Source organism: Primulina tabacum, chromosome 12, assembly GCF_025594145.1.
Source record: "Primulina tabacum isolate GXHZ01 chromosome 12, ASM2559414v2, whole genome shotgun sequence".
Classification (NCBI taxonomy): Eukaryota; Viridiplantae; Streptophyta; class Magnoliopsida; order Lamiales; family Gesneriaceae; genus Primulina; species Primulina tabacum.
Window position 1 is genome coordinate 15,534,928 of NC_134561.1, and position 144,179 is coordinate 15,679,106.

Consider the following 144,179-nt stretch of genomic DNA (forward strand, 5'->3'; position numbering starts at 1 on the left):
ATTTCGAAGCATAAAAGAGAACACATAATCGATCGAAATTTTAAATAGAAATTTTCGAAAATGAAGACACACATACATGCATGTCATGATATACATATTCAAGTTTTAAAAATACAAAAAGTATACGTAACAAAAGCCCACTTACACTTGTAGATTTTTGTTCAAAGCTTTCTTCCAAAAATCGGGCAGCACCTCGGCGCAACTTTAGGAATTGCAATCTTCAATCAGACATCACTTTGACGTAAGATTTCCACACTGGACTGCACGAAATCTTCCTTCCTTTCCCTCACTTGACTTGGCCGAATTTTTGAAGAGGTTTTGAGAAGGAGTGAGGGCCGAAATTTTGGAGCACTTTTTGGTGTGTTCTTCATCAACTTGTAGTGGTATTTATAGGAAAAGAAAGGCCTTCCACCTAGCCTCTCCTTGGCCGAAATCTTGGTCAACAAGAATAGCCATGAATGTGGTCATAATGTTGGTCCGAAATTTCATGCATGAAAATCCAAAATCCCATGCATTCTCCAAGTTCTAGATTAGTCATAATTATAATTCAAACTCCAATGCATATTACGTTTGTCCTAACCCTTGGCTCCTTTATTGGTTATCTCTCACATACTTAATTTGTCCAAACCTCAGCTCAACCTATAACTCCCCTTTTTGGTCTTGCTAGGACAAGTTTGGTTGAGCTTCTTTGAGCTGACAGATCGTGACCTTGAGATGGGGTTTAATTCCTCCAGTGATAATACTTTGACGGATACGGTTACTTGTAGCTTGACCTCCTGATGAGCTAATCCCCGAGCTTTGGAGTTACTTCCTCGAGTTAAATTTAATGAAAATCTAAGTTAATCTTCAAGTTATTTAGTTGGAACAAACATTTTGAGCTTAGTTTGAGTTAAACTTCAAGTTCGTATTACTTACTTGATTTGCTTCGGATCGTAAAATCCTGGGTTCTCACAAGCCATACATGGATCCAGGTCCAAAACCTAGTTGAATGCAGGGATGCAAATGCAACTATTACAAGAGCTTCCAATATTTTACATGTCTTCATCTCGTTCATCGGGCCACCATGTTCCTGTCTTGATCTCCTACTATTTCTAATAATTACATTTAAATAACCATGGCACATAAGAGATACATCTCATGGGGTGGAAACGGGCCATAAACCAGGCCAACTTTAATAATATCAAATATTAAAAAAATGAATAAAACAGTAAAATATCCTAACCTACACCTAACACATTGGTCAAGGTTCTCGATCATCCTTCATGCATTTAATATCAAATATTAACAACAATTTAATTAAAAATTTTAATTAATTGATAAATCATATATCTAATAATTTAATCACTAATCACCACAATTATTATAGAATTTAATAAATAAAGAAAAACCTTTATTTAATTTCCAATTAAATCAATAATAATTGATTTCTTAACTTAATTTAACAATAAATAATTAAAATCATATTGTAATTATTTATTTTACAAGAAAATTTTTAATTTTCAAAAAATTTATTTTCCAAAATAAAAGTTGAACCAATTTTCAAAAATATCAATTTTGCCCAAAAATTTGAAAAATCAGAAAATTGCAACCTGGGCCCAAACAATTCAATCCCACCATTCCACACGCTTCCCAAGATGATCTTGGGCAGCCGCCCTCGCTGCCCGAACGTTTCGGGCAGTGGTGGCACTCCTGTGCGCAGAGAAGTGCACAGGTTGAATGAGTAAAAATATTTTGGTAAAACACTTGTTGGATCTTGGTTTTCTCGTGTACCAATGCAGCGGAAGTTTTAAAATTTTTATTTTATTTTGACAATCAAAATATATTTGTTTTGGGCACTCGTATGGTTTATTGAATCAAACATTAATAGGAAGTTAGAAATTTTTACATTCAGTGAATAATTTTAGTTGGCACCAACTACTCCATTATTAGCGGACGTAGCTCTTGTTGTAAATCCCTACGAACATTCTTCGATCTCCTAATCCGGTCTACGACTGGAATATTTGTTCCTCTTCTAAATTGCACAAGAAATTTAGAAGAACTTTTGCGTAGAGATGGAACACGAAGAAGAAATCGACTCAACAAAATAAGCCGAATTTTTCTTGCAAGAATTGAGAGCTTTTGAGAGCAGCACATTAATCCTTTTTAAAGAGCCGAAAGGAATAAATTTCTTGCCAAAAGATTTTGGATGCCCTTTACGTAAAATAAGGATCAAATCCTTATAATTATGTCTAATCTTCAATTTACTTAATTAATTAGATAATTAAATCAATTAAAGATTCAACTAATATTTTCTTGCCAAATCATGAAACTCTCGGATGCATGTTACTAAATAAGAATCAAGGTGGTGGAGGCTAGGGTTTTTCAAAATTGTGAATAAATTGTATTTAACCCTAAGCCTAATACACACATATATAAGCTTAGGACACATTAATTAAATTAAATACTTAATGGGTTTAATCAATTAATTATTCTAGTCCAACTAGTTTAATTAATTAATTAATCTTTTAAAGTCCAATTAAGAACTTTAATAATATGTGTGTTGATCTTGTACTCCTACAAGCTCATTATACATATACCTATTACATTTAATTTAAATCCCTTATAAATTCAACATTTGAATTTAGTATTTAAATTATAAATTCAACTCCTGGAATTTATCATCTCCAAAATTTAATATTTAATAAACTCAACTTTTGAGTTTAATTAATTAAATCCTCAAATTTTATAAATTCAACTCCTTGAATTTATTCTCTCCAAATTTCAAAAATTCAACTTCTGAATTTACTATCTCATAAATCCAACTCCTTTAATTTATTTTCTCAAAATTTAATTATCATAAATTCAACTCCTTGAATTTAGTATATCATAATTTAAATTCAACTCCTTGAATTTATTCTCTCAACGAGAACAAATGATCCAGTGCTTGTGTGACTCTCAATGGTTCAGGGATACAGCTAGCCGTGGGTTCACAACTCTTTGTGATTCAGAATAACATTTATTGTTATTCGGACTTACCCTAGTTAGCCCCATTCTTTTCATCAACACCTTGATCAATAATGTCAGAACTCATTTCTAATTGCACCCATCGGATCATGGTAAGAGCGTCTAGTAGCATCGCCCCATGATCCCCTAGGTATCAGTGATAGTGCCTGCAAGAACTAGTCGATTATGATTAACGTAGAGTACGGTCCTTTCATCTCATATATCCCGGTCGAATCAGCAACCATTGGTTCACCGAGGGTTGCATATTAATTCGATAACTATGTGATACCTATAAATAGTGGCATCGCAGGTACGGTTGGAGAACTCCTTCTCGAACATACATCTCATACTCTGGCCAGAGATTCCACGCACTATAATTTCATCAGATCACATAGGATATCCACACCCGCAAGTGAGCGGCGAATCTCCGACTACAATGCACTGGCTCCTATATGTGTCGCAACTGTACCCAACCTCGCCACCTTATGACTCTCCTGGAGCCGGTAAACGAGTCAAAGCACAGCCCTAGCATATAGAGCCTCAGTGTTGTCCCGGGTCGTATGGACTAATGGTGTACAATCATAACCACAGACTTATCCTCTCGATTAATGATAACCACTTGAAACGTCCGAGGAAGGGTTGTTCGGTATAATGATCTACCCATGTTTATGTTTTGACATCTCTATGCCCTTACCAAGAAACGCAGTACACAACATCACAGATGCTAGTGTCGAGCTCAAGCGGCCTTTATCCTTATTTTAGGTGGCTGAATCGACTAGGAACGAATTTAGAATATGCAGTGTTTACAAATGAGGTTCAACATCGAATTACGATTCATTTGTATTAAAGCATAATCAAGGACTTTATCTATGCTGATTGCATGTGTATACAGATAAAGTAAAACGAAACCATTAAAAAGTAAATTATATTAAAATAAAGATTGTTTATTACACTTGAGTAAATAAATACCCCAGAAAACAGTTGACTTACAGGACATCTACTCTAACAACACTTGGTATTGCAATATTTTTGTATTTTAAGAACACATAAAATGCTTCAACAATGCTCCTTTAAAAAATTGGAAATAATAAGTAAAGCAATAAACAAATAAACACGAATTTGTTTATGGATGTTCGGAGACTTCAAATGCTCCTACGTCACCCCTTCTTCCCCTTGGGAAGGATTCACTAGAAGGCTTTGATTTGTACAACACCTTGTACAAACCCATTCAGCTAGGACTTACACTACTGCCAAACTGAACTCCTAGCACTCAAGATTTTAGGCAGCACTTCACAATCAGCTTATTGTTTAATGTCTCATATGCAAAAACTACAAACACAATGTTTTACGTCGTTGTGTAAAGACTCACTCAGCTAATATTTGAAGTTCAAATCTCTTGTATATGTGTGAATGATTGTGTGTGAGGAATTTTTCTTTTACAGTGTACATCTCAAATGTATCCTCACACAAGGGCTTGTGCTCTCAACAAGCTGATTTCTTCACGCTAACTGCCCATGCTTTGAATCCACTTTAAAAGCTATTGTTTGATATTCAAGATGTTGTATTTATAAGCTCCAACAATGATATATATGTTAGACATAAGAATATGATGGTTTAGAAAGTTTCTGTACTGGTTCTGCAATTGCAACGTTCAAATTCGCCTTGCTGGACATTTTCCCGACTGGTCAACTCTGGTCAACTCAACTGGTCATTCAGTTCAACTGGTCAGCAGCTGGTTCAGTTCAGTTGAGTTGGTCAGCTGCTGGTTCAGTTCAGTTGGTCAGCTGGTTTGGTTCAGTTCAGCTGGTCTGGTTTAGTTGGTCAGCAGCTGGTTCAGTTCAGTTCAGTTGGTCAGCTGCTGGTTCAGTTCAGTTGGTCAGCTGGTTTGGTTCAGTTCAGCTGGTTCAGTTCAGTTGGTCTAGTTCAGTTTCAGTTTGTGTGCTGAAATCAGCTTAACTGATTTCAGTTTACGCATAATCAGTAGCTTCATCGTTATTTATCAGCATCTTAAGCTTTGATTCTGACTTTGAGTTCTGAAGATGATTTGTAGATCTTTGTCTTATCTTTCCAACGCATACTGAATCGCTTCATTTCAATAATTGAGCTGAGAGATATGACCAAAATACCACAACTTCTCAAACCCAACTGATTGCTGTTTTCGTGTGATATGTTCGGTAATTCAGTGATCAGTTAGACCATGATAACATCCTATTTTTCCCAACTGACGTGAAATACGACCTGTTACAAATTTAGTTTTTTTTATCAATTAAGTTGGCGGATTGTCATTTAGATGATCCAGCGGAGAGATATATTCAAAACACCGAAGCTTGCCAGAAATTCAGTTTGTGCAGAATTAAGTTTTAGCTTGCTTCTTTTGTTTGCAACTTCACACTTTAGTCAATATCTTAGAAACACAATAAAAAGTATTGTTAACATCAAAATCAAGATTGCGAACATTAAATGTTCCAACAATCCTCAACATATTCATATACGTATTATAATCAACATATACGTATTTCTTTTTCCTTTCCGTTGAATTCAGATAGTTAATTGTTACTTTCATGTTCATCTACGTCTACGTGTTGGGTTGATGGATCCATCTACATGTTACCACAGTACTGGGCGGCAAGGACATCAGCAACACTCTCACCGGTCAACTGAGCATTGGCCTTACGTATTAACATATCATCGTTTACATATTCGTATCCACGAAAATACGATCGTCGGGCTCTCACTGGGACCGTTACCCTCACGATATCTCCAACATATCCTCGTATTAGACACAATTACTTTACTTCCTTCAATGTTTCATATTCTCATCACTTTATAAAATTTAAACATTCATATGATGTTTTTGTTTTAAACCAACCATGCAACATGTCTTTTAAATGCCCACGTTAAATCATGAAATCCATAAATATTTTAAAAATAACATTTTAACATATATATATCCATGAATATTTAAAATAATCATATTAACATATAAAACAGTAATCAAAGCACTGCCACGGAGTTTACTAATTTTCAGGTGTAAAATTAGCGTTTTACCCCTAGAAGTAAAATTTCACGTTTTTGACATTTTCTTAATTATATTGACGCTAACATGTCCCAAATAATTATTTAAGCTTACATAAATTTTCTCGTATTTTTATTTAGCTTATATCGAGAACTTTTAAATTAAACTTTACATATAACATCTTAATGTCTTATAATCTCGAATTAAACCAAACTTTAATATAAAATTCTCAATTTAAAAACTGAGACTTTTAATAATTATTTGAGCTTAAATATAATTTTCGATAAATTTATAATCATAATACCAGGCATTAAATTAATTATTTAATTATCGTTTCGTGCGGCGATAAAATCCCGAATAAATCCAAAACTCATTATTTTGATCCCAAACTTAAAACATAACATTTTTATTATTTTTTATACCCTTGTGAGCCATGAACCACACCGTGGAACCATGGTTTCAATTTTAGTTCTTTAATTTTCATTTTTGACACATAATCGAACACATCGAGCTATCTCCCAATTTACTCGAGCCAAACCCGAGCCAACCTACCTAGACACCCTCTTGACCAGCCCAGACCCATATAACCTAGCCCTAGCTTGCTCAATCCCTGCTGGACACTCTACCCAATATTCTTCATGTGTGCGTGAGTGTCTCCTAGTATATCTTAGGACTCCTAGCTGGCTTAGGGCTCTTCCTACCGAGACACCACCGAACCACCAAGACCCTAACCAACCTTGGACCATGCCCAGACCTAGCCCAGGCCAGTCCAATCCCTAGAACCCAGGAGCGAGTCACCTGAATTCAGAATCACAACCTGCGCACATGCTGCCTCCATAGTGCCTCCTTCACGTTTTCTGTGTTTTGCTCGAGCCACGTCGAGCCACCCTGCACCAACTCCTGACCAGCCCCTCTAAGAACCCTCATGGACCCTTAGAATTCATAGTACTTGACCCCAAGTTGAAAACCGAAGCCATAGATCAGCTACAAGCCTTGGCTGAGAACTCCTAGTTTGGTGGACTCTATGTTTTCTTGCTTAGCCTCTTAACCAACGAGCCAACCCTAGAATCAGCTCCTCAGGCACCCTCCTAAGACCCTAATGACTCGACCTAGCCCAGCCTAAAGCCCCAGGCCGAGCTATCTCTACTTACCCTTGGGCTCTCGAGTGGAGTCCTAGCTTGCTAGAACTCCTCCCCAACCCCTGGTCTTCAGTCCTAGGATGGCTAGTGTTAGGATTATTTTGTCCGATAGATATCAAAAATAATGAAAATATCAGAATAGGATACAAAAAATAAATTTGTGTTTTGTCAGAATTAAATGTTGTGCCAGATGTTACATCATCCCGGACAACATCTACATGCAGCGGAAAATTAAATTTTATAACACAAATTGACTTGAAATAAATAGATGGACAAGATTAAATATGCACAAATATAAATAATTGTGCGGTGCCTTATGGCAAAAATTAATCACTAGAAAACCACAATGTTTACACAAAAACCTATTACTAGTTATTGTACCAAAATCAACTTCCTCAACAAGTTGAGAAAATAAAAGCTCTCTAAAATAAATTACCAAAACAAAAATTAACGTAATCAAGAAAGCAAAAACTTGATCCCGGAAACCACTATCAACTAGATGCAATCATCAGTCAACATCGTTACAGATGTTGTCTAGAGATGTTGGCAACATTCAGCGCAACACGGGAATCACCACTCCAAACAGCAACAACTTCGAGAATAATTTTACTCTGCAAATCTCTGCTACGTGTGTGTTTGTATGGTCGATATCGAAGCAGCCTTTATCAATGAGCTTTACCTCTTATTTATAGGTGAAGAATCATATCTCCACAAGGAAACCTAAAATACGAGGAAAGTGAGAGTTTTATTTGGAATAAACTCTTTTTTAAACACTAATACCATATCTCTTGAATTAAGATCTCATTATCTAAGGAAGGCAAAATCATATTAAATATTTGCTCAATCAAATCAACAGGAAAAACTATATTAGAGAAATAAATAAAATATCATTTAAAATCAAAATATTATTTCCCTTCAATCTCTCCCTTTTTGCCTTTCTTGGACAAAATCAGATCAAACCCATTTATCCTTGTTAAGATCAAATCAACTCCCCCTGAGTTTTAGATTTTCTCCCCCTGAATAAAATACTGTTAGTACGGGGTGTTGTTAGAATTGTTGGCAACACTTAACACAACACCTGCAATAGTTCCATTAATAGTTAGAGATATTAGCCCAGAAACATTAATAGACAATTAAGAGCAGAAATAGAAACATTTAAACCGAAAAAATCTAAACATCATCATATTCATCCTCTTCATCCTCAGTTTCTTCATCCTCACTGTCCTCTTCCTCTTCATCATCCTTGGTCCCTGACGGACCAGCACCAGTTTGATCATCTCCCCCTTTTTGTCCATGAACGGCCATTTCTAACATGACATTGATGGCAGCAGCCACACTCTCATAGTAGACCAAGTTGGCCTTAGCCTGGGCAATTTTCTTGAGAGCATGATTGAGATGAGCCTGGGCACCTGCTACGGTAATCTTCACATAACCAGGTTTAGGTGGTCGAGATGTGGAACTAGGAGACGGGCCGGTAGCAGGAGGTACAGTGGTAGAGGCGTTTTGAGAGGTGCCTGCGGTGGTGGCTGGAGGTGATGCAGACCAGGGGAGGTCTAGCTTTCGAGTGCCTTTGAAGAGTGCAGGAGCAACCTTGAGGGGTTTCCCGAGATTAGAAAGTTGCTCAGTGATATCCCTAGTAAAACCTTGTGAAATCAGAAGCCCATAGATCAGACTTGGGTATGGGAGCTTCGATGATTTAAGACCACCATTAGCATACTGAATTACTGTATGGAACACCAGTTTCCCGAAGTTGAAGACCCCATTTGTGCCAATGGAGTATAAGACCAAAGCTTGATGTCGAGTGACAGCAGTGGTATTTGTAGAGGGAGTCTAGTTTCGTACTGACAGCTTGTGTGAGTTGGAAAGTGAGTCACTAGTCCCCCGGTGAGAGTGGAAGTTACTAGGTGAATGTCCGGTCCAATACCATCTTCATCTTCGGCAGGAGTCTGATAATGTGCAATGATGATTGTAGGATTGAACTCATAGATCTGGTTGCGGGCAACCACTTTCCTATACTTTGCAGATCGTTCATCAGCTACACCAGGTGTAAGATTCGCGTAGAATTCTAACACAGGCCCTCGACTAAACGGTGTGACTGCAGAAACTGTAGAGAGTAAGGAGCAGTGTTTCAGGAAGGTTATCAGATTATGCCTCTAAAAGGCATCGGTGTCAACATTCCTCTCCTCAATGAGGTCTCGAGTGGAATAAAGATGCCACTGGGCATTGGCGTGCTCAGTGTAAAATTTTGCAGCGAAGGAGGAGTTCAAGTCATATGCAGTGAGATCAGTATCGTCCTCAGTGTTGGCATCATTCTCGCCAACTCCCTGTGCAACAGGTGCAATTTCCTCAGATAAAACATCTTCTTCGGCAACTTTGGAAGTGGAACTGCTAGAGTCAGTAGAGTCTTCAGTTTCTGGAGGAGCAACAGAAACAGCAGAGGCTGCAGGTTTCTGATGTTTCAAGGTGGCCATGAATTGGGCCAATGTGATTTCTTCAGCAGTAGAGGGTGAGGGCTGTTGTGGAGGAACAGAGGGTGTGCCCTCATCAGATTCAGCGGCTGTGCTGGAGGAAGAACTACTCTTGTTCGGCGGAGGTACAGTCGTCTTGCGAGCCACAAACTCGTAATTGGCATCATCAGAATCATCCCCTGAGGAGTTTTCAGGATCAGCAAGGGATGGACGGCTTGGCCCTTCTCCTTTGCGATGAAATCGCTTTGAGGTGGTCAAATCAGGGTTATACCCTGCTTGTCTTTTGGAACGGCGAACTTGCTGGTGCGGAGGTTCGAACACTTGAATTATTGGTGGATTATCAACATCAAGAGCATTTCCCGGTTCGCCTGGAACGAATACTTCCAGTGGTGTGGGTTGATCTTCTTTAGGAACAATTTCCATGGAGGGTTCTATAGAGGATGTCGAGGCAGATGTTGGTGAAGGAGCAACAACACTTTCACGGTATCTCATCTCACTTCGTATATCGAGATGATTGTATCCCTTTCCTACCATTGATTTTAAATCAAGGATTAAGTGATGAAAACGGGAGAAAACAAATTATAGACGCCAACTTCGAAATTTCTCAGGAAAAATTATGCGAGGGTTTGCAGCATAGTAGGAAGGGAGATAATGTGATTTAGTCGGTGTAAAACAGTGGATAATCATGAAATTACAGTGTAACGGTAACATTCCAAATCAGTAAATGACTGATTCCAATGGAAAAAAATCAAACGGGCAAATAAAATAACCGTTACTCCCTAAAGAAATTTATCGCGATAACTATGTGCAATTAGTTTTTCAAAATAGTTCCAGAGTGAAAACCCACATCGAATTAAAACGCCACTTAACATTAAGGATCACATGAATTCGATTTCCTGCAAAAATTTGATTTTTCACAAAATGTCTTTGTTGAGATACAAATAACCTTATGACCCAATTCTCAATGTTATGTTTATGCATGACTTATGGATGCCTAAAAATAGAATGGAACATAGATAAAAACATAAGAGCAAATATGAGATATGTTTACAGATGAAGTGTTGTCACAAATGTTGGAAACATCTCCTGACAACACGCACAATTCCAGAAAACAGATTAGATTATCTTCACACTCAGAGACTTAATAACATTTTTAAACTAGAAATGGTAGCTCCCACACTAGAAGAACAGTCTTCATTGGACTCCTCTAGGTAGCTTTTTCCATTATCTTCTATTTCTGTGTTATGTTTAGAAGGGGTAGCTCCCACACTAAAAGCACAGCCTTCATTGGGCACTTTTAGGTAGCTTTTTCCATCTTTCCTTCTAATCACAGACCCATCACTTTATTTTTCAATTTTAGTTAGTCTCCTTGTCATATTGGTTAGGGTCAAGTGACCAATCGTCAAGTTCTTTTTGTGACCAAGTTCACATGTAAAGGTGTGAAGTTTTAAAAGATAACACGGAATTGTAGGTGCATCAGAAAATTATGCTACACAGTTTCAACACATCGTATCACAGTATGAATGCAATGCAGAATGTCTAAGTCCTAGAAATGTATATGCAAATGAGATGTTGTCCGAGATGTTGTAACATCTGAGACAAATCCATGAATGACTGGGCAGAACACATGCTGAGAGATTTACGAAGGTTGGAAAATCTCTCAAAATCCAATGCTTTGGTGAATATTTCGGCCAGTTGGTTATTTGTATCAACAAACTCCATTTGGATCAATCCTTTCTCTACAAGATCTCGAATAAAATGATGCCTTATGTCAATGTGCTTTGTTCGAGAGTGTTGTACTGGGTTTTTTGAAATGTTAATTGCACTAGAATTATCACAATACACGACTAAGGATTCACCTTTAAGCCCATAATCTTTTATCATTTGGTGCATCCACAAAAGTTGGGTGCACGCATTTCCAGCTGCCACATATTCTGATTCAGTAGTGGAAAGTGAAACATAATTCTGTTTTCGACTATGCCAAGAAATCAGATTATTGCCAAGACAAAAACACCCCCCAGAAGTGTTTTTTCTATCATCTAAATCTCCAGCCCAATCAGCATCAGAAAATCCTACCAGGTTTGAGTTGGTTTCGTGTGTATACCATAATCCTAATTCAATTATTCCTGCTATGTAACGTAAAATACGTTTAACATCTTTCAAATTGGATTGATATCTAGCACATAAGCAAACACTAAATATGATGTCAGGGCGACTGACAGTCAAATACAGGAGGCTACCTATGATGCTGCGATATAAGGTGTTGTCAACATTTTCGGCAACATCATATTTGCACAATTTCTCACTCGAGCCGATAGGAGTTTTCTATTGAAAATTTCTTAATCAAATTCTTAGCATACTTGCTTTGATACAAAAAGATGCCATTATGCATTTGTTTAATTTGCAAAACAAGAAAGAAATTTAGCTCACCAACCATGCTCATTTCAAATGTAGATGACATGCACTCAACGAAATCATCAGCATGCTTTTGAGAAGAAGAACCACAGATTATATCATCAACATATACTTGAAAAATAAGAATCTCACCTTTGGACTTTTGAATAAAAAGAGTTTTGTCTACCTCACCTCGTTTGAAGCCAATTTCGAGTAGATATTCAGTCAATCTCCCATACCATGCACGTGGTTCTTGCTTCAAGTCATAAAGTGTCTTCTTCAACTTGTAGATATGATCCAAATGGTGTGGATCCTCAAAACCCTTAGGTTGTCTAACATACACTTGCTCACTCAAAATACCATTTAAAAATGCACTTTTAACATCCATTTGAGAAAGTTTGATTTTCATGTAGCATGCAACGGTAGTAGTAGTCTGACTGACTCAATACGGGCTACAGGAGCAAAGGTCTCATCAAAATCAACCCCCTCAACCTGTGTGTACCCTTGAGCAACCAATCTTGCCTTGTTTCTAATGTTGTTTCCAGACTCATCGGTTTTATTTTTGAAAATCCATTTTGAACCAATTATGTTACCATGGTCAGGAGGTGGAACCAAGTCCCACACATCATTTCGAACAAATTGCTCAAGCTCATCATGCATAACATTAATACAAAAATCATCTTTCAAAGCTTCATCAACATTTTTAGGCTCAATATTGGATATAAAACATGAAAATCTAACCTGTGAGTATATAGAACTCATGCAAATCAGTCCAGCCATTTTTCGGTAAACAATCTTTTCTTTCTTCCGAGTTTGAACATCTCCACGCATGTTTCCAATTATTTGAGATGATGGATGGTTTTTCTGAATTTTGCTTGGAATACACGATCCATCATCTAGTGTATCATCATCGCAATGCGGTTCTTCAGATTCAGTGTCTTCAGTGTCACATGTTGAGCCAGATGTTGCAACATCTGGGGCAACATCTGCATTTTTCAGTGAGATTGGATTGTCTAGAAGGTGTTCAACGTCATCTTCAGCAGTTTTCCTCTTGAGATCTGCACAATCATCAAACACAATATTAATGGATCCCGTAATAGTCCTAGTTCTTAGATTAAACATGCGATAAGCTCGACTATTAGTGGCATATTCCAAAAACAAACACTTATCGCTCTTTGAATCAAACTTTGCAAGTTGATCACTGTCATTCAAAGTGTAACATACACAACCAAAAACATTAAAATATTTAAGGTTAGGCTTGTTTCCCATTATGATTTCATAAGAAGTCATGGTTGAACCATTTCTTAAAAAGACCCTATTCGAAATATGGCATGCTGTATTAAGGGCTTCTGCCCAAAAACGCTTTGAAATATTCTTTGAAGCTAGCAACACCCTTGCCATTTCTTGTAGAGTCCTGTTCTTGCGTTCGGCAATGCCATTTTAATGTGGGGTTTTTGGTGCTGAAAATTCGTGTGAAATACCTTTCCTATCACGGAAGGATGAGAAGGATATGTTATCAAATTCTTTACCGTGATCAGTTCTGATCCTTCTCACCTTTAAATTATGGAAGTTTGAGATTCTTGTGAGCAATTGTTTAAACACATCATAAGTGTCCGATTTCTCCCTAATTAAGCTCACCCATGAAAACCGTGAGATCATCAACACACACAAAAGAATACTTCTTACCTCCAATGCTTTCTACTTCAATGGGACCCATAAGATCCATGTGCAGTAATTCCAGACAGCATGTTGTCCCAGATGTTGGAAACACTCGGTGCGACACGCGCGTCTGTTTTCCTTTTTGACAATCTCCGAACACATATGATATTCCAGATGAAAGATTAGGCATACCTCGTACTGCATCGTACTTGCTCAAGTTCTTTAAGGTTTTGAAATTTGCATGTCCGAGTTTTTTATGCCAAAGGTCAAGTTCGGTGATTTGCACATGTTTGCACGAAAGTTCCTCACCTATTTGATAGCAATTATCCGAAGACCTTGTACCTGTCATAATGCACTTGTTAGATTCATCAAAAACTTCACAAGTATGTTTATAAAACTTAACAAGCAAATTATCATCACACAATTGGCTTATGCTTATCAAATTTGAATTTAATCCTTCAACATGAAGCACATTGTGGAGCTTTGGTAGTCTTTCAACTTTCAAAGTACCCTTTCCAACAATTTTTCCCTTAGCTCCCCCTCCATATGTAACTTTGCCACCTTTTTGTTCAACATAAACGGTGACACATTCTCGTGATCCAGTCATGTGGCGCGAGCTTCCACTATCAAAGTGCCAATGACCTGCAGTGTTAGTTTTTAACGAGGTATAGACAACTTTAAAGTGTGTTTTTACCTTTGGTACCCAAATTTGTCTTACTTTAGGTCGATGGTGGGAGGTGTTGCGGGAAATGTTGGACAACATTCGGGGCTACTTCCGACTCGACTTTTGATTCATGCGATCATCCCTGAGTTTAAAACAGTAGGGCCTGATATGACCAGGCTTAAAGCAGCAATGACACACATACCTGCGTTTTTGTTTCTTAGAAATTGGTGCAGCATGTTGTCTTTTTGATGAAGAGCTTTTGATTGGTGAATTGGATTGTGGTTGTGGAGATGTATCAGCTTTTCCCTTCACAAAAACAGTAGACTTGGAAGATTCACCTATTTTAAACACACTGTCTTTGAACCCTAAGCCTTTCTTGTCATCTCTTCCCATCAAAAGTATGGATTCAAGCTTGGATGTGCTTGAATTAAACTTGGACAAGGTTTCAGTTGCCTTTTGAAGTTCTTCTTTGGTCCTACCAAGTTCCAAATCATTTTTGCTCAAAATTACTTCAAGTTTGGCAACTACGACTTTTAGTTCAATGTTCTCCTTCATGAGACTTGAGTTCAACTTGTTCTTTTGGTCCAATCTTCAAACAGCTCTACATAAAGCTTTTGCACACTCTCAAGAGTGAGTTCTTCATAATCAGCTTCTGATTCATCATCTCCACTCAAATTTCCAAAAGTTGTGGATTTCAAACATACTGAATTTTTGCAGATGTTGCGGCCAGGTGTGGCAACACCTAGGGCAACATCTAAAGGATTCACCTACAGCCAACGATTTTCTGTAAATAGTGCAGTCAAGGAGGTTTGAGTTTCTTCATCAGTGGATTTCTCGTCAGCATCAGATTCTTCATCGCTTAGAGACACATTGTAGCCTTTGTTTTTTCGCAATCGGTTAGCACATTCATTGGCATAGTGTCCAAAGCCCTTGCACTCTCTACACTGCACCGAATCATACCTTTTTGAATTGTATTGTCCCTTGCCTTCATTCCTTGGTTGAAATTGATGCTTGGAAGGGTATTTTTGTGACTTTTCAGGTGCAGGAAGGCTAGGAAATTTAAATGGTTGTGCATCCTTCTTTTTATCTCGGATTCTTTTCAAGTAATCACAAAATTTTTTTGTGATAAAGGAGATAGAATCCTCGCAGAGATCAGAATCATTGACTTCTTGAGATATTTGAAGGAGTTCATTGTAGGAGTCATTTGAAGCTTGGAGTGCAATTGTCTTCCCTTTATCCTTCTTCTGCATGTCCAAGTTCATCTCGAAAGTACGTAATGAACTGATAAGGTCTTCCAATGCCATCTTAGAAGTGTCCTTAGCCTCATCTATTGTGCAAATTTTTATGTTGAATCTTTCGGGTAGAGAACGGAGGACTTTGCTAACTAGACGCTCATTTGAGATAGCTTCTCCAACACTGAATGCCTCATTAGCAATTTCCCGTAGGCGACGATCGTACTCGAGTATGTTCTCAGATTCTTCCATCCTCATCATCTCGAATTTGGAAGTAAGCATCCTTAATCTGGTTCGCCGCACACTCTCAGACCCTTCACAGTGACTTTGGAGAATATCCCATGCACTTTTAGCCGAAGTACAGTTTTTGATTAAACTGAACATGTTCATGTCAACCGATGTAAATATATCATTCAAAGCCTTTGAGTTGTGGTTCGAATTTTGCACTTCATCAGCTTTCCAGTCAGTTTCAGGATTTGGCCGTTTGTCACCCTCTTGATCTATCATGACTGGTGAAGTCCATCCATTGATGACACGCTGCCATGCCCGTTCATCTAGAGATTTTATGTAGTATCTTATTTTGACATTCCATAGGCTATAATTGATACCATCTAGAACTGGTGGTCGAAGTGCTGCTCTTGCAAATGAATTGTCCATTGGATTAGTTCTGTCAAACAAAAACAAAAACCAGAATCAGCACTTAGTATATCAAGAGTCAGCTCTGATACCACTTGTAAGGATTATTTTGTCCGACATATATAAAAAATAATGAAAATATCAGAATAGGATAAAAAAAATAAATTTGTATTTTGTCAGAATTAAATGTTGTGCCAGATGTTACAACATCTCGGACAACATCTACATGCAGCGGAAAATTAACTTTTATAACACAAATTAACTTTTACAACATCTCGGACAACATCTACATGCAGCGGTGCCTTATGGCAAAAATTAATCACTAGAAAACCACAATGTTTACACAAAAACCTATCACTAGTTATTGTACCAAAATCAATTTCCTCAACAAGTTGAGAAAATAAAAGCTCTCTAAAATAAATTACCAAAACAAAAATAAACGTAATCATGAAAGCAAAAACTTGATCCCGGAAACCACTATCAACTAGATGCAATCATCAGTAAACATCGTTACGGATGTTGTCTATAGATGTTGGCAACATTCAGCGCAACACGGGAATCACCACTCCAAACAGCAACGGCTTCGAGAATAATTTTACTCTGCAAATCTCTGCTACGTGTGTGTTTGTATGGTCGATATCGAAGCAGCCTTTATCAATGAGCTTTACCTCTTATTTATAGGTGAGGAATCATATCTCCACAAAGAAACCTAAAATACAAGGAAAGTGAGAGTTTTATTAGGAATAAACTCTTTTTTAAAAACTAATACCATATCTCTTGAATTAAGATCTCATTATCTAATGAAGGCAAAATCATATTAAATATTTGCTCTATCAAATCAACAAGGAGAACTATATTAGGGAAATAAAAAAAAATATCATTTAAAATCGAAATTTAAAATCAAATATTATTTACCTTCAGCTAGGACTCCCTCCTGACCCTAACACCACCATAGCCAGTCCTAGTCCCAGACTTGACCAAGCCTAGCCAGCAAACCCTCATAACCTGAGCCCTTATGTTCATCAACATCATTTCGGTTCCAGCTTATTTTTGTTCATGCTTGCAGAGTGTAGTGTGTGTTTTTAGGACTCTAAAACTCGTGTGAAACGTCCTTGATCAATACCCTAGCCATGGCAGCCCCTTAACACTTATTAAACATAGTTTTTGGATCAAAAAACATGTTTTAAAAATCACCCTAGATGCATGTACGAAAATACATCAAGGTCCTCCTGTTTTTCATGCAATTTCAAACATAAATACGTAATATGGTGTGATGATGTGTAAAAGAAGAATATTACGTGCCTCTGCGTATTTAACGCACGATATAGCATTGGTAATTGAAGAACGATGTCGAGGAAGGCCTTTGCGTGATTTTTCCTTTGAGAGCTTCGAAAATCCTCTATAATATGATGTGTGTGTCGTGTAGAATGAGTTGGGAGAATTTGTAATTTGATTGGAGGGTGGGCGTGGGGTTTAATGGGATTTAGGGTAGGTTTTTATTTTAAATATAGTTAATTAATCACTAAACAAGCTTAGACCCATTAGTGGAGTTAATTAGGCCCATTTATCCTATTAGTGTTTAATTAAAATACTGAAAATTATTTTGAGTCGAAAAGTTTGTGAATTTATTAGCCGGGTTGCCAACACGTTCGTATTTTGTTGAAAATCCAACACCGATAAAAATTACGTCCCGGCGTATAAAATCACCTCAAAAACTCATTATTTTAAAAAATATGAAAAACATCACTCATATTTTAAATAATTAAGAACAATTGTTTAATAAAATTATTTTTCATTTTTCAGCCCTCGGTCTCCATTCCTCGATCGCAACTCGAATGACCTTTAAAAATATATTTTATTGCACCGTAAAGAAAATTATATTTTAAACATGTCAACATCCACAACATATTTAATTTATACAATTAAAATGATTAACTAAAAGGCACATGAATTTAATAACTTCCGTGCATGTGGTTCGCGTGAACCATTAATTTTCGGGGAGTTACAATCTTCTCCCTTTAAATTGAATTTAGTCCCCTAAATTCGCTTATCTTCGATAATCAAAATTTTAGACTTAGTTCTGGTATCCCAAAAATCCACACTTCCGCTACGCTACACTGATAAAACTTAAGTTCAAGAATGTCCTTACGTCTCCTTGATCTCAATTAAATTTTCCTTCTAAATCCTTATAAGCGAATTGCAACTTAAAAAAATCCATAATGACTTAGTGATGTTACTATTAGAATTTCAATTTTTCTTACAATTCTCAATATTAAAAGATGGATGACCATACTTATCGTATATTACTTTCCTTATTTTTTACCAAAAATGTTCATCAACCTATCAAATTTCAATCTTAAAATCCCAAACACACCTACAAATTCTTAGATTTTCAAGCTTAATATTGATTCATCCGATAATACCATTGATTAGCATTCCTTATAACCTTATAACCAAGATATCCAAATGTTCTAAATATTACTTCAAGCCTAAAACATCGAAATTTTTATCATTAAAACCATTCAATTATCCTTTATTGCTAAACTAAGCCCCAAATTCTTTAACAATTGCAAAATAATTTCTTAATTTCTCCAAAAATTATCCAATTGGTCCTAAATTTCGAAAATACTACGATTAACCTATAAGTTATTGGCATTCTTAATCCTATTCTACGGGTTTTTCATAATATAAATTTCGATAATTTTAAACTTATTTACTTAAAAATCAATTCCCATTACAAATCTTACCTTCCATCAAAACTTAAAATCCCGATTTATATATTTTCTTACTTCCAAAGATCATCGCAGTTTTCGAATCATTATTCCTTACGTCTAATTCCCAAAATTAATTCAATTAGTAACCACAAATCATAAATATTTTCTTATAAATCTACATGTACCAAAAGCATTCATAATATTTGCGTTTAACTTATGGCCCAAAAATAGAACGTCAATACTAAAACCCAAAATTCAACATAGTCCAATTCCACAACAAAGCCAACATGCGTTGAAATCAAATAATTTCTTATTTAATATCGTATCACGTATAAAAATTCTAGAGCGTATAAATCATATATCCTCATATTGCTACTAAACATGTGACGTAAGCATATAATTCATGTAGTCATGCAGGTAACAAGATATAAATCATATAAAACATGTAAACTTACAGATTGAGGTTTGACAACTGATCTTTTCGACGTTGATGGTGGCACAACCCTTTACAGAACCATTGCTCTGATACGAACTGAAACATCTGCTATTCGTTTTATTTAACAAGTACAAGAAATTTTTAAATTTTTTTCTACTAATTAAAATCGGCCGAACTACTTAAATAAATATTTAAAATATTTTGCACCCTTTTAAAATAAAACAACCAACTAGTATTTGAAAAGTCAAAAGAAATCGTCAAAACATGAAATCGTACGACGTTTTACAAAACCTTAAAAGCTATAAATTTTAAAAGTATAGCCCATACTAAACCTCCCAAAAATCTCTCAAAGAGCATAAATAAATAGTCTTAAAAATCTTTAGCGTAAATCATAAACGTAAAATCTTAAGTGCGGAAAAGTAGAAGCGCTGGTCCTCGGGTTATATGCACCTCCAATCCCGTCATATTAGGCATCCAAGCCTCCCTCAACATTATTATCATACTAACATCCATCAATCACACTAGAAAGTCTAAAGACTCAACACATCATACTCTTGATACCAAATAATACGTATAAAATCACAAGCAACCGTGAAAATATTTTTACGTAAAATACCATTTTCATGATATGAATAAACTTAAATATATAAACATTTTTGTAAAAAAATTTCATATCATCCTCAACATGTAATGCCCGAGAATTTTATCCTAGTAATCCGTAATTATTGATTTATAATTTGATGTGATTATGAGAGGATTAACCGAGACACGATTTGAGGTAACGTGTGATAATTTATGTGTGAGGACAGTGCCTCTCGCGCACGTGCGCGACGTGATGCGCGCCCATGCGCCAAATGGCCAGAAGACCTAGCGCATATGCGCGACATGAGGGCGCGCATATGCACGAACTGCACAGGTCGAGTCCAGAGAGCCTCGCGCATATGCGCGGAATTGAGGCGCGCATATGCGCGAGCGGCTGGAAAGACACGCGCCGAGACATACTGTCTCGCGCATATGCGCCGAGAAGGGTCGCGCATATGCGCGAGACGTGTTGCATGTAGGATGAGCCATTTGCTTTACATGCGTGAATGTATATATATATATATATACAAAACGTACGAAAATCCTTCAGAATCAGAAAAGAATCGAGGAAAAGTCTTGTGAAGTTATAGAAAATCCTTATGCCTTTTGTGAGAAATTCGTCCGTCCGATTTTGAATCCGACTTCGATAATGTGTTCCTATCAACGCAGACTACAACTGGACGTAAGTTTTACTACGGTTTGACATGTTTTGAAATTATGATATTGTCAGAATTGCATGGAATTCATATATGATGTTCTTGACATAGTAGACATCATAGAATCGAAGTCAGATTAAGAAACAGATTGATTATGGAATTGTTATGAATTTCATAGTTAAATTGACTGAGATGTGATGTCAGATTCGTACGGTGGTTGATTATAAATTATTGGAATTAGTATATACTGGTGTGGTATCACCGGTATCGCAAGATTGTACTATTGTACCGTCAGAATTTGATAAGATGGGGATGTTTTTATTTGAATATAATATTGATACAGTATATTGATATTGTCATTGACAGATTGAACATTGACAGGCTTTGAGTCGAGACTTTGATTGTATCAGAGCGACAGAATAAAAGGTATAAATAAATGTTGATTCGGGATTGCACAACTCGAGTTAGGTTTGACTTGAGTTTCCCAAAATCACATACTTTATTTTATTGCATTGATATTTGCAGATTATCAGATTGATATGTTTAGTCTATTGAATTATAGCGGAGCCAGAGTTTGAGTCTAGGGCAGATCAGCCTAGCTAGGGCAGAACCGCCGAGTCTTTGTCAGAAACGCGGGGACTCTAGACTTACGGTGTATCGATGAGCTTAGATGTAGATCGACGTCTATTGTAGACATTCGATACAGCATACCAAAGTCTAAATTAGATCGGGATCCCTAGGTTAGAAATAAGTTGAGATAAGATAATAATTCATTGACTTAAATACAGATTCGTATTGATTCATGTAGTCAGATTAGAAACATGTTTTAATGATTGTTTATGCTTTTATATATGTTTTATATAATTGCATTGATACATTGTTTATACTGGGATATTTATATCTCACCGGAGTTATCCGGCTGTTGTCTTGTCTGTATGTGTGCATGACAACAGGTGGGACAGGTTCAGGGTCACAGAGGTAAAGAAAAATCGAGTTAGAGTGGAGACTACGGACTTGGACTAGAGTTAGGGTTTAAACACTTGTTATATAGTTGGTAAACCTTAGTTGAGACTGATTGTATATAGTGCAAGATTTGTACTTTTAATACTGACGTGTATGTTAAGATGTATGCCATTACGTTCCGCATTTTAAAAAAAAAAATTTAGACCCTGTTTATTATAATTAATTAAATTAGTCCCAATGACGATTAATAAGATGATTAGCGTCCGGATCCCCACAACAGGTGGTATCAGAGCGATAGATCCTTTAGATCGAGATAGAAGAGGCTAGTGAGCGGGGTATATTGAGGATTTCTTTCCTGCTTTTGAATGCTAGCATCTCTTACTGCTTTAATACATGTTACTTGCTTATCTGATTTGATATAGTAATATGTTTTATTGAGAATAGATCAGCACCGATTCTAGATCAGTAGTAAGATGATCAGAGGAGGACTGAAGTTGGTTGTTATATTTGCGTTACTAATTCTGTTGATAACCAGATATGCCTCCCAGACGAATTCTAGAATAGGGTAGTACATCAAATCCTCCAATGGATGTAACACCGACTCCAATGGAAACGTTACAGAAAATATTTCAGTCATTTCACCCGCCAACTTTGAAAGGAACAGAGAACGCTGTGGAGTGCGAGAGTTGGCTTGACGATATTGAAATGCTATTTGATTCATTGGAATATACAGATGAGCGGCGAGTTCGATTGATTGGACATCAATTACACGATGTTGCAAAGAACTGGTGGAGTACGATAAAGAGGGCTTTGGAGCATAGAGGTACGCCTATCACCTTGAATGTTTTTAGAACTGAATTTTATCAACGATTCTTTCCAGTGTCGTACTGGAAGGACAAAGGGGCGGAGTTTGCCAATCTAAGGCAGGGACAGATGAACATAGAAGAATACGTGTCCAAATTCTCCACCTTGTTGAAATTTGCTCCACATGTGGCTGATAGTGAGGAAGCTACTGCTGATCAGTTCATCAATGGCTTGAACCCAGATATTTTCACATTGGTGAACACAGAGCGACCGAATAACTTTACTGACGCCCTGAACAGAGCTAAGGGAGCAGAAGCCGGTCTGGTGAGACAGAAAGGGGCTTCATTTGTGCCTCCAGCACCGAGACCACAACAACCACCTCCCAGATTCGAGGGTGGCAGCAGCAGTGGAGGGAAGAAAGAATTTTTGAAAGCCAGAGGAAAGCAATTTAAGAAATCTGGCAGCAGTTCTTCTAGCTCCGGTGGTTCCCGACAGAGCCAGAGTTATACTGGAGTTTATTGTAAGACTTGCGGAGGAAGACATGCAACTGAGCAATGCCAGGGAGTAACTGGTAGTTGCAACATCTGTAAACAGCCGGGGCACTTTGCTAAAGTGTGTCCACAGAGAGGATCCCAAAGATCTCAGGGAGCCGAGTCATCGGGATCAGCATCACAGACTGAGAGACGATCAGCTGCCGTTCATACATTCAAGCCAGTGCCAGCTCAGTCACAGCAGAGGCCAGGAGGTAGCCAGACTGTTAGCCAGCCTCCTAGACAGTAGGCCAGAGTATTCTCTTTGACCGAGGAGCAGACCCAGGAAGCACCAGATGACGTTGTGGCAGGTAACTGTTCTTTATGTGGCTACCCTGCTTATGTATTGATTGATACCGGTGCTTCACATACTTTTATTTCTGAACGATTTGCATTAAGTCATGCATTGCCTGTAGAGTCTTTAGCTACTGTAGTATCGGTCTCTTCTCCTTTAGGGACATGTTTGATATCCGTAAATTCTGTAAACATTGTATACTACAGTATGACGGGCATGAGATTGAGTTAGAGTGTATTGTACTGGGGTTGTCTGATTTTGACTGTATTATCGGTATTGATATGCTGACCAAGTTCAGAGCTACAGTTGATTGTTTCCACAAGATAGTGAGATTCAGACCAGATATGACGGAAGAGTGGAAATTTTACGGTAAGGGTTCTAGATTGAGAATTCCTTTAGTATCCGTATAATCTATGACTCGATTCTAACAGAAAGGAGGAGAGGGATTCCTTGTATATTCAGTAGATTTACTGAAGTCGAGTCCATCATTGGCTGATTTGCCAGTGGTACGTGAGTTTGCTGACGTCTTCCCAGATGAGATCCTTGGATTACCTCCAGTTCGAGAGATAGACTTCAACATTGAATTGATGCCAGGTACATTGCCAAGTTCTAGAGCCCTGTACAGAATGGCACCAATTGAATTAAAAGAATTGACAGAACAACTGGAAGATTTACTGGCCAAGGGATATATCAGACCGAGTGTTTCTCCTTGGGGTGCTCCAGTATTATTTGTAAGAAAGAAGGACGGTTCGATGAGACTCTGCATCGACTATCGGCAACTGAACAAGGCAACGATAAAGAATAAGTATCCTTTGCCTCGTATTGATGATTTGTTTGACCAGCTGCAGGGTTCTTCAGTATATTCCAAAATTGATTTAAGATCGGGATATTATCAGCTGAGAGTCAGAGATTCTGATATCTCGAAAACAGCATTCAGAACCAGGTATGGACATTATGAGTTTATTGTCATGCCATTTGGTTTGACGAATGCTCCAGCTGTATTTATGAGATTGATGAACTGTATATTCAAGAAATATCTCGATGATTTTGTGATTATTTTCATCGATGATATTTTGATTTATTCAAAGAATATGAGTGAGCATGCTGAGCATCTACGAACTGTGTTGCGAATTTTAAGGACTGAGAAATTATATGCTAAACTGTCGAAATGCGAGTTTTGTTTGAGACAGGTGGTATTTCTGGGGCATATTATATCCAGAGACGGGATATCAGTTGATCCCAGTAAGGTTGAGGCAGTGATTTCGTGGCCGAGACCGACATCTGTACCAGAGATACGCAGTTTTATGGGTTTGGCAGGATATTATCGCCGATTTATTAAAGATTTTTCGAGTATTGCCAAACCGATTACACAGTTGACTCAGAAGAATGCTCCATTTGTTTGGTCTGAAGAATGTGAGACCAGTTTTCTCGAATTGAAGAAAAGATTGACTAGTGCTCCAGTGCTGACTATCCCGTCAGGTACTGGTGGTTTTGTTGTTTATTGTGATGCATCTCACCGCGCATTGGGTTGTGTTTTGATGCAGCGTGGGCATGTGATTGCTTATGCCTCGAGACAACTGATGCCCCATGAATCTCGTTACCCAATTCATGATCTTGAATTGGCAGCCATAGTCTTTGCTTTGAAGATATGGCGACATTACCTTTACGGTGAGAAATTCGAAATCTATTCTGATCATAAAAGCTTTAAATATCTATTTTCACAGTCAGAGTTGAATATGAGACAGAGGAGATGGCTTGATTTGCTTAAAGACTTTGATTGTGAAATCAAATACTATCCAAGAAAGTCTAATGCAGCAGCTGATGCACTAAGTCGAAAGGTATGTTCTTTATCCTTGTCGACGATCGGTGTTTCAAATTTGATAGAAGACTGCTGTTTGTCTGGATTAGCATTTGAAACAGATTATAGACCGTTGAAACTTTATACGGTGCATGTGGAACCCGAGCTGATCTTAAGAATTAAGGCAGCTCAGAAAGTTGATCAGAATGTACAGAAATCAGTATCGATGATCAGAACAGGGCATCGATCAGAATATCAGGTACGTAATAACATCTTGTATGTAAATAATCGTTTGGTTGTGCCGAATGTTTCAGATTTGAGACGATAGATATTACCAGAAGCGCACAACAGTCGATTCAGTATTCATCCTGGTGGCAGAAAGATGTATAATGATTTGAAAAGACAGTTCTGGTGGAAACAAATGAAGACTGACATTGGCGAATTTGTTTCCAAATGTCTGAATCGCCAGCAGGTGAAAGCAGAAGGAAAGAAACCAGGAGGTTTACTACAGAGTTTGTCCATTCCTGAATTGAAATGAGATCACATTTCCATGGATTTTGTGACGCAGCTACCGCATTCCTCCCGAGGTTGTGATGCGATTTGGGTCGTGATTGGCAGATTGACCAAATCTGCATGTTTTATTCCGTACAAGATGACGTACAGATTTGACCAGATGGCAGAGATCTATGTCAGAGAAGTGGTCAGATTGCACGGAGTGCCGAAGTCAATTGTATCAGACCGTGATCCTCGATTTACTTCGCACTTCTGGCAGAGCTTGCAGCAGGCTCTCGGTACGAAGTTACATCTGAGTACCGCATATCATCCACAGACTGACGGACAGTCAGAGCGAACTATCCAGACACTGGAGGATATGCTGAGAGCAGTAGTGCTTGATTTTAGCACAAATTGGCAAGATGCATTGCCACTTTGTGAGTTTTCGTACAACAACAGCTATCAGACAAGTATTGAGATGGCACCATTCGAAGCGTTGTACGGAAAGAAGTGTCGATCCCCTCTCTATTGGGATGATATCTCTGAAGTGCCTGAGATTGGACCTGATATGATCAGAGATATGACAGAAAAAGTGAAACTAATTCAAAATAAAATGAAGGCAGCACAAGACAGACAGGCCAAATATGCCAATGTTCGACGTAGAACGTTAGTATTTGAGACAGGAGACCGAGTATTTTTAAAGATTTCACCTTTCAGAGGAGTTGTCAGATTTGGGAAGAAATGGAAGTTGTCTCCACGATACGTCGGTCCTTATGAGATTCTTGAAAAGATAGGAGATCGTGCCTATCGACTAGCATTGCCACCTTCATTATCTGCAATACATGATGTCTTTCATGTATCAATGCTGCGGAAGTATCTTCCTGATGATTCACATGTTATTCAACCCGACGAGACCGAGCTGGATGAGACATTGAGTTATGTTGAGAAACCGATCAGGATTATCGATCGTAAGGAAAAACAGCTCAGAACGAAGATGATTCCGTTGGTGAAAGTACAATGAACTCCTCATGGCGTTGGAGAAGCCACTTGGGAAACTGAATCAGATATGAGACAAGAATTCCCAGCATTTTTTCACTGATGTAAATGTTTATCCGGTTTTAATTACATGCCTTCTTAATGATATGATTTGACGATCTGTGATTTCGAGGACGAAATCATATCTCGGGGAGAAGAAATGTAATGCCCGAGAATTTTATCCTAGTAATCCGTAATTATTGATTTATAATTTGATGTGATTATGAGAGGATTAACCGAGACATGATTTGAGGTAACGTGTGATAATTTATGTGCGAGGACAGTGCCTCTCGCGCACGTGCGCGACGTGATGCGCTCCCATGCGCCAAATGGCCAGAAGACCTCGCGCATATGCGCGACATGAGGGCGCGCATATGCGCGAGCTACACAGGTCGAGTTCAGAGAGCCTTGCGCATATGCGCGGAATTGAGACACGCATAAGCACGAGCGGCTGGGAAGACACGCGCCGAGACATACTGTCTCGCGCATATGCTCCGAGACGGGTCGCGCATATGCGCGAGACGTGTTGCATGTAGGATGAGCCATTTGCTTTACATGCGTGAATGTATATATATATATATATTCAAAACGTACGAAAATCCTTCAGAATCAGAAAAGAATCGAGGAAAAGTCTCTGTGAAGTTATAGAAAATCCTTATGCCTTTTGTGAGAAATTCGTCCGTCCGATTTTGAATCCGACTTCGATACTGTGTTACTATCGACGCAGGCTACAACTGGACGTAAGTTTTACTACGGTTTGACATGTTTTGAAATTATGATATTGTCAGAATTGCATGGAATTCATATATGATGTTCTTGACATATTAGACATCATAGAATCGAAGTCAGATTAAGAAACAGATTGATTACGGAATTGTTATGAATTTCAGAGTTAAATTGACTGAGATGTGATGTCAGATTCGTACGGTGGTTGATTATAAATTATTGGAATTAGTATATACTGGTGTGTTATCACCGGTATCGCAAGATTGTACTGTTGTACAGTCAGAATTTGATAAGACGTTTTGATTTGAATAGAATATTGATACAGTATATTGATATTGTCATTGATAGATTGAACATTGACAGGCTTTGAGTCGAGACTTCGATTGTATCAGAGCGATAGAATAAAAGGTATAAATAAATGTTGATTCGGGATTGCACAACTCGAGTTAGGTTTGACTTGAGTTTTCCAAAATCACATACTTTATTTTATTGCATTGATATATGCAGATTATCAGATTGATATGTTTAGTCTATTGAATTATAGCGGAGCCAGAGTTTGAGTCTAGGGCAGATCAGCCTAGCTAGGGCAGAACCGCCGAGTCTTTGTCAGAACCGCGGGGACTCTAGACTTACGGTGTATCGATGAGCTTAGATGTAGATCGACGTCAATTGTAGACATTCGATACAGCATACCAAAGTCTAAATTATAACGGGATCCCTAGGTTAGAAATAAGTTGAGATAAGATAATAAGTCATTGACTTAAATACAGATTCGTATTGATTCATGTAGTCAGATTAGATACATGTTTTAATGATTATTTATGCTTTTATATATGTTTTATGTGATTGCATTGATACATTGTTTATATTGGGATATTTATATCTCACCGGAGTTATCCGGCTGTTGTCTTGTCTGTATGTGTGCATGACAACAGGTGGGATAGGTTCAGGGTCACAGAGGTAAAGAAAGATCGAGTTAGAGTGGAGACTACGGACTTGGACTAGAGTTAGTGTTTAAACACTTGTTATATAGTTGTTAAACCTTAGTTGAGACTGATTGTATATAGTGCAAGATTTGTACTTTTAATATTGACGTGTATGTTAAGATGTATGCCATTACGTTCCGCATTTAAAAAAAAAAAAAATTAGACCCTGTTTATTATAATTAATTAAATTAGTCCCAATGACGATTAATAAGATGATTAGCGTCCGAGTCCCCACACAACATATTCATATACATATTATCATCAACATATATGTATTTTTTTTTCCTTTTCGTTGAATTCAGATCGTTAATTGTGACTTTCGTGTTCATCTACGTCTATGTGTTGGGCGATGGATCCATGTACATGTAACCACAGTACTGGGCGGCATGGATATCAGCAACACTCTCATCGGTCAACTGAGCCTTGCCCTTACGTATTAACATATCATCGTATACATATTCGTGTCCACGAAAATACGATCATCGGGCTCCCACTAGGACCGTCACCCTCACGATATCTCCAACATATCCTCGTATTAGTCACAATTACTTAACTTCCTTTAACGTTTCATATTCTCATCACTTTATAAAATTTAAACATGCATATTATGTTTTTGTTTTAAACCAACAATGCAACAAGTCTTTTAAATGTCCACGATAAATCATGAAATCCACAAACATTTTAAAAATAACATTTGCACATATACATATCCATGAACATTTAAAATAATCATGTTAACATATAAAACAGCAATCAGAGCACTGCCATGAAGTTTACTAATTTTTGGGTGTAAAATTACCGTTTTAACTCTAGACGTAAAATTTCACGTTCTTAAAATTTTCTTAATTATATTGATGCTAGCATGTCCCAAATAATTATTTAAGCTTACATAAATTTTCTCGTATTTTTATTTAGCCTAAATCGAGAACTTTTAAATTAATCTTTACATATAACATCTTAATGCGTTTTAATCTCGAATTAAACTAAACTTTAATATAAAATTTCCAATTTAAAAACTGAGACTTTTAATAATTATTTGAGCTTAAATATAATTTTCCATAAATTTATAAAGCTTAAAACCAGGCTTTTAAATTAATTATTTAATTATCGTTTCGAGCGGCGATAAAATCCCGAATAAATCAAACACTCATTATTTTGATCCCAAACTTTAAACATAACATTTTTATTATTTATTCTACCCTTATGAGCAACGAACCACACCATGGAATCATGGTTTCAATTTTAGTTCTTTAATTTTCATTTTTGACACATAATCGAACACATCGAGCCATCTCCCAATTTACTCGAGCCATGGTCGAGCCACCTCAGATCAAACCCGAGCCAACCCACCTAGGCACAATCTAGACCAGCCCTGACGCATAGAACCTAGCCCTAACTTGCTCAAACCCTACTGGAAACTTGACCCAATATTCTGCATGTGTGTGTGAGTGTGTACTAGCATATCTTAGGACTCCTAGCTAGCCTAGGGCTCTTCCAGCCGAGCCACCATCGAACCACCATGACCCTAACCAACCTTGAACAACACTCAGACCCAGCCCAAGCTAGCCCAATCCCTAGAACCCAGCACCGAGACACCTGAATTCAGAAGCACAACCTGCGCACATACTGCCGCCATAGTGCCTCCCTCACGATTTCCATGTTTGGCTCGAGCCACGTCGAGCCATGCTGAACCAACTCATGACCAGCCTCTCTAGGAACCCTCTTGGACCCATAGAATGCATAGGACTTGACCCCAAGTTGAAAACCGAAGCCATAGATCAGCTACAAGCCATGGCCGAGAACTCCTAGTATGGAGGACTCTATGTTTTCTTGCTTAGCCTCTTAACCAACGAGCCAGCCCTGGAACCAGCTCCTCATGCACCCTACTAATACCGTAATGACTTGACCTAGCACAAGCTAATGCCCCCAGGCCGAGCCATCTCTTCCCTGCACTAGCTGCAAATCTGCGCTGCTTACCCTTAAGCTCTTGAGTGGAGTTCTAGCTTGATAGGACTCCTCCCTAGCCCATGGTCTTGAGTCCTAGCATTTCTAGGACTCCCTCTCTGACCCTAACACCTCCCTAGCCAGCCCTGACCAAGCCTAGCCAGCAAACCCTCATAACCCGAGCCCTTATGTTCATCAACATCAATTCGGTTCCACCTTGTTTTCGTTCATGCTTGCAGCGTGTAGTGTGTGTTTTTAGGACCCTAAAACTCGTATAAAATGTCCTTGATCAATAACCTAGCCATGGAAGCCCCTTAACGCTTATTAAACATAGTTTTTGGATCAAAAAATAAGTTTTAAAAATCACCGTAGATTCATGTACGAAAATATATCAAGGTGCTCTTATTTTTCATGCAATTTCAAACATAAATACATAATATGGTGTGTGATGAGTAAAGGAAGAATATGACGTGCCTTTGCATATTTAACGCACAATTTAACGTTGGTGATTGATGAACTATGATGAGGAGGGCCTTTGCTTGATCTTTCCTTCGCGAGCTCCGAAAATCCTCTATAATATGATGTGTGTGTCATGTAGAATGAGTTGGGAGAATTTGTAATTTGATAGGAGGGTGGGCGTAGGTTTTAATGAGATTTAGGGTAGGTTTTTGTTTTAAATATAGTTAATTAATAACTAAACAAGCTTAGACCCATTAGTGGAGTTAATTAGGCCCATTTATCCCATTAGTGTTTAATTCAAATACTGAAAATTATTTTGAGTATAAAACTTTGTGAATTTATTAGTTGGGTTGCCAACACGTTCGTATTTTTATTAAAAATCCAACACCGATAAAAATTACATCTCCCAGCATATAAAATCATCTCAAAAACTCCTTATTTTCAAAAATATGAAAAATCATCACTCATATTTTAAATAATTAAAAACAATTGTTTAATAAAATTATTTACCATTTTTCAGCCCTCGCTGTCCGTTCCTCGATCGCAACTCGAATAACCTTCAAAAATACATTTTAATGCAACCATGCAGAAAAGCATATTTTAAACATGTCATCATGTACAAAATATTTAATTTATGCAATTAAAACAATTAATTAAAATGCACAGGAAATTAATAACTTGCGTGCATGTGGTTCGCGTGAAACTTTAAATTTTCGGGTTGTTACAAAGCCCCTCGGCTGATATTAAAGAAAATGGCACAAATCTCGGCCCTTCCTAATTTTGCACCCTAATACACTCATCTTCCCAAAACTCACGCCCCTACCCTACCCCAACAGTACCAGCCATGAACCAGCCTACCTTAGACCTAGACCAACCCCTACTGGACCTACATGAGCCACGGTCACAGCCCCATGCAGCCTCCAAGAGCCACGAAACGCTAAAGCCCGAAACTACTCCACCCGAGTTTCCCATCGTCAAGCGCGCGATCTGCTAAGTCCAGTGGTTCTAGCACATGCCGAGCCTTTCAAAGCATTGTCTCAGACCCACAAGGGTCTGGTCTAAGGCTTGGCTAGGTCCTTTGCTGCTAGATGACCCCTGCACGATAACGACCCATGAACCGAACCACTCTCAATGAAACCCTCATCTCAGTCCTTCCCTTGCACCGTCCAGAAACAAATCTAAACCCCAAGACAACATCTTGACATCACTAGCTGCCCCTAAAAAATCAAGAACCACAGCCCCTTGCACCTGAATTCAGAAAAACGTGAGCCAAAAATATAGAATGCAAGAAAACACATGAAAATTGAAAACCATGTATGCTCATGCTTGTATCGAGAGTTTTCACGCATGAATACATATACATCACTAATATAAAAATGGATGAAGCAAAATAGATGCTACAAAGCATGCCTACTGATCTTATATGCGAGAAGATTCAGGAAAGGAACAACGGGGAAGCGGCATAGAATTTCTTTAGCAAGAACAAGCCAAGACCGAGACTTGCAGCTGGGGGAAGCTGCTGAAATCGAGAGAGTGGTGTCTAGATGGGGGTGTCGGCTGGTAGGGTGAATAATATTAGGTTTAGGGTTAATTATGTATTAATATATATAGATTAATTTTAAGCAAATGGGACCTAATTGTTATTTAAAGGTTAAAAAAAGGATTTTAATCCCAAAAAGATTAAAAGTAGGACCATTAAATTCACACATACTCCCGAAAAATATTTCGTGTTGGAAAGTTTTTTAAAATAATAGCCGAACCCTTAAAAAATCCAACGATTCGATAAAATTTGCGTGCCTGATAAAAATAAAATCCTGCAAGTAAAATACCCAATAAATCCAATTTTTGAAAAATACACTTAGAAACACAGTAAATTAATTAATAAAAATTAATGTTTAATAAAAATAATTTTCCTGATAATTCTCTGGTCTCCGTTCCTCGTTCGAGCGCGAAATACCTCAAGAACCCTAATGCAAGACCTTTTAGAATTTCATGATTAAAATTCTACCAAGTATGAATTATTCATAAAATGCACAAAAATAATTAAACACATAATTTTAAATAAAAATCTTATATTGCATGCATTCAGGTTACATGAATTAAATTCCTGGACCTTACAACTCTTCCCCCTTAAATAAAATTTCGTCCTTCAAATTTAGAACGTACCGAATAACTCCGGATAGCGACTCCTCATCTATGTCTCGGTCTCCCAAATAGCCTCCATCTCAGAATGATTCAGCCACTTGACCTTGACCATCTAGATCACCTTGTTCCGGAGCCTCTTCTCCTACCTGTTCAAAATCTGAGTGGGGTTCTCATCGAATGATAGGTGCGCTGTCAGCTGAAGTGGCTCATAGTTAAGCACAAGCGAAGGATTCGACATGTACTTTCGCAGCATGAGATTTGGAACACATCATGAACTCCCGCCGGATTGGGTGGCAAAGCAACTCTATAAGCGAGTGTCCCAACTCTCTCTAGGATCTCGAATGATCCGATGAATCTAAGGCTTAGCTTGTCCTTCTTCCCGAACCTCATCACACCCTTCATCGGTGCGACCTTCACGAACACATTATCCCCTACTGCAAAATCAAGATCTCGCCGCCTCTGATCAACATAGCTCTTCTGACGGCTCTTTGCAGTCTTCATCCTCTCCCAGATCCTGGCCACTAACTTTACTGTCTGTCTGACAATATCCAGACCGATCCCTGCTCACTCTCCTACCTCATCCCAATAAACTGGCGACCTACACTTCCTCCCGTACAGTGCCTCGTATGAAGCCATACCTATCAATGCCTGATAACTGTTATTGTATGTGAATTCCACGAGAGGTAACTTCGTCTCCCAGCCGCCCTGGAAGTCGATAACGCATGCTCGGAGTAGGTTCTCCAGAATCAGAATCACCCTCTCTGACTGACCGTCTGTCTGAGAATGAAATGCAGTACTGAACAGTATCTTCGTACCCAACGCCTGATGGAGACTTTTCCAGAACGTAGACGTGAATCTCGGATCCCTATTTGACACGATGGACACTGGAATCCCTCTGACTATCTCTCAGATGCACAGCTATGTGTACTGAGTCATGGTTAATGTCTTCCTGATCGGTAAGAAATGTGCTGATTTAGTCAGCCGATAAACAATCACCCAAATGGCATTGAATCCTCCAGTAGTCCTAGGAATCCCTGTCACAAAGTCCATATTGATGTTCTCCCATTTCCACTTGGGAATAGAGTGTGGTCTCAGATTCCCTGCAGGTCTCTGATGCCTGGCATAACCTGTTGACAAGTCAAACACTCGGAGACAAAACACACAATATCTCGCTTCATGCCCGGCCGCAAATGCAGAGTCTGTATATCCTTATACATCTTCGTACTCCCTAAATGGATGGAGTACGGGATGCTGTGGGCCTCGCTCAAGATATCGGATCGAAGGGAATCACTGTCAAGAACCCATAGGCAGTTCTTATGTCTGACTATGCCGTCCAAAACTGTATACAATCACTGGCTTTTAGCATCGTCCCTTTGTCTCAACTTCTGCAACTGCTCGTCAGAAGTATGCCATGTCCTGATTCTGTCTCTCAGAGTTGGTTGTACTGTCAGAGTAGCAAGATTCGGGGCCTCGCCAATGGCATAAACTGCAAGCTCAAATCTCTTAATCTCAGCCTGTATGTAGAACCCGTAAATCAGTCTACGTATAAGCCATGCATAATTCTAGTATTTAAATTAAAATGATTTTATTGCATGAGTATTTAAATGCTTTTCCTTAATTTAATTATTTTCCGTAGTAGTTTAAAATTTTTATCATTTCAGTTAAATTCAGTGAGGCCGGACTGGAGTTGGAGTTTAGAGATAAAATTTAAGATTCAGAAAACATTTTCAGAATTTATTTTAGCTAATTAATAAGTTAATTTAAGTTAAAAGGAGGTTTGAGGATTTATTTAAGCAACTTGAGGTGAGTAGAAAATAAATTCACTTAAGTTTCATAATTAAGGGGTTAGTTCACTAAATTATTTAAAGGATAGGTAAGGCTCTTAAGATTGGAAATTTACTAACTAAACATTATTTCCCCTCCACTTATTTAGAAATATTCGGTCACCCTTAATGACTAGACAATTCATTTGCCAACTCACCCTTTGACCCATTCTTTGTTAAGTTTAGCATGCAAACCTCTTTAATTATTAATCAACCATAATTAATTAATAAGCAATATTCTAACCCAGATTAGCAGGTAGAGAATCGGTTATAGCCTCAAACAAAACACCCCAACAAATTATTTGTTATCAACAAAAATTCAAATTTCTAAGGTGGAGATTTGGTCTTGCATGTATCCCACCTATATTGCACCCATCTCCCTCACTCCCCTAGCCACAGTTTCTCCCCCCCCTCTCCACCGAATTCAGAGCCTTATCAGAGTAGAAAAACCGTGAGAATTCAGTGAGAGTAAGGAGAGAAAAAAATCGAGTGAAGAGCAAGATAAGAAAGCGCTCCACCTCCTCCGCGCCGGATCGTCTCATTCTTACGTTTTTCGTTCAAAACGAAACCAGGCATGCATATATTCTTCCTTGACTCTTCAATCAAGTCCTATTATCAAATTTTTACATTTCATGATCATTATTTCCATGACAAAACGAAACACATCAAGAATTTTGAAAATAAATGCTGCAGGTTTTCGGCCCTTCCAATTCAAGCTTCACAGTTTCATTTGTTTTGTGGGTTTCAGGCATTGGTTCGATTCCAGGCTCCCAAGGTGACATCTAGACATGTAATAGGATGCATTAGGACCATGTTGGTCCATTCATTTAACCCCATGCACGCTGGAAAACCAAAAGATGACAGCAACTTCACCTTTTGACCTTTTGAGCTTTTCGAAATTCAGTTTGCTGTCAAAGGAGAAATGAATCTGATCATGGCTGCCCCAAGGCCTATATCCATGGTTAGATCACTTCCATATCATGTCTAAGACGTTACTAAGTCGCCCTTTTGGAGGCTTGGTCCATGGTGAATCGGTTTTTACAATAAAACTCAAGAACAGCCCCTCCCCACTTTCGGCCCTCTCATTTTTACAGCACGTATGGTTCGATTTTGTGGAATGGTGTGGATCTTGGTTGGCCTATGGCCCTTAGCCACGGTTCATACCATACCCCTAGAAGTCTAGATTTTTTCATGGTCAATCAAATGGCTACTGGAATGATCCGTGACAGCAAAACAAGAGCCATGCCCGACGCGCAGAATTTGTGCTCTCGGGTGTGACGTTCGGTTGAGTTATGGTGTGATGTGAATTGTGGCTGGCCTAGGGCCCTTAGACATGGTTCAAATCATTTCTTGGGATGTTGGTAAGAGTCTCTGATCGGTGGTTCAAGCCCCAATGGACGGTAGTCTCGAAAACGACACAAGAAAAGCAAATGTGCAGCTGCTGTAATTTTTACGGCAAGTGTGCTGTTTTTCTCAGGTGTCGTTCGAGTTCTTGGTTGGCTTTTAACCTATGGCCTTGGACTGGACAGTGCCTCATCGAGTTAGGAAAGTCATGTTTTTGACCGTTTGTGATTCGGATCATTTTTGAGGTCGTACGAGAATTTATGGTGCGATGTGCCAAATTGACTCTCGAAAGAGCGTTTCACGTTTTGGCCTCCATTCACCTAGATTTCGACCCTCACCATTTTAGGGGTATTACTTCATCATTTTAAGCGTATTTTAATCATGACTATATGAAGTTTCAGTGTTGGTTTGGGTTGGTTCGGAGTCATGATTAAATACGAAGTCGTTAGGTGTAATTGTCACATTTTCGAATGTTATTGCATAGTTTGGTCCCATAAATCTATTGCATATTTTTCATGGCATATTTAGGTTGCAGCGAGCCTGGGAGCGATCCAATCCATTCAGTAAAATTAGTACAGGATATTTAACTCAGTTATTTAATTATATTACGTGCAAAAATACAAATTTTGAGATCTATGCGATATTGCTTGTGGTCACTTTACTATCATGATTAAATCCGGTCGCCAGTTACCGGTCCGGTCGTCAGTTACCGGTTATGGGAGCATTATTAAATCCGGTCGCCACTTACCGGTCCGGTCGCCAGTTACCGGTTAGTTCATTTGTTTCACCCAGTATACTGTGGCAGTAGTCTGATCAGACGTACATTATTAAATCCGGTTGCAAGTTATCGGTCCGGTCGCCAGTTACCGGTCAGTTCAGTACAGTGCAGGGACCACATGCGTAGACCATAATCTCACCAGAAAAATTATTACATGCTATTTCAGTACAGGGCTCCAAGGAGCAAACATTTTCACTATGATTTTCAGTTCAGTTATGCACGTATTATAATTAATCATGACACGACATTTTTACGTTATGCCTCATGACACGACATTTTTATTCGATGAAATTTTACTATAGTATTTACTCGTTATTTATCAGTTCAGTTATGAATGAGGCAGTTTTAATTATTTAAAAAGAAAAATTTTAAATTTTCCGCAAATTTCTAAGTAAGGATTTTTAGGCTTCTACACTGTAGCGGCCTCTGAACTGGCGGATGAGCAATCAATGCATGCTTCCTGCTCAAAACGTCTGCAACCACATTAGCCTTGTTCGGATGGTAGCTAATGTCGTAATCGTAGTCCTTCACCAGCTCAAGCCACCTCCTCTGTCATATATCCAGCTCCTTTTGTGTGAAGAAATATTTCAGGCTCTTATGATCTGTAAAAATCCTGCACTTCTCCCCATACAGATAGTGTCTCCAAATCCTCAGGGCAAATACCACTGCTGCTAGCTCAAGGTCATGAGTCGGATAGTTCTTTTCATGGACCTTCAGCTGTCTGGATGCGTAGGCCATCACTCTGTCCTGCTGCATAAGAACTGCGTCCAACCCAAGCTTCGATGCATCTGTATATATATCACGAACTTTCCCTGCCCTGATGGCATAGCTAGCACTAGTGCCGTGGTGAAGGCCAACTTCATTCTGTCAAAACTCTCTTGACACTCAGATTCCCAGATAAACTTGGCGTTCTTCTTTGTCAAGACGGTCATAGGCACCACGATAGAAGAGAATCTCTGGATGAACTTCCTGTAATAGCCTGGCAATCCCAAGAGACTGCGGATCTTTGTCACACTCTTCGAAACTAGCCAATCTCTGACTGTCTCTACTTTGTTGGGGTCGACCTCTATGCCATCCTGAGATACAATGTGGCCCTAGAATGAAACTCTGTCAAGCCATAACTCACATTTGCTGAACTTGGCATACAGTCATCTATCCTGTAGATTCTGTAACACTGTCCTCAGATGCTGACTGTGCTTCTCACTGCTCTTCGAATAAATAAGGATATCGTCAATGAAAACTATGACAAACTGATCAAAGCAGACTGCAACTCGTAGTGGAACGCCGCATTTCAGAGCTTACAGTGTACGAATGTCAGAAGAATACCTACGTAGCAATCAACGAATATATTGATTTAAATTACATTTAAAGTTACCGTTTAAGAGAAGCTATAAATAGGTGAGAAGAAGAGTTGAGCAAGTAACCAATCGATCTATCTATTCTCAAGCTTTCTGTTACCCTGCTGAATTCATAGCTCTTACACAAAGATCAAAAGCTTACACTTATCTAATTTATCTGTAGCATTTGAGGCTACCATCCGAGCTTACAAGCACAAATCATTTTATTGTTTATTTGTTCTTATCTAGATCTGTTGTGCTAAGTTCAGTCAAAGAACCATGAGATAGTTAGTAAACTAAGAGTTTCAGTTTTGGCAGTGTTAAGTCCAAACTGAAGTGGGTCTGTACAAGTTTTGTATAGATCAAATTCTTTTAGTGCATATCATATCCTTCTGATAGAAGGGGTGACGTAGGAGTTATTTCATTTTCCAAACATCTATAAATTTTCGTTTTATTACTTCAGTTATTTATTCTATCTTTCAGTCAGTTTATTTCCGCAACTATTATCAGTTGAACTGATTGTCATTGACTGACAAGATTCCTAGTTTCAGTTTGTCACATAACTGAAATTTCATTCGAAACGACTCAAAAATCGTGAGTGTTTATTCAATCCCCTTTCTAAACACATATCAACCTATCAACCGATCCAAACAAGTGGTATCAGAGCAGTTGAATATTGTCTCAGAATACTCTTATTCAGAAAACTGATCAACATGTCTTCATTCAATAAAATACCGATGTTTTTCAGAGAAGATTTTGACGACTAGAAAATCAGAATGCAGGCTCATTTAACTGCACAAGATGACGACATGTGGTATGTCATTACTGATGGTCCCATGAAGATCCTAAAAGCAAATACAACAGTTTCCATTACTGGTGGGGCACCTCATCGCATAGAAAAGCCCAAAGAGGAATAGACAACTGAGGATAAAAGGAAAGCCAACCTAGACAACGTGGCTAAGGATATCTTATATCAAATGCTGGATAAAGTCACTGTCAGCAAAATCAAGATGTGAAAAACCGGCAAAGAAATATGGGAGAAACTGATCCAGCTGTGTGAAGAAAACGAGCAAACAAAAAGAACAAGCTATCAGTTGCTGTTCAGAAATTTGATAACATCAAGATGAAAGCTGGAGAATCATTGCACGAATATGATGAGAGGTTCAGTGGTATTATCAATGAGCTGAATGTACTTGGAAAAGTATATTCGAACAAAGAAGTGGCACTGAAGGTGGTCAGAGGTCTTCTCAAAGAGTGGGATTTCAAGACCATGGCAATGAGAGAATCTAAGGACCTGAACAAGGTCGAACTTCATGACTTGTTTTCTGATCTAAAGGCTTACGAGTTTGAACTACAAACCAGAGAAGGAGAACCTTCTACACTTGCTGCCACAACTGCTTTAACTGCTGTCAGACCGGAACCAACTGGTTTAGTTGAAAATTCTGCTGATCAACTGAGCAATGATGCTATGTCATTGTTTTTGAAGAAATTTGGAAGGTTTATGAGGAGGAATCAAGGAAACTTCCAGAAGCAGTATCAGAAAAATCAGTCCTTAGAAGAATCATATGCTTGCTACTACTGTGGCAAATCTGGTCATTTCTTAGTAGACTGTCCTAAGCAAAGAAGGATAGTCGAGTAGCAACTGAAAAGGAAAACAAGCCCTATGAGCATAGGAGAAGGACCAACGATGAAAAGAAATCTTTTAAAAAGAAACATGAAGTGCTTTTGGCTTTAGAGAGCAAATCTAAGTGGGCTGAATCTGACAGTGATGAGTCAGAATCAGAAAGCCCAATCAGTCAAGTGAAGATGAAGAGGAAGTCAAGTGCTTAATGGCAAATGATGATGAACTGTAGTCAGCAAGTGAATATGTATTTGACTTTAGCTCTTCTGATTTTACTCGTGAGGAACTCATTACCACATTGCATGACATGGTAGATGAGTATCACAAACTTGCTCAATCATTTCAGAAGGTTAGAACTAAGCAAACTGATCCCAATGACAACAAAACAGAAAATGATAAGTCAGTTGAACTGTTGAGCCTGAAAAAAGATATTTCTCAGCGAAAAGCTGAAATGATTGAAAATAAAGCTTTGATTTGTCAGTTAAAAACAGAAATTTTCAAACATACTGAACTTATTCAAGCTTGTACAAGTCTTCAGTTGCATTGACTGAAATGCAGAATTCACAAAAATCAGTTGATGATAAAACTAGTTTAGGTTTTAACAATCATGTTGAAAATTCTGCAAATGATACACAACCAAGGTTGAATGAAAACAAATGAAAGTACATTACCTTTGTAAAATCAACCATGGTAAATGAATTCTCAGAAACTATTAAACCAGCTGTTCAATTGATTAAAAGAAAGAACAAAGGCAAACGGTATGGAATTGGATATAGCTCTGAGAGTTCAACTGAAACAAGAAACTGGTCATCTAAACGTTTCAGTTACAAAAATCAGTACTCAAAGAATGGCTATTACAATTACCACAACTGTAAGCCAGCTCAGAAACGATATCAAAAGAATAGTCAGTTTAAAAAGGATACAAATCATACTGTTTCATCCTCACATTACACACATATTGCCAAGAATTTGAGAAAACCATTTGGAACACAGCAACTAGGAAGTCAGTTAGACCGATCCAAGTCTGAGTTCCTAAAGGACTAATCAGTTTAGGATCCAAGTGAATATGGGTGCAAAAATTATATATATTGTGTGATTGCAGGTAATAGGTACAATAAAAGAATCAACTTGGTATCTAGACAGTGGCTGTTCAAGACATATGACAAGAGATGCAAATTTGCTATCTCAACTGATCAAATATACTGGACAAAATATCAGTTTTGGAGACAACTCCAAAGGTAAAACTTTGGATAAGGGCAAGCTTATCCATGGTAACTTTACAACTAAAATGTTTTGCTAGTTGAGAATTTGAAGTATAACTTGATACACATCAGTCAGTTATGCGACAATAATTTTTCAGTTCAGTTTGACAGACACACTTGTTCAGTTGGAGACTCAACTGATGAGGTCATTCTAACTGGAAATCGTTGTGGAAATACTTACAAAGTCAGTTGGACTGAACAACCTTATGCACCAGTTTGTTTCATTGCTTCCAAATCTTCTAAAATCTGGTTGTGGCATAAAAGGTTGAACCACTTAAACTTTAAATGTATTGACTATCTGAGAAACCATGATCTTATAACTGGTTTGCCCAAAATAGATTTTTCAAAAGATAAATTTTGTTCAGCATGTCAGTTTGGTAAACAAGTAAGATCTTCATTCAAAAACAGAGGTTGTAAATCATCTTCCTGATGCTTAGAACTGTTACATATGGATCTTTTTGTTCCAATACAAGTCATGAGTTAAGGGTGAATGAAATACACCCTAGTAGTAGTGGATGACTTTTCAAGATTTACTTGGGTTATTTTTCTCAAATCCAAAGACCAAACTGCTGCACAACTGATTAAGCTCTTCAAAAGACTTTAAAATGAAAAATCAGTTGGGATTGATCGAAAAAGGTCTGACAGAGGGACTGAATTCATCAATCAAAATCTTTCAAATTTTATAGAAAACATTGGAATCAAGAATGAGCTCTCAGCAGCTAGAACACCTAAGCAAAATGGTGTAGCTGAGAGAAGAAATCGGACCCTTAAGGAAGCTGGTAGAACAATGCTTGCTGATTCTGGTATTTCTCAAAGGTTTTGGGCTGAAGCAGTAAACACTGCATGTTATACTCAGAACAGATCAATGATTAATAATAATCATGTGAAAACATCATGTGAGATCTGGCATGGAAGAAAAACTGTGGTTTCTTATTTCAAAATATTTGGCTGCAGATGTTTTATTTCTTGATAATGGTAAAAACCATTTAAAAGCCTTTGATGCTAAATCTGCAGAGGGAATATTTCTTGGATATTCTTCAGTTAGCAAAGCATATAGAGTTTTTCATAAATGTTCTTTAAATGTTGAAGAATCCATTCATGTTGTTTTTGATGAAACTGTACTAACTGATAAGCCAACTGATCCAGTTGAACTAGTTGTTCAATTTAAAGAGATCAGTTTGGAGGTTGAAAATGAAGAAGAAAATCATATCAATAGAAATATCCTTCAAACACCTGAACCAGAAATACTAGATTAATCAGTTGAACATGAACCTGCTCCTTATAATCAGTTGGTGGAGCAAACAGATGATATTCAGCTACCAACTGATACGGCTCCAACTGAAACTGAAAAAACATTCAGTTGCCAACAGAAGCAGTTGCTGATATGGAAACAACTAATGTTTAACTCAGATGAAAGAAAATCACATCCACCAGATTTGGTGATAGGTAATCCATCTGACCCGGAAAGAACAAGAAATCAAATGCTTAATCTGTTCATTAATTCTTCTTTTGTCTCACAATTGAAACCAAAGAAAACTGATGAAGCTCTTGCTGATCCTAACTGGATAAATTCAATGCAAGAGGAGCTAAATCAGTTTACTCATAACAATTTCTGGAACTTTGTCGCAAGACCAGTTTTCAAAACTATTATAGGTACAAAATGGGTATTCAAAAATAAACTGAACGAAGATGGTTCTGTTGCACGCAATAAAGCACGACTTGTTGCACAAGGATATAGGCAGGAAGAAGGAATTGACTATGCTGAAACGTATGCACCAGTTGCAAGACTACAAGCAATCAGAATGTTCTTTGCCTATGCATCATTCAAGAACTTCAAAGTCTATCAAATAGATGTAAAAAGTGTATTTCTGAATAGTCAGTTGCAAGAACAATTTTATGTTGAACAACCTCCAGGTTTTATCAATCACTATTTTCCTGATCATGTTTATCATTTGAACAAAGCTTTATATGGTCTTAAACAAGCTCCAAGAGCTTGGTATGAGACACTTTCAAAATTCTTAACAGATCATGATTTTACTGTTTGATAAGTTGACAAGACTTTGTTCAAATTTTCTAAGAATGATCACATTTTACTTGTGCAAATATATGTTGATGATATTATATTTGGGTCAACTAACCCCAAATTATGTGAGAAATTTGCCAAGTTAATGCAGGACAAATTTGAAATGAGTATGATGTGTTAACTTACATTCTTTCTTGGACTACAAGTGAAGCAACTGGAAAATGGTATTTTTATCAGTCAGACAAAATACTCGAATGAATTGCTCAAGAAATTTGGCATGGAAACATGTTCAGCTGCAAGCACTCCCATGAGTTCATCAGTCAAACTGGACAATGATCAAGGGGGAATATAAGTTGAGACGACACTCTACAGAGGTATAATAGGTTCATTACTGTACCTAACTACTAGTCGTTCTGATATTGTATTTGTTGTTTGCATGTGTGCTAGATTTCAAGCAAATCCTAAGCAATCGCATTTTATAGTTGCCAAAATAATTTTAAAATATCTAAAAGGCACTCAAAATGTGGGATTATGGTACGCTAAAGACTTTTTTTCAATTTAGTAGGATATTCGGATGCAGATTATGCAGGGTGTAAGCTATATCGTAAAAGCACCAGTGCATCTTGTCTGTTTCTAGGAGACAGACTGATCTCATGGTTCAATAAGAAGAAAACATCCATAGCTACTTCCACAAATGAAGAAAAATACCTTGCTACTGGAAGCTGCTGTGGCCAACTGCTTTGGATGCAGCAACAACTGAAAGATTATGGAGTTGATGCTAAAGAATCTCCCATATTCTGTGATAATACAAGCACGATTGCAATAACTTACAATCCAGTTCTTCACTCAAGGACCAAGTACATTGATTTCAGGCATCACTTCATCAGAGATCATGCTCTTAAGAAAGCTATCAGACTAGAATATGTGTCAACTGAACAACAAGCTGCTGAGACTAAGTTTTCTCACTTTCGCAATATACTTGTGTTAAATGATTTAGCTTAATTATATCAGTTTTATTGCTGCTTTGTCAATAACTTTTCATTCATTTTGTCATTTAAACGCTTGTCAACTGATATCAGTTAGTCATTTATCAGTTATTATATTCAATTTGTTAACAGTTTGTCAACTGATGTCAGTTAGTCATTTATCAGTTATTATATTCAGTTTGTTAACTAATTACCAACTAATGAAAGTTAAGTTTTGCAGAAAGACAAAGAGACAACAACAATGATACAAATCAAGCTTTTATTACGAATAAAATCGAAACCATACTACATCACTTAGTCCAATTCCTACGGCATCTTGCCATAACATCAACAAATTATTCAAGTCACAGCTCATAATATTCTTGAAGGCCTCGGCATTCTCAATTCTCTGAAGCAAGTGCCATTCTTTCAACTGCATCTTGTAGACTAGCACATCATTTTTGACTAGATCAGATATATGATCGACTTGAGCAAGCCTTTTAAGCTTCCTTGCAAGTGATCTCTGCTTAGTAGAAGTAGGAAATTCTCCATCATTGATTGATTGAATGTAGTGAGCAGTAGTCCAAACGAACATAAACTCTGTGAAGAAGTATTCTTCAGCATCTCTTTTAAATCTCTGAATACGTTGAGAAGTCGATGAAGGATGAGGGACGTGTGTGCTGCTTTCACAATCCATTGGAGTTCAGATGTCATTACCAAATGACAAAGCTCTTAATTTATAGATAAGGCTTGAAGAGACAGGAGGAAGACAAAGAGTCATTTGACCTTAACTTATTCAGACTGAGTTTTTCTTACCCATACTTTTATTTATATGCATCTATTGAGCAGGAATATCGAACAAAAAGTTAACTTAGAAGACAATAGTCAGTTGGTCTTTAAATGAACTGACTATGTTCTCAACTGGTCATTCAGTTTCTGATCTAACTGAACTTCTCTGATAAGTTAACTAATAAATCGAATAATATTCTATATTAAATGATGTGACTGTTTGTCGAAGCATTAATTGTTGTCCTTCATTGAATAGTATTTTGAAACGTGGACCCACATAATCCATTCATATTCTATACACGTTTTTATCACATGTACAGACGTTTTCAATTCAAATGTTCCTGGACTGACACGTGTCCAATAATTTGAACAGTCACTTACATCAGTACTACAGCCACTCCAATTAAGTTTTACTTCTTACGCGCACATTCAGCATTCAGCATTCAGAGCAAACTTCTACTCAAGCATACTCTTTTTCGCAGATTTCATTCAATCAAATGGCAAACCAAATCCCTGCTCATCTTATGAACGCTATGACAATCGACTTTGATTCAGTCTTGACTATAAAAGACGAAGAAGTCAAGAACGTTTTTCTGAAACTGCAAGCAGCTGGACTGAAACAATTTCTGGGATTATCTTCTCAAGAAATTTATCCTAAAGAGATCCAAGATGTCTATGTCACCGGCTATGTCACTAAGGAAGGCAGTATCGCAACTACTGTAAATGGTCAGTTGCTGATCATTGAAGAGGATTTCTTTTGCAACCTTTTTCAACTGCCTACTGATGAACTGGTTAACCTCTGTGAGGTAAAAGCTTCTGATGTTGAAGAGATGCAAACTCTTCTCTCTGCTGATGGTCGGAAAATCAAAGTTTCCGAACACAAGAAGAAACTGAAGCCAGAAGTATAACTGCTGGCAGATATTGTAGCGAAGGGGCTCATGGCAAAGGCAGGACCCTTTGCTGCACTTACTCTGGAAAAATTTCAAGCTATGACAACAATCATGGCTGAAAGAAAGATGAATTGGAAGAATATTATTTTCAACATCTTGAGGAACATGTTTCAATCTTCCAAGCAATCTAAGGGTTTTGCGGTGCAGCTTAGCTATTTGCTGAAAGTCAAGGGGATGGTGACTGATGATTATGAGTAATCATCAAAACTGAAAATCTTCAATGCAAAAAATGTCCAGCAACCCAAGCAGAAACTGGACATGACTCCTGAGAAGTTTATTCAAGTGAAGAAGGAGATTGGGATGGAAGGAGCTCCCAAATCAGTTAAGAAAGTTATGAAGGAGACATAGAAAAAGATGCTTAAACGTAAACTGATTATCAGTGAAAGTGATTCTGAGAAGACTCCATCTCCCAAAATTTCCAAGAAACCCAGGACCAAAAAGACTAAATCAGTGATTGATGTGAAAACTATCCCAACTGATAAGACCATCCAATCTGCAGCTGATCAGTCGATCAAGGCTACTCCACTCAGAACTGTACTTGTTGAGTCGTCAACTGATGATCAATTACCACTGTCTGCAGTTCTCAAAAAGTTTATCAACGAATCTGGTGAAAATAAGAAGCTTGCTGGAGTTAAAGCTCCACTTATAACGGTCACCAGACCTACTCCTCTGCCGATGGCAAGACCTAAAGGAGTAGTAATTCGAGAACAGGTGGACGCGACAAGATCAAGATTGAGCATTTCTAATGTTTTAACTGAATCTAAGGGCAAAGTAAAAATGGTTGAAGATCCCAGACCAACAAATACCATTCAGACACACATTGACCTCATTTGGAAGGAAGTCAATGAATTTTCCAAAGGTAAACTCAGAACATATGAACAATCAGCAAAGTTTAGAACTGTTGTGTTTGTCAGGTAATTACAGAAGAAATCAGTTTTAAAGAAATTCATTGCTTTGGAAACATTTGTTCTGAAATTGGTCAAAGTTGCCACGGAGGTTCAAGCACTTGAGAGGAAGAAATATTTCTTTGATCAGATACGGGCAAAGAAACTGAGTCAGTTGATCGGCCAGCTACGTAAGAACTACGATCCCACAAGCCCAACTGCTATTAATGATAAAGCAGTTCGTGACCAACTGAACTTGGACTTGTTAGCACTGCAATTGGAAATCAAGCATTGGGAAATGGATCAAGAACTTATTATTCCAGATAATTCCCAAGATCTTTCTTCAGATGAGCTAGATGATCAATCAGCACAAACAGATCAGCCATCCAAAGATCCAAGTGCAGGCTCTGCTGAACAGACAACTGATTCTTTTTCTAAAGATGCATCACAGCCAACTGATGTTCCTCAGTCTTCAACTGCTGAAGCTACACTCTATACAGACGCTGATTTATCATTGGCCAACATTGATGAAGTAATCAAATCAGTTGCCTCTGACGTTCAACTATCCACAACTGAAGTAGTTGAAGAGTTATTCTTAACTGAAGAACAAGTTTTTCAAGCCCCAGATCAATCTCTTGACGAACTAGTTCAGTTGCCCTGCACAACTAAACAAGAATTATTGAGAACTGAAGAGCCAGTTCAGTCAGTTACCATGACTGAACAGGCAATTTTTGAACCAACTGATGAGGCTCAGCTGCACTCAGTTGCAACTGAAGAAGTGCCAGCTGATCGGCCTTCTATCATTCAGCCAACCGAAACATCAGTTGAGAATTATGTACCAGAAATAACTGTTGTTTCAACTGATCATCCGCTTGAAGCATCGTCAGACACTCTTACTGATCCAACGTCTCCTCCACAACCTCAACAAGATGTCTTACCTTACCAGAAGAGACTTCAGAAATGGTCTATACTACAACTGAACCAACTGACGGGGAGCTGGTCATTTTCAATGAAGAAAACAGAGAGCAATCAGAAACTTCCGGAGCCATGTCTCCGGGCATAACAATAGAAACTGAGTCTCTGTTCGAAGAAATTACAGCTATTCAGACCAACCTCGTCGGCATAATGACTTCCATTTCTGACATCAGATCAACAAAATTCTTGCACACTGTGATGATTGATTCTATTTAGGAAAATACCATGGGTAAACTGCAGCAAATCCAGAAGGATGTTTCTTCTTTATTCTTTCAGATGGAAGAGCTCCGCAAAGACAGAATTTCAACTGAAGCACATTTCCAGACGCAAGCATTAGTGACAAGACGTCTCGACTATCTGGAAAGTACTGTTTCAGAACAAATGGATCTACAGCAATATATCCAAATAAATGCAGTTTCTAATCTCTCTTCAGATGTGCGGAATTTATTAAAAAAGGTTGATGAGTTTCATAAAAAGGGGGAAATAGGAGAAATAAAAGATTAGAAAGGGGAAGACAAAGGGAAGAAGAAGAAATAAAGATCAGTTGAAGACTTTAGCAGGAATTCTTTATTCTTTTATTATTTGTGCAAATCTGTACATTAGAATAATTGTTTTACCTACAATGAGTTCGAAGAATATTTTTGAGTTCAGTTATCAATTCATACTTTACAGGTTTTGTCAAACACCAAAAAGTGGTAAATTGTTTGAAATTTAATTTCGGTTGTTTGACAAACTAAGTAATTAATTGGACTAACTGATCAAGTAAATTGTAGTAACTGAACTACTCAAACCATCTGATAGTTGCCTAACTAAAGATTAATGCGCAGTTTATCGAAGGCAACTGAATCCAACTGAACTGAACTTATGAAAACAACTGAGTGATTAGTTGTGAGCTTATCAGCTGATCATTCAGCTCTGCACGTCATCAGTTGAAAAGGACATTCAACCGACAACACTACAAATCAGACTGCAACTCATAGTGGAACCCGCATTTCAGAGCTTACAATGTATGAATCTCAGAAGAATATCGACGTGGAAATCGACAGATATATTGATTCAAATTACATTTAAAGTTACCGTTGAAGAGAAGCCTATAAATAGGTGAGAAGAGCAGTTGACCAAGTAACAAATCGATCTGTCTATTCTCAAGCTTGCTGTTATCCTGCTGAATTCATAGCTCTTACTCAAAGATCAAAAGCTCACACTTATCTGATTTATCTGTAGCATTTGAAGCTACCTTTCGAGCTTGCAAGCACAAATAGTTTTATTGTTTATTTGATCTTATCTAGATCAGTTGTGCTAAGTTCAGTCGAAGAAATAGGAGATATTTAGTAAACTAAAAGTTTCAGTTTGGGCAGTGTCAAGTCCAAACTGAAGTGGGTTTGTACAAATTTTGTATCGATCAAAAACTTTTAGTGCATATCCTATCCTTGTGATAGAAGAGGTGATGTAGGAGTTATTTCATTCTCCGAACATCCATAAATCTCCGTGTTATTACTTCAGTTATTATTCTATCTTTCAGTCAGTTTATTTCCGCAACTGTTATCAGTTAAACTGATTGTCATTGACTGACAAGATTCCTCGTTTTAGTTTGTCACAGAACTGACACTTCATTCGAAAAGACTCAAAAATTGTGAGTGTTTATTCAACCACCCCTTCAAAACACATCTCAAATTATCAGCCGATCATTACAAGAACTAATAGTGCCCGTGACGCGTCCGGAAGGCTGTCTTATGTACATCTGACTCCCTCACTTTTAGCTGATGATATCCGGATCGAAGGTCTATCTTGGAGAACACTATGGCTCCCTGAAGCTGATCAAATAAGTCCTCGATCCTCGGAAGTGGATATTTATTCTTAATTGTGACCCTGTTCAGCTCTCGGTAGTCAATGCACAGTCCCATGCTGCCATCCTTCTTCTTAACAAAAAGAACTCATGTGCCCCATAAAGAAAAACTAGGGCGAATGAAACCATTATCCAGCAGATCATGAATCTGATCCTTGAGCTCCTTCATCTCTGTAGGCGCAAATCGGTCGGGCGCTTTAGATATCGGCATTGTCCCTAGCATGAGCTCGATAGAGAAATCCACCTCTCTGGCTGGTGGAATGCCTGAGACATCGTCAGGGAACACACTGGAGAACTCACTGACTACATCCACATCATCTAGCCTTTGACTGACTGGCTCTATCACTGATACAATGCTGGCTAAGAATTCCTGGCAGCCTCTCTTGATAAGCTTCCTCTCACACATGCAAGAAATGACGTGCGGCATCTGCTGATGTCTAGCTGCCTCGAAAACAAATGGCTTCCCACTGGCGGTATGACAGAAACTATACTCTGTCAAAAATCTATGACTGCACCGTGATAAGATAGCAAGACCATGCCCAAGATGATGTCAAACTCCGGTAGTGGTAGCACTATCAAATCTGCGTGCACCGAATACTTTTGTAACCGAAGCTCCAATCTCTTCACTATCGGAGAAGTGAACATCTGATCCTCAGATGGAATCGATACCCTGAATCCTGAATCCATAGCTACTGGTATGATTCCTAGTTGCTTCACGAAAGATTCGGATATAAACGAGTGTGTAGCTCTTGAATCTAGCAATGCATGCGTGGCTACACCTGCAATATATATCCTCCTTGTGACATAACATACCATCAAATATAATACTGTTGAACTTAAGGAATTTTCTTATAGGCAATTAACCAAAAGTCCTCAAAAAAACACTGAATTAACCTAAACATCATTCCCAAAAATTCGAAAGTCAACCGCAGAAAAATCGAAATTTGCAAATTCACCCCTTAAAGTTTTGAAAATGGTTCTCAAATTCTCAATTTACTTGTTATTACAATCGGGTACCTAAAATTTCTTAAATCAACCCATAAAATTCCTAATCACAAATAGGTAGAGCATGCATTCTAATTACATCTAAATCATCAATTCCAATACTTAATATCCATAAAATCATAAAACCCAAGAAATTGTACAGTAAATTAAAATCTTAAACCAAAGGGTTACCGGTAATCAGTGCCGAGTCTGGTGATGCCTCAGCCTCCTCGGCGTGCATCACATAAGACCGGCCAATAGTGGGGCCCTTGTTCCTAAGGCAATCCGCTGCTTTATGGCCTTCCTGTCTGACTACAAAGCACTTGAATGTTCCCCACCTGCACTCGCCGAAATGGAAGCTGCTGCACTGAGTCCCGACTGCCTGTCATCTGTCTTAGGCGCCCCTTGCGCCTGAGGAGGTCGCTGCTGCTGTGGCCTCCTACCCTGTTCCTGGGGTCTCTGCTGCCCCTGCTGCCTCGGTGGCCCACTAAATTGCTTCTTGTGAGGCTGGGAACTGGACAGAGCCTGCTGCCTCTTCCTATGCATCTCATGGTCTATGTCTCGCAGTGCCTGCTTTGCCTGAAAAGCACATGCAGTGGCCTCATCATAATCTACCGGCTTCATCAGCATGACGTCCCGACGAAGAGTGGGTCTCAGTCCATCAAGGAAATGCCTCAGCTTCTGGGCGGCATCTCCAGCTATCATGGGAACAAAATTGCAGCCCCTGTCGAACTTGGAATAAAACCCACCACAGATAAGTTCTCCTGTCGGAGGCTCGTGAACTCTCTCGTCAGGCGGCCATTGACATCAGCTGGTAAATACTTCTCGAAAAACATCTCCCTGAATCTGGCCCATGTGAGAGTAGCCACATCCACTGCATGTGCAACTCCCTCCCTCCATAGGGACGCATCATCTCTCAGCATATAAATGCCGCACCTAGCTCGGTCGCCATCCCTCATATGCAGATAATCAAAATGTAACTCTAGAGACCTAATACATCCCTCTGCGAAAAATGGATCGGTGGTACCCCCGAACTCCTTGGGTTTGAGCATACGGAACTGCTCAAAGACGCCAGTCTGCTATCGGTGTACCTGCTGGCCTAGCTGGGCCTGCTCCATAAGTCTAGCTATCCCCTCAAGTACTCGTGTAGCTGGGTATTCTGGCGGTGGTGGTGGAGATCCTCTGCCTCCTCCAGGGATCTCATCCTGCCTATCAGTATTGGGAGCGCGTCTGGGAGGCATATCTTAATACAGTCGAACTTAAAATGTAACCCCTCATGCAATTAATCTAGTTTTTAAAACAGTAAATTCTTAAATCGTAAAAGCAGTTAAGCATGAACAGTAAATCATCGTAAAGCATAAATCATGTAAACATGCAAGTGATAACAGTCAATCATTTAAAACATTTAAAACATAAAGCTTACAAACTTGAGGTTTGAAGACTGAGAGGTAGAAGCTGGCGGAGGCACAACCATATACAGGACCCTTGCTCTGATACCAACTGTGACGTCTACTCATTTTTAAAAGAGCGGAAATAATTTTTTTTAAAGCTAGTATTTACAAAATAACATTTAAAATAATAGTATTTAATTGACAATAAAAATAACACAGTTTTAAATAACCATCATCATCCAAGATCGAACGTAAACATAAACGAGTAAAAATCATAATACCATCAACGTATAAATAAAAATGTTTAACCCCTCTCAAAAAATCATAAATCAAATGCAGAAAAACGTGCGGTCCTCGGGTCGTGTCACCGCTCCAGGGCTGCCTACTCAGAGTTCTGCACCTCCAGTCTCCCCAGCATCAAGCTCACATGTCTCACACATGCCTAGTGAGTCTAAATACTCAACACACCTGTACCAGAAATAACAAGTACATATACATGGCACACAACAGCGAAAAATATCATAACATTTCTTTCATGTACTTAAAAGCATAACATAAACGTGTCATGTAAAATCATAACGTGTAAAAGAATGTCATCTCATGTCATCATATACGTATACATTTTCTTTTTATTTGAATTCAGTTCATTAGTTATGACTTTCATATCAGCTCTATCGATGGATCCATCTACATATAACCATGGTACCGGGCGGCGGGGACATCAGTGACATCATTACCTGTCCACTAAGCTTTGGCCTCAGCTCATCATATCTCATGTCATCGTATACATATACTTCGTCAGTCACAACCTATTCTCATCCTTCAAAAATATCATCATACTCACCACTTAATAAAAATATGCATATACATAGCTTTTTTCTTAAAACCAAGCATGATCATAATTTAATAAAAATCATAAATTTGATGCATAAACATTTGAAATAACAAAAATTTGTGCTCAAGGGGCGGACAATACCAAAAACTCACCTTGGGTGCAAAATGACCATTTTACCCCTGGAAACCCAAAAATTTCCGTTTTTCCCTGGGTCATTTTGCACTCCGGAAGCCCAAAAATAATTGTTTCCTACTGGACCTCTAAAATTGACCCGAAACTTACTAAACTCCTTAAAATATTCCAGAAAATTTTTACAAGCATTCCTAGACGTAAAATCTGTTAGAGTAGGTGCACGTCGAGCCAAGTGTTGGCCGAGTGTTCACAATGAAACTCTATATATAAACAGTATTTATTTTAATAATATTTGAAATTATTATTTTGGCACTTTTTTATCTGTATACCCATGCTAGTTGCATAGATAAAGCCCTTGAATATACAAATAGTTGAAAGAATATGAGATGCTCATATGATGAGTATCATGAAACTCATATTTGTAATACTGTATATTGTAAAAGGTTCCTAGTCGATTCAGCCGCCACTAAGAAGGATATAGACCGCTCGAGTTCGAGACTAGTATCTGCGATGTGAGTACCATGTTTCATTGGTAGGGGACATTGTGATGTCCGAGCATGCAGATATGTGCTCCTGGTAGAGTGCACTGAACAACCCTCCATAAAAGACTTTCCAAATTGAGACTCTATGTTCTAGCATTGCACTTTGACTTGTTTACCGACTCTCATGGGGTAATCAGGTGGCAGGGTTGGGTGTTCTGTCGAAACATATAGGAGTCGATGCATTGTAGTCGGGGATTCACCGCTTACCTTCGGGTATGGATATCCTATGTGTATGTAGTATGAAATCTCTGATCAGAGTATGGTGGTAATTATGAAATGGGTTTCATAGATTACACCATCGATGCAACTACGACATGACACATAGTATCAATTCATTGACAACTCTCGATATACCAATGGTTGTCGAATCGGTCGGGATATATGAGTTGAAGGGACCGTACTGTACGCTAACCATAATTGTATGGTTCTTGCAGGCACTATCATTTGATACCTAGGAAATCATGTAAGCGATGCTGCTAGGCGTTTAACATGATTGGATGGGTATTATCAGACTTGAGTTCTGACATTCTTGTTATCAATGAGTTTATAAGTAAGAATGGAGTAATTGGGGTATGCTCATATAAGGACATGTTTATCCAAATCACATGGAGATGTGAACCCACGGCTAGTTGTATCAATGAACCATTGAGGGCCACACAAGTGCTAACTTTCTAGATCCCGTTGAGAAGTTAAAATAGTTCAATGTGTTGAACGGCTTATAAATGAGTGTATAAGCGTAAGGAAAAATAGAAGTATGACTTCTATGAGAGAAATGTAACTTTTAATTTATGAATGTGTTCCTAAATTATAAGTAGGCCATGTGAATAATGTTTATGAAAATTGTGATTTTCATAAACATTATTATGGACTAAATTAAATTAATTCAAGTGTTGAATTAATTAAGCACTAGTGGGCCTAGTAGAGTCCAAATAATTAAATTAATTCAAGTGTTGAATTAATTAAATAACATTGGGCCTTGTAGAACCCAATTAGAAATAATTATTAAACTAGTGGACTTGAGTAAAATCAAGTAAACTTTAAATAGACTCAAATATGTTTGGGACATTTAAATAAAAGTCCATTGGCTTTGTAAATGTTACAAGCCCACTTAAAAAGCATGCTAGGGAGGTGAAGAGTTGGGGATTATTTTTTATTAAAAAATTTCATGGCATGCAAAATGTTGTCTCTACTTTTTCAACACCCAAGAAAAGTTTTCCCTTCACTCCCACACACACTACTTGGCCGAAATATTGAGGAAGTTCTCTCTTTCATTTTTCTCTCAATTTTTGTTTTTCACTTGTTGGAGAAACAATTCACTTCGCAAAGAAAAATCCTCATATTTTTCTAGTGCAAAATATGAGGGGATCTTCCTAGTTGGTGGTGGGTTTGATTTTTGAACAAGGAGTGTTCAAAGGAAGCTTGTAGAAGTTCTTGCCATACAAGAGCTAAGGTGTTTACACCTTAGTTGGAGCCATCATCAACCTCAAGAGGTTGATAGGTATGATTTCTTTACACCCTATGAATGTCATAGTTGTGTTTTTGTATATGCTACAACACTAGTACATAGGTGGCCGAAATTTTCTTGTTAAAAATTAATTTTTGAACTTCTGTTGCGCTTTCGGGCACCTAAAATCGACCCCTTTCAAAATCGAGCCCATTTCATAACTTAACCGATTCGTTTTAAAACTTGGACCGGGGTCCCGGTTTTAACCCGAATCGAACCGAAACTTAACCAAAACTTTCCCAAATTTTTACCACACTTAACGAACATCTAAAAGGTCCTAAAAATCTCAAAATCAGGCCCTAAGTCCCTCGGCTGATATTCCAGAAAATGGCACAATTCTCGGCCCTTCCCAATTTTGCACCCTAATACACTCATCTTCCCAAAACTCAATCCCCTAGCTTACCCTGACGGTTCCAGCCATGAACCAGCCTACCTTAGACCTATACGAGCCCCTAATGGACCTACATGAGCCACGGTCACAGCCTCATTAGGCCTCCAAGAGCCATGAAACGCAAAGCCCGAAACTACTCTACCCGAGTTTCCCATCCTCAAGCACGCGATCTGCTAAGTCCAGTGGTTCTAGCACATGCCGAGCCTTTCCAAGCCTTGTCTCAGACCCAGTAGAGTCTGGTTTAAGGCTCGGATAGGTCCTTGCGGTGCTAGATGACCCTTGCACACTAACAACCCACGAACTGAGACACTCTCAATGAAACCCTCATCTCGGTCCTTCCCTTGCAGCGTCCAGGAACATATCTAAACCCCAAGAAAACATCTTGACATCACTAGCAGCCCCTAAACAATCATGAACCGCAGCCCCTTGAACCAAAATTTAGAAATACGTGAACCGCAAATATAGAACGCAAAAAACACATGAAAATCAAAAACCATGTATGCTTATGCTTGGATCGAGAGTTTTCATACATGAATACATATACATAAGTAATATAAACATGTATGATGCTAAAACGACGCTACAAAGCACGCCTACTGATCTTATATGAGAGAAGATTGAGGAGAGGAACAACGGGGAAGCGCTGGAGAATTTCTCTAGCAAGAACAAGCCAAGACCGAGACTTGCAGCTGGGGGATGCTGCCAAAATCAAGAGAGTGGTGTCTGAATGGGGGGTGTCGGCTGGTAGGGTAAATGATATTAGGTTTAGGGTTAATTAAGTATTAATATATAGAGATTATGTTTAAGCAAATGGGCCCTAATTATTTTTTAAAGGTCTAAAAAAGAATTTTAAGCCAAACAAGCTTAAAATTAGGCCAATTAAATTTAAGCACACTCCCGAAAAATATTTCGTGTTGGAATGTTTTTGAAAATAATAGCCGAACCCTCAAAAAGTCCCCCGATTCGATAAAATTTGCGTACCATATAAAAATAAAATCTTGCAGGTAAAAAAAGCCAATAAATCCCATTTTTTAAAAATACACATAAAAATACCGTAAATTAATAAATAAAAATTAATCGTGTAATAAAAAAATTTTCTTGATAATTCTCTGGTCTTCGTTCCTCGTTCGAGCGCGAAATACCTTAAGAAACCCTAATGCATGACCTTTTAAAATTTCATGAATCAAATTCTATCATGCATGAATTATGCATAAAATGCAAAAAAAAAAAATTAAACACATAATTTTAAATAAAAATCCTACAGTGCATGCATTCAAGTTACGTGAATTAAATTTCTGGACCTTACAGGTGACATCCAGCATTGTCTATCAATTTACATGAAAACAATTCAGCTTCGTAGCAACTAGCCTAAAACCAGTATTTTTCATAAAACAAAATATTGTCTTTACAATGACAACATAATAAAAATTACATTAGAATTGTGGAAGCGAAATAAATACAAAGTCCATATTCTAGATCATTTGGTGCGATCACCAGCCCGAGAATGTCACCTGCTCCTCCTCATTCAATTCTTCCTCATTCTTATCTGGGGAGAGATGTAAGCGGTGAGCACTTTGAAAAACACTTAGCAAGTGGGAGCCGATCGATTTTCACAGATATATATAAAGATAATTTTAAAGAATCCTTTTTAACAGACTTTTAAGCCTTATTATATTGACTTATCATAACAGAACTGAATCAAATTTGAAATATGAGATAGGTTATCAAAGAATTCAGAATAAATCATAACAAACACAACACTGTTACTCTTCTCATTTTCCATGGTCAAATTGTCTTCCAATATGTTAATCCTCTAAGGGATGAGGCCAGAACACAGTTTTATACCCACTGATCGTGGCAAGAAAGAACACAGTTTTATACCCACTGAAGTTTTATACCCACTGATGAGGGCCAAATAGAACTACAATCATCGTGCCACATCCAAATCGAATTGTAATAGTGTATCACAAAATCAGATTTACCGAACAGAACTTATCAAAATTTTGAACGAAGTCAGCGGAATCAAAGAATATCGAAATCAGAAAGAACATTTCATACATCGATCGAGATTTTAAAAAGAGGATAACATTTTTCGAAAGGAATGGACACATATACATGCATGTCATGTTATATTTACACAAAATTTAAATTACAAGAGAGTACATGACAATAACCCACTTACTGTGCGGAATGAAATTTATTCAAACTTGGACGAATAGTGACAGATTTGGATAGGAACCTCACGACAATATAAGTAGCAATTCACTGCACGAAATAGCCGGAGCAAATCTTCCATCTTCTGCCTTGCTAGTGGCGCCCGAGAGTTGCTTGTAGGAGGAGATGACTGATTTTTCTTGTGGAATTTTGGGTGTTGTTTCTCCAGCATGTAATGCCCTATTTAGAGGTTAAAAAAATGGGTTTTCAACACCCCATGGCCGTCCCCTTGGTGCACAAGAAAAGCTTTAAATGTGGTCAAAGGTTATCCAAGCATCGAGGGTCACATTGATCAACTCAAGGGTTACTTCCTGCACATTAATTATGTCTATTCCTTTAGCTCTTCTTTTAGCTCCATTTTTGGTTCTTTTAGGACAAGAAAGATTGAGCTCCCTTGAGCTAAAATATTGAGTTTATGAGCTGGGGTTTTACTCTCCCGGTGGTGACGCTTCGATTATTGCTGTTTCTTATAGCATAGATTCCCGTTGAGCTAATCTTCGAGCTTTTGAGTTTCCTCCTCGAGCCGTGTTAGCTGAAAATTTAAGTTTATAGTTGAGTTTTTATAGTTAATCTTAAAGTTTTGGGCTTAATTTCGAGTTTTATTTCTTACTTGATTTGCTTCGGAAATTCCGGGTTCTCACAGCAGGCGCAGTCCACCGTGAGAGAATTTCATTTTCCTTAAGGTAGTCTTGAAACTCAATACTCAAGTATTCTGTACCTCGATCTGATCGTAGTGTTTTACTACTTTTTCCTTATTTTTTCTCCACTTCTTCTATGATTTCTTTGAAGTTTTCAAAGGCTTCAAACTTGTATTTCATTAATTGTCAGCGGTAAAGGTAATAAAGTAGGAATGGACAAATTTCGTGCTAACACTTAGCGGGCCACACACATTTGTATGGATCAAATCCAACTGATCATGTACACATTTCACTTTTCTTTAAGAAAGAGGCTTGGTCATTTTTCATTTTAGATAAGACTCACATGTCTCTAGAGAGTTTATGTCTGACGAGTCAAACATGCTCTCTCCCACTAGCTTGTGCATATTTTTTTGGAAAATATGTCATAGACTAGCGTGCCACAATTGTGCTTCGTTTAGACTCTCTTGTTTTTCTTTTGTTTTTTGTTGAAAACGTGTTTACTTGGACGTTCACTTGTCATGGCCAAAACATTTCTAACCTGGATAATTTCTTATGTCCAGACTTCTTGCAGTGAAACATACATATTCTGTCTTATCAGGCCTTTTGGGCCCTTTAACTGTCTTTTGGAGCTTACCTCTTATTGTGTTTTTTTTTCCTTGTGAGGGATATAACATTTCTTTCCCTTACTTCGTGGGTCATTTTTCGTCCCTGACAAGAGGTCCACTAGAGGACAACATTTTCATGCTTTATTGGTGGCCTCATAAGTCATAAACGTATTGACTAGCTCTTCAAGGTTATCATCTATCTTATTCAAATAGAAATTCACCATAAAACCGTCAAATGAGGAATAAAATGACAACAAATTGATTTCATGAAGTAACTCATTAGGAATCACTTATTCCAGGCACACCACCTTCTCAATAAGTCTAATCATAGGTACACCACGCTCATGGGCAGAGCCCCATCTTTCATGTGTGTAATCACGAGCTCCTTGAAAGTTTTGTGCATCATTGTACAAGTTTCAGGCACTATAAAACTTTTGCATGTGTATTCGAATTTCAGCAATATAAAACTTTTCCTCAAACTTTCTCTACAGTTCATTTGACATAGAAGCGAGTATATTACACTTTAGCTTGCATACTATGATCCCTCCATCTTGCATGTCATTTTACAAAATTGAAATTAGTGTGCATGCTATTTTCACCAAATGTAGAACAATTTAACAGTATGAAAATTAGTGTTCAGTTAGCTTGTTTTAATAAAAGAAATGGACTACGTGACGAAATAAAAAATATACTGATATAAAAACAGAACAAATGTTACTAACTGTTTTAAAATATTTTGTAAGACGTAAAATATGGACTTTTGTCGCCTCCTATTATTTTGACATTCTCATCACCTTCTGACGAGAACGGGAAATCCAATTTTCCTAGTGATTAAACAAGGTCCAATTGCGAAATAATGATCCCGAATAATATCAGCCAATCATAATTTCCAAAAGTTAGAGCCCAGTTGAAACTCCTTGCAACCCTTATGTAATTTTGCCTCACGTTTGAGGAGGGTCCAATAATATTATTCCATTTCTCTTCACATGTCGAGCCCGATCCATCAATGTCGAACTTTAGTAAACGGTCTCCATGAGATCCCCCAATAATATGACCCAAAGTCATGGAAGTTCCACGTAGTTCACATCAAATATGTCAGTGGAAGTCACATCTTTCCACCGTCCAGTCCTCTCCAACAATATGAGCCAGACGCTGACTGTGGATAGTGTTCATCATACAACCATCAATGATTGAAAGCAAGGAATTATTAAACTTTCTTTTAATTATCCTTTTAATGTGCTTGATTTAAATTTTGGATCTCATCCAAAATGAGTTATTTTAATTTTAAAATTTATTCTCATCATTAATTTTAAAGCTCATGCCATGATTGTTTGTATGATTGTCGGATTCATTCAACTTTTGTTGTTATCTTAATAATAATGTACAAACTGATTATATATAATATATCACATAGATCATAAATAATAAAGAATGATCGATAACCAATAGCTAATTGATCCGTACGAGACACATACAGATACATGTTCATAACCTAAGTAAATACAGGGATGCAAATACAATATTACATAAGCTTCCAATATTTTACTTGTTTTCGATCTTCATAACTCCTTCCGAGGATCGAGCCTACCATCTTCAAATCTTGAACTCCCACTAATTCTAATATTTACATTAAATATCCAAGGCACATTGGGATACAAATTCAGTGGTGGGAACAGACCATAAACCAAGTCCACTTCTAATTATAAACTAATTAAATTTACAACACGTAAAATATCTTAACATACACATAGCACATTGGTCATGACGCTCGATCATCCTTTTATTATATAATATCATATATTATATTAATTCGATAATATCATATATTATATACAAATCGTGTATCTCATAAAATATTACTAACCTTCATAATTATCAAATTAAATAGACACTTTTATTTAACTTCAAATAATTAAATTTCTTGTAAAACACCTTTTAGCATGAATAATTAAAATCTTATTTCAATTATTTAATTTTTTAGAAATTAATTTTATCGAAAATTATTGTATGGGTAAAATCGTCCGTATTTTCATGAAATATCAATTTAGCCTCTGAATTTTTTGATAATTCAGAGAACACCTCGGGGACTCTCGAAAAAGAGTTCACATCGGGCAGGACTGCCCAAGACCATCTTGGGCAGCTTGTCTGAGGGTTTCTCATGCTGCTCGAACCTTTTGGGCAACATCATATGCGCTGCCAGAACTATTCAGGCATGCCTTTTAAATTTTTTTTTAAAATTATAATCAAGGGGCAGCACCCCATACATTGTCTGTGCGCTGCCCAGAACTTTTCCTGGCAGCAGCACAATTTTTTTTGTAAAAAATCCATTTGAGGGGCTGTTTTTCTTAAAAATTCTTATGCGGTTAAAAATATAAACTCAACACGATTAAAGCACACGATTGAGAAAATATGGCTGTAATATCACTGTTGGTGCATCGAATTCTCGCACCCAAGACTCAACGGAAGTGTAAAATTTTTTGTTTTGACGATCAAAACGTTACTTTGGCGTCGTGTGCTTAACAAACCATTCATAGGGCGTTAAGGATTGTACCTTTGAATATAGAATGAAGGACTCCAAACTATTCCGGTTTTTAAGCAGAGATAGCTCTTCTTGTAAATCTCTACGAACGCCTCTTCAACCTTGATCATCTAATTAGGACCATGATCAAAAACTATCCTCCTTTCTTAGATTGCGCCATAAATCGCATGTGATTTGTTCATTGAGACTGTAGCCTCCAAATTTCCGAAATCTGGAGACGGTGTGGCGGCGATGGAAGAACAAATGGCCGAAAAACTTCCCTTGAAAAATCAAGGTGGCCCAAAATTGATGTGAGGAAAGGAGAGAGCTTTGTTGTGTTTTGTGTGCAAAACTTCTTGTATTATTTTATGACCCTTCATGGAGTATATATATATGTGACTCATAATCCAAATAGGATTCTATCTCCCACAAGGACTCTACAAATTTTCATTATTCTAAATTTATTTGAAATTCTTACATTATTATTTATTATAATATGTGTTTGTCAACTTTTGATAATACATTATATATAATAATAATAATAATAATAATAATATATTTACATATTAGTAATGACATTACTGTTACCAATAAATGACCCCGAACACATTATAGCCCCGATCGACGATTCGATAGCGCCGATGTATCAAGGATACAAGTCTTGTTCATATTAGGAAACTGCTACTTTTAGTGAACTTCTTCATGAAACAGATAATTCCAATCTCCTTCCTTAATTATCAATTAAGCTAACTTCCATTTCTTCCTTCTTATGGAATCAGCTCATAAACTCCTTTATAAGCTTCATGTTTAATTTCCATCAAACTACAGTCTACAAATTTGAACTCCTTGAAATTTCACTATCTCAATGGGAACACAAAATATGATACTTGCATGACCCTCAATGGTTCAGGGATATAGGTAGCCGTGGGTTCACATCTTCATGTGATTCAGAATAAAATTTATTCTTATTCGAGCTTACCCTTGTTAGCCCCATTTTTTTCATCAACTTCTTAATCAATAATGTCAGAAATAATTTTTGAGTGCACCTATTGGATCATGGCAAGAGTGTCTAGTAGCATCGTCCATGATCTCTTAGGTATCACTGATAACGCCTGCAAGATCCTTTGGTCATGGTTAACGAACAGTACGGTCCTTTCAACACATATATCCCGATCGAATCTGCAACCATTGGTAGATCGAAAGTTGCATATGAATTCGATAATGATGCGATTTATCTTGGAGGACTAATAGTGGCATGGTATGTGCAACTAGGAAAACACATTTCCCAAAAGTGCATTTCTTGCTCTGGCCAGAGACTCCTTGCACTATTAACTAATCAAATCACATAGGATATCTTCCCCCATAGGCAAACAGTTAATCTCCGACTTCAATGCATTTGCTCCTACTTATTTCAAAACTACACCCAACCTCACGATCCAATGACCCTCATTGGAGTCAATAAACGGATCAAAGTGCATTCTAGTACGTATAGCCCTACATTGTCTCGGTTCAAAGGAATAATGTTATACAACCATACCGCAGACTATTCCACTCGATAAGTGAGAACCACTTGTACAGTCTGATGGTGGGTAGTTTAGTGCATCATCATATGATCACCCATCTGTGTGAATGGACATCTCCATGATCTTGCCAATGAAACATGGCGTTTACATAACAGATGCTAGTCTCGAGCTTGAGCGACCTTTATCCTTGTTTTAGGCGGCTGATTCGACTAGGAACCTTTTTTAGAATATACGTTACACTTCTAATGAGTTTCTTGATCTGACATTACGAGGCAAACCTCATGGTGCTTATTGTATATTCAAGGAATTTATCTATATAGCTTGCATGAGTATATAGAAAAAGTATAATTTCATAATCAAATGAAATCGTAAAATATTATTAAAATAAATATTGTTTTGCATTAGATTCAATAAAAACCCGAGCCACAAGTTGGCTTGTTTGGCACCTACTCTAACAAGACATAATAGTAAATATTCGGGACATGATGAAGACTGCTCAGAGTCATCAAAAGACTTAAGCGGATAGAAGAAAGAGGGACCTCGAATTTGCTGTAGGAGACCATGTCTTTGTAAATATAACACATATGAAGGGTGTTGTGAGATTCGAGAAGAAAGGCAAATTGAGTCCCAGATTTATAGGACATTTTGAAATCTTTGACAGCGTGGGAACACTAGCTTATTTAGTAGATCTACCGCGAATCTGGTAGGAGTGCCCAATGTGTTCTATGTGTCTATGCTGAGGAGGTACATGGCAAATCCTTCACATGCACTGGACATTGAACCATTACAGATTTCACCAAACATGTCATACGAGGAGAGACTTATTCAGATTGTAGATAGATGGGAGAGGAGGTTACGGAAAAAGTCATCAAGTTGGGCAAGGTTAAATGGCTGACTCATTCCGACAAGAAAACTACTTGGGAAACCGAAGTCGAGATAAGGAGTCACTATCCATACTTTTTTGAAAGCCTTAATTTCGAGGATGAAATTTGTCAGGGAAGGGGGCATTTTAGTGCCTAAAAACCTGTATACGTAAGCCGCATGCATAATTTAAATATGTTAATTAATTTAAAATGTTTAAATGGATTAAATGATGCATTCAAAATTTTTAATTTATTTTAAATTTTATATATTTATTTCATGGGATTTAATTGTGTTTCTCGAGTTGAGTTTTTTAGGTGAATTTTCGATGCTTGGTCGGAGATAGGAGACCAGAGGCAATTAAGGTGCTAAAACTAAATGTTATTTTTTTATTTTAAGCCAAGAAATTATTTAATTTAAATGATTTATGAATTTTAGCATTAAAAAGACAAATTTAAATTATTAGATGAATTAAAATATTTTAAGAATTTTGTTATCTAATTTCGAAATTGTAGGAGATTTAATTCTTGAGTATGATGTTTAATATTTTCATAACTATTTTATGTCTTAATTAATTTGTTTAGTTAGTATTTAATTAATTTGCAAAGTTTTTTTAAAAAATAAAAAATAAACTCACACACACACACCGCACGCACGCACACAATAATAGTGGGAGAATTCTAGGGTTCTTGGATTCCAAGAAGCCACCACCTTTCTCCACACCTGCCTGCATATTTTTGGTGATTCTGTGCAAGTTTTGGACAAGGAAAATGTTTAGAATTGTCGTTTGTTCATCCTCCACGTTCCCTCACGCCTTATTCGTTTATTATAGCGTTTTTACGCAAAGACGTGTTCTAAACTCTTACTGACACATTAATCTTGTCATATACTATTACTTTATGATAAATATGAATGAAAAACGCTTTACTATATGAAGGATTTGAATCAAAACATTTATTTGTAAGCTGAAATTTTTTGCGCATGATTCTTCAAGTTTCATGAGTTTTTGATGCGTAGGCTTCGTGTGGATCATCCAGGTATGGACATGTATTATGATGTGTTTAGATGTTAATTATCAGTCCTTTAAAGTTCAAAAGCGGTTTGGTTGCGCATAGGATAGGTGGAGGGAAAGCTGAATCAAAAGTGGTCTGTTTGCGCAAAGAATAGGTGGAGGGCAAGCTGCAGCATTCGCGAGCATAGGGGGTGTTTTGGGTTTGGTTGGTTTGTTCAGGGTTGGGGTTGGGTTAGGGCTTGTGGCTAGGGTATACACCATGCCTTAGGGTGTTATGGTGAGTCTGGTTTTGGTCCTTTATAAGCGAGTCAAGTAGGAAAGTAGCTGGGAACAAGAACGTGGCATTCGCGCTTAGAGCTCACGCAAGGTGCTGTCATGGCCGGCTTGATCTATGACTTATTAGTGAGACCAGAGTCGGAAAGGGCTGAAACAGTGGTTGGTTAGGGTCTAAGTTCATGGTATAAGGCTTTTGTTAAGGTCTGGTTCGAGATGTGGTATGTTTGGAGTTGTATAGAACTCGAACGTGTCAAAATGAGACAGAATAGAGCCTAGAATGGTCTGGAGGTGCGTGTCTTGTCAAAATGAGACAGAATAGAGCCTAGAATGGTCTGGGGGTGTATGTATTGTGTTGGTATGGTTCGGGCCTATTCCAGAGGTGGTCCTAAGGGTCTGAACAGTTAGTTAGGATGGTTGTTATAGGTCAATCGAGTTCCGAGCCGTGGGGGTAAGTCGTAACTCGTTTTATTTAATTCGGGAGTCGTGCAGGTAAGACACAAGTTTATGTGCTTTTTTAAGTTGTAAGATATAATTTGTGGCAGCAGATCCGAGGGTCAATCCAACAAGGTCCACAACATTATTAAGTAAATATAACGTGCAAAAATATTATTTTTTAGGTATGTAAGTTTTCTTGAGGCCAAATTATGCATGTACGGGTCTCAAAGCCAGAGAACATGTCAGAAAACCTTTTCTTCTTTTCTTATGATTGGTAGTGAATATGCAATCCAAGGTTTGTCGTGATCCTTGCTGCCCAAGTGCTATTGTGTTAGTTTGATCAAACGAATTATGTTATGGTGGTAACTTGACTTTGTCCAAGTGTTGACTAAATTAGTCAACCTTTGATTTTCAATCATTATTACTTGGATTTCAGATCGCATATTATCAATTTCAGCCGTGACTATCCAGCTCATTGAGCTGTTCACAGCTCGAGCAACTAGACTTATCTGTCCGACACTAGTTTTCTACTTTGAATTTTTCAAATTTTTGAGAAATCTTTTATAATCCATTACCTTCTCCTTTCGTGCATATGTGAGATCGTCTCATGTTAATTCATCAGAAGTTTAATCGAAAACCTTTATCAAGGTTGGATTCCAGATCTTCATCAGCCATTAGACATTTAACTAATTCTTTATCACTATCATTGTAGTCATCATCTGAGCTGGTAGCTTCTGAGTCTATCTCAGCACACTTGCTCTTACTTTGTTCTGGTCTCAATACATTTTGTTCTCTCTTTCTTCAAAAAGAATTCTTCTCGGTTCTGGTTCTTCTCTTGTTAGATGATTTATTGTCATCTTCTTAGTTTAGTGCAATCGGCAATGAAGTGACATGTTTTTCCACATTTAAACAAGTTTGATCAGAAGAGTTTTCTTTTTTTTCCCTTATAATTTCTCTTTTAATAATAGTTTTGAAGGTTATAGTAATTCTTGCTGATAAAATTTCTAATTTTTATGACAAATAACGACATGGCGTCATTGCTCAACTGTTATAACGACATATGGTTCTTCTTCATTTCTGGTTCTCAACTCAAAGTTATAGTACTTTAGGTCAGCAAACAGATCGTGTAACTTCAATGTTTCTCTTCTTCTATTTCCAAAAGGATTCTATTAGAAGATTTGATCAATACAACAACTACCACATTTCAATGAGCATAATGATTAAGTTTATGTTATGTCATGAACAAAGCAACATTTTATGGAAATATTTATGCAGGGAAGTCACATCATATTTATTTATGCATGTGTTATTTTATGTATCAATTATGTTTAATTTGCATGATTTTTTTATTAGGTAGTATTTATTACTAATGGTTTATGGATGCTGAGTCTTTAAACTCATTAAATGAGGCTGGAGGCGATGACCAGTGTTCAAGCTCAGACCATAGGCAGTGCATGCCCAATGGACTTGCAATTTATGAGTTTTTATGTACGTTAAAAATTATTTATTACTCTGATTTGTTTTTATATTATTTATGGTTGTTAAAAAAATTATTATTGGACTCTTTTTGAAATATTTTATATGAATTGTACGGTCCAGGAAATTTAAACAACGTAACCTGAATGCATGTGTGGGGACCCGGACGCTAATCAGTTCTTAATCGTCATCAGGATCAATTTACTAATCAAGTAATTAGGGTCATAAAATTTTTTTTCTTTTTAATGCGGAATGTAGTGAAATCAAACTAATATACAACTCAGTATAAAATAAAGTACAAGTCCTGTACCGTCTACAAATCAGTAAAAACTAAGGTTCAACATCTAATTATCAAGTGCCAAAACCCTATATACATCAAAGTCCGAAGTCTCCACTCTATCACGATCTCTCCTCATCTCCTGGACCCTGATCCTGTCCCATCTGTTGTCATGTACACATACAAACAAGACAACAGCCAGATAATTCCGGTGAGAATATAATCCCAGTATAAATCAACGAAACATGCAATCATATAACCAAATATAAAGCATGTAACAGATAACAGCAATATGTATCGAAATCTGAAACATAATCAATATCAGACTGTCGACAATACTCGTAGCTACACAATTTAGACTAGACTCAATCCTAGTCTAGGGATCCCGGTTTCCAGAAGTTGGCATTCATATATCGACCAACAGTAATAGAAAAGACTCCAGTTCTATCCACGTCGATAAGGTATCGATCACCAGAAATAGAAAAAGGTCTGATTCTATCCACACCGATATGGTATCGATCACCAGTAATAGAAGGAACTCTAATTCTATCCACACCGATATAATATCGATCACAAGTAATAGAAGAAGCTCCAATTCTATCCACACCGATACGACATCGATCAACAGTAATAGAGGAAACCCAAATTCTATCCACATCGATAGCCAATCATCCGATGACAGACTTTGGCACTATCGCCAATACACTATCTTGTGACATCGTGCAATGTGCCCGTGGCGATCCCGCCACTATCAGGCACTTCTGTCACAAGATTACTCGTCTAGTACCTGCTATCTATAAATCAAGAGAACAAGTACATCAATCAAAGCAATGCAAATATCAATGCAACAAAATAAAGTATGTGATTTGGGGAAACTCAAGTCTAAACCGACTTAAGTCGATCTCCCGATACCACATTGACTTATACCTTTCGTTCGTAGTTTCGGTCTGTAATTCAAACTTTGTCAATCCTTCCATCTGGCAATGGCAATATCAATGATATCATATCGATATACCGTTTAAATCGATACCAATCTGATCAATAATTCAAAATCAACGGTATAACCGCACAATCCCGATATCCCGGTAAATATAACATCACCAGATAATAATTCCCTCAACTAATAATCGATACCAATACAATCTGATATCATATCTCAGTCAATTAACTTCAGAAAAGCATAACAATTCCATAATCAGTCCGTTTCTTAATCTGACTTCGATTCTATGATGTCTAACATGTCAAGAACATCATATATGAATTCCATTCAATTCTGGCAACATCATAATTTCAAATCATATCAAAACGTAGTAAAAATTACGTCCAGTTGTAGCCTGCGTTGATATGAACACAGTACTGCAGTCATATTCAAAATCAGACGGACGGATTTTTCACAACTTTCCCCTGACCCTTTCTCGGTTTTCTTCTAAAGGAATGAAGGGAATTGCATTGTATATATATATATATACACATCAACGTACATGCAACAAGGCAAATGGCTCACTCTCCGTGCAACACGTCTCGCGCATATGCGTGACCTAAATCGGCGCATATGCGCGAGACCTTCTGGTCTTCGCACATTTCTTTTCGGCAGCTCGCGCATATGCGCGACACCTTCCGCGCATATGCGCGAGACTCTCTGGAGTTGTGGTTGAACTTTCACACAGCTCGCGCATATGCGCGCCTTCCTGTCGCGCATATGCGCGAGACCTTCTGTCCAATTCGCGCATGTGCGCGTCTCATGTCGCGCATGTGCGCCGATGGTACTGTCCTCGCACATACATTTTCACACGTTACTTCAAATCGTGTCTCGGTTAATACTTTCATAATCATATCAAATTATAAATCAATAATTACAGATTACTAGGATTAAATTTCCAGGCATTACAGCATGCACTCTAGGGTTTTATTTTAAAATATGTGTTTAATGGTTTTTTACGCATTTTATGCCTGGTTATTGCAAAAGTAGGATTTATTTCATGATCATTTTAAAGTTTCATGCATTGAAGTTTTATGTTGCATTTCGCGCTCGAACGAGGAACGGAGACCAGGGATATTCAGGAAAAAAAATTTTATTGAATAATTATTTTTAATTATTTAATATGAAGTGTTTTAAAGGTGTTTTCGAAAAAAATGGACCTTGGTGGGTATTTTTACTCGTTGGGTAGTATTTTTAGCTGATACGCAAATTTTATTGATTCATGGGACTTTTTGAGGGCTCAGACAATATTTTCAAAAAACGTGCTCAAACGAAATATTTTTCCGGAGTGCTATTGGGATTGTTGAGTTTGTTTTAATGCTAAATGGGCTCAAAATTTTTTTGTTTTAAAAATAAGGCTCATTAGTGTGCAATTTTATTCCTTAAACCTAATTAGCAAACCCTAATCCTATTTAGCGCTAAGTGGCCGACCCTCCCTCATTTTCAGCCTCTTTGCTCACGATTTTAGCAGCAAAATACAGCTGCAAGTCTGGCCTCTCCATTTTTCATGCAAACAAGCATTCTCCCGCTCATCCAGTGCCGCTCCGACTCGCATTTCTTCGAGTATTTGAACATCTACACATCAAGGCACGCTTGTATTTTTGTTTTCTCATCATACACGTCATAAGTACGCTGAAGTTTATATTTATGCATGAAAATTTTATGATCTACCTCGTGATTACGTTGGTGATTGAGTTTGACATGAAACTTTGCATTGTTATGCCTCCATCTCACGTATTCTTTTGTTTGTTCAAGGGGTTGCTATTTTTGGTGTGTTCTAAGGGCAGTTCACGGTGTTAAGATTCTGTCTCGAGGCTGGTGTCGAGTTATAGTCGAGATAAGTAAGGGGCCGTGCGATGTGTTACTGAGGTATGATCGGGTGAGGGTTTTTGGGAATGATTCTCGTCTATTGGCATCTTGCTGCATATATGGGGCTGTGAGCATAGGCTAGGTCAGTCCAGTAGGGTCCTAGGATGGTCTAGTTCTGGGGTGGTCCAGGGTGGTGTGACTTGTAGCCATTTAGGAAGGAATTGGAATTCCAGTCACATGCTTAGCGCCGCGGCGCTGGGATGCAGCGCCTAGAAGCTTAACCAGCGCTGCGTTACAGGCACCCAGGAGCTAGTTTGGGGGGGGGGGGGGGGGGGGGGGCATTAAGCTTTAATTTTAGAGCGATGATCTTGATTGACCTGGTTTCATGGGATATAAAAGGGCAAGAATAAATGGTTTAGAGGCTGGTCATGTACGATCGAGTCATGGTCCGAGTTGGGAAAATTTTGGTAAAGTTTTGGGTTGATTCGGGTTAAAATTGGGACCTCGGTCCAAGTTTTAAAAAGATTCGTTTAAATTTTGAAGCGGACTCGAGTTTACGTCTAAGAAATATTTTTAATTATGTTCTGAAGTATTTTAAGGATTTTGGTAAGCTTCGGGTCGAAATGTAGAGGCCAGGGATAAAATTGTCATTTTGGGTTTCGATGGGCAAAATGATCATTTTTGCACTTGAGTTGAGATTTTGTCCTGACAACGCCCTGAGCACAATTTAGCATGTTTTATTTAAATTTTTGGTATCACGAACCTGATTTTTATGAACTTATGCAAATATGTTGCATGCTTGATTTTAAAGGATAATTTCGTATATGCATGGTTTTGATAAGTGATGCAAATGATGATGTTTTTGAAGGATGAGAATTGGTTGTGACTGACGATATATGTATACGACAATGATGAGGCCTAGGACCAGTGGATGGATAATATTGTCGCTGAGGTCCGACAGCCGCTGGGTACCACGGTTATTTGTAGATGAATATATCAAATAGAGCTGATACGATAAAGCTTATACTAAAGTCACAACCAATGAACTGAATTCAATTAAAGTAAATGTATATGTATATAAAGATACGATGAGCTGTTTTGACTTGATATGATTTCTCATGGCATGTTTACGTTTATGCTTTTAAGTTCATGAAACGTATCTTGTTACAATATTTTTCACTGTTGCATGTTATGTATATGTATTTGCTATTAACAGTACAGGTGTATTGAGTCTTTAGACTCACTAGGCATGAATGATGCAGGTGTGCATTTCGAGAAGGGGACTGGAGGTGCCGAACTCTGAGTAGGCAGGGCTGGATGTGCACACACGACCCGAGGACCACACTTTTCCGCACATCACGTTTTATGAGCTTTGAATAGACATGATCAGTTTTAAACGTCATTAACGATTTCCAGGATTTTACTCGTTTTATACGTTATTATGATATGAGGTTGATTTTCAGGATTTTGAAGATACGATGAGCTGTTTGGATTGTCAGATTACGATTATTTTCAAAGGGTATTTTACAGTAGTCCTGCATGCCTACATTAAAATCGGATTTTCGTGTATTAGCTTTTAAAAAAATTAGTAGTATTTTTAAGTAGTAGATGTTTCATGAATCATTTTTATGCCTTAAAATAATTAGTATTTGAATTTTGTAATTTAAAAGTTTTGAATTTTATTAGGTTTAATAATTGAAATTTTCTAAAATATTAATTATGTATTTATTAAGTTAAAAAGTTAAGAATTATAGATTTAAATAAATAGAAAAATTTTATTTTTCGCATATTTTAAGGAGTAAAGTATGTACAGGTTGCTACATTATTAACATTAACAACTATTAGACATGTACGATAAGATAGTTGCTCAAAAGACCATTCTTATTTTTAAGTATTACCAATTCTGTTACCTATCATTGCAATTTTACTTTTTGAAGTCTTGACAGTGCAGTTGTTCCTGTGGAACTCTACAGTGTATCCATTATCACATAATTGACTTGTGCTAAGTAATTTACAAATATAAATTTTCAACTAATAATACATCATTTATGACAATATTTTCATGATATTACCCTTACCCACAGTTTTGCCTTTGGAGTCATATCCAAAAGTGATTCTTGGTCCTTGATATTCAAAGATTTCTGATAAGAACTTGATATTTCTTGTCATATGTCTTGATCATCCACTGTCCAGGTACTAGGTTGACTTCTTCAACAGCTCAATCTATTGTACCTGTAATCACAGATTAAAAATGATTTTCTTACTCACATCTATTTGCATACAAAGCAAATTAGTCCTTTCGAGACCCAAACTTGAATTATCCCGACATATTTTCCATTGTGTGTCTCCAATATGCTATGCAATTGTGTTGAAGTCTTGCTAATGTTGCGTGGTGTGTGCTTTACGAAACTTTGTTTAGGTCTTTCCTTCTGATTAGTTAACATGTATCTCTTTTGAACTTATTTGCAATTGTAGTAATGATTATTTTAACCTTCATTGAAACGTCTACTACTTAAAATACTATTAAAATTTTTTTTTAAAAAAAACTAAATCTCGGAATACACATTTTTATTTCAAAAATATATATTTATAGGCATGCATGCAATATCTACCGTCAATCACATAGTTTAAAAATAAAATTTATTCAGCTACTGGGTAAAAGTGTTGGAGATTAAAAGAGCTCAATTAAACAACATGAAAGTCCTGTCAAACCTTAAACATATAAATAATAAAATGTAAGAAAAATATCCATGATCACTCCCAACTCATAAAGATGATGTGCGGAAAAAGTATGGTCCTCGGGTTAACGTGCGCATATCCAACTTTGCCTACTCAGTCGTCGACGCCTCCAGTCTCCTCATCAATATGCTCATCTGCATCATTCACACCTAGTGAGTCTAAAGACTCAACACCCTGAATCGTTAAAAAAAGTAAATATACATAACATGCAACAATGAAAAATAATGTGATTAAAAATACATTTAATGAGCTTCAAATCGTAAGCATAAACATAACATGATAAAACATAAACGTGTTTCTATCGCATCATGTCAACATATATGTATTCACTTTTCTTTATTTGAATTCCATTCAATAACTGTGACTTTCGTATCATCGTATTAGTCGATGGATCCATCTATATATAATCGCGGTACCCAGCGACGGGGACATCAGCGACAGTATTTGTAACGTCTACTAATTTAAAATTCTACTATTTTTTTTAAGCTCAACTTTCAAAAATTAATAACTCTTGCGTGCATGCACTACCATTGAAAATTTCGCATTTAAAATAATAGCAATCAGTTAACCGATAAAATATTGTTATTTCAAAAAAAAGACAAGCCGACAAACCTAGACTTGCATTTCAAAGTCATGTAAATAAGGAATAAGTAAAATCTTGACAAAATCCTCAACATGTTAAAACAAGTGTATAAAATATTCATTTCCACTCCTAACTCAAAACAAGATGTGCGGAAAATGTGGTCCTCGGGTCTTGCGAGCACATCCAGCCATGTCTACTCAGAGATTGGCACCTCCAATATCCTCATCCAATTGCTCAGCTGCATCACACATTCCTAGTGAGTCTAAAGACTCAACACACCTATACCGTTACTAGCGAATACATATATATAGCACCCAGCAATGAAAAATACCGTATTCAACATACAATTTCATGATCATAAAAGCATAAACATACACGTGTCGCATAAAATCATAACGAGTCAAAACATGTCTCAACATATCATCATATACATATAAATTATCTTTTAATTGAATTCAGTTCATTAGTTGTGACTTTCGTATCAGCTCTATTCGATGGATCAATCTAATATAACTGCGGTACCCGGCGACGGAGACATCATCGACAACATTACCCATCCACTGAGCCTTTGTCTCAGCTCGTAATATCTCATATAATCATATTAGTCATAACCAACTCCCATACTTCAAAACGTGTCATCATATTCAATCATTTAAAAAAACATGCATATACATAATTTTTCCATAGAACCAAGCATGCACCGTATTTTTCATAATTACGTAAATATCATATACATGATGCATAAACATTTAAAAACATGGTAACTTTGTGCTCAGGGCGCTGCTAGGACTAAAATCACATCACGGGTTTAAAATGACCATTTTGCCCCTATAAACCCAAAGTGATCGTTTTACCCATGCACCTCTAAATTTTGACCCAAAGTTTACCAAACTACTTAAAACATCCCGAAACATATTTATAAGCATTCCTTAAGAATAAAATTGAGCCATATTCAAAACTTAACCGATTCATTTTAAAACATGTACCGGGGTTACGGTTTTAACTCGAATCGACCCGAAACTTAACCAAATTTCTCCCAAATTTTTACCACGCCTTAAAAACACTTATGCAGCCTTAAAACCCTCAATTATTCGTCTCTAACTCAAGACCAAGCGGACCAACCTCGAGCCACTTGCTCTTAAGCCACCCTCAGACCCTCTTAGACCAGCTGAACCCATGGCTCTAGCACCATGCAAGCCGTGAAACGCACACACTTGCTATTTCCCCTAAGCCGCAAAACTCGAGTCTCATCACCCTTCCCACGTTCGGCCGGCTACAAGGTTGGTTCCAGCAGTGGTTTAGCCTCCCTGAGCCACTTCTCAGACCCAACAGGGTCTGGTACATGCCTCGGTTCAACCCTTGCACTGCCAGCTCCCCCCTTGGCTCGATCCACAACTCAAAACAAGACAAATTCCAACACAACCTCTCGGCCCTTAGCATGTCGCGCCTAACAATGTCTCCAGCCTCGTGACAACCCCTTATTCATCATGTACAGCCCCTTAGCATTGACACATGACAGCCCCCTCGCAGCAAATCATTGAAACGTGAGATGCCAAGAACATGCATGCGTGAATCAAGAAAAATGAAGCCATAAACACTTGTTCATGCAAAAACAGTTCCATGAATACACAAATCACACATGAAAGCACAATAACGACGTGAATGATGCTTAAAAGAAAATACACAGCGTGCCTTGGAGATTTATGGTCAAAAGCTTGAAGAAAAACGCGTCGGGGAGGCACTAGAGAAGTGGGGTAGGATATTCTTGGAAGGCACACATCTAGGCCAAAAGTTTGCTACTGAAAAACTCACGTGGAGGCTGTTATGAGAGTGGAGGGATGGCTGCTAGGGTTAAGGAGAGTTTAGAGTTAGTTAAAGTAAGTTTAGGTTTTTTAAAATGCGCTAATGGGCCCAATAAGGTGATTAAAGGAGGTTAGCAAGGGTTTTAGGCCCATTATGAAATAAAAACAACCCACCAAGCCCAAAAATATTCCCGAAAAATAAAACATTTTGGTACGTTTTTGAAAATATCTCCACAGCTCTCAAAAAGTCCTCGGAATCGTTAAAATTTGCATACCGATTAAAAATACGACCAAGCGAGTAAAAATACCCATTAAGGCCCATTTTAAAAAAATGCACTTAAAAGCACTGCATAATAATTAATTAAAATTAATAACTTCATAAAATAGTTTTACCTGATAATTCCCCGGACTCCGTTCCTCGTTCGAGCGCGAAATGGATCTAGAAATCCTAATGCATGTACTTTAAAAAATAACGTGAAATAAATCCTAACCATGAAATAATTATGCATTAAATACATAAAAATAAATAAACACATAATTTAAATAAAACCTTGGATTTCATGCATTCAGATTACGTAATTTAAATTTCCTGGACCTTATAATATTACCCATCCACTAAGCCTTGGTCTTAGATGTCATCGTATTATCGTATCCTCATATTAGTCACAATCAACTCTCTTCATCCAAGTAAACATGTCATTGTATTCATCATTTATAAAAAAACATGCATATACGTAAATTTCCTTAAATTAAATATGCAACGTATTTTTCATTTTTCCATAAAAATTCATGTTTATGATATCATAAACATTTAAAACATGAAATTTTTGTGATAAGGGCGCTGCCTGGAATGCTAAATAGACCCGCGGTTGAGCCACTTAGACCACGTCTCAACCCCCTTAGGGACTGCATCGTGGCTTGGATAGACTCCCCTACAGCCGGTTCTCTTCCAATAACCCGATCTAGCCCCCGAACGTTGAACCATGCCCTTGGTCCGATCGGTTTCCACTTAAGATCGACAAACTGTGACTCCATGACCTATTCACCATCACTCTCAAAATGTGCGGCCCCGTAGCACCACCACTCGGCAGGCCCTTACACAACAATAGCAAAAACGTGAGTTTCATGTCAAAAAACACATATTTCGTGATAAAACGATGCATAAACGATTCAACATAAAAAAATTTAAGCATTCCTCATGCAAACACACACACATCAGCACAAAATAGCGTGAATGATGAGTGAAAAAAAAGGATTTATGGCGTGTCTTTGCGAATATACGCTCCAAACCTTAGATATCTTCGCGTAGGACGAGCACCAGAGAGGCGGGGAATGATTTCTTTGAAAACATTGAGAGGATTTTTGTTGTGTGCAATAATTTTCCTTGCTTGGTAGAGCAATCAAACCATGGTGCTTGAGCTGCTGTGCAGTTTAAAAGATTTGAGTTGCACCATTACCACCAGCAATAGCTTTTAGTAAAGCGACAAGCGCTCGGTCCTACAATTTTCGAAGATGGGGCTGCTGGAAATTCAGAATGTTGCTACTGAATGGGAGAGGGGTGACCGAGAGGTTAGTGCTAGGTTTAAGGTTTGGAAATGAGGTGATAAAATCATAATATAAAGTGCTAATGGGTCTTTATTAAAAATAAAGGGATTAAATGGGTTTTGGGCCCATTAAGAAATAAAATAAACTCATTAAGCCCAGTGACACTCTCGAAAAAAGTTTCTAGAAATTAAATCTCATTAATGGGCCCTTAGTTCGAATTTTCTAGCCTTACAATTCCTCTCCCCTTATAAAGAATTTAATTCTCGAAATTAAAACATACCGAATAACTACAGGTAGTGACTCCTCATCTTGGTCTCAGTCTCCCAAGTAGCCTACTTCTCTGAATGATTCAGCCACTTGACCTTGACTATGTGGATCACCTTGTTCCGTAGGCTCCTCTCCTGCATGTTCAAAATCTGAGTGGGTCTTTCCTCAAAAAACGGGTGTGGCGTCAGCTTCAGCCGTTCATAATTCAGCCCATGCGAGGGGTTCGACATGTACTTCCGCGACATCAAGACGTGGAACATGTTATGAACTCCCTCCAGATTTGGCGGTAATGCAATTTTGTATGCTAGTGTCCCAACTATCTCGAAGATCTCGAATGGTCCTATGAATCTAAGATTGAGTTTGTCCTTCTTTCCGAATCTCATCACACCCTTCATCGGTGCGACCTTCACGAATACATGATCCCCTAACCGCAAGTTCTAGATCCCTACTCCGCTGATCTGCATAACTCTTCTATATGTTCTGAGTGGTCTTCATCCTGTCCTGAATCTTGACCACTTACTCTCCAGTCCGACTGAAACTATCTGGCCCCAACTCTGCTTTTTCCCTTACCTCATCCCAATAAACTGGGGACCTACACTTCCTCCCGTATAGTGCCTCGTATGGAGCCATGCCGATAGATGCCTGATAGTTGTTATTGTACGTGAACTCCACGAGGGATAAATTCGGCTCCCAGCGGCCCTGGAAGTCGATCAAACAAGCTCTGAGTAGGTTCTCCAAAATCTGTAAACCCTCTCTGACTGTCTGTCGGTCTACGGATGGAAATTTGTACTGAGTAACAACTTGGTACCCAATTCCTGATGCAGAATCTTCCGGAATGCAGATGTGAACCTCGAATCTCCGTCTGACACGATGGACAATGGAATCCCATGCAGTCTGACTATCTCTCCGATATACAGCAATGCGTACTGAGTCACGGTGAAAGTCTTCTTGATCGGTAGAAAGTGTGCTGACTTAGTGAGCCGATCGACTATCACCCAAATAGCATTATAACCTCCAGTTGTCTTCGGTAGCCCTGTCACAAAATCCATGGGAATGTTCTCTCATTTCCACTCGGGAATAGGGAGTGGTCTCATCTTCTCTGCCTGTCTCTGATCCTCAGTATTAACCTGCTTACACGTCAAACATTCGGACAAGAAACGCAAGATATCTGGCATCATGCCCGGACATCAATAAAGAAACTGTAGATCCTTATACATCTTCGTATTCCCTGGATGAATGGAGTACGGGGTTCTGTGGGCCTCACTCATAATGTCTGCTCTTGGGGAATCGCTGCTAGGAATCCACAGTCTGTCACGGTATCTGACTATGGCGTCCTCAATGGTATATAACCTCAGGCCCTTAGACTCATCCCTCTGTCTCAACTTCTGTAACTACTCGTCAGAAGTTTGCCCCGCTCGAATTTTGACTCTCAGTGTGGATTGTACTGTCAGGGTAGAAAGACTAGGGGCATCTCCCTTAGCATAAACTACAAGCTCAAACCCATGAATCTCTACCTGCACAGCCTCTGTACCGACAACTAAGCGATCATTGCATTCTTCCTGCTCACGGCATCTGCAGCCACATTCCTTACGCGGATGATAGCTAATGTGAACAGTGAAAATCCTGCACTTATCCACATACAGATTGAGCCTCCATATCCTCAAGGCGAATACTTTTGCTGCTAACTCAAGGTCATGAGTCGGATAATTCTTCTCATGGACCTTTAATTATCTAGATATGTAGACTATAACTCTGTCATGCTGCAACAGAACTGTGCCAAAACCGAGCTTTGAAGCATCCGTGTAAAGCACAAACGCTCCTTGCCCTGATGGCATCGCTAGAACTGGCGTTGAAGTCAATTCCTGTTTCACCCTGTCAAACTCTCTTAGCACTCTGATCCCCATATGAATTTGGCATTCTTCTTTGTCAATGTGGTGCGGTCATAGACACCGCAATAGAAGAGAAATAATGAATAAATTTCCTGTAGTACCTAGCGAATCCCAAGAAGTTGTGAATCTCCGTCACACTCTTAGATGTTGGCGAATCTTGGACTGCTTCAACCTTGCTGGGATCAACCTCCACTCCATCACGGGACATGATGTGGCCCAAGAATGCAACTCTCTCTAGCTAAAACTTGCATTTATTGAACTTGGCATACAGTAGTCGGTCCTGCAAAACCTGTAGTACTATCCTCATATGCTGACTGTGCTCCTCTCTGCTCTTCGAATAGATCAGGATGTCGTCTATGAAAAATATGACGAACTGATCCAAATACGACTGAAACATGCAATTCATAAGATCCATGAAAATCGCTAGTGTGTTCGTCAATCCGTAGGTCATCACCATAAACTCATAATGTAACAACCCAGATTCGACGACTGTCCTCACTGTACCAAGACGAGTCTTTCCAGCGTGCTTATGCCCTCACTCACACGCACCCTAGGAAACTTCACAGGAGGTCACCCATCCCGGAATTACCCCAAGTCAAGCACGCTTAACTTTGGCGTTCTTATGTAATGAACTACCGAAAAGAAGATGCACGTTCTTGATATGAGTAGTACAAATCAAATCTTTTAAGCCTTCTTCAAATGTACAGTCCATTACATTGAATAGTCTCGGAATCCCTCTCATTCCGGTGTGGGATCGGTTCATTCATGTTCCCTCCACCTAGAAGTCTGCCAGGAGCCGCTCATTGTCCGTGCAACCTCATGGCACAGGCGATCACCCCCCGCCCTCTTCGGCCCCGGGACTCACATGCCCACCAGCTTCCGCTTGGTTCGTCCCTGAACCACACCGTACTAAGAGAGGTCGGCTCTGATACCAACTGTAACGGCCCAGATTCGACGACTGTCCTCACTGTACCAAGATGAGTCTTTCCAGCGTGCTTATGTCCTCACTCACACGCACCCTAGGAAACTTCCTAGGAGGTCACCCATCCCAGAATTATCCCAAGTCAAGCACGCATAACTTTTGCGTTCTTATGTGATGAGCTACCGAAAAGAAGATGCACTTTCTCTATATGAGTAGTCCAAATCAAATCTTTTAAACCCTCTTCAACTATACAGTCCATTACATTGAACAGTCTCGGAATCCCTCTCATTCTGGTGTGGGATCGGTTCATTCATGTTTCCTATACCTAGAAGCCTGCCAGGAGCCGCTCATTGTCCGTGCAACCTCATGGTACCGGCGATCACCCCCCGCCCTCTTCGGCCCCGGGCCTCACACATAGTGCCCATAATGCGTCTTGAAAGCCGTCTTATGCACGTCAGACTCCCTCAACTTCAACTAGTTGTATCCTGCTCGGAGATCTATCTTCGAGAATATTGATACTCCCTGTAGCTGATCAAATAGATTATCAATCTTGGGTAGTGGATATTTATTCTTAACTGTGACCCGGTTCAACTACTTGTAGTCAATACAAAACCGCATGCTGCCACCCTTCTTCTTAACAAACAGTACTAGTGCTCCCCATGGAGAAAAGCGAAAATGAAATCCTTATCTAGCAATTCTTTTATCTGATCCTTCAGCTCCTTCAACTCTGCAGGTGCTAGATGATATGGTGCCTTAGAAATCGGCATTGTACCTAGCATCAGCTCGATAGAGAAACCAACCTCTATGTCTGGTGGAATGCCGGAAACATCATTCGGAAAGACGCTGGGAAAATTCCTAACCACCTCGACGTCTTCTAGCCTCTGGCTGACTAGCTCGGTCACTGTCACAATACTCTCCAAAAATGCCTGGAAACCTCTCCTCATGGGCTTCCTTGCAAAGATGTAAGAAATGATGTGCGCCATTTGCTGCTGTCTGGTTGCCTCAAAACTAAATGGCTTACCGCTGGGCGATCAGACAGATACTGGACACCATCGAAAATATATAGCGGATTCGTTCAAAAAAATCCAGTCCATATCCAAAATATTATCGATCTCCAGCAATGGTAACACAATCAAATCTTCCTGCACAATATTTTTCTATAACTGAAGCTCCGATCTTTTCACTATCTGTGAGGTAAACATCTGATCTCCGAATGGAATCAGAACTATGAATCCCATATCCATTGCCCCTGATATGACTCCTGGTCATTTGACAAATGACTCAGGTATAAATGAATGTGCAGCTCCGGAATCTAGCAATGCATACGTGGCTACACCTGAAATATATATCTTTCATGCGACAAAACATACCATCAAATCTGATCGTGTTGAAACTTAAGAGATTTCCTAACAATAATATCCCTAAAATCCTCGAAAAAATCTATGATTTAATCCTAGTGTCCGATCAAAAATTTCGAATTTTATCTCAAAAATTTTGGAAATTGCAATTTGGCCGTTAAAGTTTCGAATTTTTTACACTTCGGGCTTAATATTTTTATTTTTGCAATAAGGTCCCTGAAATTTTGGTTATTTCTTTTTTGCTTCTTAAAGCTCTTAATTACATCAATTCAACCCTTAAGTCCACCTATTGGAACATGCAACCTAATTTATTCTAGGTTATAGTTCCCAAAATAATTCCCACAACCAACATAATAATTCATGCATCCGAGGCGGTAATAAAAATTTTAAACGTAAAGGTTACCAGTGATAAGTGTAGAGTCTGGCTCAGCCTCCGCCTCGTCCGCAAGCATAACATAGGCCCTGCCAGTCGTGGGGCCCGTTTTCCTATGGTAGTTAGCTCTTTATGGCCCTCTTCTTTACATATAAAGCACTTGAAGGTCCCCCACATACACCTGCCGCAATGTAATTTTTTGCACTGCTTGTACGGCTATCCTTCCTCCGGCTTAGGAGCCTCTGGTGTCGGTGGTGTCTGCTGCATTCTGGCTTCTTGCACTGAACCTGGGGCTTCTGCTGCTCCTAATTTCTCGATGACCCTTTGAACTTCTTCTGTGGCTGCGATCTCTGCTGGGCCTGATGCCTCTTCCGCTGCATCTCTACATCAATGTCCCTAAGAACCTGCTCCGCCTGAAAAGCACAAGAGGTGACCTCATAATAGCTCACCGGTCTCAGCAGCATAACATCCTGGCGCAAGGTGGGTCTGAAGCCATTTATAAAATGCCTCATATTTTGAGCGGCATCCTTTGAAATAAGGGGCACAAAGTGACAGCCCCTGTCAAATTTCCTGTTAAACTCTGCCACAAAAGAGTCCCCCTATCGGGGCTCATGAAATCCCTCCCTAGTCATCCCCTGACATCCGCTGGAAAATATTCGTTGTAGAAGATATCCTTGAACTGACTGCAATTATGAGTAGCCAAGTCCACCCCGTGAGAAGCTCCCTCCCACCATAGGGATGCGTCATCCCTCTGCATGTAAGTAGCGCACCTGACCTGGTCGCCATCCCTCGTCTCCAAATACTGAAAGTGTAGCTCCAATGACTGCATCCAACTGTCACATGTCATGTATCAATTTATGAATAAAATGATGTGTGTTAAGAAAATATTTATGTTAGACGTCGATATCCAATCATGAATGTCATGTATGGCACATCAACTCAAAAAATAAGGTATATAGACACATTCTCAATCAAATCAGTCAAACATATATCATTTGACACAGATACATGTTGTATGTTACTCGATCGCAACATACTTCAATTTTTCGTCTCTAGTCAATGTAGTTTTGAGATTTAAATACAGATATTCTATCTACATCATCAATAGCTTCATTTCAATCAATGAATTCATTTAAAATCAACAATTCAAGTATGAAAAATCCTATCAAACTTTGAAAATTCATATCAAATTGAAATCATAATATAATTCAATTCTGACTTTGAACAGTAGTTTCTTGTAAGTAATTCTATCGCATATATTGAAATCAACTTCAAATACATGATATTTCAACAACTCAAGGAATAATATTTCTGAATCGAGAAAAAACTTACATCAAAAGAACGCTCTCAACACGACAATTCCGAATATATAATTGGTTTTGAGTTTTGATAACGTTTCAAGGTAGATTCGTACGCTAGAAATTGATTTTCTTCATTCTTCTTCTCTCTCTCTCTCTCGCTTAAAACTGAAATTAATGAAAAGAGCTTCTCGGCAACTCATTCTTATCAATTGATTCACGTTGGGGCGCACAAGAAGTAGCACACTAGCGCGCTGAGTTCTGGCCACCAAAATTTTATCGTGCCGCGGTGGAGCGGTACAGAATCTGCGCCTTAGCGTGTTGTATTATGTCCCAAAATGTGTTTCAATGCCACGCCAGGGCGGTCAAATAATGGAGCCCTAGCACACCATGTTCTGTCTGGAATGCTAGGTTTCGAATTAACAAAAGTGGTCAACATGAAAATTGTAGATCTATGTCTTGCCTTTCATTTGCCACTTAACTCACTCAATTCGTATATCATACTCAAAAGTTACACTCATTCTCCCAAAGTGTGTCAGTGTAGGAATTTCAATACACACGAAACACATCGAGATGCTTTTGCCCCTATTTCCAATTGGATTCGGACAAAACTCAAAACATGAAAGTTCTAGCACTATGTATTAGCTTTTTAATGAAATTTATTTCATTTCTTTTAGACTAATACTCATATCATTATGCTAAAAACCGAAACATGTGTCACTTTTCTATTGCGGTTTAGCATATTATTCAAATAAAATTCAATTACTACTACAATAATTCATCAACAAAACATATTTTCTCTAACAACATGACAATATCATGAATTATCGATAATTAACATATGACATATGATAATACGATACACGGTCCTTATATTTCTCCCTCATTTAAAAGATTTCGTCCTAGAAATTTCAAGTGTCCATATATACATATACATAACATAGGCAAACATATGCTATGTCAACAGTTATAATACATATCAAAACTAAAATTAGAAAATGGATCATTATACATTGAATATAATGGAACAGATGGAATCGAATCAAATAAGTGCGGATATGATTCTCGCATATTGCTTTCAAATTCCCACTTGGATTCCTCAACAACATGTCGTGTCCATTGTACTCGAACTAGTGGAATCGATTTGTTACGCAATATCTTCTCCTTCTGATCCATAATGCAAACAGGTTTCTCAACATAGGAAAGTGAAGGATCTAGCTCAACCTCGCAGGTTGAAGCACATGTGATGGATCTGGTTCATACTTTCTCAACAAAGAAACATGAAATACATCGTGAATGATAGATAAAGCTTGTGGCAGTGTCAATCGATAAGCAAGATCCCCAACTCGATCAAGGATCTCGTATGGACCACCATATCGAAGAGATAATTTCCCTCGCATATCAAATCGAACAGTGCCTCTGAAGGGAGATATTTTCAAAAATACTTTATCATCTTTCTGGAATTCCAGGGGTTGTCTTCGTTTGTTAGCATAACTCGTTTGACGATCCTAAGCAGCTTTCATTCGCTGTCGAATCAACTGAATCTTGTCATTCATTTCCTGTAACATTTCGAGTCCAGCCATCTGTCTCTCAGCAATTTCATCCCAGAATAACGGTGATCTACATCGTCTCTCATATAAGGCTTCAACCAATACTCGTTTGGAGGCTGTTATCATAAGAAAATTCTACCAATTGTAAGGCATCTTGCCATCCCATTTTGAAATCCATCACAACAGCATATAACATACCTTTTAAAGTTTAGATCGCACGCGCAGTCTGGAAATGAGTTTGAGGATGATAAGCAGTACTCATAGCCAAATGTGTACCCATCGCTTCGTGGAAACTACCCCAGACTTTAGAAGCAAATCGGGGATCACCATCATATAGAATCGAGACTGGCACACCGTGCAGTCTCACAATATTCTCGATGTATAAACGGGATATTTTATTTTAAACATAAGTTCGATCATACAGAATAAAATGTGCAGATTTCGAAAGCCGATCAATAATAACCCAAATAGCTTCACAGCCATTGGGTGAACGAGGTAAATGAGTCACAAAGTCCATCGCAATATGTTCCTAATTCCATTATGGTATTTCAAGACTATGGAATAATCCTCCCGGTTTCATTCTCTTGGCTTTTACTTGCTGACCGACAAGGCATTTCGAAATAAATTCAGCAATGTCCTTCTTCATACGTCTCCACCAGAATTTAGGTCTCAATATCAAATATATTTTTCCACCTCTAGGGTGAATACTGTATTTGCTACAATGTGCTTCACGAAGAATGGCAGATAACTGACTTTTAAGTCATAAAGAACCATCAGAAAAAATTTGAAATCCAGAAGGATGTCCTGCAGATACAAGTTCTTTAGACTTTTGAATATGAGCATCACTTCGTTGGGCCTTTCATATTTTATATATCAGATTAGGCTCAATTTGCAATGCTGAGACAGTGACAGAATTCCAATTCGAGTGAACAATCCAACCAGAAGCACATATATCATCGTGTACTTTGGCGACATTTACAGAAGCTAAAACAGAATCATAAACTTTACGACTAAGGGCATCCGCAGCAATGTTCACCGATCCAAAGTGATACTGAATCTCACAATCAAAATCCTTCAACAGATCCATCCACCTGCGTTGCATCATATTCAAATCATATTGAGAAAAGAATATTTCAGACTCTTATGGTCCGAATAGATAACAAACATTTCTTCGTACAAATAATGGCGCCAAATCTTCAAAGCAAACACAATGGCAGCCAATTCAAGATCATGAATAGGATAACGAGTTTCATGAGATTTTAATTGACGAGATGCATAAGCAAGCACCTTGCCATGTTGCATTAGAACAAAGCCCAAACCTTTACCAGATGCATCTGTACACACTACAAATCCTCCGGTACCTGAGGGAATAGTAATCACAGGTATTGTGGTCAATCTTGTCTTCAATTCAAGAAAACTAGCTTCACACTCATCTGATCAAATGAATCTCTAATTTTTCTATGTCAGTTGAGTAATAGGTTTAGCTATTATCGAGAATCCTTAAATAAAACGACGATAATAACCAGCTAAACCCATAAAGCTACGGAGCTCAGGAACATTCGTAGGTTTCGGCCAATTCAATACAGCTTCAACCTTAGCAGGATCGAGAGATAAGCCATGTCTCGAAATGATGTGGTCCAAAAATACCACTTTGTCCATCTAGAATTCACATTTTGAAAATTTAGCATATGATTGCCTATTTCGAAGAGTTTGAAGCACCGGTCTCAAATGTTCAACATGCTCCTTTATCGATTTTGAATATACAAGAATATCATCAATAAATGCGATAACGACTCGGTCAATAAAATCTTGAAAGACACGATTCATTAAATCCATAAAGACAGCAGGAGCATTCGTGAGACCGCAAGGCATAGCCAAGAACTCATAGTGTCCATACCCGGTACGAAAAGCAGTCTTAAGCACATCTTCTTCTCGAACTCGTACTTGATGATAACCAGAATGAAGATCAATCTTAGAGTATACAGAAGTACCATGAAGCTGATCACATAAGTCATCAATACGAGGAAATTGATATTTATTTTTCACAGTAGCATGGTTCAATTGCATATAAGCAATACACATTCGCATAGAACCATCTTTCTTTCGAATAAATAAAACTGGAGCTCCTCAAGATGATACACTCGATCGAATATATCCCTTATCGAGAATATCCTGCAATTGTTCTTCCAATTCTTTCAATTCCAAAGGTGTCATGCAATAAGGAGCTTTCGAAATAGGCGCAGTCCCCGGTACAAGATCAATACTAAATTCAACTTCTCGATGATGCAGAAAGTAAGAAATCTCCCTGAGAAATACATCCGGGAATTCTTTCGCAACAGGAATATCAGATAAAGGATCCTTTTAGAAACATCAACAGAATAGATAAAATAACCCTTATCCCCACTAAAAAAACCGTGATATTTCCAAAGAGGATACCAAAGGAATTTTAGCTTGGGAACCCTTGCCATAAAAATTCCACTTGGGTCCATCAACAGGTCGAAATCGAACCACTCCATGAAAACAATCAACAGTAGCTCGATTGATTGTCAATATATCCATGCCAACAACACAATCAAAGTCGTGGATTGGAAAGATAATCAGATTCAGAAATATCATGTTATCCTCGTATATCAGTACATAATTATGCACAACTTGCTCAGATAAAATAATCTTTCTTGCTGGCATGGCTATCGATAACGTATCATACAAAGGATTACACATAATATCATGAGATGCAACAAATGCATGAGAAATGAATGAGTGAGATGCTCGTGTATAAAATAAAACACGTGCAGGATAATTGCAAAGTATGCAGATACCTGTAATAACACAACCAGGAGCTTTTTTTGCCTAATCTTCGGTCATGGCATACACTCTAACTTGAGGAGAGCCTTGGACAGTCTGGCTACCAAGTCCTCGATATCGTGAAACATTCGACTACTGGAAGAGGGACTAGGAACTGCAGGTCTCATTATACTCGGGCCACCTCTAAATCCTTGCTGGGATTGGAAAGAATTCGTACCCCTATTCGGACACACATGAGAGAAATGGTCTTCCTGCCCACAATGATAACAAGTAGAAAACATACACCAACACTGCTCAATAGTATTCTTTCCTACAAATGACCGCAATACGGAGCAATAACAGGACTCCCTCTCTAGGATGTACTAGAACTAGAAGAAGATGAGGACACAGCAGAACTAATCCTTTTAAACTTCTTGCCTTTTGGGTGCAAGGTAGGCTGTTGAGCTGACACTTGAGGTGGAGGAACGTACTGAGGACCTCCTCGCTTTAATCCAGCTTCGGCTGCCTTGGCTCGTTCAACTGCATCTGTGTAACTGGTAGGCAAACCAGAAATGACAACAATATATGTAGCAGGATGTAACCAATTCATAAACCTGTTATATTTTGATTTTGCATTCACAGCTACATGAGGTGCATATTTCAACAAAGTAGAAAATTTTGAAGAATATTCTACAACAGTCATCGTTCCCTACTGCAGATTATTAAATTCATTCTCCTGGGTAGTATAATATGGAGGAGAATACTACTCAAGAAATTGGACCTTGAAGACATCTCATGTGACTTCAATACTGGCCTTTTTCAATCCAATATGAGCGGCTTCCCACCAAAATTTTGCTCGGTCCTTTAATTGATAAAGAGCAATTTCATTCTCCGAGGCTTGGAATATTTAAAAATATTAAAAAAATGCTTGATATCCTTTAACTAGGCCTCTGCTCTTTCTATATTCTCAGTGCCAAAGAACCTCGGTGGTTTCAGATCCTGGAATCGAGCCATCACCAAATCCATGGACATTCTTTCGAGTTGTCCAACCATTCTCTGAGTACTACTACTCATAACAGTTTCATTTGTAGGATCCATCTACAAAATATAGTATAAATGTCACAAATAAATATCAATGATACATCATCAAATCATATCGAATCATCAATCTCATCAACAACTTACTCAAACTAAAGCAAGTAGGAGTAAGTAATACAAATAAATCAAACACACAATTCATTTGTGCCTATTCAATTGCACACAAGACTCAATCGAGCATTCCAGCTATGCTCTGATACCATACATTGTGGGGCCCTTAGCTCCTAATCGTTATTACAATGCAATCTGATTAGGTTTAATTAATTACAGCAAAAAATGTGTGAAAATTTTCTTTACAATGAGCCCAAAACGTGTCTACGATAATTATGATTCTAAAAATAGTATATAATATAATCTCGTCTAAACACATCACATAAGAAAATAAGTCCACACATAATTAAAATCAACTACATACAACTGATATCCTCGGGAAATGCCCCGGTATATAGATACCTATATACACTGGGATATAACACTAAAACTCAACTCCTATGTGACTCCCTCCAGAAGTACCCTCTCCGGTTTCCTGATAACCTCGAGTACCTTCCATTGTTCACACACAAAGACAACAACAACCCACCTTGGGGGTGAGCAAAGCTTCGTATTGAACAACCATAATTTATACAACATGTGTCTACACCATGATATATGATATGCAATGCATGCATATCGTGGGATATCAGGTCAAATGCCCATCCAATGAGCATGTATCAAAACCAATCGAATAGCTATCATATCAATGCTCGAGCTGGCACACCGGCCTCAATCAAGTATAAGGGATAATCGTATGATAACGCCGGAAAAGCGCCATCAAATACCAAATCTCAATCAATCAATCATCAGGGCCACAAATGACTATGTTTTAAGAGCCACATAATGCCAAACATAGAACTGTGCTAACAAACCTCAGAATCAAATCCAATCATATCAAGGTATCAAAGGATCATAGCTCAATGTGCATGTCATATATCGAAGTATGAATAAAATGATGTGTGTTAACAAAATATTTATGTTATACATCGATATCCAATCATAAATTTCATGTATGCCACATCAACTAAACAAATAAGACATATAGACACATATTCTCAGTCAAATCAATCAAACATATATCATTTGACACATATATTTGTCGTATGTTAATCGATAGCAACATACCTCAATTCTTCGTCTCTAGTCAATGTAGTTTTAAGATTTCAGTACATAAATGCTATCTACATCATCAATATCTCCATTTTAATCAATGAATTCATTTAAAATCAACCATTCAGGTTCCAAAAATAGAACTTCCATTACTCATTTTCTTAAAAAGAACTAGATATTTTTATTTTTTTATAAAAAACCTCACAAACTTTGGCAGAAATAAAAATATACATATACATTTTTAAAATATAACTTGCACCATTTTTTTTAATAAACAACCAACTATATTTGAAAATTCAAAGGAAACAGTTCAAATAATAAAAACGTCAAACGTTTGCAAATCCCAACTTAGCAATAAAGCTAAAACTTACAACATCTCAAAAAACGCTCAAAATCATAAATAAAAAGTCGCAAAAATCTTTAACATAAACTTAAAATCGTAAGTCATAATCATAATGCAGAAAATCTAGCGCTTGTCCTCGGGTTATGTGGACCTTCAGTCCAGTCAGATCAACCATCAATACCTCCACTACCATCAACATTATACTCATCTGCATCGATCACACTTAGTGAGTCTAAAAACTCAACACACCATATTCTTAATTGCATATAATACGTATACAGATCAAATGTAACAGTGAAAATAATTTTACTTAAAATAACAATTCATAATCATGCATAAACTTAAACATTTACATATCATCATAAACATATTCATATTCATCGTAAACGTATATGTATTCCTTTTCGTTGAATTCAGATCGTTAATTGTGACTTTCGTATTCGTATTAGGGATCGATTGATCCATCTACATGTAACCACAGTACTGGGTGGCGGGGACATCAGCGACACTCTCAGCCGTAAACTGAGCCTTGACCTTATGTATTCACATATCATCGTATTCATATTAGTCACAATTACTTTACTTCCTTCAACATTTCATATTTTCATTACTTTATAAAATTCATGCATATAATAATCGTCTTTCTTTTAAACGAAGTATGCAACATATCTTTTAACATTAACATTTCATCATAAAATTCCATAGACAGTTAAAACACTCATTTTCACATATAAAACAGCATTCAGAACATTGCTATCACGTTTACTAATTTCTAGGTATAAAATGACCGTTTTACCCCTAGACGTAAAATTTGATGATTTTGAATTTTTCTTATATCCGTTGACTCTAGACCATCCCAAATAATTATTTAAGCTTAAATTAAATTTATCATATTTTTATTTAGCTTAAATTCATGGATTTTTTATTTATTCTTTAATTGTAAATTCTTAATGTGTTTTAATACCAGATTAAATTCGAACTTTATTATAAAATTCACAAATTTTAAACATAGACTTTTTATATTCGACCCCCATTGAACCACGATTCAACCCCAATTGAACCACATTTCCAACCTTACCCCTTAAAACCCTAAGGACCGAACCACCTAAGCGAAAACCCATGAGCCAACTCCCGGTTTCCACGAGCCAAGCACAAGCCACCTTGAGCCAACTTTTGACCAGACGTTCTTTGGACCCTACTGAACCCACTGGACCCCTAAGACTCGACCCTAGTTTGCCCGAATCAACCTACACAAGAAGCAAGTGTCGCGGCCGAGAACCCAAGTGCACTAGGACTCTTCGAACCTAGCTAGAACTCTAACCATCGAGCCAGCCCCTGACCCAACCCCTCGTGAACCCTCTCGGGACCATAGAGATATAGCTGAGCCCAGCCCTAACCACTCTAGCCGAGCCACAAGTCCCTGCGTACCGCTGCATCCCCCGACAGCCGTGCGTAGAGCTAGGACTCTTTCCCAGCCACTGTGCTCGAGTCTTAGCGTGGCTAGGACTCTTCTACTGACCCAACCATTTCCCAACCCAGCTCTGGTCGAGCCAAAGCCAAGCCTTGCATTGTTGTTCCCCTTAAACCCGAACCTTTGACACACAAGAAATAATTCGGTTTCTAGCTTGTTTTAAATTAATGTGCAGCCTAACTCGTGAATCTTAGGACCCTTAACTAGTGTAAAAATGACCCATAAACAATCTGTAATCATGCTTTAAACCCATGTGTATGCATAAAAACAAAAATACTATAAGTGATACTTGTTTTTCATGCAAATCATATTCAAATACATATTTAAGGTGTGATAAATGAGAAAGGAAAGAATTATGCCGTGTTTTTGCATGCATTACGCACGAAACTCCGTTGACGATGCGAAGAACGATGACGAACAAGGACCCATGCTGAAAATCTAAGCAAAAACTAAGCCTTGCCCCTTGTTGATGCGTGTGTGCTTGTGGTATTCGAGGTAAAAAGAGTCCTTGTGTTGTTAGGGGTGGGGCGTGTGTTTAATGAAATAATGGGGTGGAGTTTGTGCTTAAATATTTAATCAAAACACTTAATAATAGTTTAGGCACATTAACATGGTTAGTTAGGCCCATTAAACCCATTAGTGCATTAATAAAATATTTCATTTAGTAAAATTCGTGAAATTATTAGCCGAGTTGTCAAAAAGTCCGTATTTTTGTTGAAAGTCGAATAACGATAAAAATTAAGTCTCACCGTATAAAATCACCTCAAAAATTCCTTATTTCCAAAAATAATAAAAAGCATCAACCTTATTTTAATTAATTAAAAACAATTATTGAATAAAAATATTTTTCATTTTTCAGCCACCGGTTTTCGTTCCTCGATCACAACTCGAATAACCTTTAAAATTACATTTTAATGTATTCAAGTAAAATTACATTTTAATGTATTCAAGTAGAAAACTACTTTAAAATCATATGAACATATCACACATAATAAGTTATGCAATTTAAAATAATTTAATTATTTATTTTTCATTTTCCCAAGATTTGCATGCATTTGGATTATTTCGTTTTAATTTTGGATCTTACAATTCCCCCACCCACCCACCCCCTCGAAATAAAATATCTTTCTCCAAATTAGAACTTCCCAAGTAGCTTCTTCCTCCGAATGATTTAGCCACTTGACCTAGACCATTGAAATGACTTTGTTTTGGAGTTTTCTTTCTTGCCTACCCAAAATTTGTATATGCCTTTCCTCGTAAGTCATATTTGGAGTCAATTGCAGAGGTTCATGATTTACTACATGTAAAGGGTTCAACATGTACTTTCGCAACATTAAGATATGAAGATAGCATCGGTGGCAAAGCCACTCTATAGGCTAGTGTTCCAATCATCTGCAAAACCTCAAACGAGCCTATGAATCTTGGACTAAGTTTTCCTTTCTTGTCAAATCGCATAACACCCTTCATAGGCGCTATTTTCACAAATACGCGGTCTCCCACTGCAAATTCTAACTCTCTTCGTCGCTTGTCGGCTTTGTGCAATCTTCATTCTATCTCGAATTTTGACTACTAGCTCGGTTGTCTGCTTGACGGCGTCAGGATCAATTCCCTTCTTCCACCAACCTCGTCCCAATGAATAGGTGATCTACATTTTTTTTACCATATAGTGCCTCATAAGGAGCCATCCCTATGGATGATTGGTAGCTATTATTGTAGATAAACTCCACTAGAGGTAATTTCGGTTCCCAACAACCATGGAAATCGATCACCCAAGCTCGAAGTAGATCCTCTAAAATTTGAAAAACTATATCTGACTGACCATCGGTTTGAGGATGGAATGTTGTGCTGAATAAAAATTTAGTCCCATTCGCTGCATGCAGACTCTTCCAGAAAGATGATGTAAATCTCAGATCTCTATCAGAAACAATAGTTACGGGAATCCCATGCAGACGAACTATATCTAGAATATACAGATCAGCGTACTGTATCATGGTGAATGTCGTTTTGATAGGTAGAAAATGCGTTGATTTCGTAAGACGATCCACTATCACCCATATTGCACTAAACCCCTTGATAGTCCTCGGTAATACCACCACAAAATCCATAGTAATATTTTCTCATTTCCACTCGGAAATTGGAAGTGGCTTAAGCTTCCCCGCTGGCCTCTGATGCTCTACTTTAACTTGTTGACACGTCAAACACTAGGTCACAAATCACAGAATGTCTCGTTCATGCCTGACCACCAATATAACAACTGAAGATCTTTGTACATCTTCGTGCTTCATGGATGAATGGAATAGGGTGACTCACAAGCTTCCTTCATAATGATCTCCCTCAAAGAGTCATCCCTTGGAACCCATAAACGGTCTCGATACCAAACTATACCATCCACTTCAGAATTCAACTTCCGGCCCTTGGCTTCATCTCTCGAACTCCACTTTTGCAATTGCTCATCAGAAGACTGTCCCTCACGGATTCTATCTTACAAAGTCGACTATACTGACAAGGTGGCAAGATTAGGGGCCTCGCCCCTAGCATATTTTGCAAGCTCAAACCGCTGTATCTCGGACAGGAGCGGTCTTTGAAGTGATAATTGAGTAATAACTGCTGCTTTTCGACTCAATGCGTCTACCACTACATTAGCTTTTTTGGATGGTAGCTAATGTCACATTCACAGTCTTTCACTAATTCAAGCCATCTTCGCTGTCTCATATTCAACTCTTTTTGAGTGAAGATGTATTTGAAACTTTTATGGTCAGTGAAAATCTTGCACTTATCCTCATATAAGTAATGTCTCTAAATTTTCAATGCAAAAGCTACCAGTGCTAGCTCAAGATAATGAGTGGGGTAGTTTTTCTCGTGATCTTTCAACTGTCTCCATGCATAGGCTATAACGCAGTCATTTTGTATCAGAACTACATCCAAACCAAATTTAGAAGCGTCGGTATAAAGAACACGCTCTCCTTGCCCCGATAGCATAGAAAACACCGGTGCTGAAATCAAGGCTTGCTTCAATTTGTCAAAACTGTCTTGGCACTCGGATCCCATAAAAATTTTGCATTTTTCTTTGTCAAGGCGGTCATATGTGCCGCGATAGATGAGAATCCCTGAATAAACTTTCGATAATAGCTAGCTAGTCCCAAGAAACTACGAATCTCGGTTACATTCTTCAGTACTGGCCATTCTTTCACTGCCTCAACTTTACTTGGATCAACCTCGACTCAATCGCTAGAAATGATGTGGCCTAAGAATGCCACTCTATCAAATCAAAACTCACACTTGCTGAATTTCTCATATGGATTGGTCAACCCAAATGGCATGACCATAAACTTGTATTGCCCATATCTATTCTGAAATGTTGTCTTATGAACATCAAACTCTTTCACTTTCAACTGATGGTATCCAAAACAAAGATCAATCTTCGGGAATATCGATGCTCCTTGCAGTTGATCAAATAAATCTTAAATTCTTAGTAGAGGTTACTTATTCTTGATTGTGACTATATTCAGCTCTCGATAATCAATACAGAGTCGCATACGACCATCATTCTAATTCAAAAATAATACTAGTGCGTCCCACAGAGAGTAACTAGGGCGAATAAAACCCTTGTCTAGAATTCTTAGATATGAACTTTTAATTCTTTCATTTCAGTGGGTGCTAGAAGATAAGGTGCTATAGAAATGGGTACAGTATCCGGCATCAACTCAATAGAAAATTCCACCTCACGATCAGGTGGAATGCCAGAAACGTCCTCAGAAAGACACTAGGAAAGTCTCTAATGATCTCAACATCCTCAAACTTCTGACTTATAGGAGCATGTGAAATATTTACACATGTTAGAAAAGCTTGACATCCTCGTCTCATAAGCTTTCTCATACACACACAAGAGATAATGTGCGGTATTTGCTTGTTGTTCGCCGCCTAAAAAACAAATGATTTCCCAATAGGCGGTCGAATAGACACTGATCTCTGACAAAAATCTATCGAAGCTCCATTTGCTGATAACCAATCCATACCGAGTATTATATCAAATTCAGGCATAGTACGATTATATCTGCCCAAACCACTTCTTTAAATAAACGAAGCTTTCACAATACTAGACATGATCATTTGGTCACCGTAAGGAATAAAAACTTTGAAACTCAATCCCATATCCTCAGGTGTAATATTCAGTCGCTTAACAAAAGTATCGGATATGAAAGAGTGTGTAGCTCCTGAATCTAGCAATGCATAGGTAGCTACACCTAGAATGAATATCCTTTTTGTGTCGAAAACATTTTAGATTATTCGTGTTGAAGCTTAAGTAAATTGTATAATTAACTTCTCAAAAATTTCATGAAGATGATTGATTGGATCCTATTGTTCCTAAAAAATTCATAATTTCCCTATATAATTTCTGATTGATTGTATTTTGACCCTTCAGTTTTTCAAAATTTGCATTTTAGTTCACAAAAATTTTCAAAAATTACAAATTGACCCTTAAAATTTCGGAAATTTCACTTTTGATCCTGAAGTTCTCAGAAATTACGATTTAGCCCCTTACGTTTAAGAAATTTACAATTTGATTCTCAGACTTTTGGTAATCACAATTTAGCCCCTAAATTTTGGTTAATTACATTTCTGACTTTATATTTTCGAAAATTTGAATTTCAGTCCTTAAATTTTAGGAAATTGCATATTAGAACTTCCAAAATTTCGAAAATTTTTAATCATGCCATTGGTTTCTAATCTTCCTCAATTTAAGCCCAAAAACTTTCATTTGGAATTATTAAATCCTTTACATAAATTAAGGCTCAAAAATCAAGTCCAATTTCTATGGTTTCTAACATCATTCCTTAATTCCAACTAAGGTAGACAATACAACCAAATTTCCACTAGGTTATCCTTAATCCAAAATCATTTTTGATAACAAATTTAACATTTCATGCAATAAAAGAAATATAAAAATTTTAAATAACTAAGTTACTGGTGATTAGGGTTGTGTTTGGCTCCTCTTCAGCCTCCTCGGCATGCATAACATAAGCTCGTCCCACAGTGGGTGATTTCTTTTTCGGGAAATCAGCAGCTTTACGCCCTTATTCCTTGCAAATGAAGCATCTAAAAGATCCCGCATGCACTTACCATAATGTAAGTGATTACACTCCTTGCATGGTAACATCTCTGCAGATTTTGGTGCTCCAGTTTGTAGTGGCTTTGGTGGTCCTGGCTTCTTTGCTTGACCTTGGGCCTTTTGTTGCCCTTGAGGTCTAGGAGGTCACATATAAGGCTTCTTATTCAGCTGAGTGTGCTGCTGGTGTTTCTGTCTTTTACGCTGCATCTCAAAATCAATATCTTTCAAAGCTTGCTCGGCTTGAAATGCATAGGCAGTGCAGCATCATAATCGAAGGGACGCATCATCATCACGTCACAACGTATAGTAGGTCGTAGACCATCTAAAAAGTGCGTCATCTTCTCAGCAGCGTCCCTAACAATAAAGGGTACAAAGTGACAACCCCTATCAAACCTCCTCAAAAACTCAGCCACAGTAGTGTCTCCCTGACAGAGATTCATAAATTCCCTCTTCAATAATCATCGGACGTCAGCAGTGAAGTACTTCTCATAGAATATATTCTTGAATTGCTCCCAGTAAGTGTAGCGAGATTAATACCATGCTCGGCTCCTTCCCACAATAAAGAAGCATCATCCTTAAACATATAAGTAGCACACCTCACGCAATCAGCATCTCCCATATCCAAATAGCAAAAGTGCCCCTCAAGTACTCGAATCCAAGCCTCAGCAACAAATGGCTCTGTTGTGCCAGAAAATTCCTTCGGACCTAGCCTCCAGAACTGATCATAAATGTCGTGTTGTGGCCTAGGAGACTGCTGAAACTGTTGCTCAAAGAAACGAGTCATGTCCTCCAGTGCATGCATAGCAGCAACCCTATTAGGAGTTGGGGGTGAATTAACATGACGATCCTAAACATTCCCGGCACTAATGGTGGCACAATCCGTTACAGGAACATTGCTCTTATACCAACTAAATGTCCACTACTAATTTTTTAAAAAATTACTAGAATTTTTTTATAAAAAAAAACCTCAAAAACTTCGGCTGAATTAAAAAAATACATATACATTCTTAAAATATAACTTGCACCATTTTTTTTTAATAAACAACCCACTATATTTGAAAATTCAAAGGAAATAGTTCAAACCATAAAATTGTTAAACGTAACTAAATCCTAACTTAAAAATAAAGCTAAAACTAACAACCTCTTAAAAAACCGCTCAAAATCATAAATAAAAATTCGTAAAAATCTTTAACATCAACTTAAACTCGTAAGTCATAATCATAACGCGGAAAATCTAGCACTGGTCCTCGGGTTATGTGCACCTTCATTCCAGTCAGATCAACCATAAAGACCTCCACTACCATCATAATCATACTCACCTGCATCGATCACACTTAGTGAGTCTAAAGACTCAACACACCACATTTTCTAAGCAAATAATACGTATATAGATCACAGGCAACAGAGAAAATACTTTTATTTAAAAGAACAATTAATAATCATGCATAAACTTCAACATTTACATAACATCATAAACATATTCATATTCATCATAAACGTATACGTATTCCTTTTCGTTGAATTCAGATCGTTAATTCTGACTTTCGTATTCGTATTAGGGGTCGATGGATCCATCTACATGTAACCTCACTACTGGGCGCCCGTCAACTGAGCCTTGGCCTGACGTATTTACATATCATCATATTCGTATTAGTAATAATTACTTTAATTCCTTCAACATTTCATATTTTCATCACTTTATAAAATTAATGCATATAATAATCGTTTTTCTTTTAAACAAAGCATGCAACATATCTTTTAACGTTAGAGTTTCATCATAAAATTCCATAAACAGTTAAAATATTCATTTAAGCATATAAAATATCATTCAGGATACTTTCATTACGTTTACTAATTTCTAGGTGCAATATGACCGTTTTACCCCTAGACGTAAAATTTAATGATTTTGACTTTTTTTTATTTTCGTTGACTCTAGACCATCCCAAATAATTATTTAAGCTTAAAATAAATTTATCATATTTTTTTTTAGTTTAAATTCATGTCTTTTTAATTATTCTTTAATTGTAAATTCTTAATGCGTTTTAATCCCGGATTAAATTCGAACTTTATTATAAAATTCTCAAATTTTAAACATAGAATTTTTATATTTAATTAGCCCTCGTGAATTATGATTCGACCCCCATTGAATTATGTTTCCAACCTTACGCATTAAAACCCTAAGGACCGAACCTCCTAAGCAAAAACCCATGAGCCAACTCCCAGTTTCCACAAGCCAAGCCCGAGCCACCTTGAGACAACATGTAACAAGACCTCCCTGGACCCTACTGAACCCACTGGAACCCTATAACTCGACCCTAGCTCTCCCGAAGCCACCTACACCATCAGCAAGTGTCGTGGCCGAGAAGGCAAGTGCACTAGGACACTTTGAACCTAGCAAGAACTCTAACCATCGGGCCAGCCCCTGACCCAACCCCTCGTGAACCCTATCGAGACCCTAGAGACATAGCTTAGCCCAGCCCTAACCACCGTGGCCGAGCCACAAGTCCCTGCGCACAGCTGCATCCCTCGATAGCCACGGGTAGAGCTATGACTCTTTCACAGCAACTTAGTTCGAGTCCTAAGGTGGATAGGACTCTTCTACTGACCAAAAACCGTCCCAACCAAGCCCTGGTTGAGCCAAAGCCAAGCCTTGCATGGTTGTTCCCCGTAAACCCAAACCTTTGACACACAAGCAATAATTCGATTTACAGCTTGTTTTAAATTCATGTGCAGCCTAACTCATGCATCTTATGACCCTTAACTCGTGTAAAATGACCCATAAAAAATCCTCAATCATGGAAACCCCTTAATGTAAATAATTCTCAAGTTTTTGATCAAAAATCATGCTTTAAAACACATGTGTATGCATAAAAACGAAAATAATAAAAGGGATACTTGTTTTTTCATGCAAATCATATTCAGATACACATTTAGGGTGTGATAGATGAGAAAGGAAAGAATTATGGCGTGCCTTTGCATATATTACGCACGAAACTCCGTTGATGATGAGAAGAACGACGACGAACGAGGACCCTACTGAAAATCTAAGCAAAACCGAAGCCATGCCCCTTGTTGATGCGTGTGTGCGTGTGGTATTTGAGGGAAAAAGAGTCATTGTGTTGCTAGGGGTGGGGCGTGTGTTTAATGAAATAATGGGGTGGGGTTTGTGCTTAAATATTTAATCAAAACACTTAATAATAGTTTAGGCTCATTAACATGGTTAGTTAGGCCCATTAAACCCATTAGTGCATTAATAAAATATTTCATTTAATAAAATTCTTGAAATTATTAGCCGAGTTGTCAAAAGGTCCGTATTTTTGTTGAAATTCGAATACAGATAAAAATTACGTCTCGGCGTATAAAATCACCTCAAAAACCCCTTATTTTCAAAAATAATAAAAAACATCGATCGTATTTTAAATAATTAAAAACAATTATTTAATAAAAACATTTTCATTTTTCAGTCATCGGTCTTCGTTCATCGATCGCAACTCGAATAGCCTTTAAAATTACATTTTAATGCATTCAAGTAGAAAACTACTTTAAAATCATAAAAACATATCACACATGATCAAGTTATGCAATTTAAAATAATTTAATTAGCTATTTTCTATTTTCCCTAGACTAGCATTTAGTTGGATTACGTCGTCTTAATTTTGGACCTTACAAAACCTCCCCCGCTTAAATAAAATTTTGTCCTCAAAATTATAACTTACCGAATAGCTCTGAGTAGCGACTCCTCAAGTCCCTCTCGGTTTCCCAAGTAGCTTTTTCATCCGATTGATTTAGCCACTTGACCTTGACCATTGGAATGACTTTGTTTCGGAGTCTTCTTTCTTGCCTACCCAAGATTTGTATAGGCCTTTCCTCATAAATCATATTTGGAGTCAATTGCAGAGGTTCATAATTTAGTACATTTTAAGGGTTCGACATGTACTTTCGCAGCATCGAGATATGAAACACATTGTGTACTCCAGATAGCATCGGTGCCAATGCCACTCTATAGGCTAGTGTTCTAATCCTCTTCAAAATCTCAAACGGGCCTATGAATCTTGGACTCAATTCCGACTTTGAACAGTTGTTTCTTGTCAGTAATTCTATCGTATATATTGAAAATCAACTTCAAATACATGTTATTTCAATGATTCAAGAAATAACAATTCTGAATCGAGAAGAAACTTACCTCAAAAGAACGCTCTCAACGTGATGATTCCGAATATATAATTGGCTTCGAGTTTTGATAACGTTTCAAGGTAGATTCAAACGCTAGAACTCGATTTTCTTCATTTCTCTCTCTCTCTCTCTCTCGCTTGAAACTGAAATGAATGAAAGATCTTCTCGGCAACTCATTCTTATCAATTGATTCGCTTTTTAGCGCCCTAGCGCGCCGAGTTCTGTCCACAGAAATTTTGTCGTGCCGCGCTGGGGAGGTAAAGAATCTGCGCCCTAGCACGTTGCATTATGACCCAAAATGTGTTTCAATGCCACACTGGGGCGGTCAAATAATGGCGCTCTAGAGTGCCTTGTTTTGTCTGGATTGCTAGGTTTCAAATTAGTAAACGTGGTCAACATGAAGTTGTAGATCTATGTCTTGGCTTTCATTTGCCACTTACCTCACTCAATTAGGATATCATACTCAAACGTTACGCTCATTCTCACAAAATGTGTCAGTGTAAGAATTTCAATGCACACGATATACTTCGGGATGATTTTTCCCCTATTTGCAATTGGATTCGGATAAAACTCAAAACATGATAGTTCTAGTACTATGTATTAGCTTTTTAATGAAATTGATTTCATTTCATTTGGACTAATACTCATATCATTATGCTAAAAACCTAAACATGTCTCACTTTTCTATTGCGGTTTAGCAAATTATTCAAATACAATTCAATTACTACTACAATCATTCATCAACAAAACATATTTTCTCTAACAACATGACAATCTCATGAATTATCAATAATCAACATATGACTTATGATAATATGATACACGGTCCTTACAAATATATTGATTGTCTTCAGAGAATGTCGATAGATTGGTCTTCGAGTTGACCTATTCTATTCAAAAAACTTGGTTCAAGTCGTGCTGATTAAGAAATTCTATCAGATCGAAACAATTTAACAACTCAATCTGTCTGTTTAGTATAGCTGATAACAATGTAAGTTGATCATCATAATTGTACTATTTTGTGCGAAATTTAATAATCCCTAATAATATAAGCTTGAGTAGTTATATTAGTTTAATTTTTTATCACCAAAACTTAGATATAAATTTTTTCTTAACAAGTCACGAGAGGAGCCCATGCGTGGGAAAAGACACTAGATGGAGCCAAAGATCAGGGTAGCTCATGATCGTTACGATAATAACTATTTTTTTCGTGTCTCTCATTTCCACTATTTATGTTCTGAAATGATATGTTCGATTCATCATGCTTTGAGTAATAATGCATCGGAAAGCTCAATATCGGGATAGCTCATGTTTGTTACAAATAACGACATTATGTTTTGCTCTTTGAATGTTTCCATTTCGCTAAAGTACCAACATTTTCGGCTCAAGCATGTAATAAGTCAATAGCACAATTATTATTCAAATTAGAAATAGTAAAAGAAATTCTGATGTTTGATATTTTTTGTTAGAGCCCTGATGCAATGAGATATAATAACCGTTTATTTGGCATCGCCCCTTAGAGGAATAACATATAAGGTACTAATCAGTAATGCCGTGGAAAATGAGATGAAATAATCGTGCAATAGGAAAATACTAACCCCTACATCCTTGCCAAAATGAGAATGAGGAACAAGTCGAAGAAGGAGAACAAAATCATTTTTAGAGATGGTGATAGAGCCACGTTCAATGCAAAAAAAAATTCCTTTATGCTATCGTATGATTATCATTGTACGCTTCCGCATTTTTGTCTTAATTGATTGTAAAGGCTATAATCTATAGGGGTGGTAACCGATACCGTGCCGAAAATACCTAAATTTTGTGGTATACCGATATTTCAGCACAGTATCAGTACATATCATTTTATAACGAATAAATAAATTATATTTTTTAAATTTATTATTTAAAAATATTATATATATTTTTAATTTATATATATTATTTGGCATTTCAATACATGCCAAAATTTAAAATTTCATATGATTACCGTACTGAATATTTCGATACCGATAACATACCTTACAAAAAAATTCGGTATTTTTCGATACAGTAAACTTAGCATACCGAAAATTCGGTATTTTTCCCACCCCTAATTATCTAGTTTGGGAAATGTATTGGTTATTTGATTTAAAAGAAACTAGTTGTTTTACGAATATGTGATTGTGAAACAACGACGGATGTCTCAACCCAATCTCAGGCCGTGACAATTGTTCCGATTTAATTTTATTTCTCACAAATATATCATTTTAAAATAATATTTCACGAATTGATTACTTATTGATAAGATCGTGTAAATGTGAAAGAGTGTTTAAAAGGGGGTTGAATAAACACTAACAATTTTCACAAATTTTATCCTTTTATGAGTCAGTTTAGTGATAAACTGATACTCGAGAATCTTGTAAGTCGATACCAATCAGTTAACAATAAAAATGCGGAAATAAACTGACTAATAGATAGAATAAAACTGAAATAAGAAGACTCAATATTTTATGGATGTTCGGAGATTTCAAACACTCCTACGTCACCCATTCTATCACAAAGATAAGAGATTCACTAAAAGACTTTGATCGATACAAAGAATTGTACAGACCCACTTAAATTTTGGAATTAACAATGCCAAACTTAAACTCTTAGTTACGAACCATTTTACAGTATTCAATTGGACTGAAATAATTTAGCACAACTAATTTCTTCAAGATCAAGTATTATAATAATAACAGTTTGTGCTTGTAAGCTACAGTTTGTGCTTGTAAGCTCGAAGTATAGCCTTGAATGCTATGAATGTATACAATAAGCGTGAGCTTTAAAATTTGCAAAGATTTCAGCAGAGTAACAACTCAGTTGATAGAATAATATATCGATCGGGTTGATTCAGAGAGTTTCTCGGCTGCTCTTCTATGCTATTTATAGGCTTTGCCTCCAACTGTAATATTGAATACGATTTGAGACTTTCTATCCGTTGTTTTTCACGTCAACATTCTTCTGACAGTCGTACACTGCAGCTTTTCTGAAATGCGGCGATCCCACTTGTTGGGCCCTTAACTCCTAATCGTTATTACAATAAAATTTGATTAGGGTTAATTAATTACAGCGAAAAACGAGTTTAAATTTTCTTTACGATGAGCCCAAAACATATTATTTGAATATTAAAATAGTATTTCATCTCACATCATAAAATATGCCCACACATAATAAACCCAAATACAAACAAACAATCATATCCTTGGGACATGCCCCGTTATATAGATACATAAACATATATACTGGGAAACAACCACTAAATTTAAACTCAAATTGTGACTCCCTCCAGAAGTACCATCTCCAGTCTCCTGATAACCTTGAGTACATGTCATTGTCAACTTACAAAGACAACAACAGCCCCCTCTTGGGTGAGCAAAGCTCAGTCTGAAGCAATCACAATATATACCACAGATATCTAAACAATGATATATGATATGCAATGCATGTATGTCGGGGAGGTATCAGGTCAAATGCCCATTCACTGAGCACATGTCAGAATCAAACGAATCGCTATCAAATCAATGCTCGAGCTAGCACAAGGGCCTCAATCAGGGATACTCGTATGATAGCATCGACAAAGCGCCATCAAATCTCAAATCTCAATCAATCATTGGAGCCACTAATATATATGCTTTAAGGGCCACATAATGCCAAACATAGCATTGTGTTCACAAACCCCAGAATCAAATCCAATCATATCAAGGTATCCAAGGATCATAGCTCAATGTGTATGTCATGTATGCCACGTCAAATCAATAAATAAGGCACATAGACATATATTCCCATTCCAGTCCATCAAATCAATCCAACATATATCATATGATACAGATACCTATCGTATGTTACTCGGTCGCAACATACCTCAATTCTTCGTTTCCAGTCGATGTAGCTTGAAGATATCAGTATAATAATCTATCTACATCAATAACATATTCATTTCAATCAATAACATCATTCAAATTCAATAATATAAGTTTCAAATATCTTTTGAAACTTTGAAAATTCATATCAAATCGAAATCAGAACATAATTTAATTTTGACTTCAAAACTTAGTTTCTTGTCGGTTATTCTACTACATATATGAATCTCGACTTCAAATACATGCTATTCCAGCACTTCAATAAATAAATGTGCTGAAACTAGAAGAAACTTACCACAAAAGAAAGCTCTCGACGCGAGGATTCCGAATCAAGTTTAGACAACGTTTCGAAGTTGATTCGGACGGTGGAATTTGAGTTTCCTCGTGTCTCTGTCGAAGGCTTCAAAGGAAAATGACCAAAACCTTCTTTCTGATCACTTTAAATAATGTTCAAAACCTGTATCGGCGCTGGGGCGGTCAAGTTTGGGTGCCCCAGTGCGTCCAATACTGCCGGAAAGATTTTTGGCTTGGCCTCGCGCTGGGCCACGCAAACGGTTGTGCCCTAGCGTGACATGTTTTGTCCGAAACGCTATTTTAGGCTTTGAATTTGCAAAAGTAGTCAGCATGAAAGTTTTAGATCTATGTTTTAGCTTTCATTTGCCACAAAATTCACTCAATTTGGATATGGGATGTGAGAGTTATGCTCATTATCTCAAAATGTGTTAGTGCAGAAACTGCAACGCACACGGTACACTTCGGGATGGTTTTTCTCCTATTTCCAAATGGATTTGGACAAAACTCAAAACATGAAAGTACAATGCATTAGCTTTCCAATGAAATTGGCATCATGTCAGTTGGACCAATACTCAGTTAATTATGCTAAAAACCGTAACATGTGTCACTTTTCTGTTGCGGTTCATCACACGTTTCAAAATACAAATCAATTTCTAATACAATCTTTCATCCTCACCACCTAATTTCTCACTTTCATTGTCATGATATACATCATATACATATTCACATAATAAATTCATGAATTATCGATAATCACCATAGGATTTACGATAATACGATACACGGTCCTTACATTTCTCCCCCACTTAAAAGATTTCGTCCTCGAAATCTCAAGTGTCCATATATACATAACATTGGTAAACATATAGTACGTCACCAGTTATAGTACATATCAAAACTAAAATCAGTAAATGGATCATTATACATTGAATACAATGGAACAGATGGAAGATAATCAAACAAGTGTGGATATGATTCTCGCATTTTGCTCTCCAATTCCCACGTTGATTCTTCAACACCATGTCATGTCCATTGTTCTCGAACTAAAGGAATCGATTTGTTACGTAATATCTTCTCCTTTCGATCCATAATACGAACAAGTTGCTCAACATAAGAAACAGATGGATCGAGTTCAACCTCATCAGGTTGAAGCACATGTGATGGATCTGGTTCATACTATCTCAACATAGAAACATGAAACACTTCGTGAATGGAAGATAAAGATGGTGGCAATGGCAGTCAATAGGCAAGATCCCCAACTCGATCAAAGATCACATATGGTCCAACATATCGAGGAGATAATTTCTCTCGCATGCCGAATCGAACAGTGCCTCTAAAGGGAGATATTTTTACACACTTTGTCACCTTTCTGGAATTCAAAAGGTCGTCTTCGTTTATTCGCATAACTCGTTTGACGATCCTGAGCAGCTTTCATCCGCTGTCTAATTAATTGAACCTCATCATTCATTTCCTGTATCATTTCAGGTCCAGTCAATTGTTTTTCACCAATTTCTTCCCAGAAAAACGGTGACCTACATCGTCTCCCGTATAAGGCTTCAAATGGTGCCATACCAATACTCGTTTGGAAGCTATTATTATATGAAAATTCTACCAATCCAATTCTGAAATCCATCACAATAGCACGTAACATATCTTCTAACGTTTGAATTGTACGCTCAGTCTGGCCATCAGTTTGAGAATAATAAGCAGTACTCATAGCCAAACGCGTACCCATAGCTTCTTGGAAACTACCCCAGAATTTAGAAGTAAACCTGGGATCACGATAAGATACAATTGAGACTGCACGGTAGGCACACTGTGCAGTCTCACAATATTCTCGATGTATAAACGGGTCATTTTCTTATAAGGATAAGTCCGTTCATACGGAATAAAATGCGCAGATTTCGAAAGCCGATCAATAATAACCCAAATAGCATCATAGCCCTTGGGAGAACGAGGTAAATGAGTCACAAAATCCATAGCAATATGTTCCCAATTCCACTTTGGGATTTCAAGACTATGGAGTAATCCTCCCGATTTCATTATCTCGGCTTTCATTTGCTGGCATACAAGGCATTTTGAAATAAATTCAGCAATGTCATTCTTCATACGTCTCCACCAGAATTGAGGTCTCAATGTCAAATACATCTTTCAGCCTCAAGGGTGAATACTGTATTTACTACAATGTGCTTCTCGAAGAAGGGCAGATTTCAAATCAGAATCATCGGGAACTACCAGCCGACCATTGAGTCGTAAAGAACCATCAAAAGAAATCTGGAATCCAGACTGATGTCCTGCAGATACAAGTTCTTTCGACTTTTGGATTTGAGCATCACTTCGTTGGGACTTTCGTATTTTAGATATCAAGTTCGGCTCAATTTGTAATGCTGAGACAGTGACAGAATTCCAATTCGAGTGAAAAGTCCAACCAGAAGTACATATATCCTCATGTACTTTGGCGACACAAACAGATGCTAACACAGAATCATGCACCTTACGACTAAGGGCATCCGCAGTAACATTCACCGATCCAGGGTGATACTAAATCTCACAATCAAAATCCTTTCAGGAGATCCATCCACCTGCGTTGCCTCATATTCAAATCAGATTGAGAAAAAAGAGATATTTCAGACTCTTGTGGTCTGAATAAATAACAAACTTTTCTCCATACAAGTAATGGCGCCAAATGTTTAAAGCAAACACAATAGTGGCCAATTCAAGATCATGAACAGGATAACGTGTTTCATGAGATTTCAATTGACAAGACGCATAAACAACAACTTTGCCATGTTGCATCAGAACACAGCCCAAACCTTTACCAGAAGCATCTATACAAACCACAAATCCTCCAGTACCTGAAGGAATAGTAAGAACAGGTGCTGTGGTCAATCTCGTCTTCAATTCAAGAAAACTAGCTTCACATTCATCTGACCAAATTAATCTCTGATTCTTTTGTGTCAGTTGATTAATAGGTTTAGCTATCTTCGAAAACCCTTTAATAATGCGACGATAATAACCAGCCAAACCCATGAAGCTACGTATCTCAAGAACATTCATAGGTCTCGGCCAATTCAATACAGCTTCGACCTTAGCAAGATCAACAGATATGCCATGTCTTGAAATGACATGGCCCAAAAATACTACTTTGTCCATCCAGAATTCACATTTGGAAATTTAGCATATAAATTTCCATTGCGAAGAGTTTGAAGTACCAGTCTCGAATGTTCAACATGCTTCTTTTTTGATTTCGAATACACAAGAATATCATCAATAAATACAAATAACGAGTCGGTCAAGATAATAACGGAAGACACGATTCATTAGATCCATAAAACAGCAGGAGCATTCGTGAGACCTAAAGGCATAACCAAGAACTCATATTGGCCATACCTGGTACGAAAAGCAGTTTTAGGCACATCTTCATCTCGAAATCGTACTTGATGATATCCAGAACGAAGATCAATCTTAGAGTAAACAGAAGTATCCTGAAACTGATCAAATAAATCATCAATACGAGGAAGTGGGTACTTGTTTTTCACAGTAGTCCGATTCAGTTGTCTATAGTCGATACACATTCGCATAGTACCATCTTTCTTTCGTACAAATAAAATTGGAGCTCCCCAAAATGATACACTCGGTCGAATATATCATTTATCGATAAGATCCTGTAATTGTTCTTTCAATTCCTTCAATTCCGATGGTGCCATACGATAAGGAGCTTTCGAAATACGTGCAGTTCCCGGCATAAGATCAATACTAAACTCAACTTCTCGATGAGGAGAAAAATCAGGAATCTCATCGGGAAATATATCCGAAAACTCTTTCGCAATAGGAATCTCAGATACAGAAGGCTCCTTCTTAGAGACATCAATAGCATAGATAAGATAACCATCAACTCCGCTAGTCAAAAGTTGAGACATTTCCAAAGAGGTTACTAATGGAATTTTAGCTTGGTAACCCTTGCCATAAAAATTCCACCTAGGTCCATGGACAGGTCGAAATCGAACCACTCCAAGAAAACAATCAACAGTAGCTCGATTTGTTGTCAAGATATCCATGCCAACAATACAATAAAAGTCGTGCATTGGGAGGACAATCAAATTCAAGAATATGATATTATCCTCGTATACCAATACACAATTATGCACAACTTGCTCAGAAAGAATAATCTTTCCTGCTGGCGTGGCTATCGATAAGGTGTCATGGGATGCAACAAATGCATGAGATATGAATGAGTGAGATGCTCCTGTATCAAATAAAACACGTGCAGGATAATCGCAAAGCATTCAAATACCTGCAATCACACCACCAGAAGCTTCTTTCGCCTGATCCTCAGTCATAGCATACACTCTAACTTGAGGAGGGACTTGAGCAGTCTGACCACTCGGTCCCTGATATCGTGGAACATTCGACTACTGAGAAGATGGAACATGAACAACATGTCTCATCGTACTAGGGCCACCTCTAAATCCTGGCCTTGGTTGGGTAGAAGTCGTACCCCTATTCGAACATACACGAGAGAAATGGTCTTCTTGTCCACACTGATAAAAAGTACCAAATATACCTCGATACTACTCGATAGTATGTTTGCCTCCACAAAGGCTACAATAAGGAGCAATCACGGGACTCTCTCTCTGGGATCAATTGGAACTCGAAGAAGTTGAAGAAAAGTGGAACCAGTCTTCTTAAACTTCCTGCCTCTAAGACGAAAAATAGGCTGCTGAAATGACACTGGAGGTGGAGGAGCGTACTGAGGACCTCCTCGCCTTAGTCCAGCTTCGACGGCCTTTGCTCTTTCGACTACCTCTGCATAGCTCGTAGGCAATCCTGAAATGAAAAAAGTATATATAGCAAGATGCAATCCATTCACAAACCTGTTATATTTTGCCTTCGCATTCCCAGCTACGTGAGGTGCATACTTCAACAGAGTAGAAAATTTTGAAGCATATTCTGCAACAGTCATTGTTCCCTGCTGCAAATTATTAAATTCATTCTCCTGAGCAGTATAATAGGATGGAGGGGAATACTGCTCCAAAAACTGAGCCTTGAAGACATCCCAGGTGACTTTAATCACGGCCTCTTTCAGTCCAATCTCAGCGGCTTTCCACCAAGATTTTGCTCAGTCTTTCCATTGACAAAGGGCAAGCTTCATTCGCCGAGCCTTAGAATATTCAACAATATTAAACAAATGCTCAATATCCTTCAACCAGGTCTCTGCTCTTTCTGCACTCTCGGTGCCAAAGAACCTCGGTGGTTTCAAATCCTGGAATCGAGCCATCACTAAATCCATGGACAATCCTTCAAACTGTCCAACTATCCTCTCAATACTGCTACTCACGGTTTCATTTGTGGGATCCATCTACAAATCAGAGGAAGAATATCACAAATAAATATCTATTACACATCATCGTCATCTCTAAGCATCAATCTCATCAATAACTTACTCAAACTAATTCAAGTAGGAGCAAGTAATACAAATAAATCAAACACAAACGCACAATTCATTTGTGCCTATTCAAGTGTACACAAGACTCAATCGAGCATTCCCAGCAATGCTCTGATACCACTCCGTGTGGGCCCTTAACTGCTAATCGTTATGACAATACAATTTGATTAGGGTTAATTAATTACAGCGGAAAATGAGTTTAAATTTTCTTTACGATGAGCCCAAAACATCTTATTTGAATACTAAAAGTAGTATTTCTTCTCACATCATAAAATATGCCCACACATAATCAAACCCAAATACAGACAAATAATCATATCATCGGGACATGCCCCGGTATATAGATACATAAACATATATACTTGGAAACAACCACTAAATCTCAACTCAAACTGTGACTCCCTCCAGTAGTACCATCTCCGGTCTCCTGATAACCTTGAGTACATGTCATTGTCAACTTACAAAGACAACAACAGCCCTCTCTGGGTGAGCAAAGCTCAGTATGAAGCAACCACAATATATACCACAGATTTCTAAACAATGATATATGATATGCAATGCATGTATGTCGTGGAGGTATCAGGTCAAATGCCCATCCACTGAGCACATGTCAGAATCAAACGAATCGCTATCAAATCAATTCTCGAGCTGGCACACTGGCCTCAATCAGGGATACTCGTATGATAGCGTCGACAAAGCGCCATCAAATCCCAAATAATGCCAAACATAGCATTGTGTTCACAAAACCCAGAATCAAATCCAATCATATCAAGGTATCCAAGGATCATAGCTCAACGTGTAAGCCATGTATGCAACATCAAATCAATAAATAAGGCACATAGACATATATTCCCATTCCAATCCATCAAATCAATCCAACATATATCATATGATACAGATACCTATCGTATGTTACTCGGTCGCAACATACCTCAATTCTTCGTTTCCAGACGATGTAGCTTGAAGATATCAGTATAATAATCTATCTACATCAATAACATATTCGTTTCAATCAATAACATCATTCAAATTCAATAATATAAGTTTCAAATATCTTTTGAAACTTTGAAAATTCATATCAAATCGAAATCAGAACATAATTCAATTCCGACTTCAAAACTTAGTTTTTTGTCGGTTATTCTACCACATATATGAATCTCGACTTCAAATACATGCTATTCCAGCACTTCAATAAATAAAAGTGCTGAAAGTAGAAGAAAATTACCTCAAAAGGAAGCTCTCGACGCGAGGATTCCGAATATATATTTTGTTTCAAGGTTAGACAACGTTTCGAAGTCGATTCGAACAGTGGAATTTGAGTTTCCTCGTGTCTCTATCGAAGGCTTCAAAGGAAAATGATCAAAACCTTCATTCTTATCACTTTAAATAATGTACAACAGCTGTATCGGCGCTGGGGCGGTCAAGTTTGGGCGCCCCAGAACTTGACCGCCCCAGCGCGCCCACTACTGCCGGAAAGATTTTTGGCTTGGCCTCGCGCTGTGGCGCTCAAACTGTTGCGCCCTAGCGTGAATTGTTCTGTCCGGAACGCTATTTTAGGTTTCGAATTTACAACAGTGGTCGACATGAAAGTTTTAGATCTATGTCATAGCTTTCATTTGCCACAAACTTCACTCAATTTGGATATCGGATGTCAGAGTTATGCTCATTATCCCAAAACGTGTCGGTGCAGAAACTGCAACGCACACTATACACTTCGGGATGATTTTTCTCCTATTTCCAAATGGATTTGGACAAAACTTAAAACATGAATGTTTTAGTACAATGTATTAGCTTTCCATTTACATTGGCCTCATGTCATTTGGACCAATACTCAGTTAATTATGCAAAAACCCGTAACATGTGTCACTTTTCTGTTGCGGTTCATCACACGTTTCAAATACAAATCAATTTCTAATAAAATCTTTCATCCTCACCACCTATTTTCTCACTTTAATTGTCATGATATACATCATATACATAATCATATAATAAATTCATGAATTATCGATAATCACCATATGATTTACGATAATACGATACACGGTCCTTACACCACTACTTGTTGCAGTCAGCTTTTGTATAGTTGTCGGTTGAATGTCCTTTTCCTTAACTGATGATGTGTACTGCTGAAAGATCAGCTTATAGGATGTAGCTGTAAAGCTCACAACTGATTGCAGTAACTGATCAGTCAATTGTCTGCGTAGTTCAATTTGCTAGTCCAGTTTTCTTTGAAAATCTGCGTATTCTTCTTCAGTTATGGGCAACCGATAGTTTGCTTATTTTGGATCGGTTTCTATCAGTCTTCTTGATCAGTTAGCTAGCTTGGGTCGGCAGTAGTAGGAACCTGAGGACCCCATTTATCAGTTTATTTATCATTTTTATGCAAACTCATTTTTTTATCACGATGAATTATTTTAAGTTGTTGTTTTTGAAACAGATATTTACTTCCGCTGTTATTTCGACATTTAAAACTTTTATTCCGCTGTTACATTAAACCTTAAAACTTTTATTCAGTTTAGTTTATGAATGAGGCAAGTTATTTATCTTTAAAAAGAAAATTTCAAATTTTTCCCCAAATTTTCAAGTACGAATTTCGGACCTTTACAGTTGGTATCAGAGCCTATGTTTTTGTAAAGGGTTGTACTACTATTGATCTCGAGAAGCTCACAAAGTCACGTCTTCCGTCTGTAAGTTTTACATTTACGCATTTCTTTTAAAGCATGAAATATTTTCACAGCACATTTTCATGAAATGTTTTGTGTCAATACTTTAATTATGCAGTACTTACTTAAATTTAAAGAAATAATGGATTGTTTATATTGATTTTTTGGCTAGTAGTACTCATGTTCTACTTTTTGGATCATAAGTTAATCTTGAAGATTATAAATGCTCTTGGGACTTGTAGATTTTCTAAGAAACTACTGATAGTTCGCGGTTGCTAGTTAATTACTTTTTGAGAATTCCATGTAAGGATTAATAATTCCGGACTACGACTAAGTTTGGAGGTATAAAAACGTAGAATTTATTTAGGATGCATGCTCTACCCAGTTGGATTTAAGGATTGAATTGCATGAATTGAGAATTTTAAGGACCTAATTGTAATAACTAATAATTGAGGACCTAAATGCAAAAATAAAATTCTAAGAGACTATTTTTGCGTTTATCGAATTTTGGGATTTAATTCTGAGTTTTGAGATTTTTAAGGTTTAATGAGGCTAAAATTGAAAATTTTATGGGAACCAGAAATGCAAATTTTGTAGGGTTGTAGGGCCAAAATGATAATTTTCGGGAACATTAAGGGTCAAATTGCAAATTCTGAAATTTTTGAGGATTAAATTCGAACCTTGGAGGAACAATTGGGTTAAATCAGTAATTTTCGAGGTTATGAGAATTGAATTTTTGGTTTAATAAGCTTAAGATCATTGAACTTTATATTACGGGAAACTTATAGAATGGAATTAGGAACGCCAACAACTTATGGGTAATTGTTGGATTCTCGGGATTAAGGACAAATCGGATAATATTCGAGGAAAGTAAGAACTAATTTTGCAATTTTTAAGAAACTTGGGGACTTGGTTAGCAGTAAGTGAGAAGCAAATGGTTTAAAGGATATGAAATTTGATGATTTAGGTTTGAAGGGATATCTAGAACCTTGAAACAATTGGGTTATAATGTAACGACCCGAAAATCAGACTACGTATAAGCCATGCATAATTATTACTATTTAAATTTAAAAATGATTTTATATATATATATATATATATATATATATATGAAGGGTCTAATTCATTTTAATATTTGACAAGTCATAACTATTTATTTTAAAAGCAAAAGTTTAGTTTTATTTTTTCAGTTAAATTCGCGAGGACGGACTGGAGTTTGAAAATTAGAAATAAGATTAATAATAAGAAAAATATCCCTAAATTTAATCTAAGTCAAGGAATAATTTAATTTAAAGAAAAAGAATGTCCTTGGGATTTAATAAATTAATTAGAGCTACGTTGGTAAATAAGTTCTTTAGGTTAATATTTAATTAAAGCTTAAATTAAAATATGTAAACAAATGGGGATAAATTAATCTAAGTATAATACATTCATGAAATAATCATAGCATTTGAATATTTAAATTTGAGGTCATGAATGCCATGCAATATTCTAACTTAAATTAAATGTGTAAATTCACTAAAATATATAATGAGGGTGCTACACTTTAACCAATTAAAATACAAGATTTAAACAATAAAATACCATACAAATTAGTAATAATAATTTTGAGTCCAACATTTAAAATATTTCAAAGGTTGGGAACCCTCAAGTCAAACCATCTCTAATTGCACTTCTATGGTGTATTCATTCTCCACCTTTAAGTCACAAATTATGATTAATTCAAATACTATAATGCACCTTAATCCTACTCAAGCCACTAACCTAGCAAATCAGCGTGTACATGCAGTAAAATAAGAACAAAGCATCGGCTGTTATGAGCAAAAAGAAGTATTCCAAATTTTCTCAACCCCTAGACTTGTAACCCCCAACTTAATGGATATTATTACACCTTTAAGACCTCCCATATCATTCACTTGCATCCCTTACACTTCCTACAACCTTAAGTTTCGAAAATATAAGAAAGATCAGCAGCTTAAGCAGTGAATGTAGCAGAAAATCAGTAAGAGATCAAGAGGGAAGCCAACTCCGATCTCGTCGCGTCGTATTGTCGTTTTGATTTGTTTTTCTTCAAAACAAATTCCAGGCATGTATATATTGTTTCTTTGCTCTTCAATCAAGTCCTATAGATATATTTAAACCATTATATAAGCAGGATTCAAGCAAGCAACATGAAAATGACAGCAACTTTCCAAGCAAAAATCTGTACAGAATTTCTTGGCTCTTTTGGTTTTCAACTTCACGGTTTGGTGTGTTTTGTTGCTTACAGGGAGTGGCTCGTTTTCCAGGCACACATGGGTGCTTCTAGGAATTTTTTAGAGTGTGTTAGGGTGTCGTTGGTTCGTTGGTTTAGGTCCATACACTCAGGAGAAAGAAGTGGCAGCAACATTTCCATGAGTACAGTTTTTGTGTCAAGGTTTCTGTCATTGAGTTGTTTAATGGTTGTGTTCAAATCATGGCTGTCCTAGGGACTGTAGCCACGGTTAGAACCCTTCCATATCATGTCTAGGACGTGACCAAGGTGTCCTTTCAAAGCTTGGTTCATGGTTCCATCAGATTTTTAAAGCAACAACACAAGCATCACTCGAAAAAAATTATGTTTCTGGTTTGTGTGAGTAACTTCGGTTTTGAGGTGTTGGGATGGGCTGTGGCTGGCTTGTAGCCCATAGCCATGGTTCATACAACACTGCATCATGTCTAGATCGAGCTATGGTTGACCATACAGCCACTGGAACGAAATAAGACAACAAATTCATTCGAATACTACAGCACAGAATTTCTGGGTGCTCTCGGTTTGAGCTGTGCATTGTCCTAGGTATTGGCTCGGCTTGTGGTTGGCTTCTAGACCTTAGCCATGGTCCATGCCATGCCTTAGGATGTTGGTAAGAGTCTTTGGTTGGTGGTTCAAGCCCTTGGTCATTAAATTTCAGAATTTCCCCTCAAATACACAAGCTGCTCCTGCTGAAATTTGACAGCAACTTGTTGCTCGGTTCATGAGGTTGGTTTGAGTTCTTGGCTGGCTTTTAGCCCATGGCCTTGGACTGGACAGTACCTCAATGAGTTAGGAAACTCATGTTTTTGGCCGTTCGTGATTCGGTCGAGTTTAGAAATCGTACGAGAATTTACGGTGAAAGGTGCCAAAATGACTCTCGAAAGAGTGTTTTATGTTTTTAGATTCCTTTCACCCATTTTCGTGTTTTACGGTTATTATGCATATTTTTCAGTATGTTAGGGGTATTTTTAATCATGGTTAAACGTCGGTTTAATGTTGGTTCGGGTTGGTACGAAGCCATGGTTAAAAATCAAGTTGTTGGTCCGAATCGTCTCGTTTTTGGTTCTATTGTTAAGATTTTGTCAAGTTAAGATTTATTTCATGTGTCACATATTAGTAGTAAGTCGCAGCAAGCCTGGGAACGATCCAACTCATCCGGTAAAAAAATAAGGTTATAATTATGTTACGTGCATAAAAATATAAAATGTTTATTTTTTAGATATATGCGATATGTCTTGTGGCCACCTTATGCTTATGGGTTTGGAAGTCGGTAGGAACAACCGAGGACCTCTCCGCCCGGTGACTTACGACCGGTTTATGATTATGTATGGGTACGGACATCCAGTCCAAGGGCTGTGATTGATCTCTACCGCCCAGTATACTGTGGTTTAGTCTGATCAGGCGCTTACGCTATGTTATGGGCCACTAGCTTAGAAACATTATCTCTACCAGAAAATTATGATATGTTATGACAGAGCTCTATTGAGCAAAGCTTTTACGTATGATTTTTAGATATGCACGTAGTTATAATTATTCTTGATATGATTTTTACCGTACGCTTTACGATACTTTATTTTTACGTTGCATTCGATTTTATGATATATTTACTTGTTATTCACGATATATACATGTTGAGTCTTTAGACTCACTAGACTTGATTGTTGTAGGTATTGATGAGGTCGGGACCGCGGACGAAGACCAGTGAGCGATCTTGGGACAGCAGTAGTAAACCCAAGGACCTCATGATTTAATTTATGCACCTTTTATTATTCAAACTCAGTTTAATACGTTGGATTATTTTTAAGTTGATGTTTACGTTGAATTATTTTTAAATTGTTGGTTGAAAACAATATTTGCTTCCGCTGTTATTTTAAAGTTAAAATTATTTACATATTTACTTTAATTAAATGGGACAAGATAATTATCTATTTAGAAAAATTTTAATAATTCCGCAAAATTATGAATACGAAATACGGGCCTTTACAGTTGGTATCAGAGCCTATGATCTTGTAAAGGGTTGTACTACTACTGCTTTGGAGAAGCTCATGAAGTCACGTCTTCGGTCTGTAAGTTTTACATTTACGCATTTTATTTAAAGAATGAATTATTTTATCAGCATGTTTTCATGAAATGTTATTACGTTCAGATTTTAATTGTTCAGTGTTTATTTAAATTTAAAAAAATAAATTATGGAATTATGCATGTTGGGTACGTTTGGAATTGGATATGTCTAAGAATTCGAATATCAGGTTTTAGGAGAGGTTGAAAATGATTTGACTATATTAATTTTTAGGTCAGTAGTGTTGATGTCCTCCTTATGGGTTATAAGTTAATCTTGAAAATTATGAATGCTTTTGGGACTTGTAGAATTTCTAAGAAATTATTGATGGTTCTTGGTTGCTAGTCGAGTAAATTTTTGAGGATTTCATATAAGCAATAGCGATTCGAAGACTACGACAATATTTAGGATTATAAATGTACAATTTGAGGATTTTAAGTACCTATGGAAATGTAAGATTAATTATGAGAATTTATTTAGGATACATGCTCTACCTAGTTAGATTTAAGGATGGAATTGCATGAATTGAGAATGTTAGGGACCTAATTGTAATAACTAATAATTTGAGGACCTAAGTGGAAAAAAAAAATCTATGGGACTATTTACGAATTTACCAAATTTTGGGATTAAATTTCGAGTTCGAGAATCTAAAAGTTTATGGAGGTAAAGATGGAAAATTTTATGGGGACAATGATGCAAATTTCGAAGAGTTGTAGGGCCAAAATGTAAATTTGGAGAACTGTAAGGGTCAGGTTGCAATTTTCAAAATTTTAAGGATTAAATGCGAGCTTTTGAGGAACACTTGGGATTTTAAGTATTTATAGAAATGTAAGACGTGTTATGGGAATTAATTTTGGGTTTAAAAAACTTAAGGCTATTGAACCTTATGATACGGGAAATCTATAAAATGAAATTGGGAATATTGAGAACTCATGGGTAATTGTGGAATTTTCGGGATTTAAAAAAAAAATTTCTTGAGATGAGAATTGAAAGGTTTAAATGATACGAATTTTCGGTAATAGAAGTTTGGAAAGATGATTAGAACCTCGAAATAGCTGGATTATAATGTTATAAGGAATGACAATCAAGGACATTGTAGGATGAATAAATCTTGGGCTTGAAAATTTAAGTGTTGGTGATATAACGTCGGGGCAAATTAAGAATTTAAAGTGGCGACAAGTTAAAATAAAAATTCATCGGTTAGCTAAGTTATAAGAGTAAACATTGAGTTAGCGAATTTTTTGGGGAATTTAAGTTTGATGTGTCGTAAGTTTTAACCAGGATCTTAACAGTTAGAATTATACCTTTGGGAAAATTTGATTTTTCTAGAAAGTTGAGTATGATGGATGGTTAGGTTACTCGATAGACGCATGTAAGAATTGAATTAGACACCTTATCTTGAGGAATTTTGAAAGTCATTAAGAAATTTGGGACTAAGCGGATATGTGGGCTGGAGTTATACTATCTAATATTATTTGGGTTGCATAAGCTTGAATTTCAAGATTTATAAGATATGTGTTCATACATAAGTTTTGGGTGAAATAAAACCAAAAAGAGAATTAGAGGCGTTCAACATAGATTACCAATGAACTAACATTAAGATTTTAATTGAGTAAGAAATCCGAAATCTTGATATGGGAATTTTAGAACTCTATGGGTGATATGAGCGAAGTTGAATTATTAGAGTAAGTTTATCGCTAACATGAGATAACTTATTATGTTTTATACGCTAGACTTAATTAACATTGATGATACTTAAGAATGCGACATTTGTTTCAATGAGGAAAGTCCAGAGTCTTAGGCCTCAACTATATTGTAATTGGAAAGAAAATGGTTTAAGCATATAATTGAGACTTGAAGGGCTTTAAAATATTGGTAGAAGATCGATTTTGTATAATTGGGTTTTATGGATTAACGTTATTTAAGGTTTAAGATTTGCAACAATTTTATATTTGGAGTATACTCGTAAATAGTTAAGTAATATAAGTTTGGGCTGTAAGATAAAGATTTGATTCAAGGATCTTAGACTAATTTTGTTATGGAGCTGAGATAAGATTTAACTTTTAAGTGTATCACCGAGGATAGAAGTTGATTAGTAACCTTTGGTGCTAAGAGTCTTTAAGTTGAACTGCGGAAATGCTAATGTAATAGGTCGTTGAACATTACGGGTATAGTATAAGGAAGGTAAGACATGATAAGTTTGAACCACCAATTCTAATATTGGGAACGATGAGAAAAGTCAGAATTATAGGTCATAGTAAAGTAAAACTATGTTACCACAAGTCGTTTTAAGTTGCGATTCGCAAATGAGATTTTTTTGTAGACAATCTAATTAGGATTGAAGAAACGTAAGGACAGCCTATGACTTAATTTTTATCAGAGTAGCGCAGCGGTAGCGTGGATTGTTGGGATAATAGAATTAAGAATCTACACTTTTGGATTATCGAGGATTAGCGAATTTCGGGGACGAAATTCAATTTAAGGGGGGAAGATTGTAACGACCCGAAAATCAGACTACGTATAAGCCATGCATAATTATTACTATTTAAATTTAAAAATGATTTTATATATATATATATATGAAGGGTCTAATTCATTTTAATATTTGACAAGTCATAACTATTTATTTTAAAAGCAAAAGTTTAGTTTTATTTTTTCAGTTAAATACGTGAGGACGGACTGGAGTTTGAAAATTAGAAACAAGATTAATAATAAGAAAAATATCCCTAAATTTAATCTAAGTCAAGGAATAATTTAATTTAAAGAAAAAGAATGTCCTTGGGATTTAATAAATTAATTAGAGCTAAGTTGGTAAATAAGTTCTTTAGGTTAATATTTAATTAAAGCTTAAATTAAAATATGTAAACAAATGGGATAAATTAATCTAAGTATAATACATTCAAGAAATTAATCATAGCATTTGAATATTTAAATTTGAGGTCATGAATGCAATGCAATATTCTAACTTAAATTTAATGTGTAAATTCACTAAAATATATAATGAGGGTGCTACACTTTAACCAATTAAAATACAAGATTTAAACAATAAAATACCATACAAATTAGTAATAATAATTTTGAGTCCAACATTTAAAATATTTCAAAGGTTGGTAACCCTCAAGTCAAACCATCTCTAATTGCACTTCTATGGTGTATTCATTCTCCACCTTTAAGTCACCAATTATGATTAATTCAAATACTATAATGCACCTTAATCCTACTCAAGCCACTAACCTAGCAAATCAGCGTGTACATACAGTAAAATAAGAACAAAGCATCGGCTGTTATGAGCAAGAAGAAGTATTTCAAATTCTCTCAACCCCTAGACTTGTAACCCCCAACTTAATGGATATTATTACACCTTTAAGACCTCCCATATCATTCACTTGCATCCCTTACACTTCCTACAACCTTAAGTTTCGAAAATATCAGAAAGATCAGAAGCTTAGGTCGTGAATGTAGCAGAAAATCAGTAAGAGATCAAGAGGGAAGCCAACTCCGATCCCGTCGCGTCGTATTGTCGTTTTGATTTGTTTTTCTTCAAAACAAATTCCAGGCATGTATATATTGTTTCTTTGCTCTTCAATCAAGTCCTATAGATATATTTAAACCATTATATAAGCAGGATTCAAGCAAGCAACATGAAAATGACAGCAACTTTCCAAGCAAAAATCTGTACAGAATTTCTTGGCTCTTTTGGTTTTCAACTTCACGGTTTGGTGTGTTTTGTTGCTTACAGGGAGTGGCTCGTTTTCCAGGCACACATGGGTGCTTCTAGGAATGTTTTAGAGTGTGTTAGGGTGTCGTTGGTTCGTTGGTTTAGGTCCATACACTCAGGAGAAAGAAGTGGCAGCAACATTTCCATGAGTACAGTTTTTGTGTCAAGGTTTCTGTCATTGAGTTGTTTAATGGTTGTGTTCAAATCATGGCTGTCCTAGGGACTGTAGCCACGGTTAGAACCCTTCCATATCATGTCTAGGACGTGACCAAGGTGTCCTTTCAAAGCTTGGTTCATGGTTCCATCAGATTTTTAAAGCAACAACACAAGCATCACTCGAAAAAAATTCTGTTTCTGGTTTGTGTGAGTAACTTCGGTTTTGAGGTGTTGGGATGGGCTGTGGCTGGCTTGTAGCCCATAGCCATGGTTCATACAACACTGCATCATGTCTAGATCGAGCTATGGTTGACCATACAGCCACTGGAACGAAATAAGACAACAAATTCATTCGAATACTACAGCACAGAATTTCTGGGTGCTCTCGGTTTGAGCTGTGCATTGTCCTAGGTATTGGCTCAGCTTGTGGTTGACTTCTAGACCTTAGCCATGGTCCAAGCCATGCCTTAGGATGTTTGTAAGAGTCTTTGGGTGGTGGTTCAAGCCCTTGGTCATTAAATTTCAGAATTTCCCCTCAAATACACAAGCTGCTCCTGCTGAAATTTGACAGCAACTTGCTGTTCAGTTCATGAGGTTGGTTTGAGTTCTTGGCTTGCTTTTAGCCCATGGCCTTGGACTGGACAGTACCTCAATGAGTTAGGAAAGTCATGTTTTTGGCCGTTCGTGATTCGGTCGAGTTTAGAGGTCGTACGAGAATTTACGGTGAAAGGTGCCAAAATGACTCTCGAAAGAGTGTTTTATGTTTTTAGATTCCTTTCACCCATTTTCGTGTTTTACAGTTATTATGCATATTTTCAGTATGTTTGGGGTATTTTTAATCATGGTTAAACGTCGGTTTAATGTTGGTTCGGGTTGGTACGAAGCCATGGTTAAAAATCAAGTTAATGGTCCGAATCGTCTCGTTTTTGATTCTATTGTTAAGATTTTGTCAAGTTAAGATTTATTTCATGTGTCACATATTAGTAGTAAGTCGCAGCAAGCTTGGGAACGATCCAACTCATCCGGTAAAAAAATAAGGTTATAATTATGTTACGTGCATAAAAATATAAAATGTTTATTTTTGAGATATATGCGATATGTCTTGTGGCCACCTTATGCTTATGGGTTTGGAAGTCGGTAGGAACAACCGAGGACCTCTCCGCCCGGTGACTTACGACCGGTTTATGATTATGTATGGGTACGGACATCCAGTCCAAGGGCTGTGATTGATCTCTATCGCCCAGTATACTGTGGTTTAGCCTGATCAGGCGCTTACGCTATGTTATGGGCCACTAGCTTAGAAACATTATCTCTACCAGAAAATTATGATATGTTATGACAGAGCTCTATTGAGCAAAGCTTTTACGTATGATTTTTAGATACGCACGTAGTTATAATTATTCTTGATATGATTTTTACCGTACGCTTTACGATACTTTATTTTTACGTTGCATGCGATTTTATGATATATTTACTTGTTATTCACGATATATACATGTTGAGTCTTTAGACTCACTAGACTTGATTGTTGTAGGTATTGATGAGGTCGGGACCGCAGACGAAGACCAGTGAGCGATCTTGGGACAGCAGTAGTAAACCCGAGGACCTCATGATTTAATTTATGCACCTTTTATTATTCAAACTCAGTTTAATACGTTGGATCATTTTTAAGTTGATGTTTACGTTGAATTATTTTTAAATTGTTGGTTGAAAACAATATTTGCTTCCGCTGTTATTTTTAACTTAAAATTATTTACATATTTACTTTAATTAAATAGGACAAGATAATTATCTATTTAGAAAATTTTTAATAATTCCGCAAAATTATGAATACGAAATACGGGCCTTTACATATAAGGTTATAAGGAATGGTAGCCAAGGGCATTGTAGGATGAACCAACATTTGGCTTGAAAGTTTAAGCTCTAGTGAATTAATACTGTGATTAATTAAGAATTTAGAGTGATAACAATTTAAGATAAATTCGATCAGTTAGTTAAGTTATAAGAATAGATATGGAGCTAAAAAAAAAATTTGGGTACGATCGATGGTTAGATTACTTGATAAACACATATAAGATTTGAGGTAGACACCTGGTTTTAAGAAATTTTTGAAAGTTATTGAGAAACTTGAGAATAAATGAATATGTGTGTTGGGATTATGTTATCTAATACTATTTGGGTCGCGTAAGCTTGATTTTTAAGTTTATGAAATAGCTGTTCGTACAAAATTTTGAGTGAAATAAAAACCAAAAGAAACGAGTTGTGTTCATCATAGGTTATCAATGAACGAATATTAAGATTTTTATCGAGTAAGAAATCTGAAATCTTGATATGGGGATTCTAGAATTTATGGGTTATAAGTGAAGTTGATTTATTTGAGTTAGCCCATCGTTATCATAGGAGAACTTATTAAGTTTTATACGGTAGTATTAATTAAGCATTAAGGATACGTAAGAATGCGACATTCGCTTCAATAAGGAAAGTCCAAGGGTCTTAGGTCTCAACTTTATTATAATTGAAAAGGAAATAGTTTAAGCATGTAATTGGTGCTAGAATAATTTTATTATTTAGGTGGTAGATCGGTATCGTATATTTTGGGTTTTATGGATTAAGACTACTCGAACTTAAGATTTTCAACAACGTTATATTGGGATGTACTTCTAAATAGTCAGGTTATGTAAGTTTGGTGCGGTAAGGTAAAGATTCGATTCAAGGATCTTAGTCTAATATTATTATGGGGTTGAGATAAGGTTTAACTTTTAAGTGCTTTACTAAGGTCTCCTAAGTCGAACTGCATGAATGCCAATACTTGGACTTGAAGCTTTAACATATCTTGAGGTCAATAAAATTAAAAAGGGATGCTGTTAAGATTTCAATATTGGAATATAATAGGTCAATGAACATCTTGGGTATATTATAAAGAAAGTAAGGTGCGTTAAATTTGGACATCCATCTCTAGTATGAGGAATTGCGGGATAAGTCAAAATTCGGGGCTATAGTTGAATAGAACTAAGTCACAATAAGTTGTTTTAAGTTTGATACACAAACGAGGATTTTGGTAGACAAATTTATTTAGGTTTGAGGAGACGGAAGGACAGCTTAATATTTATCTTATCAGAGTAGCGCATCGGAAGCGTGGATTTTTAGGATTCTAGAATTAAGAGTCTAAACTTTTCGTTTATCGAGGATAGGTGAATTTCGGGGACGAAATTTGTTTTAAGGGGGGAGAGTTGTAGAACCCGTTAAATCAGGCTACGTAAGCCATGCATAATTTCTAGCATTTAAATTAAAAATGATTTCTTTATTATTTAAAGCATTTTTAAAGTTGTTAGTCATGATTATTTATCGCATAAGTTTAGTTTTATCTTTTCAGTTAAATAAGCGAGGCCGGACTGGAGTTGGAGTATTGAGATAAAATTTAATATTAAGAAAACATACCTAGAATTTATTTAAGATAAATAATAAGTCATTTTAAAATAAAAGAATGTTTAAGGATTTATTTAATTAACTTGAGATAAATAGTAAATAAGTTCCTTTATGTCCAATAATTTAATTTAAAAGCCTAAATTAAAATATGTGACCAATTGAGATAAGTTAATCTAGGCTTATTTTAATTAAGAAATTTCAACTTAACATGTTAGTAAGTTAACTTAAAGAATTAGCCATGCATGCAAGATAATTACCATCCAAAACTAATGTATTAATTCACTAAAATATTTAATGGGTATATAAAACACTAAAGATTTAAAATTCAAAAATTAAGAAATATTTTTCCCTTCATTTATCATGCAATTTTCGGCCACTTCCCTTAAGATTTAATTTTGATTTGTCAACTCCCCATTTTTGATATCTTTCTTTATCCCTTCATGGTAAATAATTCCCTCAATTTTAATCCCCAATAATTAGCAAATAAACAATATTCCTACCCTCATTTTTATAAGATAATGGGCCACCTCCTTAGAAAAATTAAAAATATCTGGCAACTCTCCATTTTTAATTTCTTTCTTTATCTTTTCTTGGGAGATAATTCCCCCACATTTAATCCTCAATAATTATTAATTAAGCAATATTTTACCCATTTTTAAAAGCAAGAATTCGGCCCCTAAACAATTCAAAATTTATTTTGACAACTCACCACCTTTGATTCATTTCCTTATTCTTTACTTGGTAGATGATTCCCTTCATTTTTATTCACCACTAATTAACAATTAAGCAATATCCCCCCTTATTTGATAAGCTAGAATCGACCATCACCCTATCAAATATCCCTCAAATCAAATCATATCAAACCATTTCCTTATCCCTCAAACTCTAGGATAGAAAAGATTTGAGCTTGCCATTTAATCTCCCATCTATTTTGCAACTTCCTCATTCACCTCCTAGACTTTTTCTCTCCCCATTTTCGAAAACTTTAGAGCATTATCAGTGGAGAAAATCGTGAGTCTCCTAGGAGAATTAAGAAAGATAACAAGAGAGAAAATAAAAGAAGAACAATCCATCTCCGCCGCGCCGTGTCGTCGTATCATTCTTGTTTTCTGCACAGATTTTTGTTTCCCTTCATGCTTCACGTTGGTATGCTTTCTTTTGATTTCAGGGGTGGCTCGTTCCAGGCACTCAAGGCTGCTTTTAGACATGAATTAGGATTTGTTAGGGAGGTGCTGGTCTATCGGTTTGAGTCCCTTCGCCAAAAGCAAGACGAAATGGACAGCAACTCCCATAGTGCAGTTTTTGTGTTTCGATTTCTTGTTTTTCTTGCCTAAGGTGTGGGTTCTGAGTTTGGCTGCCCTAGGGGCTGTAGCCATGGTTAGAATCCCTCCTTGGTATTTCTAGGACATGACCAAGATGCCCTTTCATGGCTTGGTTCATGGTCCCATCGGTTTTAAAAACAAAACAAGACAAGTGTCCCTTCGATCCTTTTATTTTCTGCATGAGTGGGTTTCGAATATATGGGGTTTGGGTGGATCTTGGTTGGCTTCTAGCCCTTTGCCATGGTTCACACAATACCTCATGGTGTCTAGATCATGCCATGGTCGATCATATGGTCACTGGAATGACACATGACAGCAAGAACGAACAAGACACCCCATGCGTGTGAGATGCGTTCTCGGGTGGAGCTTGTGAGTAGTGTCAGGTGTTCCTTGGATTGTGGTTGGCCTAGGGCCCTTAGCCATGGTTCAAGTCATACCTTAGGATGTTGGTAAGAGGCTCGGGTTGGTGGTTCCAGACCCAATGGCCATTAGCCTTGCAAACGACGCAAGGAAGCGCAACAGCTGCTGTTGTAATTTTCTTGACAGCAACTTTGCCTTCGGTTCAGAGGTGTGTTTCGAGTTCTTGGCTGGCTTTTAGCCTATGGCCTTGGACTGAACAGTACCTCGTTGAGTTAGGAAGGTCATGTTTTTGGCCGTTTGTGATTTGGTTAAGTTTAGAGGTCGTACGAGAATTTACGGTTTAATGTGCCAAAGTGACTCTCGAAAGAGCGTTTCGTGATTTTGGCCTCCATGCACTATTTTCGTGTATTTCAGCCCTATGGTCATGTTTTCCAGTATTTTAAGAGTATTTTAATCATGGCTAAACGATGGTTAAATGTTGGTTCGAGTTGGTACGAAGCCATGATTGAATACTAAGTTTGTTGGGCGTAACCGTCTCGTTTTTGGGTGCGATTTTGAGGTGTTGGTCAAGATAAGTTTATTTGCATGTTCTCATGTTAGATTTAGGTCGCAGCGAGCCTGAGAAAGATCAAACCCAATTGGTAAAATAACACAGGAATTTAATTATATTACGTGGATAAAAATATACAAGTTTATTTTTGAGATATATGCGATATTGCTAGTGGCCGCCTCACGTTCATGGGACTGCAGCTTATCATGGGATTATTACTTCATCCGGTGGTCACTGACCGGTTCATGTTCATGTATTGGTACGGATATCCTGTCCAAGGGCTGTGATGATCTCTACCGCCCAGTATACTGTAGTTTAGTCTGATCAGACGATTCATTTCACGTTATGGGCCACTTGCGTAAAACATATTCTCAACAGAAAATTATTATATGCTATTTCACGACAGGGCTCTATCGAGCAAACATTTTACTTACGATTTTCAGTTCAGTTATGCACGTATTTATAATTACTCATGACAAGATATTTTCACGTTACACTTTACGATATGATATCTTTACATGGCATGAAATATTATGATATATTTACTTGTTATCTACGATATATGCATGCTGAGTCTTTAGACTCACTAGACTTGATTGTTGTAGGTACTAATGAGGTGAGGACCGAGGGCGGGGATCAGTGAGCTAGCTTGGGTCGGCAGTAGTTGGAACCCGAGGACCCCGTTTATCAGTTTTTTTATCATTTTTATGCAAACTCATTTTTTTATCACGATGAATTATTTTAAGTTGTTGTTTTGAAACAGATATTTACTTCTGCTGCTATTTCGACATTTAAAACTTTTATTCCGCTGTTACATTAAACCTTAAAACTTTTATTCAGTTTAGTTTATGAATGAGGCAACTTATTTACCTTTAAAAAGAAAATTTCAAAACTTTCCGCAAATTTTCAAGTACGAATTTCGGGCCTCTTCAATAAGTTTCTGAGTTGTAGAGTCCAGAAGACTCGGCACCCGATTGGTAATAATTTACCGCCCGAGCGCCGCTCTTTCTGTCCGAGGTTAAATTTCATGAAGACCTGGCGCCCGAGAGGTAATTTGTTACTGCCCGAGCGCGGCCCTATCTGTAAAATTGTTTGGTTTCTTTCTTCTTTTCTAGTTCAATAGTGAGTTCATAACTTTTATTTTTGGGAAATGTTTGCACATCATTTTAGGGATTGTTCAGGGTTCGATGTCATGGGTTAGTACGATGATTTAACAAGGTCAAGTCCCGAGAGATCTAGAATGTCTTAAGCTATTTTTGTACTTCGGTTGTGAGCACGAGTACCTACATCTAAGCTATGAAAGTTAAGTGCATGTAATGATGTTAGTATGTGGAGCTGTGACCCCAAGCGAGATCCAACAATTTCCTCAACGCCAAGTTAGTAAGTATGTTCGACGTGCAAAAGAAAATATTTTCATGTTTTTGAGTTATGCTAAATGTCTTGTGACCAAATTTATGTATGAGATTGGAAAGCGGTAAAGCATGACCAGCGACCAATCCACCCCATTAAATCATGATCGGGTTTAGATCAAGATTGGAAAGCGGTAAATCATGATTAGGGACCAATCCACCATTTAGAGCAAGAACGGGGATCTCATGTATGTGGCAGTGGATCTTCCCTGTCAGCCCAGTACTGTGGTTTAGTCTGATCAGACGTATTTATGTATGGGTCACTTGCTTTGAAACATGCCTCTACACAAAATGATGTAGTTATGTATGTTCAAGTATGTACAAGTATGCAAGCATGGTTAAGAAAAGTTTCACGTTAATGCACGTCTATGTAACGTATGTAAGATCAAGCTTTTACACGCATGTTAAAGTTCAAGTATGTATGTTCTATTTTAAAGTTCCATATGATTTTATTACGTATTACTTGCTACTTCTAGTTTATACGTCTTGAGTCTTTAGACTCACTAGACTTAATCGATGCAGGTGAGGATGCATTTGAGGAGACGAGGGGTGAGGACCAGTGAGCTGGCTTGGACTGAGCTGGAGGCTAAACCCGAGGACCGCCATCTTTTTAAGAATTTATGAAAGTTTCAAATACTCTGATTATATGTTTGTTAACGATGTTCTAAAACAAGTATTTTCGTTAGCAAAATTTCTATGGTGATCTTTTTTTGCAAATACTTTTAGATGGTTGGCAAACTTGAGTGTGTTTGGTTTATGGCAAATATTTTTAGACGAACGAGACATTTTAATGCAAATTCAAAATTTTATTTCATATTTAAGAAAATTTTTATTTTTCCGCAAATTTTAAGTAGTGTAAAGTACGGTACATTACAATTGGTATCAGAGCGGTGTTCTTGTAAACGGTTATGCCTACTGCCAATTGCGAGAAGCTCACGAAGCCACACCTCAAGTCTGTAAGTTTTAAAGTATTGAATTATTTCGTGTAGTAAGCATTAAGTCATGATTTCAGCATGTACATGTTTTAAGTTCAAGGTACGTGCATCTGCTGCTATTGATATTATGTTCATGGATGCACATTGGGTTTAAGTGTTGGGTAAATTGTTGTAACAGTATGCCTCCTAGACGCATAATTAACCGAGAAGCAAGGGATGAGGACAGAGAGGCCCGAGAGGAGGGGAGAGACGCTTCTCCTCCTCCGCCTCCAGATATGCAGGCACAGATGCTTGCAAGAATGACACAGTTCTTTGCACAGTTTGCGGGGAACTAGGCAACAAGGGACGCAGGGGCTAGGCCCAGACCCGAGGCGGTGTATGAAAGGTTTAGGAGGATGAATCTTGAGGAGTTTTTGGGGACCACTGACCCGATGATAGCCGAGGGATGGATTAAGTCCATCGAGGTGATCTTTGACTTTATGGAACTGAAAGATGCAGATAGAGTCAGGTGTGCCACATTCCTTCTAGCAAGAGACTCTAGACTGTGGTGGGATAGTGCATTAGTGTCAGTTAACTTGCAAACACTGACGTGGAATGGAATTAAGGAGGTATTCTACTCCAAGTACTTCACTGAAGAAGTACGATCCAGACTGACCAGGAAGTTCATGACGTTGCGTCAGGGAGACAGCAGCATAGCTGAGTACGTGAGGAAATTTGAGAGGGGGTGTCATTTTGTGCCCCTGATAGCTAATGATGCCCAGGGAAAGCTGAGGCATTTTATGGATGGGTTATGGCCTATCCTTCCCCGTGATGTGAGAGTTGCTGGTCCTACTACCTATGCAGCTGCCGTGTCTAGAGCTTTGGCGGCTGAACAAGATCATCGAGATATTGAGGTTGACAGACAGGGCAAGAGGCCCTCTCAGGCACCGCAGCAGCAGCAGTAGCAGCAACCTCAGTTCAAGAGGCCCTTTCAGGGGCAACCAGGGAAGAAGCCATTTTAGGGACCGCCAAAGGGCAAGGGCCCTATGCCACAGAAGAGGTGCCACAGAGGTTGGGTGAGCACCCGGTGTGCCCGAAGTGCAACCGCTAGCATCCGAGACAATGTTTGAATGGGTCAGGCAAGTGCTTTAAATGCGGAGCCAGTGACCACATGCTAAAGGAGTGCCCTCAGTGGAGACAGTCGACCTAGGGCAGGGTGTTCGCCATGCGTGCCCAAGAGGCAAATCCAGACACGACATTACTGACCGGTAAACTTATTTAAATAAGCGCAATATTGTTTTGCCATGCTTGTTTCAAATTTTAATTGAGATTATTAGTGTGCTAGTAGTATTTTGGTGACTTGGGTAGAGGTTTTCTAATGTGCTTGAGGTTAAGATTAGAATTGTTGGGATATAAGTTTTTGTGTTGCGCTGACGTCTCATAGGAAATATTTTCATAAAGAGAGTTGCCACTAAGGCCCTGATAGACTCAGGAGCCTCCCACTCTTTTTTTTCAGAGACATTCGCTAGTCACCTGGACGTCAAGTTTATTGGACTCGACGTGAGCTATTCAGTGACTGTCCCATCAGGAGAAGAATTGTCAGCTACTAGCATGGTCAGGGACATCGATCTTGAGCTGCAAGGCCACCTAATGTATGCCGATTTGATTGTGTGGCTGATGCCAGAGTTTGATATCATTTTGGGAATGGATTGGCTGACAAAGAACAGAGTTCTTATTGACTTTCAGAAAAGGTCAGTGTTAGTAAGACCTTTCGGCATGGAGCAGTTTCTCTTCGAGCCAGCTAGATGGAGGAGTTTCCCTCGCATGATCTCTTTCATGCAAGCGCGGAGACTTATGCACAAGGATTGTCAGGCTTTATTGGCCAGCAATGTGTCTGCACCTGACGTGCCCACTCCGTCTATAACTGATGTACCAGTGGTCAGAGATTTTCCTGACGTCTTTCCAGATGACGTCACACGTCTTCTGCCAGAGAGAGGTGGATTTTTCCATTGACCTTGTGTCAGGCACTGTGTCAATCTCTAAGGCACCGTACCGTTTAGCTCCAGCTGAGATATTAGAGCTCAAGCAGCAGATTCAGGAGCTCCTAGACAAGGAATTCATTCGCCCTAGTTTCTCACCATGGGGCACACCATTGCTCTTTGTGAAGAAGAAGGACGGGAGCATGAGGCTTTGTATCGATTACCGAGAACTGAACAAGGTAACGATCAAGAATAAATACCCACTTCCAAGGATCTAGGACTTGTTCGATCATTTGCAGGGAGCTAAAGTGTTATCTAAGATAGATCTTTGATCAGGGTATCATCAGCTGAAGGTGAAGGAGGCAGATGTTCATAAGATAGCCTTCAGAACCTGGTATGGACATTACGAGTTCTTAGTGATGTCGTTTGGACTGACGAATGCTCCAGCGATATTCATGGACCTCATGAACCGAGTATTTCAGCCTTACCTTGATCAATTCTTCATAGTGTTCATTGACGTCATCCTTATCTACTCTAAGATCCATGAGGAGCACAGTCAGGACTTGAGTACAATTTTTCAGATTTTACAGAGTCGCAAGTTATTTGCGAAATTCAGTTAGTGTGAATTTTGGTTGGATAAGGTAGCGTTTTTGGGCCATATAATATCTAGCAGTGGTATTGAGATGGATCCAGCTAAGGTGGCAGCAGTCCAAGAATGGGTTGAGCCGAAGAATGCGTCTGAGATTCGCAGTTTCCTAGGCCTTGCAGGCTACTACAGGAAATTTATTCAGGGATTTTCGTCGATGGCAGTGCCACTCACCTCATTGACAAAGAAGAATGCTAAGTTCGTGTGGAGTGGCGAGTGTCAGAGGAGCTTCGATACTTTGAAGCAAGCTCTTATTTCAGCGCCGGTGTTAGCCATGCCAGCAGGACAAGGAGATAGTTCGATTGCACAAAATCCCAGTTTCTATTGTGTCCGACAGGGACCCGAGGTTTACATCATCTTTTTGGAAGAGTTTGCATGCAACCATGGGGACGAAATTGCTATTTAGTACAGCTTTTCACCCTCAGACAGATGGCCAGTCTAAGCGAGTGATTTAGATTTTGGAGGATCTATTGCGAGCCTGTATGATCGATTTCCATGGGACTCGGGAATCGAAGCTACCTCTAGTGGAGTTTACCTACAACAACATTTTTCAAGCATCTATTGGTATGGCTCCCTACGTGGCACTGTATGGGAGGAAATGCTGATCGCCGATTCATTGGGATGAATTCGGTGAAAGAGCAGAACTTGGTCCAGAAATAGTTCAGCAGACTGCAGATGTGGTGGTCAAGATCCGAGACAGGATGAAGACCGCCCAGAGTCGTCAAAAGAGCTATGCTGATAAGAGGAGAATGGATCTAGAGTTTGCCATAGGAGACCACGTTTTCGTGAAGATAGCACCCATGAATGGTGTTATGAGATTTGGGAAGAGAGGCAAGCTTAGTCAGAGATTCATTGGACCGTTCGAGATTCTTGACAGAGTTGGGACACTAGCTTATTGTGTTGCCCTCCCGTCGAATCTGGCCGGGGTACACAATGTGTTCCACGTCTCAATGCTGAGGAAGTACCTAGCTAATCCTTCGCATGTTTTGAGCTACGAGCCGTTGCAGTTGGCTCCAAATCTGTCATATGAGGAGAGACCTGTCCAAATCATACACAGACAAGAGCTGAGACTTCGGAACAAGGTGACCAAGTTGGCCAAAGTCCGGTGGCAGAATCAATCAGTGGGAGAGGCCACTTGGGAGACAGAAGCAATGAGGAATCGCTACCCGGAGTTGTTTGGTAAGATTTAATTTTGAGGACGAAATTTATATAAGTGGGAGAGGAACTGTAGAGCCCAAAATCAGTACACGTAAAACCCATGCATTTATTTAATTTTTACATCTTTCATTTAAATTTAAAATTATTTTTAGTGATGCATGACCTATTTAAATTGCATTATTTTAAATTATGTATATTTATGGGATGTACGTTAAAATATTTTCTCGAGTTTCATGTTTCAGGCGATTATTCGATGCGAGATCGAGGAAAAGAGACAAGTGACGATTTTGGCAATTTTACAATGTGTTATTTTATTTTTAAGTTAAGGTTGGGGCATATTAATTAATTTAATAGGTTTCAGCATTTTAAAGCCTAAATTATGTATTTAGTGAGTTTAGAATTTTGAAACTTTTAAAGTTGGCCTTGTGCTTTTATTTTGTTAAAAAGGAGAATTTTATAAAATTAGTGTGAGAACCCGGGATTTTCCGATCCGAAACAAATCATGTAAGAAATTCGAACTTGAAATTTAACTCAAACTAAGCTTAACAACTTTCATCCTAACTATAAAACTTGAATGTTAACTTAGATTTTCAGTAAATTTAACTCGAGGAAATAGCTTCAAAGCTCGGTGACTGACTCAACGGGAGGCCAAACTGCAAGTAACCATATCCATTGAAGAATTATCACTGGAAGAGTAAAACCCCAGCTCAAGGACTCGAACTTTCAGCTCAAAGAAGCTCAACTAGGCTTATCCTAACAAGACAAAAAAGAGAGCTATAAGTTGAGCCAAGAGTTTGGACAAATTAAATGTGCAAGAAATTTCCTTCGCATTAACCTTTGAAGGAGCTGCGGGAGGAGCTAAGAGCTAGGACATATTGATGATGCAGGAAATGACCCTTTAGAAAATCAAGATGACATTTAAGGAGTGCATGAGATTTTGAGCCACATTCATGACTAATCTAGAACTTGAAGAATGCATGGAATTTTGGATTTTCGTGCATGAAACTTTCTACCTACATCATGATCACATTTAACCCATTCTTGGAGGCCAAGAATTCGGCCATGAGGAGATGAGGAGGCCAAAATTTTCCTATAAATAGGACCTCAAGGATGATAGAAAAACACACTCAAAAAACCCTTAAAAATTCGGCTCCCTCTCCCCCACCGTAACACCTCTCGGCCAATTCAACAAGAAGGAAGTATTGCTCGTGCGGTTCAAGTGCTAAAGATCGGTGTCGAAGTGCTGCTGAAATAAAGACGTCATCTGTAAAAGTTCCGTCGAAGTGCTGTCAAATTTTCGAGAGACAAGTTCGGGCCAAAAGTTTGCAATTTCGAACCTACCTTCAAAATTATGGTAAGTGGGCTTTTATTGCGTATACTTTTTGTATTTTAAAAAAACTTGAATAATAAGTTATGACATGCGTTTATGTGTGTCTTTTTTTCCAAAATTCAGTATGTTCTGTTTTAAAATTTCGATCGATTATGTGCTCTGTTTGTTGTTCGAAATTCTTTGGTTCCGCTGAATCTGTCTGAAACTCTGATATCTGAAAACTCTGATACGTTCTGTCTGGTAAATCTGAATTTCGTGTTGCACTGTTACAAATTGATTTGAAATGGGACGAGAATTGTGATTCTGTCTGGCCCCCAATGGTGGGTATAAAACCATTTCTGTTTGGCCCCCAATGGTGGGTATAAAACCATTTCTGTCTGGCCCCCATCGATGGGTATAAAACCGTGTTCTGGTCTCACCCCTTAGAGGAGTAACATATTTGGGAAAATTTGACCATGGAAATGAGATGAGTAACAGTGTCTGTCTGTTCTGATATGTTCTGTTCTGAATTGAGTTAATCGGTTTCTGAATTGTTCTGAATCATCTGATGAATTCTGTCATTTATTCGATTTGTCTCTGTCCTGATAAGTTAAGAATATTAAGTTATGAAAGTCTGTTAAAAGAACATTTTAAGAAAACTAAGTTCTATATGTATCTTAGGAATCGATCGACCCCCACTTGCTGAGTGTTTCCCAAAACACTCACCCCTTACAAAATTCAGATAAAAATGAGGAGCAACTGAATGAGGAAGAGCAAGATGCTTTCTGGGGTTGGTGAACCGGAGATCAAGATCAGAACTCAAGATTTTGCTTTCCTTTCGTTTCCGCTATTTGAAACTCTGATGTATTTTATTCCATTGTCATTGTAAGACAATACTTTATTTATGAAAAAGGCTGGTTTGATTTGATACGAGTCTTTATTGTTTTCAATTTAATTGTTAAACAATGTCGGATGTCATCAATGCTTCGGACACGGGGCGTGACAATTAGTGTATATTTATTTTAATTGAGGAGTTTGTTTAAAATTACTGTGATTTAACCTTTTTATTAGCATTTTAATTATTTAATTTAACAAATTAACTCTCCTAATTACCACTAATCACACGCACACACACTTTTACACACATTAAAAATCGGCTATCACACACACACACTTCTTTATTCAGATTTTGTTATTTTTGAGAAGAGAAAACCTAAGGTACCTCCACCTTAGAGCAGCCGCCCCTCTCCTTTTCTTTCTCAAGCAATTTTTCGTAAGTTTTATTGCAAGAAAATCATTGCACGATCGTCCCGGATCAACCCTCGCTTCCTTCCCGCGTCAGAGTCGTCGTTTCGGTAACGTTAAAGATTTAAAGGCATGTATATTCTGTTTTTCCTGCGTCGATCTAGTCATATTATGTGTTGCGATGTTTTTATGCGAGAAAATTCATGTATGATGTTCATAGTTTGAGCAAAAAATTTGGTTGGATCGGTTTTGAAGAAATTTTTAGATCTAAAACTCGAATTCGCTGTTCTTTTTGAAAACTGTGATTTTTCGGTAGCTTTTCTGGAAAAACATTCAACATATGAAACGTAGAATTTTTCAATACCTTCGATTTGATATAAAATTCAAAAATATTTGGATAAAAATTGAGTGAGTTATGGCATTTTTCGTGAGACTGCTCAAACTGTGTTTTCTGAAAATTATGTTCTTCACATGTTCTTGAAGTTTATTTGTTGGAGGCTTTGTTGGGAACCATCGGGTGATTGCTGTTGTGTTTAGGTATATGTAGTATGAGTTTGGGATGAGTTTTGATGCTTCGTTTCGTGTAAATAGTTGTTTGTTGCATTAGAAATCGTAGGAAACAATTGGTGTCAAAATTTGAGTTTACGAATTTGTTGCTTGTTTGGTGTACGTCATCGTTTGAGACGTTTTGTGGATTCGAGTCTGTGCCATAGTGTCCTAGGATGAGTCTCGAGGCGTTGTTCACTGTCTATGTAATCGAATTTGGAGAGTATAATTTCTGAGTTGTGGAGTCCAGAAGACTCGACGCCCGAGCGGTAATATTTTACCGCCCGAGTGCCGCTCTTTCTGTCTGAGGGTAAATTTCCAGAAGACCTGGCACTTGAGCCGTAATTTGTTACCGCCCGAGCGCGGCCCCATCTGTAAAAATGTTTGGTTTCTTTCTTCTTTTCAAGTTCAATAGTGAGTTCATGTCTTTTATTTTTGGGAAATGTTCGCACATCATTTTAGAGATTGTTCGGGGTTCGATGTCACGGGTTAGTACGATGATTTAACAAGGACATGTCCCGAGTGATCTAGAATGTCTTAAGCTATTTTCGTACTTCGGCGGTGAGCTTGAGTACCTACGTCTAAGCTATGAAAGTTAAGTGCATATAATCATGTTAGTATGTGCAGCAGTGACCCCAAGCGAGATCCAACGAATCCCTCAACGCCAAGTAAGTAAGTATGTTCGACGTGAAAAAGAAAATATTTTGTTGTTTTTGAGGTATGCTAAATGTTTTATGACCAAATTTATGTATGAGATTGGAAAGCGGTAAAGCATGACCAGGGACCAATCCACCACGTTAAATCATGAACCGGTTTAGATCAGGATTGGAAAGCGGTAAATCATGGCCAGGGACCAATCTACCCGTTAAAGCATGAATGGGGATCTCATGTATGTGGCAATGGATCTTCCTTGTCAGCCCAGTACCGTGGTTTAGTCTGATAAGGCGTATTTATGTATGGGTCACTTGCTTTGAAACATGCCTCTACGTAAAATGATGAAGTTATGTATGTTCAAGTGTGTACAAGTATGCAAGCATATTTAAGAAAAGTTTCACGTTATGGCACGTCTATGTTACATATGTAAGATCAAGCTTTTACACGCTTGTTAAAGTTCAAGTATGTATGTTCTATTTTAAAGTTGCATGTGATTTTATTACGTATTACTTGCTACTTCCATTTTATACGTGTTAAGTCTTTAGACTCATTAGATTTGATCGATGCAGGTGAGGATGCATTTGAGGAGACATGGGGTGAGGACCAGTGAGCTGGCTTGGACTGAGCTGGAGGCTAAACCCGAGGACCGCTATATTTTTAAGAATTTATGAAAGTTTCAAATACTCTGATTTGATGTTTGTTTACGATGTTCTAAAACAAGTATTTTTGTTAGTAAAATTTCTATGGTGATCTTTTATTGCAAATACTTTTAGATGGTTAGCAAACTTGAGTGTGTTTGGTTTATGGCAAATGTTTTTAGATGAACGAGACATTTTAATGCAAATTCGAAAGTTTATTTCATATTTAAGAAAATTTTTATTTTTTTGTAAATTTTAAGTAGTGTAAAGTACGGTACGTTACATTACCCATCCATATCACATATGGTGTCTTTTCAACTCCCTCTGAATAGACATTTTTCGACAACAGTGCCGCTGTCTCAAGTGCATATCCCCAAAAGGATGGCGGAAACTCCGTGAACCTCATCATAGACCGAACCATGTCCATAAAAATTCACTTACGATACTCTGAAACACCACTCAACTGCGGTGTAGCAGGCGGAGTCCACTGTGAGAGAATCTCATTCTCCGTATTATACTCTTGGATCTCGGCACTCAAGTATCCACCACCTCGATCCGATCGAAGTGACTTGATGCTTCGTCTCAACTGTTTCTCTACTTCACTACTGAATTCTTTGAATGTTTCAAAGGCTTCAGATTTGTATTTCTTCAAATACACATACACATACCTTGAAAATCATCGGTAAAGGTGATGAAGTAGGCTTGTCCATGCTTAGTGGTGATGCTAAGCGGACCACACACATCGGTATGGAAAAATCCATTAATCCTTTGGCTCGCTCTACATAGCCCTTAAAAGGAATTTTAGTCATCTTTGCTTTTAGACAGGATTCACAAGTCGTGAGAGAATTAATATTAGACATATCAAACATGCCTACTCCCACTTGCTTTTTCATCCTTCTTAGGGAAATATGTCCTAATTGAGCATGTCATAATTGTGCCGAATTTAGAGTATCTTATTTTGATTGTTTGTTGTTGTTATTGCTTGGACATTGTTTAGTGGAATATCTTTCATTTTTAAGTTATAGAGATCGTTTTCAAGTATTCCCGTACCAATCAAACATTCATTCTTGTAAATGTTGCAAACACCTTTGCTAAATAAACAAGAATATCCATCTTTATCAAGTATAGAAATGGAAACAATGTCTTTCACCAAATCAAGTACAAACAAAACATCTCTTAAAACTAACTTAAAATCATTGTTCAAAAATAAGTAAACATCTTCAATAGCCTTGGCAGTTACACTTTCTCCATTGCCCATCCTCAAGAAACTCTCACCTTCCTTAAGTCTCATACTTCTTCCCATCACCTGCAAATCATTACAGAGATGTGAGCCACAGTCGGTATGTAATACCCAAGAAGTAGAGTTAATTGAAATGTTTACATCAATATAGAACATACCGTTTCCAGAACCTTTCTGGGCTATATATTCTCTGCAGTTACGCTTCCAATGTCCAGGCTTCTTGCGGTGAAGACAGATATCAACAATTTTGTCAGCCTTAACTGGTGTGGCTGCCACAGCGGGACTCGGAGTTTGCCTCTTCAAGGGCACGTTCTTCTTCGGATGTTGGAAAGAACGCTTTTTTCCCTTCCCATGTGGTCTTTTCTTCGTACAAGATGAATAACCCACATAAAGAACCGACTGCTCTTTCTTGATGGTGGACTCAAAGCTAACAATCATATTTGACAACTCCTCAAGGGTAGGCTCCAGCTTGTTCATATTGAAATTCACCACAAAAGGATCAAATGAGCTAGGCAACGAAAAGAGCAACACGTCAGTGGTCAACTCCGAAGGCAACGTAAGATCCATGCAAACGAGATTGTCCACAAGCCCAATCATCTTTAGGCTATGCTCATGGACCGAGGCTCCATCTCGCATGCGTAAAGTGATCATCTCCTTGACGATAGCATGCTTAATAGGTCTTGTTTTCTCACCAAAGATCTCCTTGAGATGCAAATTAATGTCAGCGGCACTCTTTTCATCTTCAAAACACTTCTGCAGCTCATCATTCATAGAAGCCTGCATATAACACTTTGCTTTCAAGTCATGGTCACACAAATCCTTGCAAGTCTGCAATTCCTCAGAAGTGCAGCTAGTCGGAGCCTCAACAGGGGGCGACTCAGTAAGTGTATATGATATCCTTTTCGAATTCAAGACGAGTTTCAGATTTCTTAGCCAATTGAGGTAATTAGGTCCGGTTAAAATGTGTTTGTCGAGTATTGCAGATAACGGGTTGCATATCGAAAACATTGTCAAATTTGTACTGAAAAGTAAAAACAGATAAATGTTAATGACTATTTTAAAATATTTCGTAAGATATAAAGTGTGGACTTTTACTTCATAAATTTTCACTCCCACTGTTTTGACAATTTTCACTACCCTCTAGTGAAAACGGGGAACTCCTTTCTTCAGTAGGTACGTAAGTTCCAATTAGCAAAATATGATCCCAAAGAATATCAGCCAATCATAATTCCTAAAAGGTAGTTTCCAATTGCATTTCCACGCAACCCTTTACGTAAACTTTTGTCTCACATTTGATTAAGACCCAATAATATGACGTCGTTCATCTTCACGTGTCAAACCTTACCCATCGATGTTGAACCTTAATGGACGGTCGCCATGAGTTCTCTCGATAATATGAGCCGCAATCATGGGAGTTCCACGTAGTTCACATCACCATATCAATGGATTTCACAGCTTTCCGGTGTCCAGAGCTCCCTCAATAATATGAGCCGAGCACTGAACACGAGTAGTGTTCATCATGCATCCATTGTCGATGCAAGAAATGGAAATTATAAACACCTTTATAATTCCCCTTTTTCGGCTTGATATTAATTTTGAATCTTATTCAAAATGAGAGTTTTCAATTTTGAAAGATCTCATCATTAATTTTGTTTAAAATCTCGCCATATTTGATCGTATGTTTGCCTGATTCATGCAACTTTGTTATTATCATAATAATAACGCACATACTCATTATTTGTAATATATCATGCATATATTATAAATAGTAAACTAAACAAGGATGATCAATCGCCCCAAAAACTAATGGCCCGTGTGAGCCAAAAACGGCCTAGGTCCAATCCTAGGAAATGCATGGGATGCAAATGAATAATTACATAAGCCTCCAATATTTACATGTATTCGATCTTCATAATCATTAAGGCCCAGCATTTTTCAATCTTGATCTTCCACTAAACTAATATTTACAAATAAATATCCATGGCAAATAAGGATACATCTCATGGGGTGGGAACATGCAATAAACAAGCCCACTTATTAATTGATAATTATTATAATAATTCAACACAAAATATCCTAACATACACCTAGCAAATTAGCTTGGGCTTTTGATCATCCTAATGCATAATATCATATATCATACACCATCAATTAATTATCACAATAATTAATTGATCAAATATCATATATCTTGATCCAATCACTAACTTCCACGATTATAAATTAAATCAACAAAGTAAACAAACTCATTTGTTTACTTTCTAATTAATTTATTTATAATCGAATTTCTTGTAAATCACAATGTACTATAAATAATTAAAGTCTAACTTTTATTATTTATTTTATGAGAAACTGTATACAAATTTTGTAAATTTGAACTTAAGGGCCGAATAAGACATTTTTCACAAAAAATATTTTAGCCCATTTAAATTTCACAAATCATGTTAACCATCTAATGACCCAACAACTCAAGGCCCATGACACTTTGATATTCCAAAACACTTTTCAAAATCCTAGTAGGGCCAACATTCCAAAATGGGCAGCCCCTCGGGCAGCCCAAGCTGCCCGAAATATGCAGCAACATGGGGATGAAAAACAACCCTCATTTGGCATTCGTTTTGTTGCGACGATTATCTCATGCGGTTATAAATTATCCTCAATATAATATCATGTATTTGCTACACATGTAAGTAACCATAGCTCATGATACCATTTGAAAGGGGATCGGTTACGGTACCCGGAAGCGCAACGGAAATTTCGAAAATCATATTTTCATAGCAATAAAACCGAGCAACCCACATAGGGTGTAACAAATACGAAAATAAACATAAATGTCATACATAGTGTGTTTAGAAATTTACCTATCAATCACAAAGATTGATTATTGGCTCCATCTAAGTTGTAAACAACTTAGCTCTTGAAGGGTTGACCCAATCTACAAGCTTCCTAGAGCACTCCTTGCTCAAATGGATTATTTCCTTCAAATTATGTCCACCACTAGCTTGGAAGATCCACTCTCATTCCGCACTAGAAAAATTAGAGTATTTTACATTGAGAATAGTATGCTTTCATCAACAATTGAAGAAGAAAAAATGAGAGGATTTTCTTTTGAAAATTTCGGCCAAGGGGGGTGGCTTGGAGGATAGAAGAAAAATTCTTGGTGATTGAAAAAGGTAAAAGTTTCATGAGCATGTCATGCCTATTTTATTGAAAACGTTGCCTCCAATCCTTCACCTCCCAAGCATGAAATTTATTTTGGCATGTAACAATTACAAATCTCATTGACTTTTATTTAAATATCTCAAACACATTTGAGACCAATTAAACTTTGTTTGAATTTATTTGAATAATTATTTCTAATTAAGCTCTACAAGACCCAATGTTATTTAATTAATTCAACACTTGAATTAATTTAATTATTTGGACTCTACTAGGTCCACTAGTGTTTTATTAATTCAACACTTGAATTAATTTAATTTAGTCCATAATAATGTTTATGAAAATCACAATTTTCAAATACATTATTTATTTGAGCTATCTTTTAATTTAGGAACACTTCCTCAAATTAAATGTTACATTTCCCATAATCCTCTTAGAGAAGTCATGCTTCTATTTTTCTTTGCGCTTATAAACTATTTTTTAAGCCGTTGAACACATTGAACTAATTTCCTTCTCAACGGGATCTAGAAACTTAGCACTTGTGTGATCCTCAATTGTTCAATGATACAACTAGTTGTGGGTTCACTTCTTACTTATCAACTCCTTGATATTAAGAACGTCAGAACTCAAGTATGATAGTACCCAACCAATCATGTTAAACGCCTAGCAACATCGCTTACATGATTCCCTAGGTATCAAATGATAATGCCTGCAAGAACCATTCCATTATGGTTAGCGTACAGTACAGTCCCTTCATCTCATATGTCCCGACCGTTTCGACAATTATTGGTATATCGAGAGCTGTCAAAAAATCGATACTATGTGTCATGTCATAGTTGCATCGATGGTGTAATCTATGAAACCCCTTTCATAATTACCACCAACACTTTGATCAGAGATTTCAAACAACAAACACATGAGGTCACATAGGATATCCATACTCGAGTTAAGCTGTAGAGCCCAAAATCAGTACGCGTAAATTCCATGCATTTATTTAATTGTTAAATTATTTATTCAAGTTTAAAATGATTTATAGTGGTGCATGATCTATTTAAATTGCATTATTTCAAATTATTATGTTTATGTGATGCACGTTAAAAGTTTTCTCGAGTTTCATGTTTCAGGCGATTATTCGAAGCGGGATCGAGGAGAAGAGACCGGTGACGATTTTGGCAATTTTAAAATGTGGTTAACTATTTTTAAGTTTAGATTGGGAGCATTTTAAGTGATTAATAAATGTTGGTATTTTAAAAGTCTAAATTATTTACTTAGGAGATTTTAGAATTTTAAAAATTTTAAAGCCTAGCAGTTGTGAATTTTATTTAGATTGGAATAATTTTTTTTGAGTATGTTGTAGTTTACTATTTTGATTAACTTGTTAATTGAGTTAGTATTTTAAATTAGCTTGTTAATTATTAATTAGGCAAATTTTACTCCCTAATTATCACCTAAACACACGCACGCACACACTTTTACACACACTATTACACGTAAGTCACACACACACTTCTATTCCACCAATTTCATAGATTTATTTTTGCGAGAAAACCTAGGGTTCCTCTACCATAGAGCATCTGCCCCTCCCTCTGACCTTTCCACCAAATTTCGTTGATTTTGTTGCAAGAAAATCGTGCCACGTTCGTCTCGGATCAACCTCGCATCCTTCCCGCTTCGGTATCGTCGTTTCGGTATTTCAATTATTAAAAGGCATGTATATTCTGTTTTTCCTGCGTCGATCTAGTCACATTATGTGTAACGTGCGGGGACCCGGACGCTAATCATGTTCTTAATCATAATTGCGACTAATTAATCAATTATAAAACAGGGTCTAAATTTTTTTTAAAATGCGGAACGTAGTGAAATCGAACATATATACATCTCAGTATAAAAATACAAGTCTTGTACTGCATACATTTATTCAACTAAGGTTTAACAGCTAATATCAAGTGTCCAACCCTATCTCTAATCCAAGTCCGGAGCCTCCACTCTAATCACGATCTCTCTTCATCTTCTCAACCCTGAACCTGTCCCACCTGTTGTCATGCACACATACAAAACAAGACAACAGCCGGATAACTCCGGTGAAAATAAATCCCAGTATAAACAATGTAAACATGCAATCATATAAAAACATATACAAAAGCATATAACAAATATCACTCACATGCAGCCAATCAACAAACATGAATGATATAAAACTGTAAATCAACTAGTCATCACAGACTCGACTCAAACAACGCGTCGTCTCAGACTCGACTCAACTCTAACCTAGGGATCCCAATGTCTGGATATTGATAATCATATAGAATCTCAGTCGATAGGAATGAATCAACCCTAAACGGCATCAATATAATTCATATATCCAGTGTCTGGGCGAAACAGCCGCAGAATTGACGAATCAGTCAAGAATTAAGCGAATCAGCCAATAACCAGACGAATCACCCAGTAATTAAGCGAATCAGCCAAAGTTTAGACGAATCAGTCGATAACTAGACGAATCAGCCAATAACCAGACGAATCAGTCGGTGACTTGGCGAATAAGCCAATGACTAGCGAATCAGCAGTCAATACATGCATACAGTAACTAGGCGAATCAGCCGATGACTAGCGTATCAGTAGTCAATACATGCAGTGGCTATAAATCAATAGACTACAAACATATATCTCATCAGTTACAAATATCAATGTAATAACTAAGTATGTGATATAGGGAGACTCGAGTCAAACCTCACTCGAGTTGTGCAATCCCAACTCAACATTAATTTATACATTTCTTTCTGATACTCTGACTCTGTCGAAGTCTCGAACTCAAAGTCTGTCAATACTCAATCTGACAATAACAATATCGAGGGTACGGTATCAATACACCACTCAATCAATACTGGATATAATCATAATTCAATCAAATTCTGGTTCAACGGCATAACATCATAATC